We start from the raw sequence: 144179 nt of genomic DNA on the forward strand, positions 1-144179 counted from the left end.
ATTGTAGAATTATTTACATGTGAAATAAAGGTGTTTTGTAAATTTTGTATAATTTTATTAATGCAATTTTACAAAAAACTTAGGATGTAAGAAATATTTTCTAAAACTGTAAAAAAAAAAAAAAAATAAATAAAGAAGTAGTTAAAAAGAGTAAGAGCCCTTGCACATTGGGGCGGATTGCAGGCGCTATTGCGCTAATAATAGCGCCTGCAAACCGCCCCGAAAGTGCCGCTGCTGTGTATCCAGTGTGCAAGCCCCGAGGGCTTGCACACTGGAGCGATGCGCTGGCAGGACGGTAAAAAAAGTCCTGCCAGCAGCATCTTCGGAGCGGTGAAGGAGCGGTGTGTATACCGCTCCCTTACCGCTCCTGCCCATTGAAATCAATGGGACAGCGCGGCTATACCGCCGGCAAAGCGCCTCTGCAGAGGCGCTTTGCGGTGGTATTTAACCCTTTCTCGGCCGCTAGCGGGGGGTAAAACCGCCCCGCTAGCGGCCGCATACCGACGGTAAAACGCCGCTAACAATAGCGGCGTTTTACCGCCGACGCCGCCCCCCGCCCCAGTGTGCAAGGGCTCTAATAGTATTATGAATGCAATATCATTTTTTTAAAAAAATTTCTATTTAACCACTTGCTTACTGGGCACTTAAACCCCCTGCCTGCCCAGGCCAGTTTCAGCTTTCAGCACTGTCACTCTTTGAATGACAATTGCGCGGCCATGCAACAATGTACCCAAATGAAATTTTTCATAATTTTTTTTTTTTTTCCCACAAATGGAGCTTTCTTTTGGTGGTATTTAATCACTGCTGGGTTTTTATTTTTTGCCCAAAAAAATGAAAGACCCGAAAATTTTGAAAAAAAAAAAAAACAGTTTTATAGTTATAAAATTTTGCAAACAGGTAATTTTTTGCCTTCATTGATGGGCACTGATAGGTGGCACTGAAGGGCTTTGATCGGGGGCACTGAAGGGCTTTGATCGGGGGCACTGAAGGGCTTTGATCGGGGGCACTGAAGGGCTTTGATCGGGGGCACTGAAGGGCTTTGATCGGTGGCACTGAAGGGCTTTGATCGGTGGCACTGATGAGCACTGATAGGCAGCACTGATGATGAAAGGAATGGTAAAAGCAGAAGGTTTTTTATCGTAATGCATTCTATGCATTACGATAAACCTTTTGTGTGTGGCAACCCCCCCCTAATTACTTACCTGAATCCCTTCTCTCTGCAGCGATTTCCGGGATCCTCTCAGTCACCCAGGACACTCCTTCTGATTGGCTGAGACAGAGCAGCGGTGCCATTGACTCCTCTGGCTGTCAAAGTCATTCAGCCAATCAGGGCAGAGAGGGGGCGAGGCCAGGTCAGGGCTCCATGTCTAAATGGATACACGGAGCTCTGACTTGGCTTGGGTGCCCCCTGTAGCAAGCTGCTGGCTGAGGGGCACACAAAGGAGGGAGGGGCTAGGATGAGCAGCGAAGAGGGACCCGAGAGGAGGATCCAGGCTGCTCTGTGCAAAACCAACTGCACAGAGGAGGTAAGTATAACATATTTGTTGTTTAAAAAAAAAAACGAGCCTTTACAATCACTTGAAGCACTGATTGGCAGCACTGATATGCACTGATTGGCGGCACCGGCAGGCGGCACTGGTGGGCACAGATAAGGCAATGGTGGCTCTCCATGTTCGGGACTGATGTCCCTTTGACAGAAGCCGGTGAAAAAAAGCCAATTTACCGATCTTCTGTTTACATCACGTAATCAGATGTCATTGGCTGACAGCTGATCATGTAGTAAGGGGTTGGGATCGGGGTTTCATTGACTCTGTGATCACAGAGTGCACCGTGAAAGCCCCGCAGGGGGTGCACAGGCATCTCATACATGGGAGGACGTCTATTGACACCCTTCCGGGAATTAAGGCTCGCGCTGTAGCTGTCTTTTGGCAATAGCGCGGACGGGAAGTGATTAAATATTTTGCGCTATCCAGTGCACCTTGGCTTTTTTATTTGTCTATTCTTTCATCTCACTCTCAGATATACAAGACTGCAAAAATTGACAAAGGAGAGTGAACTGTACTGGCTCAACTGGAAATCATGAGACTAATGCCCTGTACACACGATAGGATTTTCCGACAACAAAATCCATGTTTTTGTTCCGACGGATGTTGGCTCAAACTTGTCTTGCATACACACGGTCACACAAATCTTGTCGGAAATTCCAAACGTCAAGAACGCGGTGACGTACAACGCGTACGACGAGCCGAGAAAAATGCGGCTCTTCTGCTTGATTCCGAGCATGCGTGGAACTTTGTGTGTCGGAATTGTGTACACACGATCGGAATTTACGACAACGGATTTTGTTGTCGGAAAATTTGAGATCCAGATCTCCGATGGAGCCTACTACACAGTCGTAATTTCCGAAAACCAGTTCCCATCGAACATTTTCCGTCGGAAAATCCTATCGTGTGTACAGGGCATTAGGCTCCATTCACACAGATGTCTAAATTTCAGCGTTTAGTTGTGTTTAGAAAACTTTTCTAAAAGCAGCTGCACTTTACATTGCAAAGTAATCATGTTATTCATACACAATTACCGTTTTATTGCAGGCAGTTTAGCTATGTTTAGTAAAAGAAGAAAAGTGCTGCATCCAGGGTCGACTGCAGCTAAACGTGCATTATGTTTAGCTGCAGATAGCTGCAGTGTGTATAGGAGCAGAAAATGGCACACTTCCCCTTTTTGTTCCTGAAATGTTGGTATTTCTTCTCATGCTGGTATTCATTCTTTGACATGGTCTAACAATAGTTAGTAAACTGTTGGAGGTGGACACAGAGATTCTGGCAAAGTTGTAAAATTTATTAGGATAGGTTGCGATTTCCTCACACATCAGAACCAAATATTCCCTAGTCAGATGCTGGGGTGTTAAGCGATGTACCCATCTTTGCTTCATTTGCCTCTCTCTCTGCCTCTATCTACCTCAGGGCCGATTCACACCAGAACGCAGTGCGAGAAAGGCATGTTCCGTGTACATTTCCCACACTGCAGGTGACTGGCACTGCCCTTGTGATATGCATTTGGATGCCAATTGTTAGTGGTACCCTAAAAGCAGATCGCAATGTAATGTTTGCAGGAACCAAATCACATGGTACCGTAGTACCATGCAGTTTGGTGCGGTGTATTTTTAAAAGTAGAGCCGTGTGTGTGAACCGGCCCTCAATCTTCTCCTCTCAAGCAGGCACACAATGGTAAGCACCAGCTCTATCGCTTTGCTCAGAAAACTACCAACAAAGCGGAAGAGGAAGTGTTTGGGGTATAACATCCCTCGCAAAAATGGGGTTTTGAGAAAATAAAAATGCCATTCTATGCAGCTGCAGCTATCTGTAGCTAAATTCATTTACAAACCGCAATTATCTACAGGAAATATTTCTACTTTTTTAAGTGCAGATTACTGGCTTTTAGCTGCTGTCTGATACAAATGTCCATGTGAATATAGTAAGCTTTTTCCTGCTGTGTCACATTGGAGAAATTTCCTTTTATCACCTGTCCTGGATAGTGTAGAAGAATGTAGACTAGGCTACGCCTGGTGCTAATCGATACCAATTATTTTCCAAATTACTGTTGTGCTTTAGATACAAATTAGGAATGCAGTAAATTAGCTACACTATATTGTCAAAAGTATTGTGACATCTGCCTTTACACGCACATGAATTTTAATGGCATCCCGGTCTTAGTCCGTAGGGTTCAATATTGAGTTGGCCCACCCTTTGCAGCTATAACAGCTTCAACTCTTCTGTGAAGGCTGTCCACAAGGTTTAGGAGTGTGTCTATGGGAATGTTTGCCCATTCTTCCAGAAGTGCATATGTGAGGTCAGGCACTGATGTTGGACCAGAAGTCTTTGTTCTAATTCATCCCAAAGGTGTTCTATTGGGTTGAGGTCGTTCACCACCCCAAACTCACTCATCCATATCTTTATGGACCTTGCTTTGTGCACTGGTGTGCAGTCATGTTGGAACAGGAAGGAGCAATCCCCAAACTGTTCCCACAAAGTTGGGAGCATGAAATTGTCCAAAATGTCTTGGTATGCTGATGCCTTAAAGTGATACTAAAGTCTCATTTTTTTTTTTTTTCCTTAAAAATAACAAACATGTTATATTTACCTGCTCTGTAAAGTGGTTTTGCACAGAGCAGCCTGGATTCTACTTTTCTCGGGTCCCTCGCCGGCTCTTTGCCCCTTCTTTCTGTCAAGTACCCCCACAGCAAGCAGCTTGCTATGGGGGCATCTGAGCCTAGCCGCAGCTCTGTGTGTCCATTTAGACACGGAGCCACAGTTTGGCCCCACCCCTCTCTCTTCTGATTGGCTAACTGACTTTGACAGCAGCTGGAGCCAATGGCACCGCTGCTTTGTCTCAGCCAATAAGGAGGGAGAGTCCTGGATGGCTGCAGCACTAGTGGACATTGCTGGATGGAGATGGAGCTCAAGTAAGTGTGAGGGGGGCTGCTGCACACTGAAGGTTTTTTTATTGTAATGCATAGAATGCATTAAGGTAAGAAAACCTTTTATCTTGTCTGGCCATGGGCTGGAAAGGTAGAGAGTCCACGGTGTCTGTACCCCCTGAGAGTGGTCGCCCTAAGGCTGCTCCTAGTAACACTTGGATGTGGGACCCAACGGTGTGAAAAGGCACATGGTCACAGCACTAAAAACTTTTTCTGCACTGATCCTCTATGGCTAGGCCTCCTGGCTAAGGCTAGGAGAATTTTTGTTACCAGGCCTCAGGGCCTAGCCAGTGCACATTGCAAGGTCACTATTTATTTATTTTTTTTCTTTGCATTTGTCACCTTTTCATTTTGTGTTTGGTTTTTCTTCACTGTATGAAGGTGTGGGTCATTGGGCTTGCCCTGAAGTCTAGGGGGAGGATGTTTGGCCATCAGGTTCCTTCCTCCCCTGAACCTGGGGGGGATCTCTGTTCGGTAGAGCCCCTCAACCTAGTACTCGGTGGTCGGCTTCGGCTGGCCAGGAGGAGAGGGGTCCGCCAGACCTTTTGGCTAGGCGGACTAAGTTCATAACCTTGTCCATGTCAGGAGCCTTGCACCCCAGCGGGTTCAGGGAAAAGATCCTACCCTTTCGAGGGGTGGACAAAAGCACACCATTAAAGTGGTTGTAAACCCTTACAGACCACTTTGCGCTACAGGTAAGCCTATAATAAGGCTTACCTGTAGCTACCCAGGCTATCTCCTAAACCGTGCATATCCCCTGTATTTGCATGTGCTGACGCCATCGGCACATGCGCACTGACACAAACTCAAGCAATGGCAAGTGTGTGCCGTTACCGCACACATGTGCAGAAGTAACGTCATCGCGGCTCTGGCCAATCACAGCGCCGGAGCCACGATATCCGTAAGTAACCCCAGGGAGTGATGTCGCTGTCCAGTGCTGTGTACGGGCACCGCAGCGAGGGCTGTGATCTCAGGTGAGTATTACATAATAAGCGAGTATGATATGCATACTCGCTCATTATGCCTTTGTCTTGCAGGTGTTTTTTTTTTTTTTTTTTTTTTTTTTTTTTTTAAGTGGGTTTACACCCACTTTAAGTGCACGTATTTAGTCTGTGTTTCCATGCACGTTTTATGTACACTTAACAGTTTTTCATTTTTAGCACCACCTTGGATTAAAAAAATAAATAAATCTGACATGCCTTAAAACTATGTAGTTTTATGTTGTGCTGTACACAGTGTCAGTGACCTTTTGATTGTTCTGTTGCTTACCAAAAATAAAAAGAATTATAGAATGAGGAAAAAAAGGTTTATTTTTCTATATAAGGCCAACACTGCAATGTCAGTTTGCGAAATTATTGACACTGATCAGCACCAGATGTGGTATAGTCTACATTTTCTTTATAGTACTGAGAGACGTACTAGCTGATATTAGTGACCTTCTAAGCCCTGGTTCACTCTCAGCTGCAGGAATGAAGCCGCGCGATTTCAACACGATTTCACTCCCATGTCAGTCCCGATTTCGGCGGCGATTTCAGACATCTATGTGAGTTTCTGCACAGATGCCAATGGAAATCGCACCCTGAAATCACAAAAAGTAGTACAGAAACAACTTTTTGAAAGCGGTGCCACAAATGCAGCGTTGCACCAATTAGGACAGTGCAATTGCCGCTGATTTGACATGTCACATCGCATGTCAAAACGCACAAATGTGAATCAGGGCTGAAGCCTGGTACACACTAATGCCGCGTACACACGGTCGGAATTTCTGACAACAAATGTTCGATGGGAGCTTGTTGTCAGAAATTCCGACCGTGTGTAGGCTCCATCGGACATTTTTTTTCCGTCAGAATTTCCGACAAAATTTGAGATCTGGATCTCAAATTTTCTGACAACAAAATCCATTGTTGGAAATTCCGATCGTGTGTACACAATTCCGACGCACAAAATTCCATGCATGCTCGGAATTAAGCAGAAGAGCCGCACTGGCTATTAAACTTAATTTTCCTCGGCTCGTCGTACGTGGTGTATGTCACCGCGTTCTTGACGTTCGGATTTTCTGACAAGATTTGTGTGACCGTGTGTATGCAAGACAAGTTTGAGCCAACATCTGTCGGGAAAAAAAACATGGATTTTGTTGTTGGAATGTGCGATCGTGTGTACGCGGCATAATAGTTTTTTCCATTCAACCCAGCAGGGCTGAACGAAAAAAAACTGACAGCTCAGGAGGAGCTGCTGTACTAACTATCTGACATTAGTAAAGCGGTCTCCCCTGCTGTTCTATTGTGTTCTGACAGGGGGATGCCCCCCACCCCCATTGGTTCACAATCAGCACTCTCAGCCAAATGGCCAACCTTTTTCAGGCATACCCCTTTGACAGAAGCTGGCCCAACTCCAGTACACATGGGCCGAATGTCGGCTGGTTTCTATTGAACCAGCTAATGCCGCCTGACATTCGACCTGAGTATACTAGGCTTAAGTGGACCTTCAGTCATCTTTTTTTTTTTTTCAACTTTACACCTAATAAATCTTCTGCCCTTTTAACTTTGGTTAGTAAAACTTTTTTTTTTCTGACAGTAAATACCTATACAGCCTACTTCCTGTTTCTTGTCTGGTAATAAGCCTTGGCTTATGACATTATGCACAGCTCTCTCTATCACTCTCCTGAGAGTTTGCCAGCAAGGGAGGGGGGATGAGTCATAAGAGGGCCAATCAGAGCTGGAGGGGGCTGGATGAGGGCGGAGATAACAAGAGACTGCAGAGATCCATGTGTATTCATCCAGAGAGGAGAAATGTGCAGACAAGAAGAGGCGTGAGATGTTTTTATTACAGATTATGTAAGCAGACTGCAGTTCCTCTTTAAAGCGGGGGTCCACCTATCTATCGTTTTTTTTTTGTTTTTTTTTAGTTCATTCACAAACTTTTCTTCTCAGCATTACATACTCACATATTGTGTGTAATATGTCCGCCTGTGTCAGATTTCGTCGGAAAAATTAACTTATATTATTCACTGCAGGCGGTTTCCATCTTCATTGTGGGCATTTGAAGCCCACAAGCATTTATTTCCTGGATGCGGTGAATGCTGTGCTCCCAGCATTCACCGCTCGTTCCCACACATGCTCAGTGGCATCCTGGGAAGCCTGAGACTAGCTCCCAGGAGACTGTGCGGAGTCTGGGAGAGGCTAGAAACACGCCTACTCCCACGGGAGGAGAACCAGGAAGTGCAAAGAAGAATAGAAAAATAAAAGGTAATTACTGCGATTTAAATTTTTTTTAAACGGCATGTCAGCATCTAGGCAAGGAAGAGAATACATACAGATATTGTTCAAAATTTGGGTGGAACCCCGCTTTAAGAATACCAGTTGGAAAGTGTACAGGCACCGATTTTCAATTACTTACTTTTCATTGCAGCAAATTATGTGGTGAATCCAGCCAGGAGACATATTGCATACCTCTTAACTGTCCTTCATTTGGAACCAAATCCCTCTGTCCCCTTGTCAGTTTAACGCCTCCAAAAATGTAATTTCCTATTTTGTGTGATTTGGCTCACTGATTTTTCTCAGCAGTCTATGCTAAGATACAAGCTAAACATTAGGCACCCCCAGCCAAAGAACTCTTTTTGGTGAGATACTCTACAAGTACTTCCAAAGGGATGCAAACACTGCAGCTTGTCTCATCAGAGCACAGAGTGCACAAGGTGGTTTTATATTGCACCAGTCCCTCCCACAGTGACTGGCGGGCGTGCTCGCCCAGAGGAGTCAACCTGCTGCAGTACAACTACTGGTTGGGAAGGGGTTAAAGGCAGAAAATTGTGGTTAAAAGTAAACTTGGTTTAGAAGGCCGTAGCGCCACTTGTATTAATAGAAACCTGGTCAAAAGGGCAAACAGCCCTACACAATGTATACAAAATATTTGGAGCGTAAATACAATTAGAATTTGAATGACATAATCAAACCCAGTGATATTAGGTAAACCCATATACTGCCTTGCCAGGGCTATGTGGGGGTGCCTTGCCAGGGCTTTGTGGCTTACACATGTATTTGCAAATGTGTGCAACTAAACCCCTGTCTTTGACGCATATTGCTTGACAGGTCAATTTGGTTGGTCGCAGGCTTTGTTATATATTTTTTTATTTTTATGTGTTGCCTTTCCAATTCTCCTTGCTGCAGTGACCAGTTACAGGTGGGGGCAGTAACCATTTTTTTTGTACTATGCATTATATTGTCCAGACAATGCACTGACACCTTTGCTGCCATGGTGCTATGGGCTGGGTGTTCAGTGTGCCCCTGTGCCTTTACGAAGGGGTGGGCTCCCTTCTGGTTTATATGCCCTACACCTGTCCATCCAAATGCATACCCCCCAACTTTTCAAGATGGGCCAGAGCGACACCTATTAGCAAATGTATGTTGGCATAGGCCCCCCCCCCCGCCATGCCCCCTTAAAGGAGAATTATACAAAAAAAAAATTTTTTTCTTACCACTACTATTGCTTTATATTGGCTTTTGTAATTTACAATTGCAACAATTTCGAAATTGGATGAAAAGTTTAGCACTGGGAAACACTTTTTGAAAGATAACAAGTGCATTTTATATGCAACTATATATAAATCAGACCAAAATGAGGGACAAATGAGAGAGAATGAGGGACAAATGAGAGAGAATGAGGGACATTGCTCCAAATCGGGGACAGTCCCTCGAAATCGGGGACATTTGGGAGGTATGTAAATGCATGTGCTTCCATTGTTGGAGACTCGCATAAATTAGAGTTTAGGTCCACAGAAAATGGGGTGCCTTACCAGGGGTTTTTTTGGGTTACGTGTATATTTGCAAATGTGTGCAACTGAACCCCTGTCTTTGACGCATACTGCTCGACAGGTCAATTCGGTTGGTCGCACGCTGATTGGTAAGTTGAGCATGGAAATTTCTTTGTTATTTTTATGTGTGTTGCCTTTCCAATGCTCCTTGCTGCAGTGACCAGTTACAGGTGGGGGCAGTAACCACTTTTGGTACCTGTCTGTTTTCATTGCTGTTTTTGCCCCTGTTGGGGAGATTCTTCCTCTTTATTTCTCCTGTTTACCAATATCATTGAAAGTGAAAGTAAAAGAAAATCCCAAATTTTCGGTTGTCTCCAGAAAAGTAAGAGGGGAAATCTTCCAATGGGGACAGTTCTGCAAATCTGGGGGTTCCCAATGGTTTCCGTTAATATGCAGAGATTTCCTCTCATATTCTGTTTGGCTATGGGACAGGAAGTGAAGGTAAATCTCCCCAAAGGGACACAGATGACGAAAAGAAAATCTGACACGTGTTATAACGCTCCCTTACTCTATCTGAAATGAAAAGTTTTGCCTATAGTTCTACTTTAATCCTTGTAAGTTATGTTATTAAAGGTGTAGCAAGAGTGTGCCCTGTGCCTATACATTCTGTGCTATAATGTGTCTCTGCTTCCCATGTCACAAACTTTAGAGGTATGCCTGATGTATGATCACAGTGACTTCTTTACGGAGGCTCCCGATATATGGACCAGGCAATCTACCTCATGTCCTATAGATTCCATTCACACCAAACGGCTGCCTTGGTGTGCACAAAAAAAAGACAAGTTGCATCTTTATGCAACATGTTACATTGTACTAAAATGCACTGTAATGCACCACGGTACAGAGTTGAATAAAATGTAATTTTGTGAAATGCATGTATAACAAAGTATCACATCACCCCTACATAGAGCTGCACGATTAATTGTTAGAAAATTGCAATCCTGATTCAACCCCCCTCACAATCTTAATCTGCCATTTCCACAATTGCAGAGCAGTTCTCTGCTCACTCACAGCTGTGAAAAAACAAAAACAAAAAAGAAAACAAGCCTCTGGCAAATGTTTATTAACATTTCTCAGCGCTGAGAAATAACTATAAAGCATGTAACATTTGGTTCTTTTAGATCGAAGGGATGAACTTCTGTCTGTAAATGAGGTCAGTTTAACCACTTAAAGTGTTTGTTAACTTTAAAAAAAATAGATCCTGTTTCCTTTAAGCATGTTATACAGCACAGTGCTTGTGCTATGTAATTTGGCCCCCTGTATCACCTAAAAAAGAACCTGGCTAATCCTGCCTGGCTATGTTCTCCCCTCTGTAAACTGACCACAGTATATGATGGCTGCTGAGCCCTGACGTGGTCAGTTCACGTGCCTACGTCATCCGCAGCCCGGCTCTCCTGTGTCTGTGTCCTCCCCCCCCCCCCCCCCCCCCTCCCTGCCTGTCAGCTCTGTCGACTCCACAATCCTTCCCTCCTGCTGCAATCAAATCTATACTCTGTTTGTGCCATCCCCTCTGTTATATAACGCTATGTGTCCCTGTGCTGTATAAAAAAGATGCAGATTGTACCACATATCAGAGCGGCTCGCAGCACTTACATGACTCCTTGGATCTCTCTCCACCCCGGCTGACATGAGCGGCAGTGCTCGGCCGGAGAGAGCTGAGGAGTCACGCGAGTGCCGGGAGCCACTCTGATATATAATGGGAGCTTTCTTTACACAGCACAGGTACAGGGGCACATAGCGTTATATAACAGAGAGGATGGCATGATTATATTATAGTGGGTTAACAACCACTTAACCACTTCAGCCCCGGTAGGATTTACCCACTTCCTGACCAGGCCATTTTTTGCGATACGGCACTGCGTTGCTTTAACTGACAATTGCACGGTCGTGCAATGCTGTGCCCAAACAAAATTGATGTCCTTTTTTTCTCATAAATAGAGCTTTCTTTTGGTGGTATTTGAAGACCTCTGTGTTTTTTATTTTTTGCGCTATAAACAAAAAAATTAGCGACAATTTTGAAAAAAGAAAAACATTTTTTACTTTCTGCTATAAAAGATTTCCAAAAAAATGTAAAACAACAAATTTATTCATCAGTTTAGGCCAATATGTATTCTGCTACATATTTTTATGCGTAATAAGCGTATATTGATTGGTTTGCGCAAAAGTTATCACGTCTACAAAATAGGAGATAGATTAATTGCTTTTTTTTTTTTATTATTTTTTTTTTTTTACTAGTAATGGCGGCGATTAGTGATTTTTAGCAGGACTGCGACATTGCGGCGGACAGATTGGACACCTAACTGACATTTTTGACACTTTTTTTTGGGAACCAGTGACAATATTACAGTAATCAGTGCTAAAAATATGCACTGTTATTGTACTAATGACACTTTCAGGGAAGGGGTTAACATCAGGGGCGATCAAGGGGTTATACAGTATCTCACAAAAGTGAGTACACCCCTGACCTTTTGTAAATATTTATTTTATTATATCTTTTCATCTGACAACACTGAAGAAATGACACGTTGCTACAATGTAAAGTAGTGAGTGTACAGCTTGTATAACAGTGTAAATTTGCTGTCCTCTCAAAATAACTCACACAGCCATTAATGTCTAAACCACTGGCAACAAAAGTGAGTACACTCCGAAGTGAAAATGTCCAAATTGTGCCCAAAGTGTCAATATTTTGTGTGGCCACTATTTTCCTTAACCCTCTTGGGCATGGAGTTCACCAGAGCTTCACTGGTTGCCACAGGAGTCCTCCTCCACTCCTCCATGATAAAATCACGGAGCTGGTGGATGTAAAGCCTCATACACACGATTGGACTTTTCTGTGGATTTTTGTATGAATGGGTGTTGGCCGTGAACTTGTTCTGCGTACACACGGCAGAATATTTTCAGCCAACTTTTACCAAATCACGTGGTTTTTCAGCTCTTTACCGCCAACCTTTGGGCAACTTCTGCTATTGTTGGCTGATGTTTAGCATTGGTTCTGAACATGAGTGTTTGTACTTTGGACTTTAGTCCGATGGACTTGTGTACACACACAATCGGATTATCCTCCATCGGACACTTGTTGTCGAAAAGTTTGACAGCATGGACAGCGAACATTTGTCCGTTGAAAAAGCAACAATTGTCCGATGGAGCATACAGACGGTCGGATTGTCCGATAAAACAGGTCCACCGGACAGTTGTTGTCGAAAAGTCAGATCGTGTGTATGGGCCTTTAGAGACCTTGCGCTCTGCCACTTTCCGTTTGAGGATGCCCCACAGATGCTCAATAGGGTTTAGGTCTGGAGACATGGTCCGCCAGTCTATCACCTTTACCGTCAGCTTCTTTAGCAAGGCAGTGGTCGCCTTGTAGGTGTGTTTGGGGTCATTATGTTGGTTACTGCCCTGCGGCCCAATCTCCGAAGGGAGGGGATCATGCTCTGCATCAGTATGTCACAGTACATATTGGCATTCATGAACTGTAGCTCCCTAGTGCCAATAGCACTCATGCAGCCCCAGACCATAACACTCCCTCTATTATGCTTGACTGTAGGCAGGACGCACTTGTCTTTATACTCCCCACCTGGTTGCTGCCACACACACTTGACCCCATCTGAACCAAAGTTCAGTTTATCTTGGTCTCATCAGACCACAGGTCATCTTTATGTATAACAACAATTCTTTTTTTTCAGATCATCAGAGAGTTCTTTGCCAAAAGGTGCCATGTTGAACTTCCAGTGACCAGTATGTGAGAGTGAGAGTGATGACACCAAACTTAAAACACCTGCTCCTCATTCACACCTGAGACCTTGTAATACTAACGAGTCACATGACACCGGGGAGGGAAAATGGCCCAATTTGGACATTTTCACTTAGGGGTGTACTCACTTTTGTTGCCAGCGGTTTAGACAATAATGGCTGTGTGCTGAGTTATTTTGAGGGCACAGAAAATTTACACTGTTATACAAGCTGTACACTCACTACTTTAATGTGACAACACTAAAGAAATTACACTTTGCTACAAAGATATAATAAAATATTTACAAAAAAGTGAGGGGTGTACTCACTTTTGTGAGATCTTGTATGTGTTCCCTCACTGTGTGTTCTAACTGTATGGGGGGACTGTGTCACTAGGGAAACACACAGATCCGTTTTCCTGCATAGCTGAAAGACAGGATCTGTGTGATCTCCCCTGTCAGAATGGAGATCTGCCTTGTTTACACAGGCAGTTCCCCGTTCTGTCACTGCATCAAGTCTGCTGGACCTGCTGATTGACACCCCCGCTGGCCAATGGGAGAGCACGTGCACCCACAAAAGTGAGTTCCTGCACCGACGTACGGCTACGGCGATTTGCGGGAACGAACCACCTTGCCGCAGTATAATGATGGCGGCTGGTCGGGAAGCAGTTAAAGACTAAGCCTTTTTCTGACACTTGTTAAAATCTGTATTTTTTGCTAGAAAATTACTTGTAGCCCCCTCAAACATTATATATATTCACACCCTACCCTATTTGGCACTTTTTTTTTGGGGGGGGGGGGGGGGGGCAGGTACCTGGTTTTGACAGGTACCTGCTGCCATTTCTGGGTAAGATCGCTGATCGGCATTTCCTGCCCCTTCTCACCCCGCTGCCTTCTGGGACACACACATGTTCCAGAGGACGGTGGGACCATTCAAAAAGTGCAGCGTGACTCGCGCATGCGCAGCAGGAAATCGGCTGTGTAGCTGGAAGGCTTTATTGCCGGTTTCCCTTACTAGCAATGCCGGCGTCTGCACCTGAAGCTAATTGACTAATCGGTTCGGGGTGCTGACATCGCGAGATCCCTGCACCGGTAAGTGTCCTTTATATTAAAAGTCAGCAGTTACAGTATTTGTAGCTACTGACTATTTTTTTTTTTCCCCAGACTTGAGCTCCTCTTTAACCACTTGCTGACCGCCTTCCGCATATATACTGCGGCAAGACATCTCTGTGCATGAAATACAGTGATGTCTGCCGGCCACCCGCGATCGCTCCACAGAGAGGAAGATTGGGGATCTGCCTATGTAAACAAGGCAGATCACCATTCTGACAGAGGACAGCACTGAAATCTCCTGTTCCTAGTGATCAGGAACAGCGATCTCTGTGTTGTCCCAGTGAGCCCATCCCCCACAGTTAGAACACACCCAGGGAACCCCTTGATCGCCCTCTAGTGTTAACCCCTTCCCTGCCAGTGTCATTTATACATTGATCAGTGCATTTTTTAGCACTGATCACTGTAATAATGTCACTGGTCCCCAAAAAGTGGAAACCCGGGGTCAGATTTGTCATCACAAATAAAAGTCCATAAATGTATCCCATAGTTTGTAGACGCAATAACTTTTGCGCAAACCAATCAATATACGCTTATTGGGATTTTTTCCCCAAAAAATATGTAGAATACATATTGGCCTAAACTGATGAATAAATGTTTTTTTTATATATTTTTTTTTGTATATGGATTATAGCAAAAAGGAAAAAATATTGTTTTATTTTTAAAATTGTTGGTCTTTTTTTTGTTTTTAGTTCAAAAAATAAAAATCGCAGAAGTGATCAAATACCACCAAAAGATAGCTCTATTTGTGGGAAAAAAAGGATATTGATTTTTTGTTTGGATACAGAGTCGCACGACCGCACAATTGTCAGTTAAAGCGACGCAGTGCCGTGTCGGAAAAAAAATGGCCTGGTCACATACCTCCCAACATTTTGAGATGGGAATGAGGGATACCTGCTAACAAATGTATGTAGGCATAGGACACGCCCCCTGCCACACCCCCTTAAAGCAGAATTAACCAAAAATAAGGTTAATTAAATCCAGAAGGGCTTTTTCCCCCCCACTACCATTCCTTTATATTGGCTTTTAAAATGTACAAATGCAGCAATTTATTGGATGAAAGGTTTAGCACTGGGAAACACTTTTTGAAAGATAAAAAGTGCATTTTATATACAACTATATATTTTCCACAAACTACCTGATGAAACTCCCAAAAAATCAGTAAAATTAATCACTTATATATTGTTGGCAGCGAGAATTACGATTGCTAGGCATTGGAGACAGTCAGCAATCCCTCTTGACCAGGTTAAATGTAAACTTAACTGGATCATGATGAATTATAAACTCACCTATATACTCAGTCATAACACTAAAAAATGTAATACGGTGTGGGATCCGTGGATCAATTATATCTCAATTCCATAGGGAACTCCAGGTTGACCCTCTCCTTCCTCCTCTCCTTCTCTTTCCCCCCCCCTTTTTTTTTTTTGTCTCTTTCTTTTCTCTCTCTCTCCTTCTTCTCTTTTTCACCTCCTACTTCTGGCTCTTATATATACACACAATACAGATGATCGATCATGGGACCTTACTTAATAAAGGGCCCGGGGTTCACAACCAGAACTCCCTGTGGTTCCGGGTCTCTGCCACTCACAGTGGGGGGGGGGGGAATGTTTTTCAATTCCACCAGTATTTAGATACATATCGTATATTTTGCATTCAAAGATAATGGCAGAGGACAGATATCTATGTTGACTGTATTTTTTGCACATCTGTATTGTTAAATTGACCATCTAAGAATTCGATTTTGTTCTAATGATGTGTCTGTTTACCATGAAATGTATTTCCTTTTTTTTTTTTTACAATAAAGAAATATATACAACTATATAGATCAGACCACAATGAGTGACAAATGAGGGGGAAAGAGGGACATTTCTCCAAATCAGGGACAGTTGGGAGCAATGCGTGGTCATTAAGGGGGTAAAACCTGCTGGGGCTGAAGTGGTTAATTGATGTATAACACACATCCTGTGCTGTGAATGCACTCAGCATCACACATCTTCCCAAGACGTTTTATTTCCTATTGGCAGCACTGGCTCTCTATCCCAGAAGATGCAGATCTCTCTGTTCTCCCCGCGCTCTCTACATTCACTCAGCAGCCATTGCTGTCACGTTCTCTAGGCCACCCGCGGGCCTCCAGGGGTTAACACGAGGCGTCGTTCAGGGGGCGGGTGACGGCGCTTCCCGCCGCTGACGTGACGTCAAGACGCCGTACGTGGTGGAATGAAAGGAAACAAACATTAGAGATTACGGCTGTTTGTGGAAGAAGAGTGACAGCGGCTGCGGCGGCGCCGGGAGGGAAGAGCGGGGGCTGCGGGTGAGTGCTGCCAGGGACAGGGAACCCAGCGCAAGTTCCGCGGGGCGCAGTGTGAGGAGTCCCTGGCTCCACCTCCTGTTAAGGCGCGGGAGGCCGAGCAGCCTGAACCTCCCGCCGGAGCCTATTGTAGTGAATGGAGCAGAGGGGGGATGATGAATGAGGGGGCCGGGGACACTAGGAGTACAGTGTAGGGGGAGTTCAGGCTGTGACAGGACAGACCTCTGCTCGGCGCCAGACATGTTTTTATGGGAAATATTCCAGAACACTTCTAGGGAGATCTCTATTAAAGTGATTGTAACCCTAAAAAAAAAAAAAAAATCCTGTTCCTTTAAGGCAGGATACAGTGGTTGTGTGATGTCATTTGTCCCTCTCTACACTGCAAAGTACCTGGTTGATCCTGACCACTTTAAGTCTTCAATACTCCACTGCAAATTGTCCTCAGAGCTCTATTTGGGCGGCGTGCAGGCAGCCTGATGTTTTTCAGGCACTGGGGGACACAGCCAGGTGTGTCTGCTGTTACCTCTTGTTAGAGAACCACCCACTTGGAGCCTGTTATGTAGATCAGCTTGGCGTCTCGTGTTTGCCATGCACCCGTCCATCACAGCATTAGATTCCTGGAACAGCTGACCAGTCTGGGGCCCTTTGCTGTGTATTCGTTTGGATGCAGCAGGTCCAATGGATGTGTCTGTGATCCAGTAGAGTCCAGGCTCAGTACTACCCCCACTCAGCAGATTCCTCCAGGCTCAGTACTACCCCCACTCAGCAGATTCCTCCAGCTCAGTACTACCCCCACTCAGCAGATTCCTCCAGCTCAGTACTACCCCCCACTCAGCAGATTTCCCTCAGCTCAGTGGTGCCCTCGCTCAGCAGATTTCCCTCAGCTCAGTGGTGCCCTCGCTCAGCAGATTTCCCCCAGCTCAGTGGTGCCCTCGCTCAGCAGATTTCCCCCAGCTCAGTGGTGCCCTCGCTCAGCAGATTTCCCCCAGCTCAGTGGTGCCCTCGCTCAGCAGATTTCCCCCAGCTCAGTGGTGCCCTCGCTCAGCAGATTCCCCCAGCTCATTAAAAGAGAAGTGCATTTTTCTAGGCTCATACTTGCCTAGGTGAATGCAGCATTGGTACGCTCCCACCCCCTTGCTCACTGAAGCACTGAGCTGTAAAGGGGGTGAAAGTGGCTGGCTCAGGCTCTCTAGGCAGCTCGCTGAGAAACTGAGCCTGTTGGCAGATCCTAACCATATTGATCTTTCCACAGCCTGGACCAGCTCTGTGACATCAGCCGGCAGTGCTGAAAAAGGGTCACAGGAGTACAGAACAGACTGCACCCCTATGATCCACAGGAGAAGTACAGCCAAACGAGCTCTGGCTGTATTTCTTTGTTAATACCCCTTTGCAGCAGATCCCCAGCTCATTAACTCCCCTGTTCAGCGGATCCCCAGCTCAGTAGTAACCCCCAACAATGCTGATCCTCTTCTCTCTCTGGTCCCTGCTTCCTACCGCTGTATTGCTCCCACTCTGTGTACCACATGTGACATCAGCTCTGTTGATGATCTGCCGCTCAGTCCTCGCTCTCTGGTCCCCACTCACCTTCTGCTATAGCATTCCCAAGTTGCACACAGTGTGTTCGGTCAGCTTGTTGCTCCAGTCTGGACCCCGCTCACCTTCCTGCTGCACACCAGATGTGACGTCTGCACCAGACACTCCCAGAATATATACACATGAAACAAGTGGCTGCTGATTGTTTTTCCGGTTTGTTGGTTTCCCAGTGCATGCTGGGATATCTCATTGCTGCAAAAAACAAAGCGAAGCTAATTCGGACTAAAAGCCTCTCAAAAGCTGCAGGTGTTGTCATAGAATTCAACAAAGGGTTTGAAGATTTTGAAGCACCAAGAAAGCGACATGGGTTATAATTTGTGAAGCAGGTGCTTTTGCTTCTCTTCCTGATGTCTGGGCTGAAGATGCCCATAAATTCCAGTGGAGAAACACAAACGGATTCCCCCATGGAGGCTACATAGCATGGATGGAGGAATCTTCTGCTGGGCTATTTGGTGACAGTGCCAACTGTCAAAATTCCCAAACAGTTCTTCTATTTGATTAGATGCAGCCGCTGTTTAGCTGCAAATTTCCTGCCTGGCATCTTTCTTTCCTTTTTTTTTTTTTTTTTTTCCAGTAAGGGATGTCAGATGAGTGGTGGCTGACAGGTCCAGCCACTGAGTGAATTTTGTCTGGTTCATTGGGATCCAGCCAAAAGTTGCTCACTGTATGGTCAATCTAAAATGGAACACTTACTGGGCACTTAAACCCCCCTCCTGCCCAGACCAATTTTTAGCTTTCAGCACCGTTGCACTTTTAATGACAATTGCGCGGTCATGCTACACTGTACTCAAATGAAATTTTTATCATTTTTTTTTTCCACACAAATGGAGCTTTCTTTTGGTGGTATTTAATCACCACTTGGGTTTTTATTTGTTGCTAAACAAATAAAAAAAAAAAGACAGAATTTTTTTGGAGAAAAATAAAAGCATATTTCATAGTTTGTTATAAAATTTTACAAACGGGTAATTTTTCTCCTTCATTGATATTCGCTGATGAGGTGACACTGATAGGCACTGATAGGTGGTATTGATAGGCAGCACTGGTGATGAGGCACTGATTGGTGACATTTATAGGTGGCACTTTGGGCACTGGTAGGTGGCATAGGAACCTCTGCAGAGGCTCTCCACTATCGGGACTGATGTCCCTCTCACAGCCGCCGATGATCGGCTGTTTTTTTTTTTTTTGCTCCTCACGCTAGAAGCGTGAGGAGGAAAAACTAGCCGATTGCCGACTCTGTTTACATCACATGATCAGCTGTCATTGGCTAACAGTTGATCACGTGATAAGGGTCGGGGTCTCAGACTCGCTGATCAGAGTGCGCAGGCTGCTTGAGCACAGGAGGACGCCCTCCCGGCAATTAGGTCTGCGCTGTAGCTGTCTTTCGGCTATAGTGCGGATGGGAGGTAGGTAAGGCATATTTTTAGTTCAAACAGTCTAAAGCCCGCAAAGTTTCTCCCTGTCATCAGTATCTTCTGCCTGGCTTCTTCCAGGTGCCGGTCTTTGGCCGTTTTGATAGACTGGTGCGGGAAAACGTTACTCCCTCCCATGCACTGGAGTGCAGTAGTTATGGCACACTGGCAGTGTGCTGGAATGTAAACTAAGGTTTACTTTATTGCAGAAGAAACCTTGCATGTCTCTTCTGCAATGAAAAGCCTGCCTGTTAACTGTTTCTAACTTTGTTTTTTTTTCTTTTTAAGCCGCAAGCAGCAGGGGGCGGGGCGAGCACATTATGTCACGCCCCCAACTCGCAGCCCTGCTGGGAGTGAGAACCAGGAACCTGGAGCTGCGAGCAGCAGGGGGGCAGGGTGCGCACGCGACGCCACGCTCCTAACTTGTGGCCTGGTGGGGATTGAGAGAGAGAGCCGAGGTCAGGATCAGGGGGCGAGGCGCACACATGCGACATTGCTGGGAAACCCACGATCCCAGCAAACCAGTGATTGCTGACACTTAACACTACACTAGCGGTCCAGGCAGGAGCACCGCTCGGTCCATACTTGGACCGCAGGTTGCCATTTTATGATGGCTGTTTTAAAAAGGGATGAACTTTGGTCTGTAAATGAGTTCAGTTTAACCACTTAGAGACAGACTAAGCCTTTTTCTGACACTTGTTGCTCACAAGGTAAAATCTGTATTTTCTTGCTAAAAAATTAAAGTTAGCCCAATTTTTTTGTATAATGTGAAAGATGATGTTGCGCCGCGAGAATCGTGGTCTTTATTCTAAGCAAAAAAATTGTGATTCTCATTTTTTCCAGAATCGTTGAGCTCTACTATAGACGCTATACTCTAATGGCGGTGATCAGTGACTTAGTGTGACTGTGTAAGACCCCTTTCACGCTAAAGCACCAGTTGTTTTGGGGGTTAAGGTCATGTGACCTTAAAAAAAATCCAAAAACGCCTGTTTAGTGGCACTTTTAAGGCGATTTGGAAGTGCTACCCATTCATTTCAATGGGCAGGGGTGTTTTTGGAGCACTTTTTACAGCGCTCCAAACCCGCCGCAAAGATGCTACTTGCAGGACTTTTTTTCTTTTTTTTTTAACCTCCTGCAAGAGCACCGCCTGAGTGTGAAAGCACTTGTGCAAATGAATGGGGGGCGGTTTTCAGGCGCTATTTCTAGCGCTAAAATGCCTGAAAATTGCCTCAGTGTGAAAGGGGTCTTAAGATGGCCAACAATCTGGCACTAGTGACACTAATATAGTGATCAGTTAAAACACTGTACTAATGACATTGGCTTGGAAGGGGCAATCAAGGGGTTAAAAATGTGCCCAACAATGTGTAATGTGTGCTGCTTTTCTATCTGACTGTTTTCCCTCTTTCAGGACAGCACACTTGAGAGACCTCGGCTCCTCCCCTCTTAGGAAACACTGCCTCCACCAGACTTGGAAGTCGCCCCTTCCCTCTAGCCCGTCAGTTTTGGTGTTTCCTCCAGAAGGGAGACATCGCTAGGAACCTGGGCCATATCAGCTGTTGAGGCTGAGGCCGGTACGATCGTTGGAAAGGAGAGACAGAGGTCTCTCATTCACAACAGTTCGGATGGGGAGTCCGGTTACCTGCTGTGGCACTGCGCTCCCTGTCCTCCATTGGGGAATGCGAAGGCCTGGGAGTTCGTTTGTTCAGCTGCCTGGGGAAGGCGATACGAAGGTGTCCAGATTCCCCTCACTCTGAGAGTCAGCATGGAGCAACGCTGAGTCGGATGACGGGCGACTTCATTTCCGACGGGAAGGGCACTTCCGTTCGGACCGCGTCTTCCGGTTCCGGCCGCGGGACGGATAAACGAACGGCGCAAGGGCTGGTGCGGGCTCCATTAAAACTGAAGCGTCAGACAGGAGCATTCTGAGGCAGACCACTCCCCTGGCCAGAGGGATGTCAGAGACAGATGGTTCCCGTTCTGTGCCGGGTGACGCCAGCACCAGCCACACTAAGGTAAGTGGAACCCTGGGGTGGTGTTCCCTTACCTTATTCCCACTTAGCTCCACGGGATAAACCCCCCTATTAGTGGTCAGAGGGGAGGAGAGGCACGTCTGGGACCCTGGTGGTGGTTGGTCCTGGGGAGGTGCACTCCTGGTGTTGGTCACTTGGTTTTTTATTTTTAAAGACTGTTGCTGATGCCGGCGCTTGTTTTGTCATTCCAGGACAAACCTGCGGAAAAGACCAAGCCCTTACATGTGTCCAAAAGAAAGTGCCCATCATGTAGAAGTACTTTAGGAGAGTCCTGGGGGAAGGTTTTGTGCAAGAAATGCATTGAAGGCTTAGTTAAGGAACACTCCATGGAACAGAGCTCTGACCTGGCAGCTTCTGTTAAGGAGCTTTCCAGCACTTTTCAATCTTTCAAAACATTATTTGAAAATTTTCAGCCTATACAGCCCCCAGCAGGTCCTCTGCCAGCACAGCAAGATGTCGCACCTGGTCCTTCAGGTCCCTCAGTCAGTGAGGAGTTACCGGGGGTTTCCAGAGAGGCTTTAGAGGATGAATCGGATGGTGTATCCTCACATTCCTCAGGCGAATCAGATGGAGAGAAGGTGGATGGCGAGTCCTCCAGAACCTCCCGATATAAACTCTCCTTGGAGGAGGTGGAGGAGCTCTTGGGAGCAATCCACACCACCCTAGGTATCCAGGAGGAGAAAAAAATCTGTCTCTACATGACCGAATGTACGTGGGTCTTGGAGAGCAGAAGAAAAGGGTCTTTCCGGTACACGAGGTCCTAGTAGATACCATTAAAAAGGAATGGCGGGACCCAGAAAGGAAACTTCTTTTCCAGAGAATTAAAGCGCAGATTCCCTTTTTCAGAGGATGAAGCTGCTGTATGGAACAAGTTACAGGCTGCTGGTTACAGACTTGCCAAAGTGTGCGGAGAAGGCAGCGGCATTAATAGCCTCACTGGAGGATCTAGAGCAGCAGGATGTGATATCACGTGTCCCATCCGGAGAAATAGGCAGGGGTTGCTACTCCCACATCTTTGGGGTTCGGGAGCCTTCAGGGAAATTCAGGCTCATCCTGAACTTAAAGCCCCTGAACCTATCAATCTCCTACAAGAAGTTTCGGATGGATTCAATTTTTTCTGTAAAAACACTACTCCCTCCGAATTGCTACATGGCATCCATAGATCTAAGGGACGCCTATCTGCACATTCCGATTGCAGAGGACAGTCAGAAGTTCCTCAGGCTGGCGGTAAGGTCCGGGGAGGAAGTAGTGCGTCTTCAGTTCCAGGCCCTCCCCTTTGGGCTCTCCTCTTCACCCCGGATATTCACCAAAGTTTTGGCAGAAGTTCTGGCGTTTATGCGCCTTCGGGGAATTTCGGTAGTCGCATACCTGGACGACCTGCTCCTTTTTGCTCCCTCCCCAGAGCAGCTGGTCCAGGATTTGCAAGTAGCGAGAGGTATACTGGAACATCTGGGATGGCTCCTAAACTTGGAGAAGTCCAGCCTGGTTCCATCCCAGAGGATTACATTCCTAGGTTACATCCTGGACTCAGTCCAACGGAGAGTCTTTCTTCCCGAAGAGAAAATTGCCAAAATAGACAAAGCCTTGGCAGTTCTGCAGGGCAATCACCAAATCACCATAAGAAGGGCCATGTCAGCCTGGGGATTGCTGACAGCTGCCCTCCCAGCAGTAAGGTGGGCAGGAGTACACTTCCGCCCTTTACAGTGGTTCATTCTGAAAGTTTGGGACCACACTCAGAAGTCCTTGGACTCGGCGGTCTTCATTCCTGTACGAGTGAAGAGATCCCTGTGGTGGAGAAAGGCAGCAAACCTATTGCAGGGTTTGGAGTGCCTGTGTCCAAAATTGTGACAACGGATGCAAGTGGCACCGGTTGGGGCATGCACCTGGGGACGAGTCTGGCACAAGGTTCCTGGGGGGCCGAGGACGCAGAGGGCCATTTTTCTGGCTCTCAGAGCCTTCCAACAGGATCTCCGGGGACAGCATGTACAGATCCGTTCAGACAATTCCGCAGCGGTTGAGTATGTAAACCGACGGGGGCACCAGGAGCAGTTCCCTTTGGGGTCTGACGGAGATAATTTTCAGTTGGGCCGAGGTCACGGTACTCTCACTATCGGTGGTTCACCTGAAAGGGGAGTTAAACCAGAGAGCAGACTTCCTCAGCCGGAGGAAGTTGAAGGAAAGCGATTGGGTCCTCAATCAAGTCATCTACAAGATGATTATCGAAAAATGGGGGATCCCATGTGTGGACCTTTTCGCTTCAGGGGGAAAACACGAAGGCCCCCCTCTTTTTCTCCCTGAACCGCTGGGACGGGGCGATAGGGGCGGATGCTCTGTCTCAGAGCTGGCATTTTGCCAAATGCTATGCCTCCCCCCCCCCCTCCAATTCTGTTGCCTGCGGTCTTGAGAAAATTCCAGTTAGAAGACACGACCCTAATCCTGATAGCTCCACACTGGACCAGGAGGCCATGGTTCTCGGTCCTAGGGAAACTGGCGGTGGAACCACCCGGATTCTACCGGTTCGGGAGGATCTACTCTATCAAGGCCCAGTCTGCTGCCCTCAGGTGGAGAGGTGGAATCTGGCTGCCTGGCTACTGAAGAGGACTTGCTGAGAAGTAAGGGGTTTTCCGAAGGACTGATAACAACTCTTCTGAATTCTAGAAAAAAAGGAGACGCGCAGAATCTATTTGAAAGTCTGGAAGAAATTCAGTTCTTGGTGCACAAAGAGCTCCTTTAATGTTCGCAGTCCAGTAGCAGTGCTAGAGTTCCTACAGAGTGGGGCAGATAAGGGGTTGGCACTTAGTACCCTTAAAAGTCAGGTGTCGGCTTTAAGTGTATTCCTTGAACAACAGCTAGCAGTGGATCCCTGGATATCCAGGTTTTTCAGAGGTTTAAGTAGGCAGAGACCAGTCAGCTCTCGCCCCTTTCCGGTATGGGATCTATCCTTAGTACTACAAGCCCTTACAGAGGGTCCTTTTGAACCTATTGAGTCTTGTACGGTGAAGTTTTTAACCCTCAAGACGGTTTTCTTAGTAGCCATCACTACTGCAAGGAGGGTCAGTGAGCTACAAGCCCTCTCTAGGAGGGCACCTTTCTTTCAAGTTTTTCCGGATAGGATTATTTTTAAAACCGATCCAGCCTTTTTTCCAAAGGTGGTTTCGGAATTTCATAGAAGCCAGGAAATTTGTTTACCCACTTTTTGCTCAAATCCTGTGAAGGAACAGGTCTTCCACAACTTAGATGTCAGATGTGCATTAAGGTACCTGGAGGTACGGAGCAGTTTTAAGAAATCCGACTCTTTTTTTGTTTCCTTTTCAGGGGCAAGGATGGGTTCCAAAGCCTCTAGACACACTATAGCCAGATGGCTAAGATTGGCTATCAGTCAAGCCTATATAGCAAAGGGGGTGGAAGTTCCGGAAGGTATTAGGGCTCATTCCACTAGGGCTATGGCAACGTCACAAGCAGAGTGGGCTGGTGCTACACCAGATCAGATCTGCAGAGCAGCAACGTGGTCAAGTTTTAAGACTTTCGTTAAGCACTACAGACTGGACTTATTGTCTGCCCAGGACCAGGCTTTTGGGCGAAAGGTTCTGCAGGCAGTAGTCCCACCCTAGGGTAAGTGCTCGCTTATCCTCAAGTGTGCTGTCCTGAAAGACGAAAGGGAAAATCAAAGTTACTTACCGGTAACGTTTTTGTCAGGAGTCTTTCAGGACAGCACCGGTACCCACCCAGATATTGTCTTGCCACTAGGACGCAAGAGCATCAGGAATATAAATGTTGTTATGTGTTCTTATGTCTCCCTAGACTGGCCGGAGGTTCTCGTGCAAAAACTGACGGGCTAGAGGGAAGGGGCGACTTAAAAGTGTGGTGGAGGCGGTGTTTCCTAAGAGGGGAGGAGCCGAGGTCTCTCAAGTGTGCTGTCCTGAAAGACTTCTGGAAAAAAACGTTACCGGTAAGTAACTTCGATTTTTTTTTTTTTTTTTTCTCCCTGCTTTTCAGGCAAAAGACACATATAGATCGCTTATCAGTGTACAGAGTCCTGTGTGTTTGTAAACACAGGGCTCTGTGCTGTGATTGGACACAGCCAATCAGCAGGTTTCAGCCATGAATTATTGGCCCTGACCTGCTGACAAAATCCTGCTGTATCCAACCACAGTGCAGTTAGCAGGCACGTGATCTGGCAGGGCTGTGGCGATCACCCGCAATATAACTGCTGTGGTTGGGCAGCAAGTAGTTAAATACCAAAAGAAGGCTCTGTCTCTCAAAACATATCAAATGAATTTGTTTACTGTGTTGCTACTGTATTGCACGACCAAGTAATTGCCAGTCAAACTACCGCAACACTGAAAAAATGGCTTGTTAATGAAGGGGTATGTACAGGCTGCTACTCAAGGGGTTAGGAAAAAAAATTGTCTGGAGTTAAGCCCCATAGACACGATCAGAAAATCATAGGAAAAATACCGCTTTCGAAGCGATCGTATGATAATCGGGTTGTTGCAGAACTTTCGGGAACCGATCATGGCAGTTCATCCGATATTATGCTATCGGACATGAACGTAATTTTTTTTTTTTTTACATACAATGCCAGATCGCACGATTTTCATTTAATCAGTACATCTGTCTGAAAATGCATTACAACATATGACATCACTTCCGAATTGTCAGTGTCATGCGTCCGACAATCTTATCGTGTGTACCAGGCTATAGACTTTAAGTCATTGAGATAAATTAGCTGTGTGATTGCTTGAGCACTGGATGTGGACAGACGTTTCTTTTTTGGTTTAGCTAAGGATCATGCATGCATAGTAAAAGAAATATTCACTTTTCTTTATGGCAAGGAGAAGCATAATTGTGGGAGCTAACAGCTGTCGAACAGATTGGTTAAAGAGGAAGTAAAGTCTTCCTCTTTAATTTACAGGTACTGTAAATATCTCCTAAACTTGCACAGATATTTCTGATGTACGCTGCTGCCGATGTCATTGATGCATGCGCATCTAAGGAACAGCCTGCTCGTGTTGTTTTTTTCAGAGCCCGTACAGTCGTGACAGCTCTGTCCAATCATGGCGCTGAAGCCCGCGAACCCGGAAGTAGCTCAGAGAAAGATGTCGGCCGTGTCTGCAGTGCGCGGGCAATGGGGGCAATAGTTCTGGTGACCTGGGGGTCCCCAAGGATTTCCCTGAATTTGCAGGTATTTCATCTCCCTTCCTGTTTGGCCACCAGACAGGAAGTGAAAAGAAATCTCTGCGATGGGACACAGATGGCGAAAAAAAAATCTGACAGGGGTTATAACCCTCACTTGCTCTATCCAAAATGAGAAAAGGTTTTGCCTATAGTTCTACTTTAACTGCTTGCCGACCAGCCGCCGTCATACAGCGGCCGGTCGGCACGTTCCCGCGAACTGACGTAGCTGTGCGTCGGCCCTTTAAGCGGGGATAGCAGGCATGCATACGCCGCCACACTGTGGGGGTGCCGATGTGCGTGGCCAGCCACGAGAGCCAAAACAGGGACGTGTGTGTGTACACACAAATCCCGGTTCTGTGAGGAGAGTAGAGACAGATTGTGTGTTCCTACTAGCTAGGAAGAGCGATCTGTCATTTCATCTAGTATGTCCCATCCCCCTACAGTTAGAACACCTACGAGGGAACACAGTTAACCCCTTGATCGCCCCCTAGAGTTAACCCCTTCCCTGCCAGTGACATTTACACAGTAATCAGTGCATTTTTATTGCAATGATCGCTGTATAATTGTCAGTGTTCCCAAAAATGTGTCAAAAGTGTCCGATAGGTCAGCCATAATGTCGCAGTCCCAATAAAAATCACTGATCACTGCCATTACTAGTTAAAAAAAAAAAAAAGCCATAAATCTTTCCCTTATTTTGTAGATGCTATAACTTTTGTGCAAACCAATCTATATACGCTTATTGCGAAATTTTTTTTTTTTTTTTTTTTTTATTACCAAAAATATGTAGAAGAATACATATCAGTTTAAACTGAGGGAAATTTTTTTTTTTTTTTGGTTTATTTATTTTTTTCAAAATTGTAACCTTTTTTTGTTTATAGAGCAAAAAATAAAAACCGCAATAATGATCAAATACCACCAAAAGAAAGCTCTATTTGTGGGGGGAAAAAAGGACATCAATTTTGTTTTGGTACAACGTCACACGACCGCGCAATTGTCATTCAAATCTTCTGGGGCTGAAGTGGTTAAGTTATACCAAATTTACATAATGTAAAGTTTAATGAAAATTTGGCCCCCCCAGACAGGTCATTAACACAAACACCTGTGACCCCCAGGTGCAGAAATACTGTCCTCCTTAATAGGTGGTGACCCTCTATGGCTGTGCCAATGAGGCCTAATGCTTTAGTTTGTATCTTGGGGATCCTTATCAACTGCCTGATTTCATACTGTCTTTGAAATCTGAGAGTACGACAGTATCAGGTAACCTAACTGTGTAGCAATTAGTTGACTAAATGTTGAGGTTTTTACCCCAGTTGCACCAGGTTGTTGTCAATAAAGGTTTTCCTCTGTAGTTGGTGACTTGACCCAAGCCCAGAGGATTTCTTTTGCATTGATCACATTCTTGAGTAAAGTATGCCAACTTGTGGCATAACTACCATAAAAACCTGTGTCCATGGGCTTTGGGCATGTGCTCAAGGCATTACTTTGACACTTTGAGAGGCTTCCTAGATTATTCAGAATTCTTTGAAAAATGCATTTGACCTGTAGTTGACCTTCTAATGAGCATAATTTGACTTTCTTCCAGTAGACTTTTTGTTCCCATAGACTTCTCTTTGACCTCATCTACTGTCTTGCAACTTAGAATGTGTGAAATGACAGAGCTCTATAGATGTAGATATTTCCTCTATGCAAATCCTTGATTTCCCATTGGGAAGAAAAAAAAGTTTTTTTTTTTTTTTTTTAAGGTTGATGTACTACTGATTTAAGACTAATTGTACATTTTAATTTTTTTCCTACAGTCTGAGGCAAAGTTAGCAAGCAGCAAATCATGTCGGGATCTTCTGCACAGAAGAAAGGATCCTTACGGCAGCGAAAATGTGGTTTCTGCAGGTCCAACAGGGAGAAGGAGTGTGGACAGTTAATGGTTTCCAGCAATCAGAAGGTGGCAGCTCATCACAGATGCTTGGTTAGTATCTATATTTAAAGACAGAGGTGTCACCATATGGGGTATATAAAGTTATTATATTTATTTTAACTATAGTTGGCCCAGTTGTGCAGTGATCAGAAGCCAAAGGGAAGAATCAGTCCTATGAAGACATCAGCTGCCACTGTATGAAGCTTGAGGATACAATGATCTTCATGATTCATATGTTTAGCTTGGTCAGTTGGCTGGCTCATAGAAGCATGAATGGCCATACTTGATCCATGAAGATGATTGGCACAACCAATATTGCTCTAAAATCTTGCTTTTATTCAGGAAACCACAATGTAAAATACGCAAATACAGCGAGTTGACACATTTCAGCCTACACGGCTTTAATCATAATCAACTAAAATAGTACATAAACTTTGAAATATATAGTGACTAAAATAACAAGGGCTCCATCTACCAATTAACTCAATTAATGAGAGTGATTGCAAAAACCAAAACAGCTGATGCAATTTCAAAGGAGCCAATGTATGCTTCACAAACAGACATTATAGAAAATAGTAAACAAAAAAACATAAAAAAAAAAATATTCATCTATCCTGTCCATCTATCGCAAGGCTGGCTGGATGAATGTTTAGAACCGTACAGGGACAGCTCTGGATGCAGATTTTGTGCCTTCCCTTGCATTCTGGGGGCTCATGAACATGCCCCTCTGCACAGAGAAACAGGTCTATGCTGTATATTGACTGATAGTGTTTTTCCAGTGCTGTTACGATACCAATATTGGCAGCCTCTCAGGCCGATAGCTGATATTGTCTGCTGATATTCTGTAAATTTAAAAAACAAAATTTTAATCACTGTTTTTGCTGTCACAAGAAATGTAAACATCCCTTGTGACAGTAATAGGCAGTGACAGGTACTCTTTATGGAGGGATCGGGGTCTTTAAGACTCCAAACCCCTTCTCTGCACTTGAAAGTATTCAAAACGTCAAGACCAGCGTTTTTTAATACTTTCTATTTTTTAAAACTGGCGCCTTTAACTGGTTGCTGCCCGTTCCGCAGCTCTCGTTCTGGGATGACGTCCTATGACAGTGTCCCAGAACGGCCGCTCTCACGTGCCCACAGGGGCGTGGTGATCGCCGCCGCGCTGTGTTGCTAGGACAGGGCGGGACCCCGATCTCTGTATAGAGCCGCATCCGCGGTTCTTTAACCATGTGATCGGCTGTGTCCAATCACAGCCGGTCACATGTACACAAGGAAGTGCTAGTAATCGGCGCTCCTCGCCTCACACTGACAGAGTGTGTGGCGAGGAGAGCCGATCAGCGGCATCTCCACTCAGGGGGGGATGTAGGAATGTAATCAGGGCACTGATCATCAGTGCCCTGATTACAGTATAGTAAAACCGTGTCAACATACAGTGCCACCAATCAGTGCCCATTAGCGATGCCAGTCAGTGCTGCCCATCAGTGTCACCCGTCAGTGTCATCCATCAATGCCCATCAGTGCGGCATATTTCTGTCTCCTCATCAATGCCCACCAGTTCAGCCTATCATCAGCGCACATCAGTGAAGGCGAAAAATTACTTAGTTACAAAATTTACTGACAGAAAAAAATTTTTGGTCCTTTTTTTTTTTTTTTGTAAAAAAAAAAAAACCCAGCAGTGATTAAATACCACCAAAAGAAAGCTCTGTTTGTGTGAAGAAAATGATAAAAAATTTGTTTGGGTAGGGTACAGTGTAGCACGACCGCGCAATTGTCATTCAAAGTGCGACAGCGCTGAAAGCTGAAAAATGGCCTGGGCAGGAAGGGGGTGTAAGTGCCTGGTAGGCAAGTGGTTAAGATGCCAGTAAACCGGGAATTGATGTCATGACATTGCTTCCGGGTTACTAGATCCGAGACCTGAATGAAGCATCAGCGTTGTTTGGGTCTTCGGCCAGCTGGCGGACGTTCCGGCTGGTTGCTTGAGCCTTCCGGTGGGATGGGAGAGCCCAGGCGAGCGGTGGGAGTCCTCTCCCGCTGTTTGTAATAGCCAAGCGGCTGCTGAGCCGCATTGGTTGTTATTACAATAAAGCAGACCGTCCGCTCTAAAGAACGGTGCCAGGGTGATGCCTGCAGCTGCATGTATCACCCCAGTAAAACCCCTTGAAGCAATATCGTAAAATCTCTCTAGTTTGTGACTGATACCGATTTTTCAGAAAATGCTGATATCGGCCTGCAATAATCAGCCTTACCAATAATCGGTCAATTCCTGCATCAGTGTGTCGTTTGAGCTTTTGCAAGGATGTGAATGTTTAATCTGAAGTGATTTAAATTTGCAATCTTGCTGAAACCCCTTAGTTTGTTTCTTCACCTTGAGTCAGGAAATGTTCATCTGAAATCTTTCCTTGCAACTGCCTAAACTTGCAGATTGCCTCCCAGCTTCTAAACGCATTATAGTCCTGACAGCAAAAGGACAGGGACTTGAGCGATTGCCCCAAAGCAGACAGACGCCATTAACAACCTGACAGGGGTCCTAACCCGCTATATTTATTTAGAGACAATTAAAAGACAAATTGATCTTTCATAAATAAAAGTTTACAGTGATTTCAGATTGCAAATTCAGGTCTCATGAAGTGTACGTTTTGACAAACTATCCACTCCTAAATTTGTTAAAGTTAGATTATATTTAGAAATTGCATATTATAATAGAAATTATTTGCAGACATGTCTTTCCATTCAATCCTTGTTTTATTGCTTCTTTGTTAAATACAGAAAAGTCTCATTTTAATTCATACCAATTGTTTTTTTTTTTTTTTTTTTTTTTTCTTTCCTCAGCTGTTTTCATCAGCACTGGTATCTTCTCAGTCTGAAAGTGAAAACCTTGGTGGCTTCTCTATAGATGATATCCAGAAGGAACTAAGAAGGGGTAAAAAACTGGTAAATGTCCGATGTTATGGGATATTGTCTGTGAGAACATTTGTGACATTGTACAGCAAAATGAAATTGGAAATGCAATCATTTTTAATCTCCTAATACATGAAATACAGCCAGAAAATAATTTTGTTTTAAAATGGTTATTTGTAAAAGGTAACATTGCGTTATAGTGTAGTTTTTAATATTAATCTTAAAGGAAAAAGCACTGCGCTCAGAAAAATTATTTAACCACTTGCTGTCGGCAGGCCGTCATAGGACGTCCTCGGCTTTGTGGTGGTATATCTGAATGATGCCTGTAGCTACAGGCATCATTCAGATATCGGCATTTTCAGCCGGCGATTCCCTACCCCATAAGAACGATTATAGTGGCTGTTCACCGCTGCGGTCGGAGAACGGATCCACCGGCCCCGGATGTTGAGCATAGAGATTTCTGGCGGACCAGATGGTCGCCGGAGTCTCTATGATCGTCAGAGGCCAGGCGCGATGTTATGACATCACGCCCGGCCTCTGCGTTAAAAAAACCGGCGCTGCCAAGGCTGGGAAGCCGTTATTTATTTTTTTTATTTTAGGCTTCCCAGCCTAGATGTGAGATGTGGGGTCTTATTGACCCCATATCTCACTGTAAAGAGGTCCTGTCAAATAGGCGCAAATACCGTGCAAGATAAAAAGTTGCAATGACCGCCATTGTATTCTCTAGGGTCTTTGTTAAAAATACATATATAATGTTTGGGGGTTCTATGTAATTTTCTAGGAAAAAAAGATGATTTTTACATGTAGGAGCGAAGTGTCAGAATTCGCCTGGTTGCAAAGTGGTTAAACAAAGCTGCTAGCACTAAGACTGCATTGACACTTCAGTGTTTTGAATCGTGGGCAGACTTGCCGTGATTCTGCCAGTGATTTCACAGCACTGATGTGTGAATGACAAATCCCTGTGCTTGCATTTGAGATGCCATTCATATGAATGACGCCTAAAATCATGGTGTGGGTCTGCCATGATTGTCGTGCGATAAATCGTGGCAACACGCATCACATTAAGCTTGATGCCCAAAAAAAGTTGATCTACTTTTGGGCGACATGCTTTATGCATTTGCAACACGCTTTATTGCGGCAGACCCCGCACCTTGATTTTAGGTGTCATTCAAATGAATGGCATCTCAAATGTGGGTCTTGCGATTTGTCATTCACACATCGACGCTTTGAAATCGTGGCAAATTTGTCCACAATTCAAAACGCTGAAGTGTGAATGCAGTCTAATGCCCCGTACACATGGTCGGACATTGATCGGACATTCCGACAACAAAATCCTAGGATTTTTTCCGACGGATGTTGGCTCAAACTTGTCTTGCATACACACGGTCACACAAAGTTGTCAGAAAATCCGATCGTTCTGAACGCGGTGACGTAAAACGTATGTCGGGACTCTAAACGGGGCTGTAGCCAATAGCTTTCATCTCTTTATTCTGAGCATGCGTGGCACTTTGTGCGTCGGATTTGTGTACACACGATCGGAAATTCTGACAACGGATTTTGTCGGAAAATTTTATAGCCTGCTCTCAAACTGATGGAGCCCACACACGGTCGGAATTTCCGACACCAAGGTCCTATCACACATTTTCCGTCGGAAAATACGACCGTGTGTACGGGGCATAAGAGTCCATATACAACATCTCCAATATAAATGTACAAAGATAGTGAATAATAACAAATATATGAACTTAAATGTCTAAACCGCATTAATAAAAACAAGTGATGAATGAAAAAAATCAATCTTCCAAAAAAAAAAAAAAGAACAAATGAATCAAAGTCCACCATATACAGAAAAGAAAATCTCCATCAAACTCTGTGATAAGAAACGCCTAAGTGCAAAATCCGTGCTGATAAATAAAAACAGATGATGTGCAGTGGATGGGGATCGCTGCAGATCATCTCTTTTTATTTATCATCACGGATTTTGCACTTAGTTGCTTCTTACCGAGTTTGATAGAGGTTTTCTTTTCTGTCTTTGGTGGGCTTTGATTAATTTTCTTTTTTTGGATTTTTGATTTTTTTTTCATTCATCACTTGTTTTTATTAATGCTGTTTAGACATTTCAGTTCATATGTTTGTTTTTATTTACTGAGGTTGTAGCGCTGCACTATCTTTGTACATTTAAAGTGGTTGTAAACCTAGTACCACCTACAGGTAAGCCTTTAATAAGGCTCATCTGTAGGTACTGTAAATATCTCCTAAGCCTGCACAGTTTAGGAGATGTTTACCATATATACGCTTGTGCTGACGGCGCATGCACGCTGAAGAAATGGGCCACTGGTGTCGTTTCTTCAGCAGCCGTGCCATGACCGGCGGCTCCCCCGCGTGACGTCATCACAGCTCCGGCCAATCACAGCACAGAAGCATGCAAACCCAGAAATAACTCTGGGAGACATGTCGCCAGTCACAGCGGTGTGTGGGGCTGCTGCAACAGCTTCGATCTAAGGTAAGTATTTCATAATGATCTAATATGCATCTCCTTTGCATATCCCTTTTGTCTTACAGGGTTTGTGGTGGGTTTTTATTTATTTTATATTTTTTTCGGGTTTACAACCACTTTATTATTAATCTAAAAAGAACCAGGATATAATTATCAGTGTGTTTTAAATGCATTGTGGTTTGTAAATGCATTTGTACATGGTGTAGCTAAATTTTACTTATTGCATTCAGAGGCTCGGTTTCTTTATTTCAGAGCTCGACAAATCCCAGGTCACCATGATGACTAGAAATTGTGTCCTGGTGCCTGGGCTTTTGTCAGCCATACGCCACCCACTTGCCGATCGTGCTGTAGACTAAAGCTACTAAATCTATTGATGTCTTCCCAGAACCCCGCCCTTCGAACACTGAGCACAGATCGAGGTAAAGTGCCAATCAGTGTCCCTTTATCGTGTGATCAGCTGTGTCCAATCACATCTGATCACATGTAAACAAATTCCGATTATCGGCATTTCTCAAAGCTGATAACCAGCTATCCTTTGACAAGGGACATTTACACTGATAATGGGGGCACTTATCGGTACCCTGATTATCATTGAAGCCGCCTCAGTGCCTGTCAGTGCAGCCTCATTACCGCATATCGGTGAAGAAGAAAAATTACTTATTTGCTAAATTTCTTACCAGGCAATGAAGAAAAGTGTGTGGTGTGTTTTTTTTTATTTTTTTTTTTTTAGTCTTTTCGTTTGTTTAGCAAAAAACCCAGTGGTGATTAAATACCACCAAAAGTAAGCTCTATTTGTGTGAAAAAAATGTTATATGGGTACAGTGTTGCATGTCCGCACAGTTGCATTCAAAGTGTGACAGCGCTGAAAATTGGCCTGGGCAGGAAGGGGGTGAAAGTGCCCAGTAGGCAAGTGGTTAAAAAAAACCCTAACATTTTTAGCTGGCTCCTAGATTCAAAGCAAGTTTGTCAAGCTCTGCCTTAGTTGAAGTGCTAAAAGATGGTTTTACTATTGCTGCTCCTTCCAGCTCCTTCTGTTTTTTTTTTTTTTTTTTTTTGCAAAAGCTACAGATTTAAGGAGTAACTCCACTTTTGTTGAGGGGAAAAAAACATTCCCCTCTGGTTTATCTATGTACTTTGCAGGTTGTTGCCGATTCCTACCTTTTGTTGTTCTGAAGAAATAGCTGTTTGTGCCCATGTGAAAAGTAAATCTAATGGCAGTGATTTCACAATTCTCAATCAGCTGTTGCACTTGCAAGGGTCTGCATTCCTTTAGACATGATTTTCCTTTGGGAATTTATAGCCAAATATGACTTTTTTGATGCCAAAACTCTGACCTAGTGCAGACTTCTGGGAAAATCAGTAAGCCATCTGTGTAGAGAACTCCTCCAGGTGGCCATAGTGGATTAAATCTTACAGAAAATGACAGCACTACAGATTGAAAAGGAAATGTAACTTTTAATAACCTTACATCACAATATTTTGTGCCACAATTGTATATACTATATTGCGTGGTGTTTTTGTTTTTCACCTCTATGGAAGTGGAATTACCATTTTAAACTGGGATAAAATGTGTAATGTTGCATTACAATAGATTTAGCAGTTACAAAATTAATGCATTAGTTCATATTAACCGCTTGCCGACCGGGTCACGCCGATATACGTTGGCGGAAGGGCACGTACAGGCAGATTAACTTATCTGTACGTTGCCCTTGAAGAAGCTGTTTGCGGGCGCGTGCCTGCCGCGACCTTCGTGAGTGTGATCGCGGGTCCCGCGGACCAGATGTCTGCGGGGATATCCGCGATCGTCTCACGGAGAGGAAGAATGGGGAAATTATGTAAACAAGCATTTCCCCATTCTGCCTAGTGACAGGACACTGATCACCGCTCCCTGTAATCGGAAGCGGTGATCAGTGTCGTGTCACACATAGCCCCTCACCCCACAGTTAGAATGACTCCCTAGGACACACTTAACCCCTTCACTGCCCCCTAGTGGTTGTCCCCTTCACTGCCAGTCACATTTACACAGTAATCAATGCATTTTTAATTGGTCCCAAAATCGCGCCAAAAGTGTCCGATCTGTCTGCTATAATGTCGCAGTCACGATAAAAATCGCTGATCACCGCCATTACTAGTAAAAAAAAAAAATTATAAATGCCATAAAACTATCCCCCTGTTTTGTAGACGCTATATTTTTTCAAAATTGTCACTTTTTTTTTTTTTTTGTTTATAGCGCAAAAAATAAAAACCGTAGAGGTGATCAAATACCACCAAAAGAAAGCTCTATTTGTGGGGAAAAAAGCACGTCAATTTTGTTTGGGAGCCACGTTGCACGACCGCGCAATTGTCAGTTAAAGCGACGCAGTGCCGAATCCCAAAAAGTGCTCTGGTCTTTGGGCATGCAAATGGGGCTTAATTGGTAAAGTGTATGTAAAGCCAACACTTTATTATGTTTTAGATAAAATGTGGTGGTGTTTGGACTTCTGTTATGTTTTTTTTTTTGTTTGCTGTTTGTGTCCCTGCTGGGCAGATTCACCTTCACTATTTATCATGGTCACCATAGACTCCGCTACAGATGGTGATGAAAATTTTAAATTTGATGTTATAGGAACAGGAGGCAAGGGGGAAAAAACATCCAATGAGGGCACGTTTGGTGACAATTGTCTAAGGATATATTCCCTTGCTTTAGCGAGACATCTATACTTGCCGCTGTGTTTCTGGGACAGGAAGTGCTTAGAAATCCCCTTGACAGTGCACAAATGGCAAAAAAAGAAAACGGACGGGTGTCATAACCATTTTTTACGCTATCCAAAATTCAAGTTTTTTTTTTTTTTTTTTTTTTTTTTTTTTTTTTTAATTTACATATACTTTAATTGAAAGGTTTTAGAATAGATTTTAAAGGTGTTTATTTCTGTGTTTTACACATGTACGTCAAACCTGGGCGGCACAGTGGTGTAGTGGTAGCACTCTCACCTAGCAGTAAGAAGGGTCACTGGTTCGAATCCCAACCAGGACACTACCTGCTTGGAGTTTGCATGTTCTCCCTGTGCCTGCGTGGGTTTCCTCCGGGTACTCCGGTTTCCTCCCACACTCCAAAGACATGCTGGTAGGTTAATTGGCTCCTGTCTAAATTGTCCCTAGTATGTATGAATGTGAGTTAGGGACCTTAGATCGTAAGCTCCTTGAGGGTAGGGACTGATGTGAATGTACAATGTATATGTAAAGCGCTGCGTAAATTGACGGCGCTATATAAGTACCTGAAATAAATAAAATAAATAAATAAACCTGCTCTTCCCCCTAAACACCAACACAGTGAATACAAAATCCTGAAAGAGGACATATACTGATAAGCCAAATCTAAGCCATACCTATAAATAACCATTTAGACAGCAAGTAAAACATATCCCTGACTAGTATATTATTTTTGTTTTATAGATATCTCTTATACCATACTACTGATGAGTGGGCAAGCCCCCCCCGAAAAGCGATTGAGCTTTATTAGATGTCAAGAGATCTTTGGCTTTCGTATTTTATGCTATCATGTTAATATGTATACATATACCCATGTACCTGTACTAGATGACCCTTATTGATATGCCTCTTAGATGTCAACCTTTTGTCAACTTTACCTTTTTGATACTGCATTATGGATGATTGTCTGGTTTTATTCTGTTTAATAAACTACTTTAATTTCATTTTTATATTTATTTTTATTTATTCATATATGTATTTTTTTTTATGACGCGTCTCATTTAAAGTCCCATTGACCACTATTTTTTCTTGTATGCAACATAACAGGGATGGAGATGTGTCATGGTGGGTGTCAGGTCACAATTTTTCCTGTCTATGTCCCTGAAGTTATGTGTTGAAAGCAGAAAAAAATGGGTATCACAGTTGTGTGTAGGTCTGCGTATCAGAACTGGAACACTGAGCAATGGAAGGAGGTGGCCTAGTCATGTTTTCTTTTCTTTTAAATCACGTGCATACCTGGGTGCGTGTGCATCACTTGCTTTGAGAAAAGATGACACCCAGGATGCAGTATGGGGAAAAAAGCCAAGCCATTAGAGGAAATGTTCTGCCACTCATGTAGATGTTACTTGAAACTAGGGTTGCACCTATACCGCTACTAGTAGCGGTATTGGTGCCGACACTAAACATTTGCGCGAGTATTGGTACTCATGTAAATGCTCTGATGCTTGATCTGATACCTGTTTTATCGGGCCAGGCATCCTTGGCATAGCAGGGAGGGCGGGCAGCCTCACAGGTGATTGTGCGGTGGTGGGGGGAGGTACAAGCACCGATCTCCCTGTGTGGCTTTTAATAAAGCATCGGACAGCCGCTTCTCTTCCTCTCCCTCCCCCGGCTGTCAGATGCTTTACTGAAAACCACACAAGGCGATCAGTGCTTGTACCCACCCCCACCACTGCACGGATCATCCCCTGGCTCCTGGTTCCCCCTTCGGCTCCTCTGTGTGTCCCTCGCTCTCACCGGCTCCCCCGTATGGCTCTCGCTCTCTCTGGGTCCTCCTCTGGTCCCCCCTGCCCCAGATCTTTCAGGATGGAGAGCAGAGGAAGGAGCCGATAAATATGTCATTTACCGGCTCCTTCCGTGGTCACTGATTCTGTCCGTTCATAACTAAGCATTGTGAACTGTATTTACGATGCTTCAGTTTATGAATGGAGAGGAGCCTCTGTCTCCTCTCCGTTCATCTTCAGTGCAGCTGAGGCTGCTGAGAAAGGGACTTGGGAATCTGTGTTCTCTGTCCCTCTCTCTGTCTCAAAGGGGAGATATCAGGGGTCTGTTTAGACCCCTGATATCTCACCAAAGACCCCAACAGGGCTGATGGGGGGAATTTATAATATTTAAAGGTTAAAAAAAAAAAAATGGAATTGGAATCCCCATTAGCACTATTATGTCTTGGTTTAATAAGAAAGATTATATAATGTTTCTGGAGGAATTAACACGGTGTAGCCATCAGACTTCGAAATGCAATATATGGGGCTCTTGGAGAACTTTTAAAGCCTCTACAGATAAGTAGGTTTATAGCTCTCAGAAATAAAAGACCTAACTAATAAATTGCACGCGGATTAGGATTAATCCGCGTGCAATTAGGCCTGTGATTTTGCTGTATAATTGTATATCTGTATATTGAAGAGATATTACTATTATTCCTATGTTATAAACTATGTCAACGATAGTTGACACCCTCGCCCAAATCCCCCCCGCAGCTGCTATGTGGTATTTTTCCTTGTTAGAGAATGGACTGTAATAAAGAATGAATTGTAGTGTTTCTCCATTCTCCGTTGAAAATTTGCAAAATTTTGGTGGTCACCTTTTTATATATGTATTTTTTTTATTTATTTTTTTTTTAGATGTGTACAATGTGCCATTGTCCTGGAGCAACTATTGGTTGTGAAGTAAAGACATGCCGCAGGACTTACCATTATCACTGCGCTTTGCACGATAAAGCCCAAATACAGGAAAAACCATCACAAGGAATTTATCTGTAGGTATAATGTGAACTTTGATCTGAAGTAAAAAAAAAATGTATAAACCACAAGATTCTATCAATGTTTTGTGACAACATCTTTTTAAGGGGGGGTTGCATTGTTCTTCTCTCCACTGGCTCTTGACATGTTTCAAATTGGCACAACATTTGTTTACAGCCCCTGTTCCTCAAGGATCCAAGTGATAAGCTGTTAGAAGCCCCATTCTAGAACTTTGTGGGTCATGCCCTTCACCCAAATCTGGCTGTGACTTTCTTTTGTCATCTGCTTTTCACCATCCTGTACAACTGAACTCTGGGCAGAAACTTTATGATATAGATATTTCTCTTTCGTTCATTGACAGACACAGCGCTCAATTATTCAGAACCATAGGGTTATACCGCCCCCTACAGGATTATGACACTAGGCAGAAAAAAGACTTGGCTACGCCTATGGACAGTCCTAGGTACTATACCCCCCCCTCTTTCTGCTATAGGCCTTCAATCGGAGTTTTGCTGGAAAAAAAATATTAAAAGCCAGCAGCTACAAATACTGCAGCTGCTGACTTTTAATATATGGACACTTACCTGTCCAGGGAGCCCGCGGTGTCGGCAGCCGAAGCCGATCCGTCCTTCGGCTCTCGGCTGCTGCCGCCGCCATCCTCAGGAAATAAGGAAGTGATGCCGTGCGGCTTCACTTCCTGGTTCCCTACTGCGCATGCGCGTCCTCACAGGTCCCTGCTGTATTCTGTGTCTCACAGAATACAGCGGGGGAGGACAGGGTAGGTGGCGGAAGTGGCGTAGGTAACCGCAATCACCGCGGTGATCTATGCCAGGAAGTGGGAGCAAATACCTGTATTAGACAGGTATCTGCTCCCTCCACCCCCCTGAAAGGTGCCAAATGTGACACCGGAGGGGGGGGAGGAATCCAAAAAGTGGAAGTTCCATTCTCGGGTGGGACTCCACTTTCAGTTTTTTTTTTTCTGCTTGGTCAGGACCTAGTTCCCTGCTGGGATCTCTAGTCCTGGGAATTTTGTTTGTGGTTTTTTTTTTTCCTGAATTTTTCTCCGGTGAGATCTACAATCAACTGCCGGGCTGGGCGACGAACTGGACACTAAGTTTCAGTGGTTTCCCCAGTCTGGCCAGCGAGCGTGTGCAGACCGCAGCTATGCGCTAGGTCGGCTGCGACATAGCCCCACTGGACGGGAGCTGGCCCTGCGAGTTAAACCTCTCCTGAGGTCGCATACGACCAGGTATCAGCCTGAGTCGCAGCGTTCCTCATGGCAGACAGCCCCCCCAATTAGTTGGCAAGAGCATCTGTCTGGGAGCATTACCTACACGCTTTGCTGGATCGGTAAGAACGGGCCCCCTCCTCTCCTCCCCTGGGCGTGGCACGGGTACTCCCTGGGGTTCTTGTCCCTCCGGGGTTCTCCCCCCCCCCCCCCCCCCCCCCCCCCCCTTCCTTCCTGGGTGAGGCCCAGGCTTCTGGCCTAGGTGCTTTTGGACACACTGCCCCCCCCTTCCACCCTTGGGGTTGGTACTGGGGGGGTATCTCTTGGGCTTGGGAGGCGATTGACCGGATGTCTGTGATCGGAGGACCGCCTGCGGCGACCCTCCCGTAATTTAGGCCGCAGCTTTGCGGCCTACCGACTTGGTGCTGGGTGAGTGGCCCCAGGGCGGGCGACAGAGGCCACTGCTTTCTGTCTGTTTTTGTCCACCCTCCATTCAGTGCCACCCCCCAACCCTATCGACATCTCGAATGCTTACTTACACATTCCACTATGCGCCTGAACCCAACACTTCCTCCGTTTTTGCTGTGGGCGCTGAGCATCAGCGTGTGGTGTTGCCCTTTTGATCTTGCCACCACTCCCCAGGTGTTCACAAGGTGTTTTGCCCCGGGATCTGGCATGGTTACGTCAGTGGGGGTTTGCACTCCTGGGCTGCCTGGACTATCTTCTGCGAGTCCTCGACTACCCCGCGGGGCGAGGTAGCTCCTATACAGACCTTGACAGATTTTAGTTGGCTTCTATACTATCTGAAGTCTACTTTGGCCCCTTCCGCAACTTCGGATTATGTGAGCCTAACCCGGGCTTCATCTCTGTCCAAAGTGTTTCTTTGGACAAACTCCAGAAGTTGCATGCTGAGTTTTTCATTTACTTTTTTCCGGCAGGTGGGCCTCCCTGCGGACCTGCATGTGGGTGTTTGGGTCTGATGGTATTTACCATTTATTTTTATTTTTTTTTTTTTTTTTTGAGGCGATTCCATTTGTGCAGTTCCATACAAGCTCCCTTTAGGGAGATCCTGGCATAATGGGACAAGTGCCCGAGGTCTCTGGACAATCTGTTTCGGCTGAGCCAGGAAACCAGAGGTACAGTACACAGTCCCTTTGTAAGTCAGAAATCCAGCATTCTCTATTCTGTGAAGAGCCCTCTGTTCCCCCCAAATCCTGTTCATAAAGACCAGTGGTTACTGTTCCCTCTATCCCCCTTGCTACCGGTCTTGTACATTTCCTCCCAGTAGTTGTCAGTAAAGCAAGCTCTTGGCACAGTTGGGGGACACCATAGTCTCATCAGACTCCCTGTCTGATCCTCCCACTGTACAGTATAGGCCAGGAGTCTGATTTATCCCTTAAACATATTCATCTCATACACGCCCACACTGCTGCCTATTCACTTTGAGGGCAGATCAGACTAGGAGTCAGACTATTTGGTCCACCCACTGCATCAAGAGCTCGCTTTCCTTAGAACTACAGTCTGAATTGGGGGGCAATGTAGGCGTGACTGTAGGTGGGTATGGTATGACCCAGACTGCTAACTTGTCTATCTAACTATGCTGTACAGTGAGCAGATCAGACCAGGAGTCTGAGACTTTCCAGTCTACCCACTGCAGCAAGAGCTTACTTTATTACTAAGACCGCAAACTGTCCTGAAACAGCACTGAGACAGTATGCAGCATGAATGGGTGGTACTGTGAATGTGTATGGGATGAATCAGACTCCTAGTTTGTCCATCTAACTATGCTGTACACTGGGCAGATGAGACCAGGAGTCTCTGAGATTCTTTTGTCCTCCAATTGTACAGCATAGTTAAATGGACAAGCCAGGAGTCTGATTCATCACGCACACACCCACATTGCTGCCCATTCAGACTCTAAATCCCATGGAATTTCTTTATCGTTCATCACTGGACACAGATTAGCCATAATAACTGGTTATACGCCACCTATAAAAAAATAAAGGGCAATCAGCGCAAACTGTACCTATAAAAATATGCAAGCTGAACACTAAAGGATAACACCAACCTCAATATCAATCGTAAAACAAATAAGTGCAGTGCAAAATAAAAACGAAAAAGTTATTAAAAGTCCAATATGTATATATCAGTATATTCAAAAGTCCATAAGATCCAATCTGTAACAAAATTCTTCTGGGTGCACACAGGTTAATCACTTTCCAACAGATGTAGTAAGTAAATCATGAGGTTGCGCTTACCAGACCCGGTGGACCCATTAATTACAGGGGGTCAAAGAAAGCGTGAATGAACCAATGGCACACTGCTGGGCTAGCTGTCATCTGCTGGAGACAATCATCAGGAGGATCCGTTATACACAGGGAGATCCGTGTCGGTAACTGTGTTTCTACGAACCTTCCAGGACAGCAGGCATGCTTCCCGCCCTGTTATGGGTAGAGAAAGGAAGGTATACAATAGGTGGTAAGTGTCTAAAGACTCCTTGTGAATTGGTTGGGAGAGTTACTTTACAACAACTGGAGTTGTTCTCCCTGTGTATGACGGATCCTCCGGATGATTGTCTCCAGCAGATGACAGCTAGCCCAGCAGTGTGCCATTGGTTCATTCACGCTCTCTTTGACCCCCTGTAATTAAGGGGTCCACCGGAACTGGTAAGCGCAACCTCATGATTTACTTACATGATTTACTTACTACATCTGTTGGAAAGTGATTAACCTGTCTGCACCCAGAAGAATTTTGTTACAGATTGGATCTTATGGACTTTTGAATATAGTGATATATACATATTGGACTTTTAATAACTTTTTAGTTTTTATTTTGCACTGCACTTATTTGTTTTATGATACGCCACCTATAGGTCAATGGACACTGGCAAATCAAAAAAGACAGGAAGTCCTCCCCTATATAACCCCTCCTACACAGGAAGTTCCTCAGTTTTTTCACCAGTGTCTTGTAAGGTGATGGTCATGGTTGGAGAAGCTCTCCATAATCTAGCTAATAGAATGGTCCTGGAAACAGATCCCGCAGGATTTAAGGGACTATATAATCGGATCCATCTGGACGGTGATACACTAAAATGGATGGTACCCAAACCTCGATTACATTGACTACTAGGTGCTGCCTGTAATGTGACCCTTGGGGCACTGGACCCTGGGATCCGGACCCTTGGTAAAAACTCCAAAGGAAATCCGGCAGGGTACTCTACAGGTCCAAGGGAGTGGCCCCAAATTCAAGGGGACCCGGTCCTTGAAGGTCCAAGAGACAGAGCCCCGCCGAGTCTAGCTTTTTAAGCAGAGTCCTGCAGCGGGATTGGTAAGTGTTTTAAAACTCTTCTCTTTTGCACTTGCTCAAACCGTTTAAAAAAAAAAAAAAAAAAAAATGCACAGCATCTTTTGTGTGTGAGACCAGGTGTCATGTTTTCTCTAGCCACTTGGGGGCAGTGATGTCACGGATTCAGCGGGGGCTCTCATGTGGAGGCTTCCAGCCTGGTTAAACCCAGCAGAAGGCGGGCGGTTCTTGGATCCCCCTGCCCCCACACCTAGTTTCTACTCCGGTGCCTTCGGTGGCCCTTTCCAACCGCTATGCATGCGCGGGAATGGCACGACGAGCATGCACATGTACAGGAAGCTACGAGTGTGCATGTTGTAAGAGCGTGCACACCAAACATGCGCAGCAGGGGCGGAAGTGGCCATATTTAGGAGGTGTTCCTGGCTTTATGCTCCTGTGAGTAGGCTGGAAGGGACACAGAGCAGCCTCAGCTGGGCACGTGAGTCACTGTGGGCGGATGGACCAGGGCACTGCATGTCCTGTAAGAGCTGTGTACTGCAAAGACGGGGTGCAGTATTTTGCAGGACGGTTGAGTACATAAGGAGAATTTTTTTTTTTTTGATACCTGAAGTTTTTTTGTCTCAGGCATGTCTTCCCGGAAGAGGAGTGGAGGAGGCACATCAGGAAGGGGCGCGAGTGCGCCACCATCAGTAGTGGAGGATTCCAGCCATAGATCTGCTGTGTTTAACTCTCCTGAAAGACCTGAGGCAACTGGCCAGTCTGAGCCATTATGGTTGTCAGGCATTGTAGTGACAGCTAATGCTTCTGCCTCAACCTACATCACAAAGGACGTCTTGGCATCAACTTTAGCTGGGCTAGAGGGAAAGCTAGCAGGTATGATTGCTTCAGTTTCCCAAGGTGGAAGGAAACGGGATAGATCCCTTTCACCTGAGCCCCCACCTGCATTGAAACAGGATTGGGCAAAAGATGTGGAAGAAGTGTCAGTAAATGATTAGGAGGAAGGTCAGGCTACAGACTCCACTTCTGAGGAGTCAGGTTCTGAAGAACGATTTTCAGCCTCTTAATCCCAGAGACTGTTAATCTAGTCCCTCATGGATATGGTCCGATCAGGATTTAAATTGCCACCTGGAAAGGTCCCTAAGGTTTCCTTTTCATCTTTAGGCTCTCTTCTTCCTCCACAGAGTTTGCCGGCCTTCCCCTTGCATCCATTGCTAGAGCAAATTGTATGCTGACTGGGATCACCCTGATAAGCTTTTTATTCCTCCTAAATGGTTTGCACTTTTGTATCCTATGAAGGAAAAGTTTATAAAGAAATGGAGTATGCCATCGGTGGACGCTGCCATTTCTTCTGTGAATAAGAGTTTTGCCTGTCCTGTAGATAATGCCCAGGTGTTTAAGGATCCAGCGGATAAGAAATTTGAGTCTTTATTAAAGGCGGCATTTTCTATTGCTGGGTCTGCTGCACAACCAGCTGTGGCAGCTGTAGGTATCTGTCAGTCTCACCCATCAGGGGGTGTCTGCTGAGGAATTGGCAGAGTTACCTCGTGCCTTATGTTTCACAGTAGTAGATGCTCTTAAAGATTCCATACAACAGGTGTCCCGTTTGCCCTTCTATCAGTATATATGCGCAGGATTCTTTGGTTATCTAACTGGTCTGCGGAGTTTCCCTGCAAAACATTATTAGCTGGTTTCCCGTTTCATGGGGAGCGGCTATTTGGAGAAGATCTGGATAAATATATCCAGAAGATTTCCGGGGGATAAAAGTGCGCTTCTACCAGTTAAAATGAGCAGAAGACCTTCCTTTTAAGGTCTAGTGCTTCAGTACCCAGCACTTCCAATTTCAGGCAGTTTCCACGGCCTCAGCCATCCGGGTCTAGAGCGCAGAAGAAGCCCTGGGCCCAGAGGCCCCCTAAATCCAGTCCCAAACCCTCCTTATGAAGGGGCGCCCCCACGCACGCGGATGAAGGGGGAGGCTATTGGAGTTCTCAGGCGCCTGGGAAGAAGTGATCCGAGACAAGTGGGTTATGTCTACGGTGTCTCGGGTACAAAATAGAATTCCTGGGGCTTCCCCCTCTCAGTTCTTAAGGTCCAACGTCCCCACAGATCCAGTAAAGAAGGTCCTTTTTTCAGGCAATAGATCATCTAAGGTCACAAGGGCTTTTACTCACTCAAATCTTTTTATAGTCCCAAAGCCAAATGGAGATGTGAGGCCTATTATGGATCTCAAGGCTCTGAATCATTTTCTAGACATTCGCTCCTTTCGGATGGAGTCAATTCGGTACATCATAGCCTCCTTGCACGGTAAGTAATTTTTGGTGTCCATCGACATCAAAGATGCATACCTACATGTGCCAATCTGCAGATCCCATCAAGGGTTTCTGCGATTCGCAGTAGGCAACCAACATTTTCAGTTTGTGACGCTGCCCTTCGGGTTAGCCACGGCACCTTGTGTATTCACAAAGGTACCGGCTCCTGTGTTGACAATTCTAAAAGCTTAGGGAATATAGGTTGTAGGATACCTGGATGATATTTTGATAGATCAAAGACCTGGGGCGGAATGTAACCCGGGCGGTTCAGTTCTTGGAACGTCTGGGTTGGGTTCTGAACTGGTTAAAATCGGCCCTGCAGCCAGTTCAGCACCTAGAGTATCTGGGGTTGATATTAGACACGGTAAAGAATAAAGTATTTTTTCCACCACTGAAGATCAGAGCCATGAAAAACCTTTTCCAGGTCATAAGAGGGGAAAAAATATCCCTCCATTCGCCTGTGTATGAGGCTACTGGGGAGAATGGTGTCTTCATTTGAAGCAGTCCCTTGCACAATTCCACTCCAGACCACTACAGAACAACATTCTGTCTGTCTGTCTGGAGCAAGACTGTCCAGGCTCTGGACTGGCACATGTCTCTTCGGCTGAAAGTGCGCCAAAGCCTCAGTTGGTGGATGATAGCCAGGAATCTGGAAAAAGGAGAGTCCTTTTTACCAGTGGTCTGGAAGGTGGTGACGACTGATGCCAATTTCTCTGGATGGGGGGGCAGTCCTATAGGAGGCCACTGTCCAGGGAGGGTGGTACTGAACGGAGAGGTGCTTGCCCATCAACATTTTGGAGATTCGGGCAGCTCGCTTGGCCCTAAGCTTCTGGACTTCCAGATTGAGTGATGTCCTGTGAGGGTCCAGTCCGACAACGCCAGGGCTGTGGCCTACATCAATCACCAGGGAGGCACCAGGGTTCAAACAGCCCAGAAAGGAGGTGGATTGCATGCTGACCTGGGCAGAAAAGTTTGTACCATTCCTATCAGCGGTATTTATTCCTGGATGTGGAAAATTGGCAGGCGGACTTTGAGACGCCAGCAGATGTTTCCAGGGGAATAGTCCCTAAACCCCGAAATCTCTTTGTTGATTTGCTGTCGATTGGGGGGGGGGGGGGGGTTCGGGGTGTAGACCTGCTGCTGTCCAGGTTCAACAGGAGACTAGACAGTTTTGTGTCCAGAAGCAGGGACCCGCTTGCATTAGGGGCAGATGCCTTAGTAGTCCCGTGGGATCGGTCCCCTCTCATCTATGCCTTCCCTCCAATCCGGCTATTACCTAGGCTACTGCACAGGATTGGGGAAGAGAGAAAACCGGTGATTCTAGTAGCTCCAGCCTGGCCCAGAAGGACTTGGTATGCACAAATTGTAAGGTTCGCGATAGGGAATCCATGGGTTCCTCCACTCCATCCGCAAGGTCCGATATTCCATCCTGTTTTACGGTCTCTAAATTTTAACAGTTTGGCTGTTGAAACCAGGATTTTAAAAGACCGGGTCATTTCTGGGCCAGAAATGTCTACCACGTTAAATGCTAGGAAGCTAGTCTCTAGGAGTATCTAATATAGAATCTGGAAATCCTACATTGCCTGGTGTGAGGCCAGGAGGTGGCACCCCCCAAAATATATCATCGGGAGAATTCTGGCTTTTTTGCAAAAAGGGGTGGAAATGAATCTGGTTTTAAGTACAATCAAAGGTCAAATTTCAGCCTTAACAATTTTTTTTCAGAGGCCTATTGCTGCTCACTCCTTAGTACGAACATTTGTACAGGGGATGATTCTTGTGCTTCCCCCAGTCAGACCACCTCTGTGCCCATGGGATTTAAATTTAGTCCTGAGGGTCTTACAGAGGCAATCTTTTCAGCCTATTTGGCAGATTCCTTTGGTCCTTTTGACAAGAAAATTTCGTTTTCTTGGTTGCAGTGACATCGGCCAGGAGGGTGACAGAATTGGCAGCTCTGTCCTGTAAAGAACTATTTTTGATCTTGCACCAGGATAGGGCTGGTTTTGCGGCCACAACCGGAATTTTTGCCTAAGGTAGTGTCCAGTTTTCATCTGAATCGGGATGTCATTCTGCCTTCCTTTTTTCCAAATCCACAATCTACAGAGGAGAAATTATTTCATTCTCTTGATGTAGTACGAGCTATCAGGATCTATCTGAAGATGTCGGCTCAGATTCGGAAGACTGATGCTCTGTTTATATTGCCAGAAGGTCCCAAGAAGAGAAAGGCAGCGTCTCAGCCGACTATTTCCCAATGGATTCGCCACAAGATTGTTCAGGTGTATAGATTAAGGGGTAAGGCCCCACCTTTTCCAGTAAGGGCACACTCTACCAGGAGGCTGAGTGCTTCATTGGCAGTTCATAATCAAGAATCGATGGCTCAGATTTGCAAGGCTGCTGTTTGGTCTTCGATGCATACATTCACTAGGTTTTATCAAGTGAATGTTAGGACTCAGGAGGATGTTGCTTTTGGACGCAGTGTACTGCAGGCAGCAATATAAATCCTGTTGTTCTGATGGTGTTTCTTTGGTCATAATGGGTTCCCTCCCCTCATAAGCATTGCTTGGGGACGTCCCAGTTATTATGGCTGCTCTGTGTCCCGTGATGTGCGATAAAGAAAATAGGATTTTTTCCACAGCTTACATGTAAAATCGATTTCTTGTAGTACATCAAGGGACACAGAGATCCCTCACCTCTCGTCTGGGAAGTTTATTGCTTGCTATAAAACTGAGGTACTTCCTGTGTAGGAGGGGGTTTTATAGGGGAGGACTTCCTGTCTTTTTTTGATTTGCCAGTGTCCATTCACCTATAGGTGGCGTATAACCAGTTAGTTATTATGGCTGCTCTGTGTCCCATGATGTACTCCAAGAAAAGGATTTTACAGGTAAGCTGTTGAAAAAAATTCTATTTTACTCTTCGTATGTGCTAGCAAACGCAGGAAGTGATGTCGCTGCTTCAGAGGTCCCTCCTCCTGGAGCCCAGGAATAGAGAAAATCCTGTGTAATGAGATGATATCTCTGGTTTTTAAAATGTTTTGTACAGTGTGCGATTTTAATCTAAATCACATTAGCAGTTTTGCTTCACTTTACAGAGCTAATGTGCAAATGTTATCACTATCCCAGAGTTCTTATTTAAAAGCTCTCTAACCACTGCTGCTTTTATCCCTTGCTTATCAAACTCGTCAAGCAGATGGCTGTAGCATTTAAATTTTCATTTGTGATGGTTTGCCTGAAGCTTCCAGTCTCATTTCTTGAATCCATCTCATGTCATTACATGTGATTACTGAAACTTTGGTGCAAAATGCGTTTGATCTGCACAGCCATCAAGAGGTATTTCTTTAGATGTCTCGAATACCTGCTACTAGTGGCAAGAACATCCTCCAGTGGAAGAAACCTAAGGAACAGACTGCAAAGTCTTCTTCCTCTCTATTAAACATCCAGTTTTGTTTTTCCACTCCTTTGACCCAAGCTTGGCTCCCAGACTTGAGACGTTATTGCTGAAGTGCCTATAGTAGAATAGTTTCAGGGGTTTTACTCCAACCTGTTTACTGTTCACAACCCTGAAGGGTCATCTGCCCAACCTTCGATCTCAAGGCTCTGTATGTCTTCATTCTGGTTTAGAAATTCCAAATAAAATCCATCAAATCGGTCATTGTACTTAACCAGGAAGACTCTGACACTCATCATGGATGCTTTTCTTCATGTCCCCATTATTCCAGTGCATCAGCAAGTTTCCTTCACTTTGCTTTAGAACTCGCACATTAGCAGTTTGTGGACCTGCCCTTTAGCCTCTCACCTACATCTTGGGTATTCACCAAGATGCTTGTCCCAGTCTTAGCCCTGCTGTACTCACGGCATCCATATTATGGGACACTTAGAGGGAACGGCCTGTGCTGGCTTTGTCAAACATGTTCAACTATCCGAGATGGTACAGTGGTTCAGATGTATTCCGAACCTTCTGAAATCATCACATAAACTGTGTCATGATTTGCAGTGTCTGGTTCTAGTTCTGGACACAGCTCAGGACAAAGGGTCCCTTCTACGGAGGAACTTTAGACTCCCCAGTCTCTCATATTCGAACTGTTTACTCCCTATTGCATAAGAGTTCTAGGTCTGATAGCAGCCTCTTTCGAGGCAATTCTATTTGCCCAGTTTCACTTCAGACCTCTACAGTTCAACATTCTGTTGTCATAGGATAAATCGATCTTGACCCAGTACCTTTGGTAAGAAGGGCAAATCTACCAACCTACTTCACAGTTCCTGTTTGGAGCCCATTCTAGACAGGGGCATTTCTGAATCAGATTTCTGCAGTGTCTCAAGGTTGGAAGTCTGCTTTTCATAAGGTCTTTCAGGACATGGCTGGTATATTTAAATTCATGTGAGTCTTGGGACCTCCACCTCAAAAGTTACTGCATGGGAAGAATCCTGTATTGTGCAACTGGTTCTGGACCAGCATTTTGCTCTCTGCATCATCAAAAGTCTGGTCTCTGCCCTTTCTATTCTGTTTCGGAGATTGTTGGCCTCCTACTCTTAAAGACCTTTCTGCAGAGGAGTCTCCATATAGTTACTGTCTGTTCCCCTGAGACGCCATGAGAACTGAATCTGGTTCTCTCTGTGGTTCAGAAACAGCAGTCTGAACCTATTGGAGATATTCTCTACTTTTGCCTACAAGGTGGTATTTCTTGTAGCAATCACCTCTGAGGCAAGTTGCTAGCCTTTTCTGATTTTTTTTTTTTGCATAGGTATAAGGTGGTATTGAGGCCCAGGAGTTTGTTGGTGGAATTTGTTTAGCCTCATCTGATGCTTTCTTCATTCTGTGTTGTCCTTGCTGGCCTAATTATCCGCTGTATCGCTTTTACAAGTGACGGGAGGGGTCATCTTTTAGATCCTAGATGTCTCCATAAAGAGGACCTGTCATGCTTTATTGCTATCACAAGGGCTGTTTGCGTTTCTTGTGAGGGCAATAAAAGTGATTTAAGAAAAAAGAAATGAAAGGAAACATATAAGTTGTGTTTTGTTTTTTTTTGTTTTTTTTTTTTAAAGAATAAATAAACCAACAAATAATTATGCGCTCTGTGCTAGGGGGTAATGCTACACAGTATGATCCTGATGCAGGGAAAAAAAAAACCAATATAATAGAGTGTGCAAAACCTCTGACCATAAAAATCACAATGAAAGCAAACAAAGAAGTGATTCAAATAATGTTGGCATCCAATAAATAAAACCATAACTAACCAAAACTATAAAGTGTAAAAATAAATGCATATTCAATATAAATCAAGCAATGGTATAGTAGAAATGAAAGTCCACTCCCAAAGGGATATATAAGGCTTCGCTAGGGGAGGACCTGGTAGGCGTGAAGGTTGTTTCCATAACCTGGTATGATTCATATTTCGTTTATCCTGCGCTAGTGATCTCTTAAAATATGGAGATCCTGGTTATCAGGTTAGGGAGTTCATATATCTGTTTGAGGTGGCTGGGACTAAAACACATGGAACGGTGGCATTTCATTTTCACACAATCTACTACACTGGCCCCCTAGTGGAGCCCTGAAATATTCTTCTGGGAATGGACTTTCATTTTCACACAAGATTGATTGTTTTTATTGGTCCCCTTGTGGAGTCCTATAGATCCCTTTAGGGAGTGGACTTTCATTTCTATCATATCTTTGTTTGATTTATCGAAACTAGTGAAATAGTAAAGGCGTGGGACTTTTAAGGCACAGCATGTTGTGTTTTTTTTTTTTTTTTTTTTTTTTTTTTTTTTTTTTTTAGTAAAATTAACATTTATTCAAATTTGCTAAAATTCGACAAGTTCAGTCCATATAATAACAAATTGCATTAAAATACAATTGTATATAAAATCAATCGATTTCGATAATGTGGTAATTGCTCATAGTAGTCTTTACAGCTCAACGTGTTTCTTGGACAAAGTCCTCTTCATCAGGAGCTATCAACACAGACTTTCTATAAATGCCATCTAAATAGAATGACAAACATTTTAGTAATCATATCAATCATAATTAGGGATGAGCCAAACACCCCCCGGTTTGGTTTGCATCCAGAACATGCGAACACCATTAAAGTCTATGGGACACGGACATGCATAATCAAAAGGGCTCATTTTAAAGGCTTATATGCAAGTTATTGTCATAAAGTGTTTGGGGACCTGGGTCCTGTCTCAGGGGACATGTATCAATGTAAAAAGAAGTTTTAAAAACGGCATTTTTTCGGGAGCAGTGATTTTATTAATGCTTAAAGTGAAACAATAAAAGTGTAATATTCCTTTAAATTTCGTACCTGGGGGTGTCTACAGTATGCCTGTAAAGGGGTGCATGTTTCCCGTGTTTAGAACAGTCTGACAGCAAAATGACATTTCTAAAGGGAAAAAAAAGTCATGTAAAACTACTATCGCTAGCGTCGGCTATAATGAATTGTCGGTCTGGCAATACACATAAAAGTTCATTGATAAAAACGGCATGGAATTTCCCCACAGGGAAAAAAATGCGCTCTCTCGTCCCCCCCTCTTTTCTTGTGGCCTGCCAGGTTGTGTGCTCGGATAAGGGTCTGGTATGGATTTTTGGGGGGACCCCACGCCTTTTTTTTTTTTTTTTTAATTTTGGCGCGGGGTTCCCCTTAAAATCCATACAAGGGGGACCCCCCACACCAGTCTGGCGCGGGGTTCCCCTTAATCTCCATACCAGACCTGAAGGGCCTGGTATGGAATTTAGGGGGACCCCCACGCCTTTTTTTTCTTTTTCCCATGTGGGGAAATTCCATGCCGTTTTTATCAATGAACTTTTATGTGTATTGCCGGACCGACAATTCATTATAGCTAGTGATAGGAGTTTTACATGACTTTTTTTCCTTTTAGAAATGTCATTTTGCTGTCAGACTGTTCTAAACACAGGAAACATGCGCCCCTTTACAGGCATACGATACACACCCCCCAGGTATGAAATTTAAAGGAATATTATTTTTTTGCATTGATACATGTCCCCTTGGGCAGGACCCAGGTCCCCAAACACTTTTTATGACAATACCATGCATATAAGCCTTTAAAATTATCACTTTTGATTTCTCCCATAGACTTTTAAAGGGTGTTCCGCGGCTTTCGAATTTGCCGCGAACAGCCCAAATTATTCGCTGTTTGGCGAACGGGCAAACAGCCAATGTTCGACCTGAACATAAATCCCATCCCAAATCGTACAACGAATTTTTTTTTTTTACAACAAGGTTGGTCTTTCTTAAAAAAACAGAAAATAGACATGGTATAATACACATACTTCTCGACCTAAGAATATAGCAGTTACATAGATTGGGTAAACAGTCACGTAAAAAAACATTGGTACTAGACATATCACCACGGGTTAACAGATGTCTCATTCTTACAGAATAAACATCCATAAAACAAGGGGGCCCAAAAGGGAAGGGGGGGGGGGGAGGCCCCCGCAAAGTCAATAAAAAAAAAAAAAAAAAAAAAAAAAAAAAAGGGGAATACCACAAGTTCTACATGTCCGGTAGTAGACAGCTAACAGGTGGCCTAGATGGGCTCAGTCCATGGCTGCCAAATTCTCTCATACTTCATGGGGCACCCTCTGCTTATATATGTCAACTTGTACAATGGCAGCACTGTAGTAACCAATTTTTTTTCCACACAATACAACGAAAATTTTTACTTAATTGCTTATTACCCTGCAAGGGAATTTTTCCTCAGGGGTGGAGATGCAAGGGTACACATACATATAAGCGCAGGGGTCCCAGAGTACCCTCTCCTCCTTCCCCTCCTCCAGCCTATAATTTGCTTAACCACTTCAGCCTCGGAAGAATTTACCCCCTTCCTGACCGACACTGCTTTGCTTTGACTGACAATTGAGCGGTCGTGCGACGTACCCAAACAAAATTGACGTCCCTTTTTTTTCCCCGCAAATAGAGCTTTTTTTTGGTTGGATTTGATCGCCTTTGGTTTTTATCTTTTGCGCTATGAACAAAGAGTGACAATTTTGAAAAAAAACGCATTATTTTTTACTTTTTGCTATAGTAAATATCCCCCAAAAAATATAAAAAAAACGATTTTTTTTCCTCAGTTTAGGCCGATATGTATTCTACATATATTTGGTAAAAAAAAAAAACGCAATCAGCGTATATTGATTGGCTTGCGCAAAAGTTATAGTGTCTACAAAATAGGGGATTTATACCATTTTTATTTATTTATTTTTTTTCACTAGTAATGGCGGCGATCTGTGATTTTTATTGTGACTGCGACATTATGGTGGACACATCTGACCATTTTGACACATATTTGGAACCATTGGCATTAATACAGCAATCAGTGTGATTAAAAATGCATTGATTACTGTAAAAATGTCACTGGCAGTGAGGGGGTTAACACTAGGGGGCGGTGAAGGGGTTAACTGTGTTCCCTGGGAGATGATTGTAACTGAAGGGGGATGGGACTAACTACAGGAAGTGACAGATCGTGGTTCCTAGCTAATAGGAACACATGATCTGTCACATCTGTCAGAACAGAAAGGGAAGTGTGTGTTTACACACACTCGCCCCTGTTTTGTGTCTCCTGGTCACGATCGCTCGTGGCCGGCGGTCATCGCGACCGTCGGCCAATGAGCATCGGCACCCCCGTTGTGCAGCGGGTGCGCGCCTGCTATCCGGACCCCGCGAGATCACGTACAGTAACGTGATTTCGCGCAGGGAAGCCAGCCTGCTGCAGTAAAACTGCGGCGTCTGGTTCGGAAGCAGTTTAACTTTTAAAATTTTACAAAAAAAAACAAAAAATGCTGTGCCTGAAAAGTCCCACGCCTTTTACTATTTTAATAGTTTTGATGCATCAAGTTTAGGGATGCGGCACAGAGCTTGTATTATAATCTTCTGATCAGTTTGAATATGCGTTTATTTTTTCACTTTATTGGTGGTTTATTTATTGATGCCAATATTATTTGTATCACCTTTTTTTGTTTGCTTTCACTGTCATTTTTATGGTCAGCGGTTTTGCGCGTTTTTTTTTTTTTCTTTAAATAAGAATGAAAAAAGTTTTTTAAAAGCACCCCCCCATGCTCTTGCACAGAGGCCACTGCTTATGTAGGTCGCACACGCATGTGTAAATGGTATTTGCGCCACATGTGAAGTATCGCCATGAATGTTATAGCGAGGGCAATAATTCTAGCTCTAGACCTCTTTTGTAACTCTAAACTGGTAACCTGTAAAAAAATGTTTAAAGCGTCACCTATGAAGATTTTAAGCATCATAGTCGCCATTCCACGAGCGTGCACAATTTTAAAGCATGACATGTTTGGTATCCATTTTTTACTTGGTGTAACATCACTTTTATATTTTACCAAATAAGTGAGTTCTATATATTTTTTTTTCTTTAAAAATTGTGTTTGAAAAACAGGTGCGCAAATACCGTGTGGCATAAAAAAAATTGCAACAACCACCTTTTTTATTCTCTAGGACCTCTGCTGGAAAAAAAAGAAGGAAAAAATCTATCTATCTATCTATCTAAATATATCCAGGGTATTGCAGCTAGTAACAAACAATCCGCTAAATCACCCCACTGCCAGACTTCATACATCACTTCCAGAGACAATGAACAGTCTTTTGCTGGTTTTGTTTTTTGGTGTTTTATTAGGGGGTACAACTGGGATATGGATAGGAATAATGGGATGCCCATAGGATTTGTCATTGCCATATTTATAATTTAAGCACAATGTTAGAGCCAGAAGATTAGATGCGCATGGACATTAAATGTAAATCTCCTCCTGCATCTCCATGCAGACTGTTGCTCCTCCTGCATCTCCATGCAGACTGTTACTTCTCCTGCACAATCTTGCTTCCTTCTACCCACACTGGTTTCCTCCTGCACACACTTGTAGTTACTGAAATAAAGTATGTCACATCTTCTAATGGGTAATAGGGGCCCACTCTGAATAAGTCCCTTTACAGGCTCTGGCTGCTCGCTGCTACTAGGCCTGAGGCCTGCAAAACCTCTCCCTGGAGGCCTAGTAGTTTAAAAGCATTACTTTAGGTGGACTAGTCAGCCCAACTTGCAAATCATGTGCCCTCAGGCCACATCGACTTGACACAGATCCCCACAGTCTCTCTTCTCTGATCCAGAACTCCCCATCATCCACCGTGTGTTTGATGAAGACTCTGCTAATGACTGTGTAAAAGCAGCATTCCCTCACAGACTTCATGGTACCTCCAGCCCTCCACTGTGGTAACACTCACCGACCTTCCTCAGTCCTGAGTCCTTGATGAGGAACTTAACCGAACCATGCGTACCGACAGCTTCTCCTGCCCCTCTGCTCCAGAAGTTCCCTGCCACGGACCGTGTGGTGAAAGAGACATTGCCAGTGACTGTGTAGAGGCAGTGTTCCCTCACAGTTCTCCCCGGGCCTTTTACTGCGATCGGCACCCACCCCCCAAATGGGGATGGCCTCCTGCTGCTTAGCATTCCATTCCTCACTTCACTCAGCCGACTTCTCCCCCCCCCTGGCATATCACCTCAGCTTATATAGGAGGCCCGCCTCCTGCCAATACAGATTGGGGATTGGTCAGGGCTCCCACATGAGCTGCCTGCCACTCCAGCTCTAGGCCAAGCCCCTCTTCCAGAATCTTCTCTCTGAAAGCAGGGGAGGCGCCCCAGAACTAAGAGCACAGGTGGTCACACCCACTGCTACTCTGACCACTCCCAGCCCCCAGATCAAAACATAGGCTTAGCTTGCAGCATAGGCCTGCCTAAATTTGCCTGTGCTGGACAAACCCTAGTAAAATTACTCTTACTAGCACCTACCTATTATATAGTGTGTGTGTGTGAGATATATCTATCTATCTCTCTATAGATATCTCTCTATAGAGAGATATCTATAGATAGATATCTCTCTATATATATCTCTATATATATATATATATATATATATATATATATATATATATATATATATATATATATATCTCTATTATAATATATAGTGTATGTTCTAAGTAATTTTCTAGCAAAAAATATTGATTTTTCACGTGTAGGATAGAAGTGTCAGAGTGGCCTGGTCTGCACAAGTGGTTAACCTCTTTGTTCCTTAATGAACCTGTAAAAAATGTGATTATTCAGTGCAGTATGCCGAATATTAATGTCTCCTTTTTACTGTCTTTTGCACAATGGGAATCTCAGCTTCACTGCCCCATTTCCTGTTTAAAAAAAAATCTACAGTGACAAATTCCCCAAATCTCCCAATTCTTCAGCACTACCTCCATTGTTAATGGACCATGACTAGCCATGAACCTGGTTTTGAAACCTCCCTAATTCCACGGATACACTCCTCCTTCTTCTGTTTTAGTTTAAATATCCTATCCTCCACTTTAACAGTCCGCGGTACTGTTGATACAGTCCCCCACCATCTCCACTCCTCCCCAAAAAAAACTTTAATTACAGTGGGGATCGAAAGTTTGGGCACCCCAGGTAAAAATGTGTATTAATGTGCATAAGGAAGCCAAGGAAAGATGGAAAAATCTCCAAATGGCATCAAATTTACAGATTAGACATTCTTATAATATGTCAAAAAAAGTTAGATTTTATTTCCATCATTTACACTTTCAAAATTACAGAAAACAAAAAAATGGCGTCTGCAAAAGTTTGGGCACCTTGCAGAATTTCTAGCATGCACTGCCCCCTTTGCGAAGCTGAGACCTGCCAGTGTCATGGATTGTTCTCAATCATCGTCTGGGAAGACCAGGTGAAGTCAATCTCAAAGGTTTTAAATGGCCAGACTCATCTGACCTTGCCCCAACAATCAGCACCATGGGTTCTTCTAAGCAGTTGTCTAGAAAACTGAAACTGAAAATAGTTGACGCTCACAAAGCTGGAGAAGGTTATAAGAAGATAGCAAAGCGTTTTCAGATGTCAATATCCTCTGTTCGGAATGTAATTAAGAAATGGCAGTCATCAGGAACAGTGGAAGTTAAAGCAAGATCTGGAAGACCAAGAAAAATATCAGACGGAACAGCTCGCGGGATTGTGAGAAAAGCAATTCAAAACCCACGTTTGACTGCACGATCCCTCCAGAAAGATCTGGCAGACACTGGAGTTGTGGTACACTATTCCACTATAAAGAGATACTTGTACAAATATGGTCTTCATGGAAGAGTCATCAGAAGAAAACCTCTTCTGCATCCTCACCACAAAAATCAGCGTTTGAACTTTGCAAATGAACATATAGACAAGCCTGAGGCATTTTGGAAACAAGTTCTGTGGACCGCTGAGGTTAAAATAGAACTTTTTGGCCGGAATGAGCAAAGGTACGTTTGAAGAAGAAAGGGCACAGAATTTAATGAAAAGAACCTCTGTCCAACTGTTAAGCATGGGGGTGGATCAATCATGCTTTGGGGTTGTATTGCAGCCAGTGGCACAGGGAACATTTCACGAGTAGAAGGAAAAATGGATTCAATAAAATTTCTGCAAATTTTGTATGGTAACTTGATGCCATCTGTGAAAAAGCTGAAGTTAAAGAGAGGATGGCTTCTACAAATGGATAATGATCCTAAACACACCTCAAAATCCACGGGGGATTACATCAAGTGGTGTAAACTGAAGGTTTTGCCATGGCCTTCACAATTTCCTGACCTCAACATTATTGAAAATCTATGGATAGACCTTAAAAGAGCAGTGCGTGACAGACAGCCCAGAAATCTCAAAGAACTGGAAGACTTTTGTAAGGAAGAATGGGCAAAGATACCTCAAACAAGAATTGAAAGACTCTTGGCTGGCTACAAAAAGCGTTTACAAGCTGTGATACTTGCCAAAGGGGGCAGTACAAGATATTAACTCTGCAGGGTGCCCAAACTTTTGCAGGCGCCATTTTTTTGTTTTCTGTAATTTTGAAAGTGTAAATGATGGAAATAAAATCTAACTTTTTTTTGACATATTATAAGAATGTCTAATCTGTAATTTGATGCCATTTGGAGATTTTTCCATCTTTCCTTGGCTTCGTTATGCACATTGATACACATTTTTACCTGGGGTGCCCAAACTTTCGATCCCCACTGTATAGGGGCTCATTTCCTGGATACTAATTTTTAGCCTTTTCCTCGTCCGTAAAGTCCTCCATTTTGAAGATGCTTGGTTCTAATACTGCTGCTCTATAATTTCTTTCTAAGTTTGTAAATGGGAGACAAATGCATAATGCGGCTTATTTTTCAATCCCTGTCATGTAGTGATTTTGTCTCTGATTATGAAAGGATCAGTAACTACCAATCTCTAAGTTAAAAGATAACCGTTTTTTCAGTTGTCTTACTCTCTCGCCTACAATTCTCTGGTGCACATAATGTCCCCTGTCATACTTCAGGACTCCTGCTTATGGCCTATTTCTCACCTGTGCATATTGCCTACTGTCATACCTTCAACACTTGACTCATTCAAATTCTGCCCACTGTCATATCTTCCTCCTACACTTATTTCTCCCCTGTAATGTCCTGTGCACTGTTCTCCTGCTCTTAAATCTCACCAACCCCCATTCCCAGCTGCCATACACTGCATGCTCCCTCAATGTTGGCCTATGTGTCCATGCAGGCGTTCAGAGGCAGAAAAAAAACAAAAAACGGTGAGAGTGCTCAGGAGAGGAGCCTTCCAGCGTCAAAAAAAAAAAACTTGATGTCCCCACAGGAGAGGACTTATTTCTGATCTATATAGACACCTGTTGGAGCCCGGAAACTCTAGTGCCCTCTTTTACATTGCTAAATGGGTGAGGGGCCTCAATTGCACCTTGGACCCTGCTGACTGGATCCATATCTGGGATGCCACCAAGGCTGTCTCACAGAATATTGTCCCCCCAGAAACTAACAATAAAATTCTCACTAGGCGGTACTTGGTCCCTGCCAGAATATCCAAATTCCTGCCCTTATATTCTTCTCATTGCTTTCGGGGCTGCAACTCTGCAGGCACTCACTTCCACATATGGTGGGAATGTCCAGTGGTACAAACCTTCTGGTTGGATGTGTTCCGCATCCTTTGTAAACTTTTTGACACTTCCGTAACACCAGACCCAACCGTAGTGCTCTCGAACCTGAAGCCGCCCTCTATTACACACAGACAGTTCAAAATTATGCCTCCAGGTAACAACTGCAGCTAAACAAACAATTGCAAGAGCGTGGAAAACCCCCACCCTATGCATACTGGCAACCCAAAACAGAGTAACACAGGCTTTGATCCACCAAAATAGAAGCTGTGCTGTTGGACAAAGTATCCAAATATGAAAAACTCTGGAGCCCCTGGGTAGAGCACTACTTGCCCGCTAACTTTGATCACTCACTTTTACGTCCATAACTACCCTCCAGTGGGGATAAACACCCCTTCCCCCACCCCTTTCTACCTTCTCCTCTATACTCTACATGAGCTCTCTCACCCTATCTCACCCCCCCCCCCCCGTTACGGCTCACTGAAGCCTTAAAACCTACACTTGCTTTCTTCTTCTGTAACTGTCGACCGCCCCCCCCCCGACATCTCACTATTTGGGGCCCCCGTTTTTCTGCTTCACTCGCTGACTTTATGTTCAATAGTTACATTTCTGTCATGACGATGTACTATGTACGAGTTAACTTTGCGTTCTGGACACCAAGTGTCTAATGTTCTCTAACAATTTAGCTTTTGTTGGACTCCCATACTGAGCACTTGGTTATACCCTTTCTTATCCCTAAATGACTGACTGTACCTTTCACAATATGTTACATTGTTTACCAGTGACGTATTTTACTGTACCATGTCCTTTCCTGCAAATAAAGTGTTTGAACAAGAAAAAACATTTGATGCACCTAAACGCGTCTGTGTGCTTTAGCTTTTGGGCATTCGCTCATTCCAATTACCAGAATAAATTAATATTCTTGTCAGTGAAATGACACAACGCTTAAGCACTTTATAGGCCTAAACGTGTTTGCAAAATGCAGCTTTAGGTACGTTTTTAATGCTTTTTCCTCCCCTGAAGTATAGGCATCCAGGGGAGGAAAAATTTAAAAAAAAAGCTCCTGTATGTACATAGGACCAAAAGAAAAAAGTAAACAAATGCAACCCACCACATCTAATTATTGGTAAGCTGCAATTTATTACATTTTAGGTTTAATACCGCTTCAAGTGACTGTAATCCTGAGGACTGCTGACTGATGTAAAAAATTTTTTATACTACTCTTTGCCTTATTTTAATCTCTAGTTCTTTCTAATTGTAGGATTTATTGCAGAAAACACAAGGAACAGCTGCATAACTCAGAAGGTATATATCCAGATTTAAAATACTTGGCTTGAGGTTTTTATAGAGTCCTCTGATGTACTGTATGTCATTGCAGGTGACTTGTTATGCCTTTTTAAAGAGGACCTTCAGGCTGTATGGAAAAAAAGTTATGTCAGCAGTTATAAATACTGTAGCTGCTGACCTTTTAATAAAAGGATACTTACCTGTCCCAGTATCCAGAGCCGTTCTCACCTGGGCTCATTCTTTACTGGTCTTTGGGTCCCTAGCGTTAGCATATTTACTAAGGGAAGCCGGATGTGACTCCTTGCGGCTTTACAACCGGCTTCCCACTCTGCATGCAGGGAGCCACGATGCGCTTTGTGAATGAACCCTCACCCTTCTGGGACCTGTAACATGTCCCAGAAGCCTGCGGGCAAAGGAGGGGCAAACTTCTGCTCTAATTGACTAGGGGATCCGAGCGGAAGTGGCAGCGGGTACCTGTCAAAGCCAGATACCTGCTCATCCACAAAAAAATGAATGTATCCAGAAGTGATACAGGAGGGGGGAGGAGGCAGAAAAATGGAAAGTCCTCTCTTGGGTGAAGTGGAGAAGTATAGCCAAAACATTTTTGGCTATACTTCTATGGATCACATGCGTGCAGTTAGTGCTGCATTGCTTTGACCCATTTTCAGCTGACAGCGGGCTAAAGCCCACTGTCAGCTGACATCACTCAGCCAGTCCAAGCTTGGGAAAGATCTGATTTTACAGAGTACAGAGCCGGTGCTTGACAGTCACAGAGCGGAGGGGGAGAACTGAGTGATCAGCAGTGTTTGATCGATCAGTTCTCTGCATAGAAGCCGGAGACAGCTGCAGCTGGGATCGGTGCTGCAGCCATCTAAGTGAGGGGTGTGTGTTTTTTTTTTTTTTATTTTTTTTTTTTCCCCTGCATTCCCAAACTTCTCTTTTAAGCATTATAAAGCAAACACATTGACACTGATAAATATACTTGATAACTTTATTTGCTAAATGTTTTTTTAGATGAGTTGGAAGAAGGGTTTGGTCACAGAGATTTGAGTCCATCTCCTCGCCACCGTGGTAGAGGGAGAGGATCCCGCGGAAAGTCCAGAACCACAAATTCCAGAGGGCAGTCAGAGGAAAGCAAACTCCCATCTTCACACTGTACAGAAGAGACAGAAAGCAGCTCCAGTGTAAGTAGCTAGCTACTTTTTAAGGGTGTTTCTGGGTTGGCTGTAAATGCATTGATTGTTAAACTTTTTGTGAAGTAAGCGAGAGATTGTAACCTTTTAAACAATCGTAAAATCTTTTTCTTGATTTGATAGAAGAGGTTTGCAGATAATCATCAAATCCTCATTAAATTTTTTTTTTGTATTTTGGTCACATGCCTAAATATTAATAATGCAGCTCTGTCAGAATACCAAATCAGGCATTTAAGGGCATACCATTTTACACTTACATGTAAAAATTTTGGCCCCTTTTGTTTGCTATGATGGCTATCTGCACAGACTTGCTAAAAAGGGCTTGGGTGTTCACACATTTATTGTAGGGTAGGCACACTGTCATTTATATCAGTCACTCCTGACTTGCTTGTGGTCACTACATCCTATGGCATTTGCAGTCTCTCCAGGAAACCTGCAGTAACTTTGTGGCCTTTTGTACAGCCCAGTCTGCTGTCAGTCAAGCAGCTACCAATTCTGAACAGTTCCCTAAGGTGGCTCAGTTGTGAATTGCACCTGTTCCTGCACCCGCAGCAAATTAATGGCATGTCAACCTGCAGTCAAAAGCACCATGCGATTTTCCCTGCGACCGTGTTTCTAAAAAGGTGCAAGCACCTTTTTTTTTTTTTTTTTTTTGCAGGAAACGCAGGCACGGTAGCCTGTTCAAATTTGGCTGCTCGGGACAACCATTTTTGGTGAAGAGGAGGGTGGGTTACTCAATGTCTGAATTAGTTTTCTAATCGGACATTTAGCAGTCTGAAAAGTTTTTTTTTTTTTTGTTTTTTTGTTTTGTTTAATATACAAGTTTGATTTTTTTTTTTTTTTCAAACACACACAGGGTGGATTTTGTATGTTGACTGGAATTCTGCTTTAGTTACTGGTCTGTGGAGCAGACATCCAAGAAGGTTCTATTGAGATGCCCTTGTGGGTGCTTGCCTTTTCAGTGCATTCTTGGATGACCTTTTTAAAAATATCACCTATGGCAAGACTGTCTACCTCAGCTCGGAAGTATAAGGAGACGCGTCAAAAACTGGCCCGTCCTCCTCCTCCATGGAGAAGCCCATCTCTGCATGCAGAGCACCCTCATCTCAAGGTGAAGGGACCTCTCCTACTGTTTGCAGAACTTTGGCAGTCCCATGTCTCAGGCAATAGGGTTTTAAGAAGTGGTCTCCTCAGGCTACAAGTTAGTATTCCAGCCCCTTCTGCCAGATCGGTTCTTGCTTCCAAATTACGTCCTTCCCCTCAGCACCTAGCGGACCTGTGTTCTGCAGTTTTAAATCTCCTTCATAAGAGTGATAGCCCGAGGTCTATTCTCACGAAAGATTCAGGGGTTTCTATTCCCATTTGTTCAGTCCCAGGAAAGATGATGTCCACCAACTTTTGGATTTCTAGGCCCCCGAACACCCTTCAAACGTACACAAGTTTTCAGATGGAGTTGGAGCACTCATTGGTAGCCTTCCTTGGACTGGCACCCTAAATCTTCAAGGTACTGGCTCTCCTGTGCCTATGCAGGATTTTAATGGACTATCTGGTCAACCTGCTCTTCCGAGCGAAGTCTACGTTGGACCTGGAACAATCACTGTCAATCACTGGAGGACTTTGGATTGACATTGAATCTTTGCAAGTCAGTCCTTCTTGCTTCTCCTCGCTTAGAGTACCTGGGGCTTATTTTGGATACCACTGTGACCAGGGTTTTCCTTTTACAGGAAAAACTCAAGAAGATGCACCTTCATCACCTAATATTCCTGTGGAGTGCCTCTGTCCACTTTTCCATGAGCGTCCTTGGTCTGATGGTTGCTTCCTTTTGAAGCGGCCACTTATGCGTATATCTGTTTCAGACCTCTGTAGAGGGAGTTTTTGGCCAAGTCCTGGGGTCGCTGGACTGTCACATTCGTCTTTTCTCACCCGACCATGGCGTCTGACTTGGTGGCTTTGTTCTTCTCTTCAGCTGTCTGGCAAGTCCTTCTCCCCCTCAATGCATACTCTCTATGAAAAGAAGGCATCCCTACAGGGTGGTGCTATGGATGCTGCTATCCAGCGTGCCACATCCTCAATTATAGACAAAATTGAGCTCCAAATGGACCTTTAAGGCACCACAACACAAATGACAAAGTGAAGTTAAAAATTCCTAGCACCATATGCTAGTAAAACTACCACAAAGACATCACCATAACCATTCATAGGCCAAACTGTAACTTGCCATGAGATTTGTACAGATGCAGTCATCAATATTTAGGTAGGCCTGGTGAAGGTTGATATAGAGGGTAGAAAAGCTTGGAGCTCTACATGTTTCACGCTGACACGCTTCTTTGGGAGCTTGAAGTAAGTATTGTAGTCTATAATCAACTGCCAAAAGTTGTCTTTGTATTGTACAACGTGGGTTAGAAGGTGTACCAGCAAAAATTCAATAGTAAAGGGGTCGGTTCATCCAGAGCAGTTTTTGTATAAATAAAATGCCTATTTTTAGATCGCTGTGCATACTCTCTATGGACGCCAGTCTCTTTGGGTGTGGGAGATGTGTGTAATGGGTTACTTGTTGGTTCAGGGTCGATGGTCCCCTGAGAAAACAACCTGTCTCCCCAACAATTTCTCAAGCTCTGAGGGTCCGTCGCTCTCGTGCTTTCTCTCTGATTGGATGACTCTGTTTGAGAGTAGCACTTTCAAGTTACAGTCAGGCAGTTCACAGCAGTGGCTTAGATTATTCACCAGGGTGGCACCAGGAGCTCAGCCACGGCCCTGGAGGTGTAAGATTATCAGTTGGGTGGAACTTACTGTCCCTACCTTGCCTGAAGTCCACGTTCTGAGATTGTACAAATGGCAAGCGGTCTATAGCAGCCCCCAGATCCTGGTTCATGGGGAATGGTCTCTGATGGACCACCAGATTTGTCAGTACTGGGGCACTCAAGGCATGGATCTTCATGTATAGTCCCAATCAGAAGGTTCCCGTGTTTTGAGACTCCGAACCGTCCACGCAGGGTCTGGTTTGCAGATGGTTTGGTTGATGATGTACCATGGCGCCTTCTGCTCTAACCAGATCTTCTCTCCCAAGGTCTAGTCATCCACCCTGCTTTACAGTTGCTGGGTTTATCGGCAGTGCTGGAATGTAAGGGTCTTCTCCGGCTGTCATTTCGATGCTGCGAACCCAGAGGTCAACTTATTGTTTTATCAGTTGTCTCACCTGGAGGGCCTACTGCACATACTATGATCCTCTGGGGTTGCATCCTTGTACCCTTTCGATTGCTCCCATTTTAGCTTTTCTTCAAGGGGCACGGATTTTTTTGTCCTAAGCAATGTGAAGGGCCAGGTTTCTGCTACAGCCATTCTTTTAAGCGTCCCTTGTCTCTCTCTTCCTGGTTTGTACATTTATCCAAGTGGGTTGCTCCACCTTCTACACCCCTCTTTCCTACATGGGACCTTTTTAGTATAGTTTTATCGGCCCAATGAAAGCCTCCCTTCAAGATACCCAAAATATCCTCCTCTCCACTCTCGTTTGTCTCATTTCTGCATGTAGAGTGTCAGAGTTTGTGGCTGTTTCTTTTAAGCAGCCATTTTGTCCCCCCCTTAACTTTTTGCACTTTTGCCGTAGCCATGGAGAATTTTTTTTGCGCATGGAAAGGGCCTTATTGTGTAAGCCCAGTACCAAGCGCCCACTCCTTCCCACGTCAGTATCAGATGACATCGCCTGGAGTCCCCTGTGAAGGATCCCTCCTCAGATAGTGAAGAGTACCTGCTGGTAGCTAAGTTAGCGTGTGAGCAAGGATTAGTCTCTCAGCTTATTACAGCAATCTGGGAAACCCTGCAGATGGAGGTTTCCCAGCCCTGAACTACAGGCTCAAGTCTCTTGGGACTTACAAACCAAAGAGATGTTCCAAAGTTTTTTCTGTACAATCCCTTTTTCGACAATCTTATCTACAAACTGTGGGCATGCCCAAGCCATTCTCTCTGCCCTTACAGTTTCGCTGTCCGCTATCCCTTTTTTAGGAAGCGTTTGTTAAAAAGTGGACCATTTTCCAGTGGTGGACCTCTCTGTTTCCCACCTGACAAAGCTACCGTTTTTTTCCTTCTGAGTGAAGCCCCTTCCTTTTGGGACCCTACAGACAAGAAGTTGGAGAGTACTCCATGGTGGTCCTACTTTGCTTCCTCTGGCTTAAAAGAAGTATGGCCAAAGCTTTTTTGGCTATACTTCCCCTATGGATCACAGAAGTGCAATTTGTTCTGCCAGCCAGCCCCTCCCACAGCTTAGTGCCTTACTGAGCCCTGGCTGGGCAGAGCAGCGAGCCAGGACTGTCAGTCAGCTGAGGGGGAGAACTAGTTGATCTGTGTTTGAGCCAGAGGGGAGCAGATGCTGCATTCATCTAGGCGAGTATAAATATGTGTGTGTGTCTCCATACTTCTCGTTTAAAGTGGAGTTCCACCCACTTTTACAACTCTTCAGCATCCCTCACTAAACTGTGCACTGTAAACAAATTGGATATTTTTAAATTTTTTTTTCTCAGCACTTACTGTATATCTGCTGTATTCATTTTTCACTTCCTCCTCCCTGGCCGTGGCCCATCGCATCATTTCCTGTTTGCAATGCCTTCTGGGAAGGGGCGGCAACTTCCTCTGACACTGCCGTTGCTATGGAAACCTGACCTGAAACCTATTACACTGCTTGTGCTGCACTGAGCATGTGCGAGATCTGCAAGGATGAGATCCAGGAAGAAATACAGTCTGGCTTCAGATGCCCACACTTAAGATGGCCACAGCCTGCTGTAAGTTTATAAAAAAAAAACTACTGCTATAAACCAACAAAACAGACCTTAGTTTACAGACTAACTTTACTAGAATACATTAAGCTTGTGTATTATAGGGGTCTTTTTATTTAAAAAGTATAATTTCGTCCAGAACACCACTTTAAGTGCTAGTCGGTTGACCCAGACTTCCAAGAAAGTGCTTATGAAAATGCCTTTTGCGGGCAACTGCCTGTCTTGCTGCGTCCTTGGATGAGATCATCAAGGATGCCAGGGGGAGCAAAGAACACTTTTCTCCCTCAAATGTGGAAGCTGAAGGACTCTCATTGCAAAATGGGACCATCCTTTTCAGCTCACAAATATTATTTTTTTTTTTTTTGTGACCAGGGCTCCACCTCCAAGACCGCTATATCTTTTGCCTCCCTTGCCATGAAACATTTTTGACAGTCCAAGAACCTTTAAGTCTTTTAAGAAGCCAATTTTCACATGAAGGGCGCTTTTACCTTAACGATTTAAGGTGGCTGGGATGTCTTTGCTTGTGCAAGCAAGTTCGCTTGCATTCCGGACAGATACATCTTGGAGGTTATTTCTTCCAACTACAAGATAGATTTTCAGTCCTTGTCACTGACCATTTCTTTCCCTCCAAACTCCATCTCTCTCCGTAGTGTCTAGGTGACATGCGGTCCAAGGACTCTTGGATCAGGGAGTCCTACAACCAGTTCCATCCTCTGAACGGGTCAAGGGGTTCTATTCTAAAGTTTTTGTTCCGAAGAAGGACTAATTCTGGACCTAAAGTCCCTGAACTCCTTTGTTAGAAGCACAAGTTTTGCATGGAGTCAGTACGCTCAGTTGTAGCCCCCTTACACTAGGGAAGACCTCATCGACATCAAGGATGCTCATCTTCACAGCCACAGTTGTCGCTACCATCAGAGGTTCCTTTTGGATTGCTGTGGGGGACTTGCATTTCGAGTTTGTAGCTCTCCCTTTCAGTCTCTTTGGCTCCACAGGTCTTCACCAAAATCCTGGTCCCTGTATTGGCCCTTCTGCGCTTGCAGAGGTTTTAATTGTCGGTTACCTGGACAATCTGCTATTGTGAGCCTAATGGGTCGTGCTGCAAGGCTTAGGTAAATCACACTCAGGACCCTGGAGGATCTTGGATGGGTCTTCAATCTGCGCAAATCAGTTCTGATTCCCTCTCTGCTCCTGGAATACCTGGGGATCTTGCTGGACATGTCTGTGCCCAGGGTCTCTTTTTTTTTTTTTTTTCCTTTTCTCTCCAACATCCACCCATTAGTTTTTTGCATGAGAGTTCTAGGCCCCATGGTAGCTGCCTTTGAGGCGGTTCCCTATGACCCACATCACACCAGGCCTCTGCAGCAAGAGATCATGGCCTAGTGGAAGTGGAGTTACTGGGTCTCTGGATCTTCCCATCTGTCTCTCTCACCAGACCAAGGTGTCGCTAAAATTATGAATTAGCTCCCTGCTTCTCTTGTTTAGGAAGTTCTTTCTTTCCCTCAGTTGGCAGATCATCGCTGTAGACGCCAACCTCCTCTTTAGGGCGTAATTTAACGAGCAGGGCCCTCTGATTCCTACTGTATTGAATTGTATTGTAACTGTACTGTCTGCCCTCATGTAGTAAAGCGCTGCGCAAACTGTTTGCGCTATATAAATCCTTAATAATAATAATAATGGAGCACTTATCAGTGTCTTTCCATCAATATTCCGGAACCTTGAGTGGTCCATCCTCTCCCTTTCTAATTGGATAACTCTTCTCGAGTGTCTCCCAGTCAGGGTGCAGTCAGACAATGCCACAACGCTGGCCTACATCAGCCACCAGGACGGCACCAAGAGTTCTGCTGCAGCATTAAAAGTGTCAATCATCCTCGATTGGGCAGAACATTATGTCCCAGTCCTCTCTGCAGTCCATAATCAAGGAGTAAGCAAGTAGCAGGTGGACTATCGCATTCGCCAAAGTCTGGATCAGGGCAATGGTCCCTACACCCCCCCCATGTGTTCCTTCAGATTTGTCAGCGTTGGGGCACTCCAGATGTCGACCATATTGTGTTCAGGTTCACTGGGAAGGCTTCCAGGTTTGTGGCCAGGTTCAGGGACCCCTGGATGGATGCGGTGTATGTTCTGGTGGTCTGGCATGGTCACTCCCTGTTTTATACGTTCTCGCCATTGAAGCTACTTTCCATGTTGCTTCCACAGATAGAGATGGAGGCTTCATCCAGTTCATTCTTATGGCTCTGGATTGTCCGTGCAGGGCTTGGTTCACTGACCACATTCAGCTAGTTGCAGTCTTTGGGTATCAACCCCCACAGGTTTTTAGTTGCCAGTATTCTGGCCTTTCTTCAAAGGAACTTGGATCGTAGGTAGACCCTTAGCTCAGTTAAGGGCCAGGTATCTGCCTTGGCCGTTCTCTTTCAGCGTCTCCTTGGCATCATCTGTGGTTCGCACTTTTATCCAGGGGGGTCACTTGGGTGGCTCTGCCGTCTAATCCCTCTCTTCTGCCTTGGGGTCTGAACCTGGTTTTGTCAGCCTTACAAAAACATCCTTTTGAGAAAATCTGGGATATTCTTCTCTTTTTGCAAAAGTGGCCGCCGTAATGGCCATCACTTCTGCCCTTTCAGTGTCCAAGCTCGTGGCTCTTTCCTCTAAGCCACCCCAATTCCAATGATTACACATTCTACCAGGGCGCTTGACGCACCCGGGGCTTTTCATCACTTTGCTTCTGTGGTTAAGGTTTGCAAGGTGGCTACTTGGCCGTTGGTTCACATGTTTACCAATGTTTAGAGCAGTGTTTCTCAGCTCCAGCCCTCAAGGCGCCCCAACAGGTCATGTTTTCAGGATTTCCCTCAGATGAAACAGCTGTGGTAACTACTAAGGCAGTGAAACTGATCAAATTACCTGTGAAAAATAATGGTAAGCCTGAAAACATGACCTGTTGGGGCGCCTTGAGGACTGGAGTTGAGAAACACTGGTTTAGAGTGTTGATATGGCTTTCTCAGCAAATGCCAGCTTTGGCTGGAAAGTCTTGCAGTGGGGGGGTGGGGTTGAGTTCCGTCTGAGGTCGATTCCTTGTTCAGTTGTGAACCCACCCCTGTGTTCCGTCTTTCTGGTACTACTTTGGGATATCCCATTCACAAAGAAGTGAATACTTTTTCGCTGACTTCTTTTAAAGAAAAAAAAGAAAACGCACCCAGCCAGTCATCTTGATGCTGCTAACTGAATCCAGTGTTACTGATTAGGGGTTTGTCCACCATCCGTGGGCCGCCCTTAGGCGTGGTTTAGGTTGCATCCAGCTCCTGAAGGTGGTGGAATCAAACCCATTCGTGAAGAAATGAAGCTGTGTCCTTAAAGCTGAACTCCTTCTTTTGGTATACGTTACATAGTTCGTTTGGGCCAGCTTGGCCCAAATAAACTATGTTCCTAACTAGCGTGAGGCCGCTGAATGAGAGGTATAAAATGTGTAGCTGCGGCTACATACAGCATACCGCACTGTGTTCAGGTTCGAGCCAAGACTTTCATCCCCCTGTACACAGTCTTATCACAGCGGCGCACAGCCATTCACAGAAAGCGGTGTATTCTATCAATGAATACACAAAGCTTCCTCTGATTGGCTTCAAAGAAGCGGGCTGATGATGTCACAACCTTTTGAGGAAGCTTTGTATTCATTGTTAGAATATATCACTTACTGTGAATGGCTGGCTGAGCTCTGCTGTGATAGACTCTACTGTGTTCTGGGTATGAGACAGGAAGTCTCAGGCCAAACGAGCTCTGTAAAGGATAACAAAAGTTGGCATTTAGCTTTAAACTCAGAGAAAATAATTTTATAGAGTACAAAAATCCAATATTTTTGCATTTTACTATTTTAAGTATTTTTCAAGCACCATAAATTATTTTTTTTTTCTTTTCTTCTTCACTGCACTTGAACTCTACATATAAATGTATACAGACAGTCTGCACCGAGTTGAACAAACCTTTCCAATCTTCTAAATACATATCCTTAAATATTCGTACATCAATTTAAATTTTGTGAGTTGTTTTGCATTGTTGGTTCTTGCTTTCCAGAGAGACAGATCACCCCACAGAAGCAGTCCAAGTGACACAAGACCAAAGTGCGGTTTCTGTCATGCAGGAGATGAGGAGAATGAGACGCGGGGCAAACTGCATGCGTTTAATACAAAAAAGGCTGCCGCTCACTACAAATGTATGGTATGTGTTTTGTCTTCACAGGTCTTGGTTCTGATACCAACATTTAAACAGTCTGGTTGTAAAATACTAGTGTTTTTTTTTTTAACAAGTCCTTCACAGCAAATTGACCAGTGTTTTTAAAATTCACAGTTTCCAGAAAATAGCCTATGCACGCAATGGACCCCAGTAGATTTTAAAAACTATTCAGCTTTGTAAATTGTTCATTAACTTTATTGTCTTACATAGATATTATAAAGCCAACCTCCCGACTCGCTTATACACACCTTTCCCATCCTCCCCTGCAGCTCTAGGAGTTTACCTCAGTGCAAGCTCCATAGCTTTGGTCCTATACTTAAATTGTTGCCTCACTGCTGTAGTTTCATTTAGCCTACCCTACTTTCTCAGTGCAAGTTGAAGTATGAAAAGTCCCCTAAACCTTCTTCCATCTATATTACTAAATTGTCCATTCAAAATCACACAAGTATAGAAGACTTTGAGGTTAGAATGAGCAAAAGTGTTAAACACACAGTAAATATTAGCAAAAAAAAGTATGTAGACTGCTGTGGGCATGTCAAGCAATTTCTTGCCAATAATAATGAAGGTGAGTAAACCATCAAAAATGTATCATACCCAAAGCTTGAAGATTTGATCATATGCCGGTCTGTTAAATTTCCATTACACATTTCTAATTTGAATGAATAGTGAAAACGTATTTAACCACTTGCTGCCAAATCACGTACCTGGTACGTCATTTGACTTCAATGGTTGCACAGGTATCACCCCTGTACTGTTTTTTAGAGCAGTTCTCTTGTAATAGCAATCGGTGTGGCTAACTAGCCACTCAGTTGTTATTACAAGCAGCGGGAGGGGACGTACCCCCTCCTTCCGCAGCTCTCTCGGGCTCCTCCGTCCCACCGGCTTGCCGGAGACCCTTACAAATCTGGAATCGGCTTTGATCGGATCTCCACTATGGTAATCCGGAAGTGATGACATCCCTTCCAGTTTACCTGGCTGTCAACGGCGCCTTTTTGATTTTCAAAAAAAAAAAAAATATTCAAAACGCAGATCTTGGCGTTTTGAATGCAGTCAAGTGCAAAAAGGGATTTGGGGTCTTATTGACCCAAGCTCCCTCCATAAAGAGTACCCATCGCTTGCCTATTGCTGTCACAAGGATGTTTACATTCCTTGTAACAGCAATGAAAGTGATAACATAAAAAAAAAAAAAACTGTAACGTGCCCTGTGCAAAGGCGACCGCGTTAGTCCCGCAGACACGTAAACAGCGATCGTCCCACATGTAAGGTATCGCCGTAAACGTTAGGTCATGGGCAGTAATTCTAGCACTAGACCTCCTCCTGTAGATATAAAGTGGTAACTTGTAAAGGCTTTTAAAGCATCGCCTATGGATAGTAAAAGTTATGTTGTTGCCGCTGCGCAGGCATTTGCAATTGTAAAGCCTGACTTGTTTAGTATCGATTTACTCAGTGTCACATCTTTTATATTTTACAAAATAATTGGGTTACCGTATATACTCGAGTATAAGCCGACTCGAATATAAGCTGAGGCACCTAATTTTACCACAAAAAATGGGAAAAATTATTGCCGGGTACCCTTACCCGCAATGTTGGTGGCAGCAGCACCTGACTGCTGATGGAAACATCAGCTGCGGTGCCTACATCGCTGGACTCCAGGACAGGTAAGTGCCCTATTGTTAAAAGTCAGCAGCTGCAGTATGTGTAGCTGCTGGCTTTTTATTTTTTTATTTTTTTGGGGCGGAACACCGCTTTAACATGTTGTGCCCAATAGGGAGAAGAAGAAAAAATACCGCCCAATATGTTTCTAGCATACAAAGTGATGCAAAATTTTTATTTCTACAGCTTTTCTCTTCTGGTACAGTCCAGCTAACAACAACCTCAAGGGCTGAAGTTGGTGACTTTGATATCAAAACTGTGATACAGGAAATGAAGCGAGGCAAACGCATGGTAATTATATTTGGAATCTTTATCGTATGTACAGCACATTCTGGAAGACTTGCAACCTCCCCCAGATTGTCATGTCAGCACTCCCCACTGTCACTGGCGATTTTATTTCCTTTTGAGTTCAGAGTCTTCAGCCACTTAATTGTCTGAGCCTAGAATATGTAATACCCACATACAGTGCCTTATAAAAGTATTCATACTCCTTGGAATTTTCCACATTTTGTCATGTCACAACCAAAAACGTGAATGTATTTTATTGGGATTTTATGTGATGGATCAACACAAAGTGGCACATGATTGTGAAGTGGAAGGAAAATGATAAACCGTTTTCATTTTTTTTTTTTTTACAAATATGTGAAAAGTGTGGCGTGCATTTGTATTTAGCTTTGTAAAAAACACCTTTCGCTGCAAGTCTTTTTGGCTGTCTCTACAAGCTTTGCACATCTACAGAGTTACATTTTTGCCCATTTGTCTTTGCAAAATAGCTCAAGCTCTGTCAGATTGGATGGAGAGCATCTGTGAAGAGCAATTTTAAAGTCTTGCCACAGATTCTCAATTGGATTTAGGTCTGGACTTTGACTGGGCCATTCTATCACATGAATATGTGCTTTGATCTAAACCATTCCATTGTAGCTCTTGCTGTACGTTTAGGGTCGTTGTCCTGTTGGAAGGTGAACCTCCGCCCCAGTCTCAAGTCTTTTGCAGACCCTAACAGGACTTCTTCTACGATTGCCCTGTATGTGGCTCCATCCATCTTCCCATCAACTTTGACCAGCTTGCCTGTCGCTACTGAAGAAAAGCATTTATACAACATGATGCCATGTTTCACAGTGGGGATGGTGTGCTCAGGGTGATGTGCAGTGTTAGTTTTCCACCACACATAGCGTTTTGCTTTTAGGCCAAAAAGGTCAGTTTTGGTCTCATCTGATCAGAGCACCTTCTTCCACGTTTGCTGTGTCCCCCACATGGCTTCTTGCAAACTGCAAACGGGACTTCTTATGACTTTCTCTGTGAATGCCTGCAGATCCTCCAGAGTTACCATGGGCATTCTGGCTGCTTCTCTGATTTAATGCTCTCCTTGCCTGGCATGTCCGTTTAGGTGGATGGCCATGTCTTGGTAGGTTTGCAGTTGTGCCATACTCTTTCCATTTTCAGGTAATCGATTGAACAGTGCTCTGTGAGATGTTCAAAGTTTGGGATATTTTTTATATACCCTAACCCTGCTTTAAACTTCTCCACAACTTTATCCCTGACCTGCGTGGTGTGTTCCTTGGCCTTCATGATGCTGTTTGTTCACTAAGGTTCTCTAACAAACCCCTGAAAGCTTCACAGAACAGCTGTATTTATACTGAGATTAAATTACATACTGGTGGACCCTAGGTGACTTCTGGAGGCAATTGGTTCTACTGGATTTTAGTTTGGGCTATCACAGTAAAGGGGGCTGAATACAGATGTACTCTACACTCTTCAAATATTTGTAAAACATTTTGAAAACCATTTATCATTTTTCTTCCACTTCACATTTATGTGCCACTTTGTGTTGGTCTATCACATAAAATCCCAATAAAATACTTTGTTTTTTGTTGTAATCTGACAAAATGTGGAAAATTTCAAGGGGTATGAATACTTTTTGAAGGCACTGTATGTGCACTTTAATTACTTCATACATGCTGAGACTGTACACTGAGCTGCACATGAACAGCTTAGTGTAAAAAAACAGAAATGTAGAAACATTTACGACAGACTTGCACAGCACTGTTTTTTTTTTATATAAAAAAACTGACTTCCGCTTAAAAAAAAAAACCCCCAAAAAACTCCTACAAAATTGCAACTTTAAAGTACTTGGAACAATCATGATCAAGCTTGTAAGAATGCTAGAATTTTAAAAAACGTATTCTATGTATTATAGCTTGTCTATTATAATGTATATTTCCCCTTTTACTTTCCAGTATTATTTAAAACCAAATTAAGAATGACTGATTTTGTTTTATTTTGCCCATATGAGTGGGTTTCAGTATACTTCCTGTATCGTAGACACAAAAGGAAGTGCTAGTGGTTATTCTCCCGTCTATTGTCCATTACTTAGGACCATGTGATATTTCAGTTTGACTTTTTTAATAAATTTACAAGTTATGCGCTGCACTTGGGTGACCCCAAAAACAAAATTAATAATAACCAACTCTGTGCTTACTAGTGCGATAATATTAAATACAAATAATATGAATGTTGAATAAATGAACAAGGTGTGAGAAAACAAGTGGCTCCATACATATAAATGAAAAGGAAACTATATAGTGTAATATGGTCAAAATACTTTTATTAAAAGAAAACGCTCCCCACACTGCGGTACTCACATGGGACTGGTGCGTCAGTGCACCATACTATAACGGCTTTCTATGCAAAATCACTGGATGTTTGGTGCGGTATGCTGTGCTGGGACAGCGCTGGTGTAAAGTCTGTGTCAGTCTCTCCGTCCTGGCCCCTCCCCTACGCGTCTTCGACACAGGGATCACGTGTCATCAGGGGGAGGGCCAAGGATGGAGAGCCTGACACGGACTTTACACCAGCGCTGTCCCAGCACAGCATATCACACCAAACATCCAGTGATTTTGCGTAGAAAGCCATTATAGTATGGTGCACTGACGCACCAGTGCCATGTGAGTACCCCAGTGTGGGGAGCATTTTCTTTTAATAAAAGTATTTTGACCATATTACACTATATAGTTTCTCTTTCATTTATATGTATGGAGCCACATTGTTTCCAGCTGGAGGAGTGCAGCAGACACTGAGACTGAGCCTAGAGGTGGCTCCAAAGCGTATTTGGACTCAGGGTAACAGCTGAGTCACACTCTCTGAGGTGAGCACATTAGCTTAAGGGGGTCACGAAGGAGCACAGGAGCATGTTTTGCAGCACTCAGGATATCTTCGGAATGATGTTGGATTGTTGTCACAGCTGAACACCACCTGCACGCATTGTTTTATTATCACTGCTGGACATTATTTGCACGCACTATTTAGAGTGCTAAAGAGAACTTTTTTCATTATTTATTATTTATTAATTTATTCATTCAGACAAGCAGGATACTTTATATTTGAGCACTAAGCACTTTTTATGTTTATTAAGACACTATGTATGGTGTAACAAGCACTAATAAGCACTAATTTATGGTGTAACAAGCACTTGTTTTCTCACACCTTGTTCATTTATTCAACATTTATATTATTTGTATTTAATATTATCGCACTAGTAAGCACAGAGTTTGTTATTATTAATTTTGTTTTTGGGGTCACCCAAGCGCAGCGCATAACTTGTAAATTTATCCTATGCACGTTATATGAAGTGTGATTAGCGAATGCAGCTGGAGGTAGCACAAGCAAGGAATAAGATTATTGTGGCTCACAGAATTTTTCCAATTTGATTTGTCTTTTTTAATAAATCTGCAAAAATTTCAACAATTCTGTGTTTTTCTGTCAATATGGGGTGCTGTGTGTACATTAATGCGGAAAAAAATTAACTTAAATGATTTTAGCAAATGGCTGCAATATAAGAAAGAGTGAAAATTTTAAGGGGGTCTGATAAACTTTCCGTCCCCACTGTATGTAGATCACATCGCAGATATAGCTTAAGGGAAATGCAAGACCATGGATGATGGCATAGCGTAACTCAGTTTATTAAAAAATCATAAATATAAAAAAAAATGTCCACTCACAGAATAGGTGCTGTATCCTGGCACCTGGAATGATCTGCTGATAGTTCAAAAGAGCCGCACGCTGCTCTGCAATGTACCTTTGTATGCATTTTTTATTGCATTTGTAGCACTTTTTACTGCATCTGTCGTTAATGGTATACTGCATAGGGTAGCACAGCTTTTATAGTCATTTACTCTGTACATGCACCCTTGTCTATTGTAGCAACTGGAAGTGTGTTAAAACCCCCATTGCTGCAAATGTATTCCATATGTTGGTGGCAGCGAAAGGCCTAATAGTACTTTTAAACTTTTTCTGTAATGCCTGGTGCACACGATGTGATTAATGAACAAATGATGGTCCTTTTTTTTTTTTTTTTTTTTTTAATTTTTTTTCTTTTAACATAAAACAAAAAAGTGGCTTCCCATGAACCTCCTTTTATACTGTGCATTACATTATGCGATAGTATAGATAAATATGCTTGTGTACGCTGATGTTGCTGAACCCCGTTCAAAGTTTGCAATGCAGCCTTTAAGTTCCAAATTATCTTTTAATGGATAGTGTATCCACTGAAATGTAGTCACAACTTAAGCTGGTTACACATGGCCCAAATATTGGCCGGTTTAGCAGGAATTGGGCAACATTCGGACCAAGTGTACATCTGTCCTTCTAACAAAAGACAGTCTAAGGACAGACTGGCTTTGTTGAAGGGACATGCTTCGGTGAGGGGCAGGTCCCCCTGTTAGAACTCAAAGGCACAGCGGGAGAGATAGCTGCACTAACATCGCTTAGTACAGCGCATCTCTCAGGTTTTTTTTTCTTCGCTTGGCCTGCTTGGTCGAATGAAAAACAATGTGTGTGTGTGCCCTTTTTTGTATAGGGTTTGAACAGTTATTTAAATAAGTGGAGACTGTTTTGTAATGAGCATTTTTTTCACCCTCTTTTTTTTTATTCAGAAATGTACATTATGTGGCCTACTAGGCGCTACGATTGGATGTGAAATAAAAGCCTGTGTGAAGACTTATCATTATCACTGTGGAGTAGAAGACAAGGCTAAATACATTGAAAACATGTCACGAGGCATTTACAAGTAAGATATGATGATCCTGTAATACAAATCTTAGAATTATTACAGCATATATTCAGTTAAAAGCATCTGTGACTTTGCCACTTGATGGGTTTTCTTGTCTCACTCATGCACCCACTTATTCTTTACCTGCAGCTCTAATCTGAGCTGACAGTTAATGACCTCCTTTTCTCCCCCAAATGACAGTTTTCTGGCCTGGTGTGGCAGGTAAACACGCGGAGTTGAAAATCACTGTGCTGGGACAGTGAGTTTTCAATAAAGGCTAAATGACAGATTCTCTTTAAGAGCACATACTGACACATTTATGTATCAGAGAGTCTCTAAAGGGTTTGCCTACAAAGGCTCAGTTTATTGAACTATTACACATGTTTGCAGTAAAACATTTTAGCTACTATAGCTTAAAATAACCATCACATGGCTGAAAATGTTTAGGCTTAATTCACTACTCTGTTTGCCAAACTGACCTCCATGGAACATGTACTATGGCATGTACAGAAAATTGTTCAAGCACTTTAATGATTTTTCATGGTGTTAAAAATGGAACTGCAGTTATATTCAAAAGTCTGTAACCCACCACCCTCCTGATCAAATTTGTAATTGGAATTGCATACCTAGGATGTAGGCAAAGCGACTTTTAAAAAATAGGCAGAGTTTAACTTTTGTGGGGCTTTGGACTGTGTGATCATATTTCCTTCCTCATGTCTACATAGAGCCTGACCACAGAAAAGATGTGCTCTGGGCACATATGATTAACTGCATTCAGGACAAGCACTGCTTACCATGGCCAAGACTAAGGTATAACTAAAGCTTGTATTCCAGTACTCACATACAGTATCCAAGGAGGTGTTAACACTGCTCTTCAAGCCCAGCAGTGAGAATGGTTTTCGATGGGGAGAGGAGTTGATGGGAGTAAGGGAGTACCTTACTATCTTTAGGGTTCTGTGTGTGTATTTTATTTTTGAGGCACACAGTGTAGGGAGACACAGCTGTAGTCCCTGCAAGTAAAGGTGGCTCCACAGAATGCTGCAAGAGAGAGGAGTCGCCCTGAAACGGAAAGCCTGGGCCAACGGTAATAGCACCAGCTTAAAGCCTAACTCCAAACTTTCATCTTCACTTATGTATGTGCCTGCTATGAGCGCTGTATGCAATATTGGCTACACATGGTCTACAGCAGGACAGGGACTTCTGATTAGTTGAGGTGGAGAGATGTGCAAGTGAGGTTATGATCTCCACCCCAGCCAATCAGAGGTAGCGTTATACTCCGAAAATACAAAGTTTCCTGTGAATGGCTAAGCAGCGCTCAGCTCAACTTGATTTTGTTATGGGAAGTCCTCATCATGCTGCCGCTCACAGTGTGCGCATGGATTAGTGAAGGTAATGGTTTGCTTGGACCAGCTTGGTCCAAAGAAACTTTTAAAGTGACACAAAGATGGCGTTTGGACCCTAAACCAGAACATAGGCAAGGATGAAGAAGCTGCATACTCCATAAATTATTAAATCAACTGCTGAAAGCGCTTTAACTGCTTGCCCTCCAGCGTGTGTGTGTGTCTATTATATATATATATATATATATATATATATATATATATATATATATATATATATATATATATATATTACACTGTATGGCTAGTGGTTTTACCAGCATCACGCCAGCCATGGTCCTGGTCCTAGTATTTTTTTTTACAACCAGCAATCCATTTTCATGTAAAAGTGATCAAGAGGCTTAACGACCCGATCACTTTTGCAGGGCTTGGAAGAACAGCCCCACCCTTTCCGCAGCCACCCACTGCTGTTGTAAGAGGTCAGGTTGGCTGCCCACAGAAGGGATGAAGGAACAGCCGTTCCCTTATCTTCTCCGTAACAAATGAAGCCAGAAGCATCAAGGATTTTGTCACTTCTAGTTTCAGTGCTGTCTTGGAGAGCAGAGGTGGAATCAAACAAACCATTTAACATGGTCAGGGGTGCTTACAATATTGAGCTTTTATTTGCTTAAAACCTTTATCCCAAAAGGAAAAACACTGTTTGCTGTAAATGTTTATAAAGTGTTAAAGCGGAGTTCCACACAAATCTGCTTCCTCCCTCCAGTGACACATTTGGCACCTTTCAGAGGGGAGGGGAGGGGGAGGGGGGCGGTTACCTGTTTTTGACAGCTACCCTTCCCCACTTATTGGAGACTGCGCTGCCCCTTGGAAGTTCGGCCCCCCTCCTTCTTCCCCCACTGCCGGGCCAATTAGCGCAGTGCACCATGCATGCGCAGTAGGGAACCGACTGAAGCCAAAAAGCTTCACTACCAGTTTCCCTTACCAGCAATGGCGGCAACAGCACCTGGGGGTCAAACCGGGTGCAGACATTGCGGGATCCCTGGACAGGTAAGTGTCCATATATAAAGTCAGCAGCTACAGTATTTGTAGCTGGTGACTTTTTAATTTTTTTTTTCCCCAGGCGGAACACAGCTTTAACTCAAGTTAGACTTCAATTTGTGTATCTAAATCAGCTAGTACACTCTCCTCCCCCAGACAGACAAGACTGCTGTCCAAACATGCCCCCGTGTTCATTTATCCAGACAGAGTGCACTCTAATACAGGAGGTGTATTATTGGCCAGATTACCAGGTGAAAACAAAGGGGGGGGGAACCAAAAAAAGAAAACTAATGCAGCCACCACATTACATTGGCTTTTAATACTGCTCTACATTAAAAAAAATGTAAGTAAACATTTAAATGGCACAAAGGTCATTAAAAAAAAAAATTAAAGCAAATGTGCATGTAGGTTCGGCACACGCATGTAACGAGTGATTGTACCACATGTAAGATATCACAGCGAATGTCGGAATGAGAGCAATCATTTTTGTGCCATAGCTCACATTTAACCCTAAATTGATAAACTGTAAAGGCCTTTAAAGCATCCCCTTTGGAGACTCTTGGGTACCATAGTTTGTTGCCACTTCACAGGCATGCACAATTTGAAATCTTGACAAGTTTGGCATCTATTTACTGGGCACAACATTGTTTATATTTTAACAAAAATTGGGTATTGTGTTTGTGTGCATTTTTTTCTGAATTTTTGTGTTTGATAAACGGCTGCGTGTATTGTGCTGCATAAAAAAATTGCAAAAACCACCATTTTATTCTTCAGGGCCTCTGCTTTGAGAAAATATAGAATGTTTGTGGGTTGTAAGTAGTTTTCTATATTAAAAAATGCTTATTTTAACAGGTATATGTAAAATTGCAAGTGTTTAAAATACTGAGGGCTCTTGCTTCCAGAGCCATTTTTACGTATTTTGGAACATGTTTAAAATAAAAAAGAATTTTAGTCCTGACTGTGTAAAATCCCCAAAACATTAACATTTTCTGAAAGCAGACACCCTACTGAATAAAATGGTGGTAATTCCCATGTTTAGTTTTAATGTTACACTATATATTAGCGCAAAGTTCTAGGAAACGCAAAAATTCAGTTCAATACACTAAAGTTAATTTTGGGGCATGCAAACACTAGAATATAAAAGATGAGGGTGTGCGCAGATTAAAAAGATACCCAACATGTCAAACCTTTAAAATTGCGTGTGGCTGTCAACTGGCGACAAACTTCACTACCCTATAGTTTTCATAGGCAACGCTTTAAAAAAAACCCCTACAGGGCATCAATTTTTGTTTGTGCTTGGGTTTAACTTACATTTTTTTTTTCCATCAGATCGCAAAAAGTCCCCTATGTGGTGGTGGTTTTGGTAACAGGTTCTCTTTAATGAGACATCAGGGGTCTCATTAAAGAGAATCCTCCCCCGTCCCCCATTGTCAGGTCTGTACGACATACGGACCTGGCAGTAAAAGGCTTAAACCTGCCTGAGTAGTTTTTATCCAAACCAGTCCGGACAATAGGTGTACCATCAAGAGAGCCTAATTTGCAGTAAAATATCAAGTCCATTGAGCCCTACCTTTTATGGCCCATTCACTCTATTGTATTGCATTAACGGGCGTTACATATGTTAGTATGATGAAGTGCCATTTATTCTGAATGGTACCCCACGCACATTCTTGATTGACGTGCCACTGCACATGCTTTGTGCTGCCAGAAATGGTACATACACCTTTTTGGTTTGTTAGGCAGTCTGTTGAAATTAATGGGCTGCCATGATGCAGTGCACATTAGCATGCATCTGTGTACCCCAATGGTGTTCAAAGGCCCTTAAAGCAAAACTTCACTGAGAAATAGAATTCCGCTCTTCTTCCTCCTTCCCATCTACCCCCTCCTATTTTCGGAACATAATTTATAAGGTTGCACCAATACGCTATCGTTGCCAATACTGAGCATCTGCTCAAGTACGAACACTCATGCAAATGCTGATACCTGAAACCAATACCTATGCAGTGCGATTTGAGCCCATACAAAATGAATGGGCTCAAATCGCACTGCAAAGAATCGCATTTGATTTGAACAGGAATGTAGTGCGATTCCTGGCCAAATCTCGTGGTTTCCCCTACCACTTCTGTATGAGCCAAGGCTTCTCATAGTGACTTCAGCTTGGGTTCACACAGGAGTGATGCGGGAAACCACATTCATTTTGTCTGGGCTCAAATCGTACTGCAAATGTATCAGTACTCTCTATTGGCAGGTACTTGACCAAAAGTATCAGTACTCGTATTACCTGGTGAAACCCTAACAAATTGCTTTGGGGGGAGCAGGTTACCTAGTTTTGACAGGTACCCACTTCCACTGGAATGGCTGGCCTAGACAATTCCACCAGCCCCGCACCTCCCTGATCCCCACTGTGACAACTAGTGGGGTTTCTTCTCCCTCCCTGCTAGCTGTCACATGCACGGCCGCGTCACTGATTGACAGTGCTCTGTGCATGGAAAACTACAAGGTCCGGCAGCCTTTGCACCACAGCGTTGTGGTAGTTCATTCATACTTCCTGCCAGATTGTATCTGCCGCTTATGCATACGGGCAAGAAGATCTGCTGGAGACCTGCATGTAACCAGAAATCTGCTGATCGCTGGTGCAATGCTTTACAGGCTCAAAAAATAAATGCACATTTTTCACCTGCAAAAAAATGTATAATTTTTTTTTACAATAAGTGAACTTATCCTTTAATGTTGCTAAGACAAAGCAGTTACACCAGTGGTGACTGGTGGTTTTGTTTTTTGTTTTTTTGTTTTTTGGGGGGGAGGGGGGGGTGAAAACCCCCTCCCAAAGGCGTCCAATAGGTTAGCCTGTCCTTTCAGCCAAACGGGTGACTGGTGTCAAAACCCGCTTCCTGATTGGCTGGGAGGAGGATCAGTGTTACAACAGTGAATATTGATTTGCTATTGTAACACACCTGGGTGGGCTCGGAGTGCACTCTCTGCGACCCGAGCCCACCCTATATTGAAGTCTATTGGAGCCTCTGGCTCTAATCGGTGCTTCAAAAATACAGCCTCTGCATTGGAATCCATGCGCTGGGGTCCTGAAAGGGGCTGGACGCATGGATAGGGGAACCGGCAATAAATGGGGGGGGGGGGGGGGGGCGCGACGCCACCCATGCGCTTTTAATGGACGGGCCGCCCCTGAGTTGCACACTTATTGAAGCTGAACCTTCTGAAGATGTGAGATTTGTCACCTGGTTACTCCGGGACCTGATTTAGAAAGCTCTAAACCACATTTTGCCACAATGACCATTGTTATCAATAAGAGTCAGTGGAAGCTACGAATCGCATGTCAGAAATGTCATTATTTCTGTGCAAATTGCACGTGTTTATAGCGAGTTGAGCCCATTTGTTTCCATTGCATTTTTCCTGCAGCCCCTTTTCCTTTTATCATTTTCTCAGAACACATTGCTTATCACATCTGATTCTCATGCAACCCTCCTAACACTGTTGCAGTGATATTCATGCACAAAGGGAGTGGGGGGCCTAAGTGCCACTTCAAAATAAACTGAACTATTTTATAAAAACTGACCGTTGAACGGTGTTTAAAAAAAAAAACAAAAAACTACTGGTGTTTTTTGTAGACATTGACACCAAACAATTTTAGGGACAGAAAAATATTTTGAAAAAAATCCATTAGCATTTTTTTAAAAGCTGTAATTGTGTTTAAAGGATTTTTTTTTTTTTTAACAGACTATATTGTAAGAATCACAGTGGCAATGATGAAAGAGACGAGGAAGATGAAGAACGTGAGAGCAGGAGTAAAGGGAACACAACAGGTGGACTTGACAGCACTCCACAGCAAGTCAATGGAAACTGAAGAGGAGGGGGAAGGGGAAGGGTTCTGGGAACACACCATCCATTTTTGATGGGAGAATTCTGGACGATTTTATCTACAGTTGTAGAAAGGACTGTGGGGAAAATGGGAATTTTTTTTTCCCACCCAAGCATTTTCTACATGAAAAAAGCTGCATTTGGTTTAAGATGACCTGGATTCATCAACCCACAAAAACTCGTTTTGGGGCTTTTCTTTTCCATACTCTTTCTCCATTCTAATTTTTATATTTTAATAGTTGCTTTTAAATAGACAATTCTTTTAAATTTCTTGTTTACTTTACACCAAGTGGCAGGATTCCTTTTGCTAACCCACAACAGGTATTATTGCCAGTCTCATAAGCTCATTTACCTGTGTGGGGTTTTTTTTTTTTCCCTACATGATTTCACATTGTTGAAATAATTGTAAAATGTAGGTATTTGTTTGAGACACAGTCATTGAGTTTGGTTGCCCTTCTTGTCTTGTACAGCAATATTGTACATGTTTATGACTACACAACTCTAAGATCATATATTGTGACAGAGCGTAGGGCTTTTCACTCTTTTCTTGTTCTAGGAAGAATAAATCCTGAAATGTTGAATTTTGTTTGTGTGTGATGGTGTCATGTCAGAGATCCTAAGGGTATAGAGAAAATGCTGCAGTTGATTTGCAGCTTTTACATATTTGGAACTTTTAAGGGCTTGAATGGTATGATAATCCTACTCCAGTGAAATGGTCTTCTGCTCTCACTGAATCGTATACGAGTAAGCTTCAAAGAAGTTGCTACATGTAACTGTGCACAGTCACATCCTTATTTAGTATGAGATCATCCATTGGAAATTTTCATCAATATATCTGGAATTGCAACGATGGATTTCATTGATTTTAACTATCTGAGCTTTTTATTTTCATTACAGTAAGAGGTTGAAAATTAGTCACTCCACTGCTTGGGTTGCCTCTGCTAAAAAAAAAAAATAAAAAAAACCAAGCAATATAGCTGAATTTTTCCTGTCCATCGAGGGACTCCAGAAGTATTTCACCTTTTAGGTTATACTGCGGCTTATGGCAGATTGGACACTGGCAAACATAAAGGTTTAGGTCAGCCCAGGATACTCCCTCATACTACCAGCATGCCTCAGTTTCTTTGCTGGTGTCCTAAAAGGATAGACCTCATCTAATAATTTTTTTATAATTTTTTTTTTCTTTCTCTTTTCTTTCTGCACCATTTATTTTTCTAAATGGTGTTTTTTGGGTTTTTTTGTTCCATTTAGACATCTTTTCTACACCCTTTTAGAGCTGGCTTCCGCATATGGTGCTTTCCAGACTGTTCTAGTAACAAGTTGCCTACAGAGCTCTTTTTAGGTCCAGAGCAGTCTGCATTCAATCACTGCTTGCTCTGTCTATAAAGTCGCACTGTGTAAGCCTACCTTTTTACATAGGTCCGTAAGCACCTTTGAACTCCTTGAATTCTTGTTCTCCCGTGCATCAGAAACTGCTGTTTGATCCCATTCGTCTCTTCTCTTACCCACGGTGTTTTTTTCCTTGTCTCCATCACCTCTTCGAGGAGAGTGCCTGAACTTTTGCGGCCTTATCCTGCAGGGCCCAGGTCGTCCTCTTGCCCAATGTAGTTTCTGCCTTTCACCGCAACCAGAACATCGTTCTTGTGTCCGTCCCCAGTTCATTAAAGGGAAGTTAGGAAATATCCCTTCATTGTCCTAATCTGATCGGGCTGTGAGTCTCTCTCAGCCACTGCTTTCAGAAAGACAGATTCTCTTTTTGTAATCCCGTATGGACTCCGTAAGCTTGCATCCGCTACTTGTTCTGCCATCTTTAGGTGGCTTAAACAGACCATAATCTAAGCTCATTAACTCAGGGATCAGGTCCTGCCCTTTCCTGTCAAGACGCACTCTACTGGATTTGTGAGTGCTTTTTGAGTTTTGGGCATCAGGTAACATTTCTCAGATTTGCAAAGCTGCCACCTGTTCGCACGTTCACTAGGTGTATATTGTGCCCTCATCTGATGCTTAGGGCATATATTCCTTTTAAGGTGGCTTTTTGAAATGCAGGCAGTTCTCCGTTGCTGTCTTGGGCCTGTTGGCATTTGCTGCATTACCCACCTATTAGTTGGACTGCTTTTGTACATCACAAAGGTTAAAGATTTTCTGTGCTTTTTTGTGCAATGTAGAATTTTTGTACTGGCTGTAAAATATTTTTTGAAGTTCAGTGAGGGAGTCGGGTCCCAACCCGCTTTTTAATGATCATTCTCTCAGTACTGATTTGCTATAAAGTAGAGGCATGATGGTAGTAAGGGGGATTAATCTAGGCTGGCCTACAGTTTGTGTGTGCTTTTTGTTTTTGTTTTCTTTGACAGTTTCTAATCCTCCTGTAGGTGGCAGTATAACCTGAAGGTTTAGTCTTTCTTTGACTCTCATTGGACTCCAATATGAGCATTTTATGGTCAGTATGAGAACTCTTTTTGCATCTGATCATTTTAATGTGACAGACAAATCTCAAACCACACGTGAGTCACATTCATACGTGACCTAAATCTGAGGTGATTCCAGTTTAGGTGGACAGATCTCTCAATCCAGATTTTAAAAAAAAAATTTTTCTATGTTAGGAGATCTGCCCTTCTATGCCTCCGGCTGATGTTGATCAAAGGACTTCATGGCCTTGGCATAAGAGCCCTTTCACACTGGGGCAGTGCGGGTGTCAACAGTAAAACAGCGTTATAAAACGGCGGCCGAAAAAGGGTTAAAACGACTCGCAAAGCCCCGCTGTAGCGGCACTTTGCCGGCGGTTCTGCAGTGGTGCCCATTCAGATCGATGGGCAGGAGCGGTTTAGGAGTGGTGTATACACCTCTCCAAGGATGCTGCTTGCAGGAGTTTTTTTAACGTCCTGCAAGCGCACCGCTCCAGTGTGAAAGCACTCAGTCTTTCACACTGGAGAGACAGGAGTGGCTCTTTACAGGCGCTATGCAGGTGCTAAATCTTCTGACCACCTAGAACTAAATTTCTCGGCTTACAGTACATTTTCAAAGATCTAATGAAACCGATATGAAAGACTTTCAAATTTCGGCCATACCAGTTGATCATGCAGGTCCTACAAACCAACAGCCAGTTACTGCTATCTAGAGCTAAATCAACTTTTGGTTCAAGATTTTCAATGTGATTTGTATTTGGAACTTTTAGAGGTTAAACTAATTAAGTTCTTGAGCAATGCATGGCATGCATGTCTCCTGTTTAATTAGATGTTCTGGTCATGAGACCCTGAAGTGATGTGTTTCTTCACTCCTAATACTACTTCTAAAGACTCCAAATGTGACTCCTCACCGATTCAAATCGGTAACTCTTCTGTCTGTTTTATATCAATCAATATTGGGAGATTTTGTTAGTCATACCTAAGACAAGTACTCCATTACATTGCTGCTAGATACTCTGCCTCCAATAACCTTTGATGTGTGTTTCTTTTTGAGGTGTTTTACTGTAGTGCATGTACCCTGTAACTCTAAGGTAAGAAGATTGTTCTAACCATATTAAGTAGTGCCTTTAGGTCTCAAGAAATAACCTGTTTTATCATAACATTCAAAGGTACATGTGTTTGTATATGGATATGGGTAGATTTGGAATCAAAATCTAGAAGGGTTGTGACTATGAAACAGGTTTACTTTACTTAATGTACAATAAAGTATACAACTCCAGAACTTTTTTTTTTTTTTTTCTAAAATTTTGGGTAGAACTTTTTATTGTGGTCTCTGTGCATTTTTTTTTTTTTTTTTTTTTTTTTTTGGAGACTCGCTCTTAGTGACCATTGCTGCCATGACAGAAAGTTGAAACAAATCCAACGTTTAAATAACAGGCATCCTTAAAGTGGAACTTCAGTCATTTTTTTCATCTATTAAATCCTCTGCTCTTGTTTTAACTGTCGATAATACAACTTTTTTTTTCTGCCAGTAAATACCCTATACAGCCCACTTCCTGTTTCTTGTCTGGAAAAATGCCTAGGCGTTTGGCAACATGCACAGCTCTTTCTCTCACTCTGGTGAGAGTTTGCCAGGAAGGGAGGGGGATGAGTCATTAATGGGCCAATCAGAGCTGGAGGTGTCTGCCTTTGTAAATCCAGAAAGTGAGCAGGCAGCAGCTTCAGCTGCCCACAGTTAAAATGATTGCAGCCAGACTCAGTGGAGGGAGATTTCTGCAGCATATTTGGCAAGTACAGAATCACAGTATATATAAGATGTGCAAAGTGGTAGGAGGGAAGCTTCAGAATGGCAAATATACTTTTATTACAAATTATGTGAGCAGACTGCAGTTCCCCCTTAAAGTGTCACTAAACACACATCATAAAAAACTATCAAATTGTTATTACATGCTTTTCATACTCAGTCACTGTGAGATTCGTTTTCTGTATTCTGCAAAAAACCTGGTTGATCAGGCTGCTCTCAATGTCCGTCTTCTGTCCATGTCCCCAATTCAGCTAAGGATTTTGCAGAGCAGTGTTGGCAGCTCTGCACATGTCAGTGACTTTCTATGCTGAGCATTTCTTCTCTATTGCATCTGAGCAGCCATGTGACTATACAGTCTCCCTCATGTGGATACACAGTGGTAAATGACAGCCAGCTCCCTCCCTCCTCCTCTGTGCCAACTAACAAGCTAAACACAATAGGAGTGGAATATTACATGTAGATTGATGGGGCTTCACCTTCCCTGTTCTAAGACACAGGCTGGAGGGGTGCAACACAGCCTGTGATTGGCAGAAATGTGCCCATACCATGTTATTGCCAAAACATAATAAAGATTTGAGATATATATGTGTGTGTGTATGACAATTTAAAATAGCATGCATATATATATATATATATATATATATATATATATATATATATATATATATATATTAGAGGTCGACCGATATATCGGCCGGCCGATATATCGGCCGATATTTGGCTTTTTTTACTTAATCGGCATCGGCCGATTGTGCTGATAAAAAAAGCCGATTATAACTTCAGCGGGACTTGCAAATGACTTCTGTAATAGAAGTCAATTGCAAGCTGTTTAAAGTTTGTCTTCTCCCCTCCTCTGGGCAGCCTGCCAAATATGATAAGAAGATACATTTGTATCTCTTCGGGTTCTTTTTATCAATAGACTGAACTCCGTGGAGAAGTTCTCAGTTTAACCATTTAAAGACTAAATCTTTTTTGACATTTGTTGCTTACAAGTAAAAATCCTGTATTTTCTGCTAGAAAATCAATTGGAACCCCCAAACATTATAAAAATTTTTTTAGCAGAGACCCTAGGGAATACAATAGCGGTTGTTGCAATATTTTATGTCACACGGTATTTGCGCAGCGGTCTTTCAAACGCAATTTTTTTTAAAAAAATACACTAATTAAAAAAAAAAAATAGTAAAGTTAGCCCATTTTTTTTTTTTCATCCAAAAGTTTTGATTACCTGTTTTTGTGTATTTAATATTTAAGATATAGTTATTTTTTTTTAATCTAAATTCTACATACAAGTGAACTGATTGGAGGTTTGTTTTGTTCAATAAATGTTTAAATGTAAAAAATTTTCTGTATCACTTATTACTTAAGATTGCTTTCACACTGGAGCAGGCATGCGTTGACGGTAAAACGCTGTTAGTTTTAGTGGCGCTTTACCGTCATTTTAGCGGCGCTATTCGGCTGCTAGCGGGGCGCTTATAACCCAGCTAGCGGCCGAGGAAGGGGTTAAATGCGCCCCTGAAGTGCTGCCAAAACGCTATGCAGGTGCTTCGGCAGCGGTGCGCATTCATTTCAAAGGGCAGGAGTGGTGGTATGCACCGCTCCAAAGATGCCGCTTGCAGAACTTTTTTTTACATCCTGCCAGCGCATCGCCTCAGTGTGACAGCACTCAGGGATATCACACTGAGACTGCAGGGGAGCCGTTTTACTGGCACTTTACAGGCGCTATTTTTAGCCCAAAAGCGCCTAAAAAAACGCCCCAGTGTGAAAGGGGTCTAACTGTTAGATTTTATGAGATGAAGGGGGAAAAAGAAAAAAAAAAAAAAAAATCGGCCTAATATATTGGCCCAAAAAAATCGGCATCATATATCGGCCATCGGCCACCGCGATTTCTAAATATCGGCATCGGCATCGGCCAGAGAAAAACCCATATCGGTCGACCTCTAATATATATATATATATATATATATATATATATATATATATATATATATATATATATATATATATATATATATATATATTTATATATGTTATTTTATTTTTGTTTTACATATGTTCAGTAGCTGAGGACTAGAAGCTGCTCCTGCTTATGTTTCCCTGCAGACAGGCTGGGTCATGTGACAGCTGTAGATCTATTTAGGAAAAGGTATTTAGATGTTTTTTAATTAAAATTAGTGCCATCCCTCCATATACAGAAATAGCAGGGACAATGTAAATTAAACAGTGTGTGTTTTAGTATCATTTTTATGCATCAAATCACAACTGATCTTGCTGGTATGAATGTGCTCTAAATGGAAAATCTCCCAATGGGAACACCTGTTCTGGTGACAAATTGTAGGCTTTTCCCTTGCTGGGAGATGGGATTCCTCTAATTTCCAGTTGTCTCCAAGTATCAAAGTGATGGAGAATCTCTTCAGTAGGGACACAGAAATAAAAACCTGGCAGGTTCTTGCCCCTCATCAGAATTTAGAAAAAAATAAAAAATGGACAAAAACATTTTGGCTGGCATTTCATGTCAGTGTATCTTATTTCAAATATCTCTGCTTGTTGGGTTGAATAGAACTGTTGTATTAGGTCACATTTAGTATCTTTGTGCCATCTGTACAGCAATGTGACATTGTATGGAGTACACAAATGATGACCTAAGGTTTCTCACATTTTATAAATAACCAATGGACTCAAAACTAAATTAGTTGGTGCTGTAGTTCAAACAGAGGTGTGCTCATGAAAAAATATACTCCACAGTGAATAGCCAAGTTTGCAGTCCTCATTTAATGAGCAGCAGGGTAAATAGTGGTGTTGTGATCCATTATGTTTTGTAATCCAAATGAACTTTAGGCTGACTGTACAGTCACCACTTTTTGTTTGACCCAAAATTTTAAAGCTGCTTCTAGCAACAAAGGGGATGCTAAACATGAGATAGACATGTTAATAGTTTTGTACAGCAACCCACAATTCTGCTGAAATTTTTTTTAAGCCATATACAAATTGCATTCAGTCTAGTGCATTTTTGTGCCTTAGGCTGCTTTCACACTGATCAGTTTTTCTTCCACTTTTGCGGTAAAAAAAAAAAAAGCAGAAGAAAAACTCATGACCATGAAAGCCTATGGAACGCTTCACACTGATCAGTTGTGGTTCCGCTGTATTTTGTAAGATCCTACTTGCTGCATTTTTGGTGCGGTAAAAATAGCCACACCAAAAATGCACCTCTCTATTGATATGAATGGAAACCGCTTTAAAAACACCTCCGGTTACATTTTTGGTTCGGTTTTTGAGTTGCATGTATGTTTTTTTTGGGGTTTTTTTCACAGGTGCAAAATGCAATGCAAATGCAGCAAAACACATGTGTTTTCATCTCAATGTGAAAGTAGCCTTAAGCTGGGCATACAGTTAGTACATTTTGACTGGTTCCTGTCAGCAGCCTCCCGCTCACATCCTTATATTAAAAAAAAAAAAAAAAAAAAATCGAAGGAGATGAGCAGAAAATTGTCAGCTAAGCAGTGCCTGCTTCCAATGAAATGCATGCACTGGTTGAGTATTTTGAATATACAATGGCCGCAGCTGGAGATTTGTCAGCATGGATGGAGGAATCTATTAAGATTTTTTTTTTCATTTAAATTGTGTCTCTGTGTATGGCCAGCTTAAGTCTGCTGTCCTATTTTTATATTGGATGCCTGTTTTTGCTCAACCTAACTGGTACCTGTTAGGATTTTTAGGAATGTTAATAGATATTCGGGATGAGGGACTCAATTCACCAAAGAATATCTCATGCGATAATTGAATCACTCGACACATTTTTCCAATTATCTCATGAGATGCTGAAAATGTCAGTTTACGGTCACCTTATGAGTTATTTACCTCACAAACCAAAAACATGAGGTAAATAACTCACAAAACAGTGTTAAAAGTCAATTCACTAAAGGACAGAAATAACTGCATGAGTTAAATATGTAGAGGTCCAGGCATGAGGTATTTAAGGAATGTCAAATTTGGAGTAGGCTCTGCCTTTTTGGATCAGTTTCTTAACCGTAATGCATAGAAACCTAGATAGAAATGCAACAAACAGACCCAAGGCGCTCAACCATAGAATGGACTAGCAGTTATGTGTGGTAGTAACATGCATCCTTTTGACCCAGTCCTGTGCTGCATGCAATCCACTGGAGGAATGGAGATTCCAAAACAGAAACACAAAGGTTATATGCTGCGCACTGGTAAACACAAAGGCTATATGCAGCACAGCATATATCCTTTAGGCATAGAAACCTAAATATGGAAAAACACGGATTCATCGGGACTGATTTAGCCTGGGTTCACACTGTAGCGATGTGGGAACCAGCGTGATTCCAGTGCCAGTTCCCGCATCGCATCTCTCCCGCAGGCAGTTCACACTACCTTCTGCGATCTGCTGCGGGTGTCAATACAATGTTAATGACACCCCCAGATCAGTTCACAGATTGCAGTGTGAACTGTGGATTCAGACAGGAATCTTATCGCATGGGTGAGAACACCCATGCGATCCGATTCCAGTGCGGGGAAAAGAAAGTCCCTGTATCTTTTTTGTGCAAATCCAATGCGAGTTCAGATCAGCACTGTAGTGCGGGTAAGAATCACATGCGATGTTTGTGTTCGCTACAGTGTGAACCTGGGCTTAAAGTATAACTAAAGGCAAAACTTTTTAATTTTTTGTTTTGGATAGAGTGAGATTTAACTTTAGTTGTTTTTGATGCACCACGTGCCCTGTGAAAGCAGCTTTCCTTTGACTGGTATTCCAGTCATCTTTTTTCTTTTGTATTAAATTAAATTAATACATGCTGCAGGGACCGCACTGTCTTGGTGAGTTGGCATATTTTATGGTCTAAACCATTTTACCTCTTTATTAGCACTAAAAACAAAATATCCTTTTATTGGACTTGTCTTTTGTCAACCACCAGACTAACTATGTAAAAACTGACAGGGGTTCTAATCCTCACCTGTATCCATTTCACTGGGTATCAAGTCATGAGATAAAATGCCAAATGACTTCATGAGTAAAATACCTTATATGTTGATGAAATAACTTGTGCTTTATTTTAGTAGCTTTTTTTTTTTTTTTTGTGAGTTGTAAAAAAAAAAAAGTTTGAAAAAAGCTAATGAGTTATTTTATCTCAGATTTTAAAAGGAAAATAATGCTTTGTGAATTGAGCCCAAAATCTCTAAAACCACCGTGTATTGCATTAGACTGTTTTCACATAACCAAATAAAGTTTTCTAATTTTCTCCCGTTTATATAAATTGTATGCAGTGGCCTACAGATATTGTAGGGAATTGGAAATATGTCTTTTTTGCAGCAGCAGCAGCGGCATGAATATTGGCACATTTTTTTGTGCACCAAATTAATGTTCTTAAAGGGGTTGTAAAGGTAAATTTTTTTTTTTAAATAACAAACTTGTCATACTTACCTTCACTGTGCAGCTCGTTCTGCACAGAGTGGCCCCGAACCTGCTCTTCTGGGGTCCCTCGGCGGCTGTCTCAGCTCCTCCCCGCAATAACTAACCACCTTAATGCGAGCTCTCTCGCATGGTGGTTAGTTATTGCGGGCGCGCTCCCGTGATACAGCCGGCGGCTATAGCCGCTCGCTGTATCACTCGGCCCCGCCCCTGGCGCTCCGCGTCATTGGCTGTGATTGACAGCAGCGCGAGCCAATGGCTGCGCTGCTTTCAATCCATCCACTATAGCCAATCAGCGACCAGGCTGATCGGCTGAATGGAGGTCGGGAGCGAGCGGCCGAGTTTCGAGGTGTCAGGTAAGTAAAACGGGGGGGCTGGGGGCGGCGGTATTTTCAAAAGTTTTTTCACCTTAATGCATAGAATGCATTAAGGTGAAAAAATGTATACCTTTACAACCCCTTTAAGGCAACTGCTATGTGGTGTTGCACCAGCCGTGCCAAGTCTCATTAAAAGTGCTTTGTTACAGTTTCTATAATTGTACAATTGGATGCAACAACAGTGTTCTAATCTTAAAGGGGTTGTAAACCCTTGTTTTTAAAAAAAAAAAAAAACAAACTTGCCTCCACTGTACAGTTTGTTTTGCGCAGAGTGGCCCCGATCCTCGACTTCTGGGGTTCCCCCAGCAGAGCTGGTGGCTCCTCCCCGCATCCAGTGTCCACGTTGGAGAAGCGCTCTGCTAAGGTGGACACCCGTGCGGTTGCGTTCCCAAGTCTGACTTCTGTGTACATTCACGTAGAATGCAGAACTCGGCCCCGGCGCCCATTTAATTGGATTTGATTGACAGCAGCGGGAGCCAATGGCTGCACTGCTATCAATCTATCCAATCAAGAGCCGAGACAACGAGCAGAGAGGTAGAGCGCGTCTCCGCCGAGAGAATGAACGGGCTCAGGTGAGTAAAACGGGGGGGCGGTCAGTGAGAGTTTTTTTCATCTTAATGCATAGGATGCATTAAGGTGAAAAAACACGAGGGTTTACAACCCCTTTTAAAACATTTCCTAATATATAGACTATTACTAGAGGGGTGCAAGTACTGTAGTCAACTTAACTTCGTAGCTTTGTGGCAGTTTTATAAGTTGGTCACAGTAAGCGCTAATTTAACAGGCATATAGAAAATTATGCATTTTCAGGGTGTGCCAGCCTTTGAATCGAATAGTTTACATAACTCCTGGTAAAACACAAAGGCTGCTATAAAAATAAATAAATATATATATATATATATATATATATATATATATATATATATATATATATATATATATATATATATATATATAATGACTTTTTTCTATTCTTGTCACACCTTCCACCGGACTGAAATAAAATTACAGCTGTCTTGCATAAGAATTGAGATTGTACCTTATCACTACTGTACCGTATCACTACAGTCCCCACAATATAATCTGTAGATTGTTTAACCCATAGCAATCAACTGATGATTTGCTCTGAGCAGTTCATTGTAATTAGCTTATAACAGGTTGACTTCAGATTGTATTTTACTGGCTACTCTAGCCTGTACACCTCTGCACTGTGCATTAATAATGTAATGGTGAGCTTATTTAAATAGGCAGTGTGTGACGTGTTGGAACCTTTGCAGCCACTGATTTGACTACAGTAAATGTGTGGGTTAGTGCACATTGCAGCTAATCCTAGTTGCTTTATTGTACAGGTCTGAGTGTTCTAATATGGTGGAGGATGTTTGGGACAAGTGAAGAATGCCCTGTACATCCAGGCTTATTCAGTATGGCAGAGAGGAACTGTGAATAATACAGTAAAAAATATAAACTAATGAGAATTCACTTCTCACTCTTCTGACTCTATAGTAGGTGAAATCAGGTTGCTGAATTTAGCATATTATTACTACAATGTGTTCTGCTATATTAAATAAGGCAAATGTACCCTCTGTGCTGTGTATGTAGCACAGTGCACTTGCTTCAAACTTGGAGTGACTGACAATGAGAATGACTGTTGAGAGTGATCACTATACAACAGGCTTGTCCGTTATTTAAACCTGAGGACCAGGACCTAATTTTATGTTTGTAAAGTGATGTGGTTGCCAATTTTTTTTTTATCATTGCATCTGAAATCCTATTCCTATAGTCCCCAGGCATATTTGTTTTTGGGCAGCCTTGTTGTAGAATATATCAAACAGTCATGTTTGCAAAGTGCCTTACCATGTAAATAATTGTATTTGTATATTCTTGACGAGCATCTCCTGGATAGTGACATGTTAAAATTTAGTAAAGTGTACATCTTTGTATTTGTTGTACTGTAGGTAGGTGTAGTTTTACTAATAAGGCATGAAAACTTATTTATATAGTAGGTATGTAACATTTACATGCATTGTATGTATTTAATTCTGCCATTGTTTTATAACCTATTATTATGTTAAGCTTTAGTAGTGATTTCTAAAGCTGAATTTTGGATCACTGTTGTATGACCATGTTAGGAATTGTAACAAGCTTGTTTTATCAGTAAAAATAGATATATTGGTGACATTTCATGGCAGACGATGTATAGTGTCACGTTGCTCCAGCGCGGTACAGCAGGAATAGAATAATTGCCTGAGGTTTATCGGCTTGGTGTACAGTTAAATCCTGTGCTAGAAAAGATTGTTCTTTCATGCTCTACAGCTTTTCTTTTTTATGGAAAATGTTTTTTTTTTATATTAAAATGAATACAAACCTCTTTTAAATAGTGTTTTTTTTATTTTTATTTTTATTTTTTTTTTATTTTTTTGTTGTCTGTTGAGAAGGCCCAGTCTTAAAATGACCATTCTGTAGCGCTTCCATGTACATTAAATATTTCTTGTAGCTTTCTGCTTATTCAGTTAAAAAGATTTTTTTTTTGGGGGGGGGGGGGTGGCTTTGAATCATTTACCTATTGCATTAAGGACTTGGCAGTGGGGTCTCAGTGTGTGTCTTTTCAGGTCTGTCCACCTGCTATAGCCATTAACTTGGGCTGATTTACAAGAGGAGTTGAGAATCTTCACACGATAAAATATGTGAATATTCATGTCAATTATACAATCATGAGCATCAAGCAAGGTCCTGTTCACTTTGAACACCCACTCATTTGCAGATGAAACGAGTAAATAGATATTTTCATTTCACATAATTAGAGTGCCTATTAAACAAGAATTAAGCCTAACAAAATGCTGGCAGGTGGGATTTTTGTGATGGAACAGACCCTATTAGTCTCTTCTGTCATAAACCCTTCTTCCTGCTTGTCAGTGTTTTTGTACACCTGAGCCATGAATTTACAGCACAGCCCTGTGCTGTGATGGGACTCCTGTATGCATGTGCAGGAATGATGTCTTTGCAATCTGGCCAACCAAAGCCCAAAGGTTTGTAGCCTGGAAGGAAGACCGGTAGAGGATGAAAAGCGCCAGTGATTGTCAGGAGCGCAAACAGAGGATCGCAAGCCAGGAAAGTCTGCCATATAATACTAATGAGCTGTGCATACTCCCACATTATGGCTAAAAGCTCCTGAGACCCAATTGAAAAAATTAATTGGGGGGGTAATTTTGAAGGTTTAATTTCACTTAGTGCAATTTATTGTGTGAAGATTCTTGTCTCCTTTTTAGTAAATCTGCCTCAGCGCATCTCCTGAAGTAGGAGGCAGGGCCATTTGATATTATGTGGTTTTAAAACAAATGTAAGTTTTTACATGCATATTTGTGCATGTAATGAATTTTTGCGTTCTTTGAACATTCAAAAAAAAGCACACAAAAACCACAATGCGTGTAGAATGCATGCCTAAAAATCTAAATTTTTAGAAAGAATGCAGAGAGAGCCTTGGCATGCGTTTCTAAATATAAGTATGAGTAGGTACAGAATTTCCAATGTGAGCCACTTATAAGGTAAGGAACACTCTGCTCTGGAACTGTGCTCCTAACTTCCAAGCAAAGGTTTGATCAAAGGACTTGTGTGAAGGTTGTACAGAAGTTAAATAGGGAAAAGTTAAATAGGGAAGTATTCTATACATTATACCGTGTGACATGGTGAGGTCCTGCTTACTACAGGTAATGAGACACCAAGGGATGTTAAAACTAAGCCACTCCCACTGATGAATGTCCTAACGGGTGTTTTATTACTTTTAAAACACTTTAGTACTGATATGGCTGTATAAAATACACTGCAAATTTTAGTCCAGAATGCAAGGTTGTGAAAAAAAAAAATAACCCTCGGCATAAATGAGATTTGTATTTACAAGATAGTAAATTAATTTGGCATTATACAGACCCTTGACATTTTGAAAGCAAGTTAACTTAAAGTGGAAGTCCACCCTAACACTTAAATTCTCCCCTGCAATCATTAATGTGAGCTAAATTGAGCCTTATGCCTCAAAATGAAAAAATCCCAGTTTTTCTACCTTTTTATTTTGCAGTATCCTTTGCCTTAACATGACTTAAAGTCTACTTCCTTTTGAGTCTAAAAAGCAGCCAGTGGGTGTGGTTACTGAAAGCTAGTGACATCACTTGCAGGGAGGGACACTGTTCCTGTGTAGCCAGTGGGCCTATACAGGATGGGAGGAGCTGATCACAGGTTCCTGCCCAGTGTTCTCTCATCAGTAAGGATGCATTATACATCCCAATTCCTGAGAAAATTAAGAAATAAAAAAGACCCATCCACACAGTCTACAATGATCACTTTACACTAAAGGAACAGTACAGGCAACCACACCAAGGCTCCGTTTTCACTAGTATGACTTGACTTTGAATGCATAAAGTTGCATGACAAGTCACAGCCCATTGCTTTCAATGGCACACGTTCCCATCTATGTGACTTTGAAAAGGTACCTGCACTACTTTGATGCAACTTTTGATTTAACTTTGATCCAGAGAGTGTAAAGTTGGATGAAAGTCGCACTTTAAATTGTGCAACTTTGGGGTCGCAATAGTGGAAACGTACACTAAGGCTCCGTTTCCACTAGTATGACTTGTCATGCAACTTTGAAAACATAACGTCGCATAACAAACCACAGCCCATTGATTTCAATGGCACTCGTTCCAATCTATGCGACTTTGAAAATCAGCAACTTTGAAAAGGTGCCTGCAAGGCTAGTTAAAAACACCTAAACATATTTAAAAATACAGGGGTTTGGTCACACTATATGGTCATATACTGCTAAGCCCACTTAATGCGACAAAGTACCCCGAATTAGTGGGTCCTACCCTAGTAATAGAATGAAAAAACTTGACAAATCGCAGCTCATTGATCTCAATGGCACTCGTTCCAATCTATGCAACTTTGAAAATCAATAACTTTGATCCAATTTTGATGCAACTTTGATCCAGAGCGTGTTAAGCACTCTAAATTGTGCAACTTTGGGGTCGAAATAGTGGAAATGTGACTTGTCATGCGACTATGTGTTCAAAGTCACATGACAAGTTACAGCCCATTTATTTTACCCGTACCCATCCATGTGACTTTGAAAATCAGCGACTTTGAAAAGGTACCTGCACTACTTTGATGCGACTTCGATCCAAAGAGTGTAAAGTTGGATCAAAGCTGCACTCTAGCCTTAGGCTACGTTTCATGTTACGTGATTTTGGCAAATGTAATGTCATTGTGTTGTTGAGGGGATGCAGCTTAATACGTGCTGGCAATTACACACAAGGCTAGAAATCAGATTTTTTTTTTTTAACGACTCAATCACATTGTATGCAGATCAGTAGTTTTCTGCACTAGAAAAATGCCAGTATCCGCTAGGGCACACAAAAAACAATTTGTTTTCTCTGTGTCCTGTTCACACTAGAATGCAGGTGGAAGATGCAAGGCATTGCAGTATAAAAATCTTAAATATGTCTAATTTCCTGCAGCTTGCCATTGTACCTTGCGTTTATATGCACTGCATCTGAGCTGTGGTGCATAGAAAGTCACTTTGTGACATTTTTGTGACTTTAACTCCTGTCTCCTCTATTCTGCTACTGACCACCTCTATGACAAAATCTCTCCCCTGTCCTGCCCCAACCAAGCCATGTCCATCTACAATAAATCTCTGTCCTCCACCCTGGATAAGCTCGCTCCCCTCACTACACGCAGAATCAGGCCTCGACCCCTACAACCCTGGCAAACAGATGACACTAAAATTCTCAAAAAACGTAGTCGCGCTCTTGAGCGTCTGTGGCACAAGACTAAGTCTCTCAAAGACTTCAACCAATACAAATCTGCCCTCCAAATATACTATTCTTTCCTCCACACTGCCAAGCAAACCTATTTTACAACTCTTATTAACACTTTCTCATCCAATCCCCGTAAACTCTTCTCTACCTTCAACTCTCTACTTTGTCCTCCACCGCCTCCACCCACTGACTTACTCACTGCCCAGGAAATCGCTAATCACTTCAAAAACAAGATTGATACAATCCGTGATGAAATCTCTATTCTACAGGTATCTCCCCCAGCTAAGACCCCATGTCAACAGATACAACTGACACTCCCCCTATTCAAATCTACTACTACAGATGAAGTTGCTAAAGTCCTTTCTATCGCCCACCTAACCACCTGTACCCTGGACCCTATTCCCTCTCAAATGCTACGGTCACCCTCTGACCCCATCCTACACTCTCTAACCCACATCTTCAATCTCTCCCTCACCTCTGGCATCTTCCCCGATGCTCTAAAACATGCACTGGTCACCCCCATACTCAAAAAGCCGTCCTTGGACCCTACCAATCTTAACAACCTACGCCCAATCTCCTTGCTCCCCTTTTCCTCTAAACTCCTTGAACGCCTGGTTTACAACCAACTGAGTGACCACCTCATTAAAAACAACCTTCTTGATCCCCTTCAATCTGGATTTCGCCCTCAACACTCCACAGAAAGTGCTCTTTTAAAACTCACAAATGACCTACTAACTGCAAAAACCAATGGACACTATTCTGTACTCCTACTTCTGGATCTTTCAGCTGCCTTTGACACGGTTGACCACCCCCTCCTCCTCAAAAAAACTTTACTCCCTCGGTCTCCGTGACTGTGCTCTTCAGTGGCTCTCATCCTACCTATCCCAACGCACCTTCAGTGTCACTTACAATTCTACTTCCTCCACTCCTCTTCCCTTCTCTGTCGGGGTCCCCCAAGGTTCTGTTCTTGGACCTCTTTTATTTTCAATCTACACCTCTTCCCTGGGTCAGCTGGTAGCCTCTCACGGCTTTCAATATCATTTCTATGCTGATGACACACAAATCTATCTCTCCACCCCTCAACTCACTCCATCAGTCTCCTCACGCACCACTAACTTACTAACCGACATATCTGTATGGATGTCACACCACTTCCTCAAACTCAACTTGTCCAAAACCGAGCTTATAATATTTCCTCCCCCACGTTCCTCTTCCCCCGACTTCTCTGTCAAGAGCAATGGCAAAACCATCCACCCGTCCCCACATGTCAGGGTACTAGGTGTTATCCTGGATTCTGAACTCTCCTTTCAGCCCCACATCCAATCACTTTCCAAAGCTTGCCGCCTCAACCTCCGCAACATCTCTAAACTACGTCCCTTTCTAACCAATGAAACCACAAAGCTCCTGATTCACTCCCTGGTTATCTCTCGCCTTGACTACTGCAACTCACTCCTCATTGGCTTACCTTTAAACAGACTATCCCCCCTTCAGTCCATCATGAATGCTGCTGCCAGACTCATCCACCTTACAAACCGCTCAGTGTCTGCTACCCCTCTCTGCCAATCCCTCCATTGGCTACCACTCGCCCAACGAATTAAATTCAAAATACTAACAATAAGTTACAAAGCCATCCACAACTCTGCCCCAGCTACATCACTAACCTAGTCTCAAAATACCAACCTAATCGCCATCTCCGTTCCTCCCAAGACCTCCTGCTCTCTAGCTCCCTCATCACCTCCTCCCATATCCGCCTCCAGGACTTCTCCCGAGCCTCGCCCATCCTCTGGAATTCCCTACCCCAATCTGTCAGACTGTCTCCAACTTTATCCACTTTTAGGCGATCCCTGAAAACTTTCCTCTTCAGAGAAGCCTATCCTGCCTCCATCTAACAACTGCACTATTTTCTCCATTAGCTCATCCCCCACAGCTATTACCCTTTTGTATCACTTGACCCTCCCTCCTAGATTGTAAGCTCTAATGAGCAGGGCCCTCTGATTCCTCCTGTATTGAATTGTATTGTACTTGTACTGTCTGCCCTAATGTTGTAAAGCGCTGCGTAAACTGTCGGCGCTATATAAATCCTGTATAATAATAATAATAATAATTTTATTTAAAAAAAAAAAAAAAAAAAAAAAAAAAGCTAAACAGTGCCTTGAACTTTAAGGGCAGTACCCTTGTTTTTGTAAACAAGCCTTTAGCCTTGGTTCACACTGACTGCGGGAATGAAATTGCGTGAGTTCAGCTAAACTCGCACAATTTCATTCCCGCATGTCAGTCCCGCCTTCGTGGGCGGATTCAGGGACATCTGTGCCGGTTTCTGCACAGATGTCGATGGAAAACACACCCCGAAATTGGTGTGCGAATCCCTGTGACCTGTGCGCGTTTCATACACCATGGTCAAATTGCAACCATATCACATGGTACTTTTGTACAAGGTCAGTGCAGTGTGGTTCCGAAGTTGGTGTGTGCATGTCTTTGATGTGATGTAGTGCAATTTGAGCCCATTTAAAATGAATGGGCTCAAATCGCACTACACTGAATGACACGTGAATTGAACATGAATGTGGGTCATAGTGTGAACTGATGCTTAAACCTTAGGCCCTTTGCACGTGGGTCTAACTGTAGTGCATCCCTCCTTGCGCTTGACTGTGCAGACAAATGTTCAGCGCATGTGTTACAAGGTTTATTCTAACTTGTGACATGGGCTCACTTAAGGTGTAGTGTCTAAGTGGCACTTTTGGTCCTCACCAGGGCACCCCACAAAGGGTGATAGGCTAGTGGCTCTCAGGCTACTGTCCTGCAAGATGTCACCAAGTTGCAGCCTTCAGGATCAACCCACCAAGGGGATTGCAGACACCCCCCCCCCCCCTAAGAAGGCTAGGATAAGGAGATAGGATAGATGTGCAATAACGGCAGGCAAAAGTAGCGAGTGTCTGGCAGGGGTTGAAACACTAGACAGAAAATAGTAGCCAGTTTACAGGCAGTGGTTGAGGTAGGCAGCAGGCAAGAGTAAGGCTTCATGTACACGGGATGTTTTTAGAACCTTTCCTGAATGATTTGACAGATAGTAACCCACGTTTAAAACGTCAGTTTTGCCACATTTACATGCCATGTTTGCGTTTTGAAGTGTTTAAAAAATTTTTTTCAAAATAGCCAAGAATGGGGAAAAAAGGCCTGTAAACGAAACGCGTCAAGAAGTGTTTGGCGTTTGAAATGCCTCTAAACTCAGCTTCTGAACCCATTTTTTGCGTTCCAAAAATGCCTCTAAACGCAACTGCCTAGAAATGACTGTAAACGACCCTGTGTACATGTACTGATGAGATAACATAGAGGAGAATTCAGGAGCAGTTGAAAAAAATGCCCAACTGCTCCTAAACGTCCGTTTTTAGCAGCAGCAGTGTCCACGAGGCCTAAGAATGTCCAGGAGAGATGGGTGCAATGTCAGTCTAGGGCCCTGTACCTTAAGTGATGAGATTCTGGAACCTCGTCCCTGAATGGACAAAGCTTTAAATGCTGGCATCATTTGGTGCAGTGGGGCTTCATACTGCACTTGTCCCACCCATGTGGATTGTAGCTGCACAGCCCATGTGTTCCATGCACACTATTTTATGCTAGAAGCGTTTTTCAAGCTTCAGCGTTTAGGAGCAGAAAAAAAATGTTTTTATGGACAGGAAAAAAAATGCTAAACGCTCCCTAATACTACTAAAATGCTTTTTTTGAGTGTTTTTTTTTTTTTTTTTTTTGTTAGCGCTTTTATAGTACATAAAGAGAAAAAACAAACTCTGCTACAAGCTGGCACAAAAAACACTATTATCAGCGTTTTTCTATCTTTTTTTTTTTAACGTATAAAAAACCGCTTGTGTGGAGCACTGAGGTGTTTTTCAGGCGCTAAAGGGCCAAAAATAGCGACTGAAAAACGCCTCCCTTGCAGCCCCAGTGTGAGAGCCTGAGTGCTTTCACACTGGAGCGGTGCGCTTGCATGACGTTAGAAAAAGTCCTGCAAGCAACATCTTTTGGGTGGTGTGGGAGCGGTGAATACACCGCTCCTCCACCACCCCTGCAATTGGAATCAATGGGCACTGCTGCTGAAGCATCTGCAAAGCGCTTCGGGCATCGGCGCTTTGCAGGCGCTATTAACCCTTTATTCAGCCGCTAGCGGGGTTAACTGTGATATGCGAACTGATTCGGGGGTGTCATTAACTTTCTATTGACACTCCCAGCAGTTCGCATAGTGCAGTGTGAACCGCCTTGCGACTCAGGTGCGATGCAGGAACCCACAGTGGATTCGCAGGGTTCCCGCATCGCACTAGTGTGAACCGAGCCTTAATATCGCTTTTAAAATTACAGTCACAAAATTGCTGAAGTAAACTTGTACTTGGCCTCAAACTGTTCTCTGGCATGTTATCTGCCCTTTTTGGTCAAATAGCAAAGGTCACAAAGTTCTTTATCAAAAGCTTGTATGATCTTTAAACAAAGTACAAATCTGGTTGCTGTGCTTCTCTATGACACGTACACAGGTTTGTAATATGGATATGGTATGTAATATCTAAGCCTATTAGGGCTTGTGAAAATATATATATATATTTTTTTTTTTTTTTTGAGCACTTTCAATGCACTTGAAGTAAACCTGTCCTCAATCTGGGCCATTCAAACTGACTTTATTTGTGAGGCAAATGCAAAAGTTACATGTGCTGTACAGCAGATTCAAAAGTACAAGCAGCTGTAAAAGGTTGAGTATAGCCCTGATCCCCTTTATATTTGCATACAACTTCGGCTTCTGATCATTCCGGATGTGATTATTCTGACATCTGATTATAATTTAAAAAAAAAAAAAAGCAAGATATGCATTTTTTTTTCTATTAATGTGCATGTTATTAGCGCTTCAATGACAAAAATTAAAGTATACCGCTCTTTACATTATAAACACAATGCAGCCAGTCTTGTGGTCCAGGTATGCCTGCTAGACAGCATAGCCAGGCTGAAGCCTTCATTTTTCTCTACTGCAATTGCGCTATCCTCATAACCCACCCCCAGTTTGGAATTGAATAATGAAAAAATTGCAGCACAATGACAAGGTCATCACTCCCTCCCTCCTCCTATCATATTCAAACTGATAACTGACAGCACTGTACAAAGCAATAACATTTAAATTGACTCAGCGTCCTGACAATTCCTCTCCCAATTATGCTGGGCAGGGGATAGCAAGAGGTGGATTTTAATAAGAAAGACTTCAAATCTATATTCTGGTTGACTGTAAAAATACATTTAGGCCCTATTCACGCTTGTGCATTCGTATGCAGTGCATTAACATGCATTACATTAAGGCCCATTCATTTTTTGATAGGCTGTCAACACCATGCAACAAGCCTACAAATAAACCCACGCTATTTTTGCGGATGCAGTACACTGCAATGCATTGTGGTGCACTACAATGCAGGTGTGTTAGTTTTGTGCATTGGGGTGCCTTTTTATACTGAATGGCACTAAACTACTCCATGGTTCATGCGTTGTGGTAATGTACACATTACCACACTGCATATAATGTATGTGAAGCCGGCTTTATTGTTTTCTTAATGAATACAGAGCTAGAATAAGCCTCACACTATGAACCGCATGTGAATCACACAGGAACCGCACCACATTCCTGTCCAACTCGCATGCGATGCAATTTGATCCTATTCATTTTGAATGGGCTCAAATTGCACCAAAGTCATGCCTGCAGCGTTTTTCAAACCTCACTGCATTCAGATCGCATGGTACTTTCAGGACGTGCAATCCGGTTCCAGCAAAAGCACTGTGTTAGCAACCTACATTTGGGGTGTCGTTAATACTGCAAAACATGCACATTAGTGTGCACCTAGACTTAGTGCTAGTTCATACCAGATGCAGTTCTGTGCGCTTTTTTTCTGCACTAAAAATGCACGCAGTGTTTTCTATGTATTCCAATGGCTTTAGTTCACACCAGTGCAGTCAGTTTTGAGTGCAGAAAAAACATTTGAGCGTGCTGAATTTTTTTATGCACAGAACTGTGCTAGAACATGGCAAATTGTATCAAAAACGCACTGGAACTAATCAGGAACGGAGGAGTGCATTTTTGTCATGTGAACTAGCCCTAAAAATGCATGCACAGTGTTTTCCATGTATTCCAATGGCTCCAGTTCACACCAATGCAGTCAGTTCCAGTCAGTGCAGAAACTGACCGGAAACTGACTGCACTGGTGTGAACTAGAGCCATTGGAATACATGGAAAACACTGTGCATGCATTTTTAGTGCAGAAAAAAGCGCACGGAACTGCATCTGGTGTGAACTGGCCCTCAGTGTTTTTCCATATCTATAGATCTAAAATGCAGCTTAAAAACTGTATGAGGCAGAAAATACTGCCTAATGAAACAGTTTTGTTAAAATAGATAGTAATCATTGACTGGTTTCAAAGTTCAGGTTCTTTTTTTGTATCCATTTACTACTTCCATGAGCATCTGGTATATTTCAGACCTTGTAATGTTTAATGTAGGCACAGGCAAACAGTTGATGTTTAGCCAAGGTCCAGTACACCCAGCTTGGGGCCCTACTCATTTAAAGGCCCATTCACACCAAAGTAAACACATGAGAGTGCACCTGTGGGAAAAACACATTCAAGGGGGATAAGAGATTGGCGCACAGAAAAACGTGCGCCAATTTCTTCATGCCCAATTTATTTTGTGTTTTATGTGACACAAATAAAAGTGTTGCACAATGATTTGTTAAATTATTGTGGTGCGCTCTCCATCCATACACATTCTCTTCTCCCTCCTACAGTGCTACTTCTCCTTGTCTGACCATCCCCACTACAGTATTTATGCAATGTGGTAACGGAATACATTTTGGAACAATTTTTAGTTTATAACAGTGATCTCCAAACTGTGGCCTGGGGACTGGATGTGGCTCTTTGCTTATCTTTTTCTGGTGCTCTCTGATAAAGGGCACTATTCTCCTTACTGACACCAACAGTGGGGCATAATTTCTAACACTGACACCAACAATGGGCAATTATTCCTCCCACTGACAACAACGATGGGGCACTATTCCTCCCTTTAATACCAACATTGAGGCACTATTCCTCCCACTGACACCAACACTGAGATACTATTCCTCCTATGGACACCAATGATAGGGTGGTATTCCTCCCACTGGTACTAATGATGGGGCACAATTCCCACTGACACCAAGGATGGGAAGCTATTTCTCCCACTGACACCAACAATGGGGCGCTATTCTCCCCACTGACAATGATGGGACGCTATTCCTCCCACTGACACCAAATATGGGGTGCTATTCCTCCCCTAATACCAACATTGGGGTACTAGGTACTATTCCTCCCCCTAATACCAAAGATGGGGCACTGTTTACTCCCACTGATGCCAAGACATTTTCTACTCCCACAGTCCAGCCCTGCTAAACCGGCACTTTGTTTAGAAAGTTTAGAGCCCCCTGATTTAGAACATCGGTGCATAGGCTTGATTGTTTCAGACAGTAAGAAAAACAGTTCTCCCTGCTGGACTACAGAACACTTTTTTCCCCCCATTATGGTTATGGAGATGAGCAGAGAATGAGATGTTGTATAGTCCAGTAAAAGGGAACTGGGCAAGACTGATAACACTTTTGGGGATTTCACTGAAGAGGGGACAGCGTAGTCAGAGTAGGGAAGGGTTAGAAGTTTTGTTTTTATTGCTGTCTGTGTCCCGCTGGGAAGATTTACCTTCTTAGAGCCCTTGTGACTATTATCTCCAGAAACTAAAATTAAGAAAAGTACAAAATGTTGAGGAACAGAAAAAAAAACTTGCATTAGTGACACTTGTTTTTTTTTTTTGCATGCTAATCTACTATCAAAAGTGAAGAGGTTACTAAAGTTCCAAAATTTTTTGTATGACAGAATACAACTTCGGACATGAATTTTATTCTATTCTTTTGTTTCTGTGTGGTCTTCGTCACTTGATTATTTTTTTTCCGGATGGATACTGTACTGATTAAATGAAAATTGTTCATGCTGTTATTGTACAAGAAATTAATTTTGTTGGAGATTTAGTGTACTCTTACCCCTTCCTATTCTTCCCTCACCCTCTCCAGCCTACCCCTTCTGGATCCCCTTGTCTTCCTTTTCTCCTCTTCTCAACTACCTCTACTTAGCCCCCGACCTCTTCACGCTACCTACTGATCTGGGTTCTGGCGGGGTCCGGCGACCCAACCCCACTCCACCAAAAATGTCATTAAAAATTTGTGTCCTGGAATGTAAAGGGCTTAAATGTCCCAGAAAAATGCTCCAGTTGTCTCACGGAACTCTGGAGGCTAATGCCGCGTACACACGGTCGGACTTTCCGGCATACTTGGTCCGGCGGACCAGAGTGTGCCGGACAATCCGCCCGTGTGTGGGCGGCGGCGGACTTTTCCGGCGGACTTCTTCCCAAAAGCCCGCCGGACCTAGATTTTAAACATGTTTGAAATCTTTCCGTCGGACTCAGTTTCGGGCGGAAAGTCCGCTCGTGTGTGTGCTGGTCCGACGGAAAGCCCGCTCGTGTGTAGGCTGGTCCGACGGACCAAATGCGACACGAGGGGATGGTATTGCATCTCGCGCTCGCTGCAATAGGAAAAACAAATCTTCCTATTGCGGCGAGCGCGGGGCATACCAGGCCCTTAGGTCTGGTATGGATTATAAAGGGGAACCCCGCTACGCCGAAAAAACGGCGTGGGGTCCCCCTAAAATCCATACCAGACCCCGATCCGAGCACGCAGCCTGGCCGGTCAGGAAAGGGGGTGGGGACGAGCGAGCGCCCCCCCCCCTCCTGAACCGTACCAGGCCGCATGCCCTCAACATGGGGGGTGGGTGCTTTGGGGGAGGGGGGCGCCCTGCGCCCCCCCCCCCCCCCCAAAGCACCTTGTCCCCATGTTGATGAGGACAAGGGCCTCTTCCCGACAACCCTGGCCGTTGGTTGTCGGGGTCTGCGGGCGGGGGCTTATCGGAATCTGGGAGCCCCCTTTAATAAGGGGGCCCCCAGATCCCGGCCCCCCACCCTATGTAAATGAGTATGGGGTACATGGTACCCCTACCCATTTACCTAGGAAAAAAGTGTAAGTAATAAAACACACTACACAGGTTTTTAAAATATTTTATTAAACAGCTCCGGGGGGGGGATCTTCCTCCGGCTTCGGGGGTCTTCTTCCGGCTTCGGGGGTCCCTCCGCTTCATCTTCTCCCGGCGTCCGGTTGGTTCTTCTCCGCTCTCCGGCCTCTTCTCCCGGTGTCGCAGGTCTTCGGCCGGCCCCTCCGCTCTCTTCATGTAGCTCTATTGCGAGCGGAGGTCCGGACTTCTGGGCTTCTTGGCTTCTTGGCTTCTCTTCTCTTCTCTTCCCCCAGATGTTGACACGACGCTCTCTCCGGCTGGACTGGTCTCTGAGGGCTGCGTTGTGACTTATATAGGCGGAGACCCCGCCCCCATATGATGTCACAGTCCTTGGGCATGCTGGGACTGTGACGTTTTAGGGGGCGGGGTCTCCGCCTATATAAGTCACAACGCAGCCCTCAGAGACCAGTCCAGCCGGAGAGAGCGTCGTGTCAACATCTGGGGGAAGAGAAGAGAAGAGAAGCCAAGAAGCCAAGAAGCCCAGAAGTCCGGACCTCCGCTCGCAATAGAGCTACATGAAGAGAGCGGAGGGGCCGGCCGAAGACCTGCGACACCGGGAGAAGAGGCCGGAGAGCGGAGAAGAACCAACCGGACGCCGGGAGAAGATGAAGCGGAGGGACCCCCGAAGCCGGAAGAAGACCCCCGAAGCCGGAGGAAGATCCCCCCCCCCGGAGCTGTTTAATAAAATATTTTAAAAACCTGTGTAGTGTGTTTTATTACTTACACTTTTTTCCTAGGTAAATGGGTAGGGGTACCATGTACCCCATACTCATTTACATAGGGTGGGGGGCCGGGATCTGGGGGCCCCCTTATTAAAGGGGGCTCCCAGATTCCGATAAGCCCCCGCCCGCAGACCCCGACAACCAACGGCCAGGGTTGTCGGGAAGAGGCCCTTGTCCTCATCAACATGGGGACAAGGTGCTTTGGGGGGGGGGCGCAGGGCGCCCCCCTCCCCCAAAGCACCCACCCCCCATGTTGAGGGCATGCGGCCTGGTACGGTTCAGGAGGGGGGGGGCGCTCGCTCGTCCCCACCCCCTTTCCTGACCGGCCAGGCTGCGTGCTCGGATCGGGGTCTGGTATGGATTTTAGGGGGACCCCACGCCGTTTTTTCGGCGTAGCGGGGTTCCCCTTTATAATCCATACCAGACCTAAGGGCCTGGTATGCCCCGCGACGGGGCTAGCAAGGTGTCAATCTCGCCGATAAAAGCGGCAAGATTGACATCCTTCTCTAGTCCCGTCGCACCTGAGTCACGTTCAAAATGAACGGACTTGTCCGTGTGTGGGCAAGTCCGTTCATTCTGAAAGTCCGCCGGAACTCCGGCGAAAGTCCGTCGGAAAGACGGGCGGACTTAGCCCGCCGGAAAATCCCGGCGTGTGTGGGCAAGTCCGTTCGTTTTAAAGTCCGGCGGACCTGGCGGACAAAGTCCGTCGGAAAGTGTGCCGGACCAAGTAGGATAGAAAGTCCGCTCGTGTGTACGCGGCATAAGACTTCAGGTTGCTTTCTTACAAGAGACTCATTTCCGGGCAGACAAGATTCCAAAACTTTACAGTAAACATTTCCCAATAGCGTATCACAGTGTGTCGCCCTCTACAAAATCAAAAGGCACGTGTATCCTCCTGGCCAAAACTGTACCCTGGCAGCTGATAGATCTTCAAACCGATCGAGAAGGTAGATACCTTTTTGTTAAAGATACGCTTCATTCGCAAACATTCACCCTGGCTAACCTGTACCTGCCAAATGTGGATCAGCTCTCAGTACTCGAAACTTGCCTATCTGCCCTGGCCTCCTTCACCGAGGAAACTTTGGTGTTAGAGGGAGACCTTAATCTCACCATGGACCCCTGCAAGGACTCGTCAATGGGCTCCTCAGCCTTGTCCCTGAGAGCTCAAAACCAAATCAAGGATCTGCTTCACTCTCACCGTTTAGTTGACATCAGGCGCATCCTTCATTTGTTAGAGAGAGACTACACATTTTTCTCAGCGGTTCATGGTTAATATTCTAGGATAGATCTTTTCCTAGTCTCCCACGCCACGATCCCTATGGTCTCTAGTGCCCAGATTGGTCACATTGCACTTTCGGACCATGCTCCCATTATTTTAGCCCCACAACACTCGACGCCTAGATCAGCTACATGGCAACTAAATGAAACCCTTATCCCAGATTCTGAGGTTAAAGCGGACATCATACGAGAGTTGGGACTTTTCTTTGAGAACAACAAAGATTCGGTCCCTAATCCTCTAAATATTTGGGCTGCACATAAGTGCTACATTAGAGGAATACTCATCAAACATGGTCACAGACTCAAGAGGGCCAGAGCGAAAACGCTGTCCGAATTGCTCACTAAGCTTCATGACTACGAAAAATGCCACAAAAATCACCCAGACAGGACATTAGAAGTAGAAGTAACTAGCCTCCGAGAACAAATCCGGGAGCACTCTCTATTCCAATCTAAGAACAGATTACTGAGGGTGCGCAGAATCTTTTACGAATACGTGGACAAATGCAGCAGATCCCTGGCGAATGCCTTATAAACCCAACGCAACCTAACCTACATTCCTGCCCTATCCACTCCCGCAGGAACCAGAATTCATAATTCCGTGGAGATGGCAGAATCCTTCCAAGCTTTCTATGAAGCTCTGTATAACTTGCATTCTTGCCCTTTGGGAGACCGGCCAGAGGACAGAGTAGAAGCAATAGAGAAGTACCTCGCGGCAGCGAACCTGCCTTCTCTCAACGAGGAGGAGGTGACCTTGCGCTCACAGCCTATTACCTCAGATGAACTCACGAGTGCCATGGCGGGTTCCCCGAGGGGGAAGGCGCCTGGCCCTGACGGCTTTACGATCTCCTATTACAAAACTTTCCAAGCCAAGTTAGCAACCCATTTTGTTACAACCTTTAACGCAATACTAGACAATCACATCATGCCCCCAGACCTTTCGCAAGCCAGAATTTCTGTTATCCCTAAGCCTGAGAAGGATCCGCTTCTTTGCGCAAGCTACAGGCCTATCTCGGTACTAAATTGTGACCTTAAGTTGTTCACAAAAATATTGGCTGAGCGACTAGACTCTGTCCTCCAACGCATAATTCCCCTGGACCAGGTAGGATTCATCCGCAACGGAGAGGCACGTGATAACACAATAAGGACGATAGATGTAATAGCAAGGGCCAAGCGCTTTAATATCCAGTTCATCCTGCTATCCACAGACTCCGAAAAGGCGTTCGACATGGTGGACTGGACTTTCCTCCTAGCCACCCTGTGACGCCTTGGAATGCCAACCTCCATTCTGTCTTGGATAACTGCCATTTACTCTTCCCCTACCGTGTCGGTTAGGGTAAACGGCATAGCTTCCAACTCCTTCAAGATAAATAACGGCACGAGACGGGTGTCCACTTTCCCCGCTTCTCTTTATACTTACCTTAGAACCCCTATTGCAACACATTAGACTTAACCCTGACATAAAAGGACTGGAAACAAGTTCATACCATCATAAAATCGCGGCTTACGCAGATGACCTGCTGTTTTAATTTTCAGAACCGCATACCTCTTTCCCGATACTCTTATCAGCTATACGCCAATATGGGACTTATCAAATTTTAAAATTAACCTGCAAAAGTCAGAGGAGCTTAGTGTATCCCATACTCCTACCTCACTGACTCGCCTTAGTGGCAACTTTCCCTTCTGATGGACCCCTTGGACAATCCAATACTTAGGCACTAAGATTCCTTCGAATTTACAACTTATCCACCAACTTAACTTTCAGCCCCTCTTGGGTATTTTCTCCTCAGACTTAGATAGATGGAAGAGTTTGGCGGTTTCATTGTTTGGTAGATGCAATGTTTTAAAGATGAATATTATGCCAAGGTTGCCATACCTCTTACAAGCTCTACCAGTCAGGATACCACAGATCTTCTTTCGCAAGTTATGGACGATCTTCATTAATTATGTATGGCAGGGTAAGCCTGCGCGACTTAAAAGATCCCTATTACAGCGGCCAAAGTTCAGAGGAGACACAGCCTTGTACTATACAGCTGTTCACATGACTAGAGTGGTGGATTGGTGCAGACACCTATCCCATAAGTTATAGGTCTGCCTGGAATGGGAAACAGTGCCTTTTCCCCTTGAGGGTCTTCCCTGGAGTGGGATTCGATTTTCCAGATTCTCCTCTCCACACCTACTAATTGAACCCACCTTGCAAGAGCTCAACAGATATTTTAAGAAGGCAAGAACGCTCAGCTTCCACAGACAGCCGACGCCATTTGAAGATTTGTGCCTGGGATAGGAGCCTATACGGAAAACCCATTCGTGTTCTTACAACATCTTACTAGCACACACATCCCAACATGACCCCCCCGTACCTGGGGAAGTGGGAGAGGGACCTTAACACCATGTTTACGAAAGACCAAAAGAATCGTATACTCCTTTTTGCACATAAGTCCTCCTTATGTAGCAAATACCAGGAAATCTCACACAAAATCCTGACATACTGGTACAGGACACCCTCTGTGCTGGCGTCCATATTCCCAGGACATAGCCCTCTGTGTTGGAGATGTGGCACGCAGACTGGCACATTACTTCACATCTTCTGGGAATGCCCAGTCTTGACCCTTTTCTGGAGACAAGTGCTGCAGATCATTAATAAGCTTACTGATGTTGCCCTCCAGGATAACCCAGCAGCAGTACTCCTAAACCTGACTCCCATGTCCTGTAAACGCTATCGAAAATCTCTTCTGAAACACCTCTTGAATGCAGCCAGGGCGTGTGTCCAAAGCATGTGAAAGCAGCAGTCCCCACCGACAGTGTTACAGTGGTTTGCTAGGGTTTGCAATATTCAGTGGATTGAACATCTCACAGCTGCCTTAGGGGAAAAGGAGGAGGAACACAACACCCGCTGGACGCATTGGAATCAGTTCCGATTCTCAGACGAGTATAAGTCCTACATTTGCGTAGCTTGACTTAAGATGAATTTGAGTCTAGGGTCGTCGGCCTTGCCGGAACTTCACACCCCTTTCCCTTCCCCCTCTACTGCTCCTTCTTTACTATTTTCCTTTTTTTTCTTTTTCCCCTATTGACACCATTTGTGTCACCCACCCTCTCTTTCCACAAATGAGAAAATTTCGCTGGTTTGCAGTTAGCTTTTGGAACCATCCCTGCCAATTCAGGACTAAGAGCCATAACATACATGTTATATAAAGAATAGGTTTAGTCCTCTAAAATATTAGGGCTTGGTTCCCGATCAACAGAGTTAAGCTCATTCTACTCCCCAGAAGGTTTCCCTCCTCCCGATTAAACTTACTCAATGGTCTACACATGTTTATTACAACTATGTTTTATGCTTGTTGGGAGGTATCCTCTACTGTTCCAATTAGACTACAGAATTTAACTGTGGTGGAGTCTTTAGACCACAGTTCTCTGTTTTACTATAGCGAGGTAATGGAACCTGGAGTGTTATCTCACTAATGTGCAAAGATTTGTTTGAAAAGTTATTTCCATTATTTAATACTGGAAATGGTTTGATGACATGTTTGATTTCTTTTTCTTTTGTACAAGCCGCATTCCTTAAATAAAGATTTAAAAAAATTAAATAAAAAATAATTTTGTGCTTGTCCCTTTGGATAATTTTGCATGGACTGTCGTGATCGGCTTTAAATAGCTGTGTAGTAATGATCAGATTATGGTACGATCGATTCAAAAGCAGTATTTTTCGTCCGATTTTCTCATTGTGTGTTTGAGTTATTAGACCTCATTCACACGGGGTGTACAAACCCATATCCCGGTGGAGAACTCAGTTTACCTGCATGGGGATGAACAGGTGTTCCATACTTCCCTGTGCAGGCAGTCCCAGTGGTGTCAAATGGGATGCAGCGGCTATATAGAAAATACATTTTCACTGGATGCAGCAGCTGCACGGACACATCTACTGCTCCCAGTGTGACATCTGTGTGGATGCACGGCCCTGAATGCATCCGGGATTTATCATTTACTTTGGAGAGACCTTTGTCCCTGAACACACAGGCCACTAAACGCCAACAACACTCAGTAAAGTGCTCAGCCTTGTTCAGCTGCAGGGTGCTACAGACTTTTACAGGATGCCTGCTGCAGGGCTGGACTCTGCACCTGTCCTTCCTGAGCATACTAAAACTTCAGGAGGGTTGCACTGCTTTTAGAAAGCCCCGTGTGCAAGGGACCTAAGATTCTACTGGGTGCAGGGTCTTCGGCTGTCTTGATTGGCTGGTGTGGGGATGACCTTGTATGGGCGTTTGCGTATTCTGGCAGGGAGTTGTGCTGGGAATGTACCCTGAGGTGTGTGTGCAGCTCAGTGTACATTGTAAAGAAGATTGTGAACACCAGCCTGTATGCTAAAACTATCTGTATTAGCGCGTGGGCTAGTGTCTGCTCCGTATGGGTCAATGTACATTTTTGCCAGCACACCACAGATCATCAAGTCTTGTAGAATGATCATATCACTATAGACAGTGCAATATTGCTGAGCCGCACAGGACCCCTTTGTCAGGCACGTCTGATGAAGGGGTCCTGCGCACAGGGCCGCTGATAGGGGGAGACCACCGGTCCTCTCTTGTAGGGGGCCCAAGCACACAGGTCGGCCCACACAGGGAGGGGGATTAGTGATGAATGACAATTATGTCTCTCTTCCTCCAGCAGCTGAAAGCTGGTCTCTTCCCCTCTTCCTGCTACCAGCTTTTATCTGCTGAGAAAGAGACCGTGGTCCCTCACTAATCCCCTCCTTGTGCGGGCCTCCCTCCTAGCGCTGGCTCTAATGTTAGCTGTGCTCCTGAGTTTGTTATCTCTGTAACTTTGTGTCTCTCCCTCTGTCTCTTCCTTGTGTCTCTCCCTCTGTCAATCTCATCTTCATTTTTATTTATTAACTCAGTTTTATCTTTTAGATTTAGCAGAAATTCTGTGAGTTATGTTGTATTTGTGTCTGCCAATAATTTTATTGTATTTTAATATTTTCTTGGGGGGCCCTGTCAGGTAGTCTGTACGGGGCCCCGTGATTTCTATCAGCAGCCCTGCCTGCGTAGCTCTGAAACGTTGCACTCTGCCTATTGTAGACATGTGTAGTTTGTTTCGTTTGATAAATTAGTTAATTCAGGAATATTCAAATTAACACATTTTTTACAAAAACGAATTTTCAAAAGAACAAAAATTCGGAAATACGAATATTCAAAAATACGAAAATAAGAATGAAAATCTGAAAATTCAAAAGAATGAAAATCCGAAAATTAGGAACGAAAATCCAAAATAATAACTATTACTAACTATTAAATTATAGGTATTGGAATTTCCTTTCAAATGTGGCTGTTAGTGAACGTAACCAATATGAATTTATCTGAAGTTACGAATTATCCGAAATAATGAATACCGCATCTAAACGAATTATTATTAATTCATTATGTTCCATTCATTTAGATGCGGCATTGGTTATTTTGGATAATTTGTAACTTTGGATAAATTCGTATTCGTTACGTTCACTAACAACCAAATCTGAAAGGAAATTCCAATACCTATAATTTAATAGTTATTATTAGTTAGTTCGTTATTATTTTGGATTTTTGTTGTTATTTTCAAATTTTTGGATTTTGAAATTCGAATTTATGTAGTTACAAATTTATTAAAAATAATGAATTTCGATCATAATGAATGACGCGAAATATGAAAAAAAGAGACAAAAAAAACGAATGAAACGAATGAATTTTTGGGCGGTGCACATGTCTAGCCTATTGTGAAGTGATCATTCTACAATAAATCTTTCAGACGAGACTTGATGCTCTGTGGTGTGCTGGAAAAAATATTAATTGACCTGTGATGTTCCAGTCTCCAGCAGGTTGTTGCTGCAGCACCCATCACTTCTAAGCCTACTCCATAAATGTGCAATGAGAATATTGACTTTATTATGTTCTGTATGGGTGTCAGGACCAGATCTAGCCTATCTGATCTGGGGGTGCAGGAAAAGAAAAGCTTATGGGGCATATGTCAATAATGTGACAGAGATGCATGGCGCTCGGTATACTAATGTACCACAAGTCACAACCCAAAAGTAACATCTGACAGGTGGTAACACAGAACCCTGGTATGTATCACACTGTCATTAGATTAGGATGATTAAACAGAACCTGTGCCTCCTTATACCAGGAGTCCTCCTTGGAGACACCCCTTACATCAGGGCTCCTAAAAGATTTTCCCCCTATATATCAGGTGTCCTCATGAGAGTGCACCTTACATAAAATGTCTACATCATATCACCCCCTTCCTTTTACTGCCTCATTAGAGTGCCTCCTTCTATAAACTGCCTAATCAGAGTATCCCCTCACATCAACTGCCTCATCAGAGTGCCCCTTCCATCAACTCCCTTATTAGGCCCCTTTCACACGGGCGGACCGTTCAGGTCTTCCTGTCAGTTTTTTAGGCGGACCTGAACGGACACTCCATGGAGGTCTATGGAGGGACGCATGTCAGCGGTGACATGTCCGCTGGCATCCGACCCGCTCCGAAAAAGTGTGACGAAGGAAAAACCTATTTTTCCATCCATCTGCGGATCGGGTGACGATGGACTCTACGGTCCGTCTTCATCCGATCCCCCATAGGGGAGATTGGCGCTCTGACAGGTCCGTCCCTGCACAGTGTGCAGAGACAGACCTGTCATCTGTCAGCTCAGTGGGGATCGACGGAGCGTCCATGTGAAAGAGCCCTTAGAGTGCCCCTTTACATCAACTGTCTCATTAGAGTGCCCACTTACATCAACTGTCAAATTAGAGTGCCCACTTACATCAACTGCCTCATTAGAGTCCCTTTACATCAACTGTCTCATTAGAGTGCCCACTTACATCAAGTGGCTCATTAGAGTCCCCCTTATATCAACTGTCTGATTAGAGCCGCCCTTCACATCAACAGTCTCATTAGAGTCCCCCTTACATCAACTGCTTCATTAGAATCCCCCTTACATAAACTGTCCCATTAGAGTCCCCCCTTAAATCAACTGCCTCATTAGAGTCCCCCCTTACATCAACTGCCTCATTAGAGTCCCCCCTTACATACTGTAAACTTTCTCATTAGAGTCCCCCCTTACAGCAACTGTCTCATCAGAGTGCCCCTTACATCAACTGTCTCATTAGAGTCCCCCTTACATCAATTGTCTCATTAGCATCCCCCTTACATCATCTGTTTAATTAGAGTCCCCCTTACATCAACTGTCTCATTAGAGTCCGCCTTACATCAACTGCCTCATTAGAGTCCCCCCTTACAGCAACTGCCTCATTAGAGTCCCTGTAATGAAATGTCCCACACTCCGCTTGAGTGCTTTTGCCATATACCGATTCCTCCAGTCTGAATATAGATATCCGGTATTCCAAACTGCTGACAGCCAATAACTAAGCAGCACTCATTTTGGTTGCTCAACATGAACTGTTTATTGAAACACAGGTACACAGAGATATTCAAACTTCTTATCAGTAGACTGTCCAATCAGCAGGGAGAGCTGTTCTCTGACAGCTAATCTACATAGACATAGACATATACATCCCATACTACCCAAGGCAGACCGACACAATAGAACAATGGAATACAGCCACACCCCAAACGACCCAGCAAAGAGTCCTCAACAGTATGAGCCAATATACTATATATATATATATATATATATATATATATATATATATATATATATATATATACAAAAACAACATTCCAGTGTGGTTGTACAGTGAGTCAGATTAGTACAGATCAGACTGGGGTTCTCGGTCACCCTGTGCCCCTAATAGACACAGGATTACTTAGACATAGGAGGTGCATGGGGAGCTGGAGCAAGGGTTTCCCAACCTCTCCAAGGGATTCTGGGTTCCACAGGCCCCCCGCCCAAAGTGACTCCCATCACAGTCACCTTTACAACAACTGTCTCATTAGAGTCCACCTTACATCAATTGTCTCATTAGCATCCCCCTTACATCATCTGTCGCATTAGAGTCCTCCTTACATCAACTGTCTCATTAGAGTGCCCCCTTACATCAACTGCTTCATTAGAGTCCCCCTTACATCAACTCTCTCATTAGAGTTCACCTTACATCAACTAACTCATTAGAGTCCCCCCTTACATCAATTGTCTTGGCTTAGGGCCCATTCACACCAGTAACTGAACATAACTGCATTTTTCACTGCATGTTTACAAGCATTTGAAATGCGTTTGAAGACCGCTTGAGTATGTTTTGCAGTGCATTTTTCTATACCTTTTTTGGGCTTTGCTTTCTTGGCTTAAAGGGGCACAGTACAGTGCATTTGAAGCGTGTTCCCTGCATTTGCAGTGCAGAAAAATGCAGCATGCTCCTACTTTTTTTAACTGCACTGCGATAATGTGAACTATGCCCATAGGATTACTTTGATTTTGGGCTGTGTATGCAGTTGCAGTGCAGTTCAAATGCATTCAACAGCATCCCACTGCGTTCGCTGTGAAAGGGTCCTAACATGGTTTCCTATGGGACATATTCACATCTATGCTTTTATCAGCTGCTGTTTTTTTGGAATGAGTCAGGGACTTTTTTAAACGCAAAACAGTGCTTTTTTGGTTCAGTCGACTTTAAGGGAGAAGCTACAGAAAAGCAGGTAGTGTGTTTTTTGCTGTGATTTTAGCACGATTTGCTTTTTTTTAATCTGGCCAAAAAAAAAAAAAAAAAAGCAACATCCAAACCACAACAAAAACGTGTGTGCAAAATCTAACAGCAAAAAGCAGAAACGACCAAAAGCAAACTGCATAGGTTTGAGCTAATGCTTTAGGTTTGAGCCTAATGCTACGTACACACGATCTGAAAATCGTACAAAAATTAACGCTTTTCAAAGTGATTGTACGATAATCGGATCTTTAGAAAACAGCTTTCCAGAGCTGATCATGCCAGTTCATACAATATTATCTGAAGGGGCAAACACGAAAATGTTACTCGTATACCAGATCGTATGATTTTCATTCAATCAGTACAGTTGTTGTCTGAAAATACAACACAAATACATTACAACACACAACATCACTTCCAAATGTTTATTCTGTCGTACGAAAATTTTCGTACCTTTAGTAAACTCTTCATTTTTGATATGAGACTAGCATGATAATCTCATCAAGTGTACCGAGCATCAGATCATTGCACACGTGAAGTGGTCTGTGACCATAGACATAGCATTTTCCTCCTGCAATTTTAGGATGTTTACACCTGCTCTGAAAAACGATCCACATTTGGATTACTTATGAGAGGGGCTTGTCAGGAGGTGATATGTTGCATACCTCCCAACATTTGGAGATGGGAATGAGGGACACCTGCTAGCAAGCTGTATTTAGGCATAGGACATGCCCCCTTAAAGGAGAAATAACCAAAAAAAAGGGTTAATTAAATCCACAATTGCTTTTTTATACCACTACTATTCCTTTATATTGGCTTTTAACATTTACAAATGCAGCAATTTAGAAGAAAAAGGTTTAGCACTGGGAAACACTTTTTGAAAGATAAAAAGTGCATTTTATATACAACTATATAGATCAGACCAAATTGAGGGACAAATGAGGAGGGACAGGGGAACATTGCTCCAAAACAGGGACAGTCCTTCTAAACGAGGGACAGTTGGGAGCTATGTATGTTGTTACCCTGCAACTCCTGGACCAATACGCCAAATCTGCGTTCATTGCACATGGAATTGGGTGACAGGAGGGATAGTTGTCATGTGGACACCGCCATTGTGGGCAGTTGGTAAAAACACGACTCTTATAATGTGGAAGTGTATCTCTGATTTCCCGCAATGAAATATACGGGCAGTTCCGCAGCAAGAACCCCTGAGCGGGCTGAGGTCACCCTGCAGGCGGCCTATGACCGGCCGCTGTGCCATGTGAGAGGGAGGCCGCACACCATGGGGTGATGCTCTGCCTGCTGCTGACTCTCATAGAGGTGAATGGGCCGGCCGGGCTCCACCCCACCTCCTCCTCAGCGGGCGGGTCCCGGGCAGGCCATGTGTTTGTGAGCTCCGGCCCAGTGCTGTAGTGTACGCCGATCAGGTGCTGCAACTCTTCGTGCACAGCCGCTCACTTCCCCCACCCCGGATCAACTGACATGGCGAGTCCCTGTGTGGTGGTGAGTACAGGCCGGACCCCCCCCCCCCCCAATGCCAACCTGGCACCGCCCTGAGCTCTCCCTCTCCTGGACGGGAAGGTGGCACAGTACGGGGAGCCAGTGCTCGGGGTGTGAGCGGCGTCATGGCAACGGCCAGCAGTGCGGGAGACCGGTCCTGTCAGGGGTATGGCGGGAGAATCCATAGCATGGGGGCCATGGCAGGCGGGAGGAAGTCACGAGGAAGATGAACACGTACACACTGCATAGGCAGCATGGGGGGAGGAAGCCGTGGACAGACATGAGGCTGGAGGGGTGTGGAGGTGTATATAGTACTGGTATGAGGAGGAGGACAGACATGAGGTTGGAGGACTGTGGAGGTGTATATAGTACATGTATGAGCACAGACACGAGGTTGGAGGACTGTGGAGGTGTATATAGTACATGTATGAGCACAGACACGAGGTTGGAGGACTGTGGAGGTGTATATAGTACATGTATGAGGAGGAGGACAGACACGAGGCTGGAGGACTGTGGAGGTGTATATAGTACAGGTATGAGGAGGAGGAGGACAGACACGAGGCTGGAGGACTGTGGAGGTGTGTATAGTACAGGTAGGAGGAGGAGGACAGACATGAGGCTGGAGGACTGTGGAGGTGTATATAGTACAGGTATGAGGAGGAGGAGGACAGACATGAGGCTGGAGGACTGTGGAGGTGTATATAGTACAGGTATGAGGAGGAGGAGGACAGACATGAGGCTGGAGGACTGTGGAGGTGTGTATAGTACAGGTATGAGGCTGGAGGACTGTGGAGGTGTGTATAGTACAGGTATGAGGCTGGAGGACTGTGGAGGTGTGTATAGTACAGGTATGAGGAGGAGGAGGAGGAGGAGGAGGACAGACATGAGGCTGGAGGACTGTGGAGGTGTGTATAGTACAGGTATGAGGAGGAGGAGGACAGACATGAGGCTGGAGGACTGTGGAGGTGTGTATAGTACAGGTATGAGGCTGGAGGACTGTGGAGGTGTGTATAGTACAGGTATGAGGCTGGAGGACTGTGGAGGTGTGTATAGTACAGGTATGAGGCTGGAGGACTGTGGAGGTGTGTATAGTACAGGTATGAGGCTGGAGGACTGTGGAGGTGTGTATAGTACAGGTATGAGGAGGAGGACAGACATGAGGCTGGAGGACTGTGGAGGTGTGTATAGTACAGGTATGAGGAGGAGGAGGACAGACATGAGGCTGGAGGACTGTGGAGGTGTGTATAGTACAGGTATGAGGCTGGAGGACTGTGGAGGTGTGTATAGTACAGGTATGAGGCTGGAGGACTGTGGAGGTGTGTATAGTACAGGTATGAGGAGGAGGACAGACATGAGGCTGAAGGTGTATATAGTACATGTATGAGGAGGAGGACAGACGTGAGGTTGAAGGTGTATATAGTACAGACATGAGGCTGAAGGTGTATATAGTACAGGTATGAGGAGGAGGACAGACATGAGGCTGAAGGTGTATATAGTACAGGTATGAGGAGTATCTGTTGGACGTTAAGACCTGGGCTATTTTCAGTTATGTCCTCTAATCAGCTAATTAACTCAATACACCTGTAATGGTTTCCTGAGCCTTTTTAAATGGTCTCTCAGACTGGTTCGGTAGGTTACACAATCATGGAGAAGACTGCTGACTTGACAGTTGTCCACAAAATGTCATTATTAAGCTGGCTGTTCAGAGTGCTGTATCCAAGCATAATTATGGAGAGTTGAGTGGAAGGAAAAAGTGTGGTAGGAAAAGGTGCACGAGCAACAGAGATAACCACTCTTGAGAAGATTGTGAAGCAAAGGCCATCCCAAGAATTTGGGGGAGCTTCGCAAGGACTGTTCTTTATACAGTAGTGTTGGGGCATGGTGCCCCTGAGATTTCTGGGCCTTAGGCAGCTGTCTGATCCAACCTACCACTGCTCGCCTTCTCTATATTACTGTTCCTCACAGACTCACCACTACTAGTCGCAGCTGCCACTTCCTTTTTTTGGGTTGAATAACGCACATCGCTTTCTAACCTACTTCCTGTGAGCCTAGGCTATAATTGACACACTCTTTAGGGTTGTTTATTGGGCTCACAGTACTGCACAGATAGGTACCAGTTAGTCTTCATGTACACTGCTGCTGTTAAAAGGACGTTTTGGGTGTTTTTTTTTTTTTTTTCAGCTGCTCCTGAACTCTCCTTTATGTTATAAGTACATGTACACAGGGTTGTTTCTAGGCAGTTGAGTTTAGAAGCATTTTTTGGAAAGCAAAAAAAGGCGTTCAGGACAGATGTTCAGAGGCATTTGAAATGCCAAATGCCTGTAACAGCTTGTAAATGCAGTAACTTGTGTTTAGCTATGTTTTGTTTACAGGCTTTTTTTTTAAAGGGTGGCAAAACTGCATTTTTAAGCATCAGTCAAGTCGTCCAGGAGAGGTTTTTAAAGTCCCGTGTACATTAAGCCTTAGGGCCAGCCATCACTGCCACCAACAAAGGCCTGTGAGGTCACTGTACCACCAGAAAGAAAACTGACATTTTTTTGCATAAGTAAGTGTCACTTTTTCGTTTGACATTTGGCGGGTGTTGTGCGTGCAGAGAGGCTGTGGGGGGGGGTTTGCAGGAGCCTGGAGCATTGTTTTTGCATCAGGCTACGATGCAAAACTGTAATTCATGTCTTTTTTTTTTTTTTTTGTTTGTGAGTACTGCAGTTTCCTCTTTAATCACTTCAATACCACACACTTTTACCCCCTTCCTGCCCAGGCCAATTTTCAGCACTGACACCCTTTGAATGACAATTATTCAGTCATGCAACACTGTACCCAAAAATGTTTGTCATTTTTTTTGTTAGACAGATAGAGCTTTCTTTTAATGGTAGTATTCTCCACTGGGTTTTTATTTTTTGCTACATAAGCGAAAAAATACCCAAATATTTGAAAAAAAAAAAAAAAACACATTTTCTTTGTTTCTGTGTTTAAACCATTGCAAATCTTTCTTCTGCTACAGTTTCTTTGGCAAAATAACCCAAATTGTGTATATTTAGTCTGTAGGAAAGTTAATCTACAAACCTATGGTATCAAATCAGTCCTGATGGCCTATCGTTTCTTGAAGCCCTAAAATGCCAGGACTGTAAAAATATCCTAAAACGGCCCATTTTTGGAAAGTAGGCAGTTCAATGTATTTAGTAAAAGGCATGGCGAGTTTTTTGACATTGAAGAAATGAACTGCTTGCCGATTGTATAACTCACATATATGGTGGCAGAGTGGCTCTCCTGCGCTCGATCAGCTAGTGCGTGATCTGTACGCTTGCTGACCCAGCTGTTATGTGTAGGGTTGTCCCGATACCACTTTTTTAGGACCGAGTACAAGTACCGATACTTTTTTTCAAGTACTCGCCGATGCCGATTACCGATACTTTATTTTTAATGTCACGTGACAGTTTTTTTTTTGCTATTTTTTTTGGGGGGGGGGGGGGTGAACGTTGTATGTGTGTGTGTGGTTTTTTTTTTTTGTTTTCTTTTACAATTTTTATTTTTTACAATAATATTTTTTTATTATTTATTTATTTATTTATTTATTTTTTTAAATCAGCCCTGTTGGGGGGCTTTGGTGAGATATCAGGGGTCTTAACAGACCTCTGATATCTCCCCCTTGAAACAGAGAAAGAGACAGAGGATAGAGATTCCCCAGTCCCTTTCTCTGCAGCGTCAGCTGCACTGAGAATGAATGGAGAGAAGACAGCGGCTCCTCTCCATTCATAAACTGACACATCGTAATCACAGGAGATTACAATGTTTCAGTTATGTGAATGGACAGAGTCAGCTGACTCTATCCATACACAAAGGAAGGAGGGGGAGGACGGAGGAACTGAGGGGGAGAACGGAGGGAACAGATGAGAGAGGAATGCAGGGGACAGATAAGGATAGAGGAACGGAGGGGGAGAGAAGAGGAGAGAGGAACGGAGGGGGAGTACGGAGGGGGACAGATAAGGATAGAGGAACGGAGGGGGAGTACGGAGGGGACAGATAAGGAGAGAGGAATGCAGGGGACAGCGGAGAGGCACAGAGGAACAGAGGGGGCACGGAGGAGGATAAAGTGACAGTCAGCGGTGAGCGATCACTGCTGTCTGTCACTAAAGCTGGTGAAAGCCGCTGGGGGAGAATCCTGTAACTCCCCCACGCGCCGATCACAGCTGTCCTCCAGGTATCGGGGGAAGCATCGGGAGCATTTGCCCGAGTACAAGTACTTGGGCAAATGCTCGGTATCGGTGCCGATACCGATACTAGTATCGGTATCGGGACAACCCTAGTTATGTGTGTCGTTACAGGACAAGCCGATCACCGGGTCCCGGCCAATGATTTGCCACCAAGACATGGTGATCGGCACTGAACACAGCTCTTATTGTCATGTTTTTATACCCTGCTTAGATCCCCTGTTCGAGAACAGGGGATCTAAGCAGGGAATAAAAACAAGATCCACGTTAGTTAAGCACACAGTTAACCCCTTGATTCCCCCCCCCCCCCCCCCCCTCCTATCCAGTGCCGTTTTTACATTGAGAGTACATTTTATTCGCACTGCTCACTATGTTAATGTCCCTGGTGATGTCAGTGGCAGTTAATCAGTTTCCCCCAGCATCCTTTAAGTTGGATGGTTTGCGCTTGTGAACAGCAATCTTTAAGGCCACTTTCACACTGGGTTGGTGCGTCCGTCGGCGGTAAAATGGTGCTTTTTTATTGACGCTTTACCGTCGTTTTAGCGGTGGTATTCGGCCACTAGCGGGGTGGTTTTAACCCCTGCTAGCGGCCAAAAAAGGGTTAAAACCGCCCGCAAAGCTGCACTGCCCATTGATTTCAGTGGGCAGGAGTGGTGTATACACCGCTCCAAAGATGCTGTTTGCAGGGGGGGGGTTTTCCCTCCTGCCTGCGCACCACTCCAGTGTGAAAGCTCGAGGGCTTTCACACTGGAGACACCACAGCGGCAGTTTCAGGTCGGTGTGCAGGCACTATTATTAGCGCAATAGCGCCTACAAACCGCCCCAGTGTGAAAGGGTCTAAAGTCTGACCACAGATTTTCTATTGGATTGAGGTCTGGGCTTTGACTAGGCCATTCCAGCACATTTACATGTTTCCCCTTAAACCACTCAAGTGTTGCTTTAGCAGTGTGTTTGGTATCTTTGTCCTGCTGGAAGGTGAACCCCCGTCCTAGCCTCAAATCACACACAGTGGTACAGGTTTTGCTCAAGAATATCTCTATATTTAGCACCATCCATCTTTTCCTCAACTCTGACCAGTTTCCCAGTCCCGACTGCTGAAAAACATCCCCACAGCATGATGCTGCCACCACCATGTTTCACTGTGGGGATGGTGTTCTTTGGGTGATGTGTTGGGTTTGCGCCAAACATAGTATTCTCTTTGATGGCCAAAAAGTTCAATTTTAGTCTCATCAGACCAGAGCACCTTCCTCCATACATTTTGGGAGTCTCCCACATGCCTTTTCGCAAACTCAAAACGTGCCATTTTGTTTTTTGCTGAAAGTAATGGCTTTCTTCTGGCCACTCTGCCATAAAGCCCAACTCTATGGAGTGTACGGCTTATTGTCGTCCTATGTACAGATACTCCAGTCTCTGCTGTGGAACTCTGCAGCTCCTCCAGGGGTACCTTAGGTCTCTGTACTGCCTCTCTGATTAATGCTCTCCTTGCCTGGTCTGTGAGTTTTGGTGTGTGCCATGTTCTTTCCATTTGGTTATGATAGATTTGATGGTGCTCCTAGGGATCATCGAAGATTTGGATATTTTTTTTATAACCTAACCCTGACTTGTACTTCTCAACAACATTGTCCCCTGCTTGTTTGGAGAGTTCCTTGGTCTTCATGCCAGTGTTTGGTTAGTGGTGCCTCTTGCTTAGTGTTGCAGCCTCTGGGGCTTTTCAAAAAGGTGTGTATATGTAATGACAGATTATGAGATCATGTGACGCTTAGATTGCACACAGGTGGACATCATTTCACTAATTATGCGACTTCTAAAGGTAATTGTTTGCACCAGAGCTTTTTATGGGCTTCATAACAAAGGGGGTGAATACATACGCACATACCAATTATCAGTTTTTTATTTCTGAAAAATAGTTTTATGTATATATTTTTCTAATTTTGCTTTACCAACTTAGACTATTGTGTTCTGATCCATCACATATAATTCAGACTAAAAAAAACATTGAACTAAAGGCTGTAATATAACAAAATGGGTAAAAAGCCGGGGGGGGGGGGGGGGATACTTATGCAAGGCACTGTATGTGTGTGAAATATATATATATTATTATTATTTCATTTATTTTGCAAAAAATAAACTCACTGGTGATCAAATACCACCAAAAGAAAGCTCTATTAGTCTATTTTTGTTAAATTATACTACTTTAATTTGGGTACAGCAAAGTAACCACCGTGCCGATTAGAAAAATGTGGCCTGGTCATGAAGGTGGTTAAAAAAATAGCTTTTGTTCACTTTTTTTTTTTTTTTTTTTTTACATACGGTCACCAGTGCAGTACAGTGTCACCGTATGACTAGTGTGCCGGTGATTTAATTATTTATTTTATACATTGTGACTAGAGCAGTACAGCGTTACCATAGTGACACTGAGCTACTCCGGGGATGTATTTAGGATTTTCCTTTTTTTTTTTTTTTTTTTTTTTTTTTTTTTAATATGAATGGCATCCATTCATCTAGTGTTTACCATTGTGAAGCTGATTGGCCACAGCTATCACATGGTACAGATGCACTGTGATTAGTTCAGTCAGTACTATGTGATCACTGTGACCAATCACAGAGATCAATTCAATAGTACACAATGGCTATTAATGGAAGCCATTCATTTTGTACAATTGTCTTATGATCTGCTGTGACTGGCAGTGGCCTGGTACACTCAATTTTGAAAAAAAAACACAATTATCTTTTCCTTTTTGCTATAATAAAAATCGCACATTTAAAAAAAAAAAAAAAATTTTTTTCCTCAGTTTAGGCCGAACTGTTTTCTTCTGCATATTTTTGTTAAAAAAAAATCGTAATAAGCGTATATTAATTGGTTTGCGCAAAAGTTATTTAGCCGACAAAATAGGGGATACATTTATGGGATTTTTTTTTTTATACTAGTAATAGCGATCTGCGATTTTTATCGGGGCTGCTATAGTGCGGCGGACAAATTGGACACTTTTGACACATTTTTGGGACTATTGACAATTATACAACGATATGCTATAAACATGCACGGATTACTGTATAAATGTCACTGGCAGGGAAGGGGTTAACACTAGGGGGCGATCAAGGGGTTAACTGTGTTCCCTCACTGTTCTAACTGTAGGGGGGATGGGACTGTCTAGGAGGAGAGAGAGATTATGAACACAAGATCTGTCTCTACTCCCCAGAAAGAACTGGGATTTGTGTATTTAAACACGCAGATCCCGGTTCTCGCTCTGTCACCAGCGATGGCAGGTGCCCGGCGGTCATTGTGCCCGCAGGGCACTCGCATAGTCTCCGGGCACATGTAATGTAACAGAAAACTGTGCAGCATGGCAAGTAGAGCAATGTTCAGAGTTCAACCACATGCAAAGCCCTGCTAGTGGAAAGTTCAGCTCATGTTTCAGCTGTGTGTGTGTGTAATATATATATATATATATATATATATATATATATATATATATATATATATATATATATATATATAAACACACAGGGGTGGAGGGTTTCCGTCTAAGTGTGCACCTTCCTCTTTTGTAGCCATACATTAGGTAGTTATAAACAGCACAGTTTTGTATGCAGCTTTGCAAGCTGAACATTGTTTTACAGCTACTGGATTGTGTGCATCCTCCTACAGCTTATACAGTACGTTAAATTCATATCTGTTTTGCACCCATATTATGTGCATTATCCTAAATCCCTAGGGAAGTTTAGCTGTAAACTACACTGAGAATTCAGCAAATGGTTTCCTTTAGTGAAGCACATAAAAACGTCAGATGTGCAAACGTAGCTTTACCATACATTAGAGCTGCACGATTCTGGCCAAAATGAGAATCACAATTTTTTTGCTTAGAATTAAAAAGATCACGATTCTCGCGACGTAAAATATTTCACATCATACAAAAAAGGGCTAACTTTACTGGTTAGTTTTGTTTTGTTTTGTTTTTTTGTTTTTTTCATTAAAAGTTATTTTTTCCAAAAAAATGCATTTGAAAGACCGCTGCGCAAAGACAGTGTGACATAAAATATTGCAACAACCACCATTTTATTCTCTAGGGTCTACTAAACAAATATATATAATGTTTGGGGGTTCTAAGTAGTTTTCTAGCAAAAAAAAAATGATTTTAACTTGAAACCAACAAATGTCAGAAAAAGGTTTAGTGTTTAAGTGGTTAAACTGTTTTCACTTACACACAAAGTCTATTCCATTGACAAATTGTTACTGTTTATACTTAAGTTCAACTGATAAAGAACGACTGCCCGGTTTTTTCCTTTCTTTCTTTTGACGGCTGTGGCTTCAGAAGAGCAGAGAGAATTCTTTGCATAGAAAGAATCGTGAAACACTTTAGTCAAGATTGCGATGATTCTTGACGATCGTGCAGCTCTACCATACATATTTTATTTTTAAAGTATAAATAAAGACTCATTTTTTTTTTTTCCCAGATAGAGTGGAGAAATGTCAGAACAGCTGTCAGGATTTTAGGGTGCTTTCACATGGGTGGCGGTAGAAACAGGTGGCAGAGCTGTGGTTTTACCACTCTAACATTACAGCTTGATGGACTGTACAAATTCCGTGGCAGCAATGCTTTACTTGACAGCCACAGCGTTTTTTAACTCTGGTCGCAGATCGTGACAGGCAGCGCCACCTGTCATACTTGCCCATTGAGATCTACCTCAAGCCAAACACTCATCTCGCAGTTGCAGTGCATCCCTGCAATGTAAAATTTTCTTTTAGTAATAAAAAAAAATTAGCTAATTGTTTGTGGATGTAACGACATCAAACCCAAGAAAGAAGAAAAAAATGGTTTGTTCTCTTTCTGCCTAAATTCACAAATACAAATAAGTTATATTGACGGTTCATTAGCCGTAAATGTGCCGCAAATCACTAATGATCAGTGGTTTCTGTTAGAGGTGCATATCTTCCCTGGTCTCATGATTCGATTCCATGATGCATCATGATTACTGCCCATGGTTTTCATTAAAAAAAAAAAATCAAGCAGTCAGAAGAACTCCATTTTTTAATTTTATCTGTTCTTTTACAACTTGAAGAGTTTCAGGCTCCCCCCAAAATACTAGAGGAGATACTCGAAGATTGCAGAAATACTACAAGAGGGGGTCGGAGACTGCAGACATAGTGAGGGGAAAAAAAGTATTTGATCCCCTGCTGATTTTGTAAGTTTGCCCACTGACGAAAAAGCGATCGGTCTATAATTTTAATGGTAGGTTTATTTTAACAGTGAGAGACAGAATAACAAAAAAATCCAGAAAAACACATTTAAAAAAAGGTATAAATTGATTTGCATTTTAATGAGTGAAATAAGTATTTGATCCCCTATCAATCAGCAAGATTTCTGGCTCCCAGGTGTCTTCTATACAGGTAACAAGCTGAGATTAGGAGCACTCCCTTTAAGAGAGTGCGCCTAATCTCAGCTTGTTACCTGTCTACTGAATCATTTATATTCCGATCTCTCCACCACGGCCAAGACCAAAGAGCTGTCCAAGTATGTCAGGGACAAGATTGTAGACCTACACAAGGCTGGAATGGGCTACAAGACCATCACCAAGCAGCTTGGTGAGAGGGTGACAACAGTTGGTGTGATTATTCAACAATGGAAGAAATGAAAAATAACTGTCAATCTTCCTTGCTGGGAGTCCATGCAAGATCTCACCTTGTGGAGTTTCAATGATCATGAGAATGGTGAGGAATTGGCCCAAAACTACAGGAGAATCTTGTCAATGATCTCAAGGCAGCTGGGACCCTAGTCACCAAGAAAACAATTGGTAACACACTATGCAATGAAGAACTGAAATCCTGCAGTGCCCGAAAGGTCCCCCTGCCCAAGAAAGCACATGTACAGGCACGTCTGAAGTTTGCCAATGATTCAGAGGAGAACTGAGTGAAAGTGTTGTGGGTAGATGAAACCAAAATCGAGCTCTTTGGCATCAATTCGCCATGTTTGGAGGAGGAGGAATGCTGCCTATGACCCCAAGAACACCATCCCCACCGTCAAACATGGAGGTGGAAACATTATTCTTTTGGGGGTGCTTTTTTGCTAGGGGGACAGAAAAACTTTACTGCATCAAAAGGGACGATGGACTGGGCCATGCACTGTCAAATCTTGGGTGTGAACCTCCTTCCCTCAGCCAGGGCATTGAAAATGGGTCGTGGATGAGTATTCCAACATTATGACCCAAAACACATGGCCAAGGCAACAGATGAATGGCTCAAGAAGAAGCACATTAACCACTTGAGCCCCGGACCATTATGCTGCCTAAGGACCAGAGGTCTTTTTCCAATTTGGCACTGCGTCGCTTTAACTGCTAATTGCGCGGTCATGCAATGCTGTACCCAAACGAAATTTGCGTCCTTTTCTTCCCACAAATAGAGCTTTCTTTTGATGGTATTTGATCACCTCTGCAGTTTTTATTTTTTGCGCTATAAACGGAAAACGACCGAAAATTTTGAAAAAAAATGATATTTTCTACTTTTTGTTATAAAAAAAAATCCAATAAACTAAATTTTAGTCGTATATTTAGGCCAAAATGTATTCGGCCACATGTCTTTGGTAAAAAAAATGTCAATAAGCGTATATTTATTGGTTTGCGCAAAAGTTATAGCGTCTACAAACTAGGGTACATATTCTGTAATTTACACAGCTTTTAGTTTATGACTGCCTATGTAATTTCTTGAGGTGCTAAAATGGCAGGGCAGTACAAACCCCCCCCCAAATGACCCCATTTTGGAAAGTAGACACCCCAAGGAAATTGCTGAGAGGCATGTTGAACCCATTGAATATTTATTTTTTTTGTCCCAAGTGATTGAATAATGACAACAAAAAAAAAAAAAAATATTTACAAAAAGTTGTCACTAAATGATATATTGCTCACACAGGCCATGGGCCTATGTGGAATTGCACCCCAAAATACATTCAGCTGCTTCTCCTGAGTATGGGGATACCACATGTGTGGGACTTTTTGGGAGCTTAGCCGCGTACGGGGCCCCGAAAACCAAGCACCGCCTTCAGGATTTAAGGGTGTAAATTTTTGATTTCACTCTTCACTGCCTATCACAGTTTCGGAGGCCATGGAATGCCCAGGTGGCACAAAACCCCCCCAAATGACCCCATTTTGGAAAGTAGACACCCCAAGCTATTTGCTGAGAGGCATGGTGAGTATTTTGCAGCTCTCATTTGTTTTTGAAAATTAAGAAAGACAAGAAAAAACATTTTTTTTTTTTTTTTTTCTTTTTTCAATTTTCAAAACTTTGTGACAAAAAGTGAGGTCTGCAAAATACTCACTATACCTCTCAGCAAATAGCTTTGGGTGTCTACTTTCCAAAATGGGGTCATTTGGGGGGGTTTTGTGCCACCTGGGCTTTCCATGGCCTCCGAAACTGTGATAGGCAGTGAAGAGTGAAATCAAAAATTCATGCCCTTAGAAAGCCTGAAGGTGGTGCTTGGTTTTCGGGGTCCCGTACGCGGCTAGGCTCCCAAAAAGTCTCACACATGTGGTATCCCCGTACTCAGGAGAAGCAGCAGAATGTATTTTGGGGTGTAATTTCACATATTCCCATGGCATGTTTGAGCAATATATCATTTAGTGACAACTTTGTGCAAAAAAAAAAAAAAAAATTTGTCTCTTTCCCGCAACTTGTGTAGCAATATAAAATATTCCATGGACTCGACATGCCTCTCAGCAAATAGCTTGGGGTGTCTACTTTCCAAAATGGGGTCATTTGGGGGGGTTTTGAACTGTCCTGGCATTTTATGCACAACATTTAGAAGCTTATGTCACACATCACTCACTCTTCTAACCACTTGAAGACAAAGCCCTTTCTGACACTCATTGTTTACATGAAAAAGTTATTTTTTTTTGCAAAAAAATTACTTTGAACCCCCAAACGTTATAGATTAAAGCAAATGCCCTACAGATTAAAATGGTGGGTGTTTCATTTTTTTTTTCACACAGTATTTGCGCAGCGATTTTTCAAACGCATTTTTTGGGGAAAAACACACTTTTTTTAAATTTTAATGCACTAAAACACACTATATTGCCCAAATGTTTGATGAAATAAAAAAGATGATCTTAGGCCGAGTACATGGATACCAAACATGACATGCTTTAAAATTGCGCACAAACGTGCAGTGGCAACAAAATAAATACATTTTTAAAAGCCTTTAAAAGCCTTTACAGGTTACCACTTTAGATTTACAGAGGAGGTCTACTGCAAAAATTACTGCCCTCGATCTGACCTTCGCGGCGATACCTCACATGCATGGTACAATTGCTGTTTACGTTTGACGACAGACCGCCGCTTGCGTTCGCCTTAGCGCGAGAGCAGGGGGCGACAGGGGTGCTTTTTTTTTTTTTTTTTTTTATCATTTTTATTGTTATCTCGGGGAATGTAAATATCCCCTATGATAGCAATAGGTAGTGACAGGTACTCTTTTTTTGAAAAAATTGGGGTCTATTAGACCCTAGATCTCTCCTCTGCCCTCAAAGCATCTGACGACACCAAGATCGGTGTGATAAAATGCTTCCCCAATTTCCCAATGGCGCTATTTACATCCGGCGAAATCTAAGTCATAAAATGCTCGTAGCTTCCGGTTTCTTAGGCCATAGAGATGTTTGGAGCCACTCTGGTCTCTGATCAGCTCTATGGTCAGCTGGCTGAATCACCGGCTGCATTCTCAGGTTCCCTGTTGAGACAGGAGAGCCAGAGAAAAACACGGAAGACGGTGGGGGGGGGGGGGGGGGGGCATTCCCTCCCACGGCTTGTAAAAGCAGTCTAGAGGCTAATTAGCCGCTAGGATAGCTTTTACATGAAAGCCGACCGCTAGCTGAAAAGAATGATACCAAGATGATACCTAAACCTGCAGGCATCATTCTGGTATAACCATTCAAAGTCGTGAATGGCGTACCTGAAGACAAAAAAATGGTTAACAATAAAGCACAGTAAACGGTAAAGTATAAAAAATTGCATACCTGAAAAGCAAACATGATAAAACATAATAACAATAAAACATTGCAGAATAGAATACAGTAAAAAAGAGCAGAACAATAGAGAGAGAGTATAGAGAGAGAGAGAACAATGAAACAACTATTTTTTTTTATTTTATATATTTTTTTTTTTTTTTTTGTTTTTTTTTTTTTGTAACTAACTTTTATAACGGTAACCGGTTCCAGGTTCGGGTCTCTCAAAATGCGATGGCATCTTGGGAAACCCTGTGAAAGTGTGCCTAGTCTGTGCAATGCTGTACCCTACGCTAATACTCAACTAATGGTAGCGTTCAAAACATTCACCAATGCAAAGACCAGGATTGTCAGGACAGGAGGGACAATAATAGCGGGTGTCACGCCTATATCCGCACTTGCTGCAGACACAACATCTTTTTTGAGGGGGTTCGTTGGGTAGGGGTACTCGGGAGGACATAAAGAAAATGCCTCTCATGCAGCCGACTGCATTTGGTTGGGGATGTGAATGGGGGAAGTACGGGCGCTGCAGAAGCGGTGGGTTCCCAATTAGGATTGGCGAATGCAGCAGGAAGGGCATTATGGGCACGATGGGCCTGTGTTTGTCTTCTTGGTGGCAGCGGGACACTACTTGTGCTTGCCACCTCACCAGCTTGAACTGCACTTATGGGACTCGCCACGTCACCAAGTGTTACTACAGTGCTGGTTTGACTACGACCGGGGTGTACTAGGCCGCTGGCGCTTGCCAGTTCAATAAAAAGCTACCAAAAAACCTGTTAGCGATCGCAGGGATCAGGCCTGACTCTGCGAACGCTGCAGTTATGCGTTAAGTGTTTTGTAAGTGACAGTGATCGATCGATACTGCACTTGGGTGGGCTGGGCCGGGCGGAGGGGCAAAATGCAGGTGCTAGCAGGTATCTGGGCTGATCCCGCTAACACTGCGTTTTTGGGAACCCTAAACTGCTGGGGACGCCAGTATAGATCTGATCGGATCAGATATTGATCCGATCAGATACTATACCACTAAGGGAGGCGTATGCTGCGTGCGTGGGTGTTAGCGGTACTGGCGCTAATCTGACGCTGCCTGGGGCGACGCATATCACCGCTGGGCGATCAGGGGGCTAAACCTTTATTCGGTAATAAACGGCGGGTGCCCTGACACTATAAAAAATAAACAAACTAACCAGCGTCACCCGTAACAGTTATACGGTGATCAGTGGTGAAAGGGTTAACTAGGGGGCCATCAAGGGGTTAAAACATTTATTCGGTAGTATATGGGGGTCCCTGTCGCTATAAAACGCTGACGGCGAACCTAAATATTTAGGTCCCTAACTAGCGTCACCAGCGACACTAATACAGCGATCAGAAAAATGATCGCTTAGCGACACTGGTGACGGGGTGATCAAGGGGTTAAAACTTTATTAGGGGGGTATCCTAGACCTAAAGGGGGGTAATACTAACTGTCCCAACACTGTAACTGTCACAAACTGACACCAATGCAGTAATCAGAAAAAAAAAAAAAACTGCTGGTGTCAGTTTGTGACGGGGGGGGATCGGGGGGTGTTTTGTGTGCCTGGCATGTTCTAGTGTGTGTGTGTGTGTGTGTGTGTGTGTGTGTGTGTGTGTGTGTAGTGTTGTGCACTCACATACCTGTCTTCTCTCCTCGGGCCGGAACGGAAATTGCCGAGGAGAGATGACATCATTTCCTTTGCTGCTGTTTAGCATACAGCAGCAAAGGAATGATTCGATTGGCCGGCGGCGATCGCGAGGGGGGGCCACGAACGGATGGCCTCCCCCTCACCTCCGATCGCCGTGGGACAAAAGACGACCGCCTCGGGCACCGGGGGGGGGTCCGATCGGACCCCCCACCCACGGAAGGCAAATCACGTATATGTACGTGATTTTGCCTGTCTGTGCCACCTTGCTGACATACATCGGCGTGAGGCGGTCGTCAAGTGGTTAAGGTCTCCAGACCTCAATCCCATAGAAAAATATGTAGAGGGAGCTGAAGGTTCCACTTGCCAAACTTCGGCCTCAAAACCTTAAGGACTTGGAGAGGATCTGCAAAGAGGAGTGGGACAAAATCCCTCCTGAGATGTGTGCAAACCTGGTGGCCAACTACAAGAAAAGTGTGGCCTCTGTGATTGCCAACAAGGGTTTTGTCACCAATTACTAAGTCATGTTTTGCGAAGGGGTCAAATACATAATTCACTCATTAAAATGCAAACCCATTTATAAATTCTTTCTGGGGATTTTTGTTCTGTCTCGCTGTTGAAATAAACCTACCATTAAAACGATAGACTGATCATTTCTTTGTCAGTCGGCAAACGTATCAAATATGGTTTTCCCTCACTAAAGCTTAACCACTTCAGCCCCGGACCATTTGGCTGGCCAAAGACCAGAGCACTTTTTGCAATTCGGCACTGCGTCGCTTTAATTGACAATTACGCGGTCGTGCGACATGGCTTCCAAAGTTGACGTGTCCCCCCCCCCCCCCCCACAAATAGAGCTTTCTTTTGGTTGTATTTGATCACTTATGCAGTTTTTATTTTTTGCGCTATAAACAAAAAGCGACAATTTTGGAAAAAACGCAATTTTTTTTTGCTATAAATATCCCCAAAAAATATATTAAACATTAGGCAGATACGTATTCTTCTACATATTTTTGTTAAATAAAATTGCATTAAGCGTTTGGTTTGCGCAAAAGTTATAGCGTCTACAAAATAGGGGATAGTTTCATGACATTTTTATTAATTTTTTTTTTTTAACAGTAATGGCGGCGATCAGCGTGACTGTGACATTATGGCGGACAGATCGGACACTTTTGGTGCTATTTTGGGACCATTCACATTTATACAGTGATCAGTGTGATTAAAAATGCATTGATTACTGTGTAAATGTGGCTGGCAGTGAAGGGGTTAACCAGGAGGGGGCGCTGAAGAGGTTAAGGGTGTCCTAGGGATGTGTTCTAACTGTAGGGGGGGGGGGATGGGCTACGTGTGTCATGATACTGATCACCGTTCCCAATCACAGGGAGCTGTGATCAGTGTCCTGTCACTAGGAAGAATGGGGAAATGCTTGTTTACATCAGCATTTCCCCGTTCTTCCTCTCCGTGAGACGATAGCGAGTCCGCGGGACCTGCAATCACACTCGCGGAGCTCACGCTCACAATGCTGCATCTTAAAGGGCAACGTACAGGTACGTTAATATGTCTGTCCGTGCCATTTTGCTGACGTATATCGGCGTGTACCGGTCGGCAAGTGGTTAATGCACAATATTGCTATATGTAGAGAAATTAATCTTGGAGTCGCTTTTTTTTAGGGAGACCCCATTAACCAGGGTGAATAAAAACTGAAGCTTTGCAATCCTGAAAGTGATACTAAACAATATCCCTTTTTTTTTTTTTTTTTTTTTTTTCTAAAAATATTCTACAACTTTATGGTCTGTAATCCATTTTTCATGAAATTTAGTTTCTTACTGTGTTTTTCTGCTTCCTTGTAAATATCCCCTGAGAGCTCCCAAACCTCCATTTCCCCTCATTTTCATTTGTTTGGAATGAGCAGCGCATGTTAGTTGTGGTCATGTGCACTGCTCTATGCACACTATAAATCCTATAGTCCATCTCGGAAAGTTAGAGACAGTGGCAACTTTATTACATGCAGTGGAACCATGGAGAATGATTGTAGCTTCCTCTGACAGGAATCTCACATCACAATAGCAAAAACAAAGGAATTTGGAAGAGGCTGATAGCAATAGAAGATAATTTCCTTGAAGTAGAGCTTCACCCTGAAGGTCATGTCATGGTGCCCTGCCTTTTGCACCCCTCCTACCTTCTTCTTTTACAATTGAATATTATTTTTAACTAATTTCATTTATTTGTGCTGCAAATCGGCATGTACCACAAGGTTTCAGGTCCCAAGCAAGCCCTGCTGCATAGCTGTGATGCACTGGTTCCTCTGACCATCTGTACATGTAAGGAGTTTCCTCCTGCACAACGACATGGCTATCGGGAAACCCTGAACCTTTCCCGTATTTGCGCATGTGTGGGAAAACATGCAAATATAGTGGCACCAGATGGGGAGGAGCTTTTACAGAGCAGACCTGCAGTTAAGAATACATGCACCGAATAGATTCTTAAGTCTGAGTTTAGTGCCACCTTAATCAATTAGTGAACACATCAAATTATTATTATAGTGTGGAGGACCCTCATCTCAATCGCAATGGGGGGGCATTGCAGTGTTTCCAGCCCCCCATTATCCCTGTGACATTTGGAGAAAAAAGACTGATTCTCCCGTCCGTAGGAGAATCGGTGAGAATCGGTGTGTAAATTTAGGGGCCGGTGGCTGCAGCTGAGCGGAGTGTCTCTGACACTCGTCTCACACAGCCCAGCAAAGTTCACTCCCCCCTCCCAGCAACGGACAGAGATTACGATACACTGCATACAGCTGCCCCTCCTCCTCTCTCCCCCCTGTGTCTGCCCAGCCCGCCCACTCTCCCATGCCGACATACAGCTGTGAAGGAGAGAGAGGAGAGTGGGGGGGGGGGGGTGTGCGGGAGATATGAAGAACAGTCAGCAGCTCCACATTCCAAGTTGTGTGAACTTCCAGCCTGGTCCCTGATTGCGTGAGCACTGTATGTTTCATTACATTTTGATCACTGAACTGTCCCTTTCTCTCCCTATCTGTCTCCCTCCCCACTCTGTTCTTCCAAGATCCAGTTAGCATTAAGCCACTTATGCAGGCCATATATTGATGATGATTTTTTTTTTTTTTTTTTTTTTTCGTTTGGCCATTACACTGAAAAAAAAAAAATGATCCAATTCCCCCATCTACACATTCCAGGTGGATGGGGGAATCCTCCGACAGTGGACCAGTGGGCGAACAACCAGGGTTGCTGTCCTCGCACCACTATTGACAGTGCTGGTCTCTGTCTCCATGGCAGCAGCAGCGCATTAGAACCCAATGCTGGCTACTTGGTGCACCATGTCTGCAGTCTCTGACCGTCTCCTGTACCACGTCTGCAGTCTCTGACCGTCTCCTGTACCACGTCTGCAGTCTCTGACCGTCTCCTGTACCACGTCTGCAGTCTCTGACCGTCTCCTGTACCACGTCTGCAGTCTCTGACCGTCTCCTGTACCACGTCTGCAGTCTCTGACCGTCTCCTGTACCACGCCTGCAGTCTCTGACCGTCTCCTGTACCACGCCTGCAGTCTCTGACCGTCTCCTGTACCACGCCTGCAGTCTCTGACCGTCTCCTGTACCACGCCTGCAGTCTCTGACCGTCTCCTGTACCACGCCTGTTGTGTGTGTGTGTGGTGTTTTTTTTTTTTTTTTTTGTTTTTGTTTTTGTTTTTTTTAAGAACAGATAAAAAATAAATAAAAAAATGAAGTTCTTCTGACTGCTTGAAATTTTTTTTTTTTTTTTAATGAAAACCGCGCGCAATAATCTTGATGCATCGCGGAATCGAATCGTTGACCAGATAATCGAATCGTTAGGCAAGTGAAGATGCGCACCTCTAGTGTGTGTTACATTGTATATTCCTGTATGTTGTGGTCGTTCAGGTGCTTATCTAATAGTTTTTTGAAATGATCGATTCTCCCCCCAAAACCACTGCCTGTGGCAGAGAATTCCGCATCGTTACAGTAAAGAACCCTCTATGCAGTTTAAGGTTAAACGCTTCTCTTCTAATTTTAGCGAATGGCCGCATGGCTTTTTAAATTCCTTTTCGCTGAAAAGTTTTATCCCTATTGGGTCACTAGTACAGTATTTGTACATTGAAATCATATCCCCTCTAAAAGCGTCTTTTCTCCAGAGAGAATAAGTTCAGTGCTTGTAATCCTTCCTTATAACGAAGGTCCTCCAGTCCCTTTTTATTTTGTTGCCCTTCTCTGGGCTCTCTCCAGTTTCAGCACATCCTTCCGGAGGACTGGTGCCTAAAACTGGACGACATACTCCAGGTGCGGCTGAACCAGAGTCTTGTAAAGTGGAGGAATTATCGTTTTAACTCTGGAGTTAATCCCCTTTTTAATGCATGCCAATTTTCTGTTGGCTTTGCTTGCAGCAGCTTGGCATTGCATGCCATTGCTTAGCCTGTCATCAACTAGGACCCCCAGGTCTTTTTCCATCCTAGGCCCCCCCCCTCCCGCCGTGATCCGGTGCCCTTCGCCGCTTACCGGAGCCGTCGGTAGCGGCGGAGGCGATCGCGTCCTGTCCTGTGGTGTGTCTGGAGACAAGTGAGGCCAAGATGGCGCTCACTCGTCTCCAATACACTGCTGGGCGGAAGCGACGTCACTTCCGTCCACGCCTCTTAAAGGCACATTTTTTTCAAATGTCATTTTTCTAAATGACTTTTTTTTTTTTTATTGCATTTTAGTGTAAATATGAGATCTGAGGTCTTTTTGACCCCAGATCTCATATTTAAGAGGTCCTGCCATGCTTTTTTCTATTACAAGGGATGTTTAAATTCCTTGTAATAGGAATAAAAGTGACACCATTTTTTTTTTTTTTTTTTTAAACCGTGTAAAAATAAATAAAATTTTGTAAAATAAATAATAAACCCCCCCCCCCCTGTCCCGACGAGCTCGCGCGCAGAAGCGAACGCATATGCGAGTAGCGCCCGCATATGAAAACGGTGGTCAAACCACACATGTGAGGTATCGCCGCGACCGGTAGAGCGAGAGCAATAATTCTAGCCCTAGACCTCCTCTGTACCGTAAAATATGCAACCTGTACAATTTTTTAAACGTCGCCTATGGAGATTTTTGAGGGTAAAAGTTTGACGCCATTCCACGAGCGGGCGCAATTTTCAAGCGTGACATGTTGGATATCAATTTACTCTGCGTAAAATTATCTTTCACAATATAAAAAAAAAATTGGGCTAACTTTACTGTTGTCTTATTTTTTTATTCAAAAAAGTGAATTTTTTCCCAAAAAAAAGTGCGCTTTTAAGACTGCTGCGCAAATACGGTGCAAAAAAAAGTATTGCAATGACCGCCATTTTATTCTCTAGGGTGTTAGAAGAAAAAACATATATAATGTTTGGGGGTTCTAAGTAATTTTCTAGCAGAAAAACCTGTTTTAACCACTTCAGCCCCGGAAGGATTTACCCCCTTCCTGACCAGAGCACTTTTTACAATTTGGCACTGCGTCGCTTTAACTGCTAATTGCGCGGTCATGCAATGCTGTAACCAAACGAAATCTGCGTCCTTTTCTTCCCACAAATAGAGCTTTCTTTTGATGGTATTTGATCACCTCTGCCGTTTTTATTTTTTGCGCTATACACGGAAAAAGACCGAAAATTTTGAAAAAAAATGATATTTTCTACTTTTTGTTCTAAAAAAAAATCCAATAAACTCAATTTTAGTCATACATTTAGGCCAAAATGTATTTGGCCACATGTCTTTGGTAAAAAAAATGTCAATAAGTGTATATTTATTGGTTTGCGCAAAAGTTATAGCGCCTACAAACTAGGGTACATTTTCTGGAATTTACACAGTCTTTAATTTATGACTGCCTATGTCATTTCTTGAGGTGCTAAAATGACAGGGCAGTACAAAACCCCCACAAATGACCCCATTTTGGAAAGTAGACACCCCAAGGAAATTGCTGAGAGGCATGTTGAGCCCATTGAATATTCATTTTTTGTGTCCCAAGTGATTGAATAATGAAAAAAAAAAAAAAAAATACAAAAAGTTGTCACTAAATGATATATTGCTCACACAGGCCATGGGCATATGTGGAATTGCACCCCAAAATACATTTAGCTGCTTCTCCTGAGTATGGGGATACCACATGTGTGGGACTTTTTGGGAGCCTAGCCGCATACGGGGCCCCGAAAACCAATCACTGCCTTCAGGATTTCTAAGGGCGTACATTTTTGATTTTACTCCTCACTACCTATCACAGTTTTGAAGGCCATAAAATGCCCAGATGGCACAAACCCCCCCCAAATGACCCCATTTTGGAAAGTAGACACCCCAAGCTATTTGCTGAGAGGCATGTTGAGTCCATGGAATATTTTATATTTTGACACAAGTTGCGGGAAAGTGACTATTTATTTATTTATTTTTTTTTTGCACAAAGTTGTCACTAAATGATATATTGCTCACACAGGTCATGGGCATATGTGGAATTGCACCCCAAAATACATTCTGCTGCTTCTCTTGAGTACGGGGATACCACATGTGTGGGACTTTTTAGGAGCCTAGCCGCGTACGGGACCCCGAAAACCAATCACCGCCTTCAGGATTTCTAAGGGTGTACATTTTTGATTTCACTCTTCACTGCCTATCACAGTTTCGGAGGCCATGGAATGCCCAGGTGGCACAAACCCCCCCCAAATGACCCCATTTTGGAAAGTAGACACCCCAAGCTATTTGCTGAGAGGCATGGTGAGTATTTTGCAGCTCTCATTTGTTTTTGAAAATGAAGAAAGACAAAAAAAAAAATTTTTTTTTTCTTTTTTTAATTTTCAAAACTTTGTGACAAAAAGTGAGGTCTGCAAAATACTCACTATACCTCTCAGCAAATAGCTTGGGGTGTCTACTTTCCAAAATGGGGTCATTTGGGGGGGGTTTGTGCCACCTGGGCATTCCATGGCCTCCGAGACTGTGATAGGCAGTGAAGAGTGAAATCAAAAATTTACGCCCTTAGAAAGCCTGAAGGCGGTGCTTGGTTTTCGGGGTCCCATACGTGGCTAGGCTCCCAAAAAGTCTCACACGTGTGGTATCCCCGTACTCAGGAGAAGCAACAGAATGTATTTTGGGGTGTAATTTCACATATTCCCATTGCATGTTTGAGCAATATATCATTTAGTGACAACTTTGTGCAAAAAAAAAAAAAAAATAATAATTTGTCTCTTTCCCGCAACTTGTGTCACAATATAAAATATTCCATGGACTCGACATGCCTCTCAGCAAATAGCTTGGGGTGTCTACTTTCCAAAATGGGGTCATTTGGGGGGGGGTTGAACTGTCCTGGCATTTTATGCACAACATTTAGAAGCTTATGTCACACATCATCCACTCTTCTAACCACTTGAAGACAAAGCCCTTTCTGACACTTTTTGATTACATGAAAAAATTATTTTTTTTGCAAGAAAATTACTTTGAACCCCCACACATTATATATTTTTTTAAAGCAAATGCCCTAGATTAAAATGGTGGGTGTTTAATTTTTTTTTTTCACACAGTATTTGCGCAGCGATTTTTCAAACGCATTTTTTAGGGAAAAAACACACTTTTTTACATTTTAA

At 43.5% G+C, this 144179-nt stretch overlaps 2 protein-coding genes across 4 annotated transcripts in view; both read left to right on the forward strand.

The window, feature by feature from the left end:
- The first annotated feature begins 16286 nt into the window (after positions 1 to 16286).
- Positions 16287 to 97027, forward strand: PHF6 (PHD finger protein 6). The gene is made up of 10 exons (XM_073599182.1): positions 16287 to 16439; positions 28443 to 28609; positions 31388 to 31489; positions 39323 to 39456; positions 61494 to 61537; positions 62534 to 62703; positions 71538 to 71681; positions 73536 to 73640; positions 78281 to 78414; positions 84507 to 97027. Exons 2-10 carry the CDS (start codon positions 28472 to 28474, stop codon positions 84631 to 84633), a joined length of 1098 nt encoding a protein of 365 aa, XP_073455283.1. The 5' UTR covers positions 16287 to 16439; positions 28443 to 28471; the 3' UTR covers positions 84634 to 97027.
- Positions 97028 to 121573: 24546 nt separating this feature from the next.
- HPRT1 (hypoxanthine phosphoribosyltransferase 1) overlaps positions 121574 to 144179 on the forward strand; it is an 85805-nt gene continuing 63199 nt past the window's right edge. For 2 of the 3 annotated variants that reach the window (XM_073599183.1, XM_073599185.1), the window contains exon 1: positions 121742 to 121898. In XM_073599183.1, the coding sequence (XP_073455284.1) occupies positions 121767 to 121898 (132 nt within the window). In that variant the 5' untranslated portion in view covers positions 121742 to 121766. The other variant, XM_073599186.1, reaches the window with a different exon arrangement.

Source organism: Aquarana catesbeiana, linkage group LG09 (genome assembly GCF_042186555.1).
Source record: "Aquarana catesbeiana isolate 2022-GZ linkage group LG09, ASM4218655v1, whole genome shotgun sequence".
Taxonomy (NCBI): Eukaryota; Metazoa; Chordata; class Amphibia; order Anura; family Ranidae; genus Aquarana; species Aquarana catesbeiana.

Bases quoted from the DNA above. Each gene is read 5' to 3' on its own strand.
- PHF6 (XM_073599182.1), top strand. From the start codon at position 28,472: ATGTCGGGATCTTCTGCACAGAAGAAAGGATCCTTACGGCAGCGAAAA. The intron at 28,610-31,387 runs GTTAGTATCTAT...TTCTTTCCTCAG, and splicing joins CAGCTCATCACAGATGCTTG to CTGTTTTCATCAGCACTGGT. The intron at 61,538-62,533 runs GTATATATCCAG...ATGTTTTTTTAG, and splicing joins ACAGCTGCATAACTCAGAAG to ATGAGTTGGAAGAAGGGTTT.